The sequence below is a fragment of the Gigantopelta aegis genome, chromosome 3, assembly GCF_016097555.1.
Source record: "Gigantopelta aegis isolate Gae_Host chromosome 3, Gae_host_genome, whole genome shotgun sequence".
Taxonomy (NCBI): domain Eukaryota; kingdom Metazoa; phylum Mollusca; class Gastropoda; order Neomphalida; family Peltospiridae; genus Gigantopelta; species Gigantopelta aegis.
This window is the reverse complement of record NC_054701.1, coordinates 8604607-8748785: the sequence shown is the minus strand read 5'-3', so window position 1 is coordinate 8748785 and position 144179 is coordinate 8604607. Positions and strand designations below refer to the sequence as shown.

The window sequence follows — 144179 nt, the reverse complement described above, 5'->3', positions numbered from 1 at the left end:
CACACACTTAGAAACTTTGCTCTAAGTCTAGACGCGCGCGCGCGCGAATACATTCATGCGCATTCGCATGCATCATCGTCGACAGGGTTGTTGTCATCATCCTAATTTCATTTTCCAACCGATCCTCTTAATATTAGTGTACGAATGGGATGCCATGTGTTGTCAGCCAAAATATCGAATGGTTTCTGACAAATATTTAAATGATGCCAGTTCGCAACTTTTATCTGCCTCTAGACTGTTCACCTACGGTCCTCAATCACCTGAATCGATCCCCGTGTGTGGACCCATTGGGCTTTTTTCTCGTTCTAGCCAGTGCACCACGACTAGTATATCAAAGGCCGTGGCATGTGCTATTCTGTCTGGGAAAGGTGCATGTGAAAGATCCCTTGCTGCATTAGGAAAAATGTGGCGGGTTTCCTCTGATGACTACGAGTCAGAATTACCAAATGTTTGACATCCAATAACCGATGATTGATTAATCAATGTGCTCTAGTGGTGTCGTTAAACAAAACAAACTTTTGTTTTTCATTCACCTGCCATTATTGTGCGAGTTCTCGTACCCAGTAGACAGAAAACGGGAGCAGTTGAGACTGAGGGTGAATAAAACGAAACAGGCTTGTTCTTTATCACGATAATGTTCACACATCAAAGAGGACAGCGCTCCCAATAAAGTCGGTCCCAACTCAAAGTTTATTCATTTATCTATTGTATCTATATGTCTACATCGCCCAGTCCTGGCTGCACCAGATTAGATAATCACAAACTAAGTGTTAGAAATTGTGTCACCAAATATTTGTGATAATCGTTAAACCAGAAATGATCGTATTGCAAAGAAAGGAAAGGAATGCTTCTTTAACAACACCTCAGCACATCTTAAACAACGACAGTAATGTGTCTGACATGGTTATGGTTGTTTTGTGATCGCTCTGGATAGCAAAAGGAATCGTTTGTATGTTATTTCCCACTGACCAGGAAGTGCATACCATGACCTTTGATATATCAGTCGTAACGGTGGGGCAGATCTAGCTCAGTCGAGGGCGCTCGCCTTAGGTCGAGGCATCTAATCCATGCTCCACGACTGATATATCAAATGCCGTGGTGTGTCCTGTCCTGTCTGTGGGGAAGTTCGTGTAAACGATCCCTTGTAGCTGATTTCCTCTAGGACTACGTATCACAATAACCAAATGTGGTTCAAATCCCATCAAAGCTGGCTCACACTTTCATTGATCTTTCTCATCTATCACCATCTGCCTATCATTCTCATTATCTTAATATTAAAAACTGTCCAATTTCTCCCACGATTTCAGTCTGTTTCGACCCTTTCTGTCAGTTTCAGGACTACAACTCTGTCTTCTGAGCTGTCCACACCATCGCCTACCTGTCTCAGCTTCCTCCACACGTGCAGTCTCTGTGTATATCCCTGCACCCACCTGGCATCCTCGTCCTCTGCCGCTAATAAAGCTGGACTGACCCACGGCTCTAACTAACGACCGCCGGTAGTAGAGGTGGTCACAAGGGCCTCTTAACAATGCTAGCAGTAACTACTGAACACTCCCCGAAGTGGTTAGACTAAGCCCGCTGCTAAAATCTGATGTGGAATGGCAGGTGTGTGGCACAGATAGTCACAAGGTACAAGCACCTGTCGCGGTTGCAGAGACAGGGACTGTGATGTGGAGGTGGACAGCGAAAGAAGTTGAAAGATAGGAGGAGTTGCCAGATCAGAAAGAAATGAGACAGTGGGATAAATATATATATATGTTTATATATATATATAAACAAATAAAAACCCAATGACAAAATGTTTGACCTCCAATAGCCGATGATTAATAAATCAACGTGCTCTAGTGGTGTTGTGAAAGAAAACAAACTATACTTTGTTGAGACGGGGGTGCAGTCGGGACCCGGGTCCTACCATTTCGCTACATTGACATGTCCCAATGAGAGGCCATCAGCACGGCTTTTGATATACTTATCTTAGGGCTCTGGCTGAGACAAGAAAAAAACAAAGCAAGCAAAAGAACCCCTGCAAAATACTCAGGCTGATTGTTTTGATCCTACCACCCCTAGCACCTCAGGCTAGCATTCTAATGAATTGTATCGTCAGTTGTGTCATAAAGAATAAGAAGATGAACTACATTTGTCAACGAAATACCCAGCAAACATCCATTTAAGAACCATCATGTATTCTAAAGCTGACATATACATATATATTCTGAATTCACACCTACATCTGCAATGGAATAGTGTGTGCTCTTTCCGGATAGCTCAAAGCATATAACACCACGTTTGTCAGTTTTGCTATGAAATATTTAAGCAACAACACTCTCTACCAAAAAAAAGAAAAAAGTTAAAGTTTGTTTTGTTTAACGACACCACTAGAGCGCATCAGTTTCATCGGCTATTGGATATCAAACTTTTGGTAATTTTAACATAGTCTTAGAGAAAAAAGCCGCTATATGTTTCCATTAGTAGCATGGGATCTTTAATATGCACCATCCTACAGACAGGATAGCACATACCACGGCCTTTGATATACCAGTCGTGGAGCACTGGCTGAAACGAGAAACAGCCCAATAGGCCCACCGACGGGGATCGATCCCAGACCGACCGCGCATCAAGCGAGCGCTTTACCACTGGGCTACGTCCCGCCCCACACATCACATTAACCCACTGCTATTTGGATATCTCAGCTCTTGGTCGAGAGAAACAGAATAGAAACCCGCTACTGCCACATAGGCTACTCTTACAGAATAACAGTACGGATATTTTATATGCATTTGCCACATAGGCAAGAGCAAACATTACGACCTTTGACCAGCCGTTTTTTCTAAGGGTTTTCTCGCTATTATATTCACGTTTTTGTAGGGGACCGACCTCGGTGGCGTCGTGGTTAGGCCATCGGTCTACAGGCTGGTAGGTATTGGGTTCGGATCCCAGTCGAGGCATGGGATTTTTAATCCAGATACCGGCTCCAGACCCTGAGTGAGTGAGTATTCCCGCAAGGCTCAATGGGTAGGTGTAAACCACTTGCACCGACCAGTGATCCATAACTGGTTTGTGCTATCCTGCCTGTGGGAAGCGCAAATAAAAGATCCCTTGCTGCTAATCGGAAAAAGTCGCCCATGTAGTGGCGACAGCGGGTTTCCTCTCAAAATCTGTGTGGTCCTTAACCATATGTCTGACGCCATATAACCGTAAATAAAATGTGTTGAGTGCGTCGTTAAATAAAACATTTCTTTCTTTCTTTTCTATTTGTAGGGAGGTAGTCAGATCCGGGTGCATCCGGATGCACTTTTAAGACTGATTAAGTTTGCATGTACGCATGACAGAAACAGTCTACAAATGTCATGTACAAGTTATCGTGGTGTATCTTAAGCTGCTAAAATGTTGGTCTGCAGAGTTCCTTGTACACTGATGAATCCCATTATCAAACTCGTTTTAAAATGATGTCCACCATTTGCTGTTTGGTGACCTAGTTTATCTGAAAATGTGTTGTTTTCTGACTAGGGTATGACCTGCACTAAATTTGCTGTTATAAGAAAGATAATTGTGCATATTGTGCATAGACTTCATAAGCTCTTTTATGAAAGAATATATATGTATTATGTTCTTCAAATAACGATAGTGAACACGTTCTTCCTGCCCTCCTCTGGATCTAGCCACTGGCGATTTCAGAGGTTGTGCCCAGGAAGACGTGCCTGAACCTTTTGAAGATAGAGACACCTTAAAAGATATTTCACTCATTCAATTCTTCCGGATTCCACGTCCAATCACAATCAGCGATGATAGCGGTTGGTCAAATTGACATTTCCAAAACAGAAAATAGGTTTTATGAATAAAACAATACTGCCTTTGATTTCATTTTAAGTCTTCTTCTACCATTGTCATCTCCTAGGATTGTAAAATGGCTATTTCGTGTCCAGTGTCATTTCGTATCATGGTAAAATGGCTTTTTCGTGACAGTGTTATTTTATATCATTGTAAAACGTCCATTTCGTGACAATGTTATTTTATACCATTATAAAACGTCTATTTCGTAACTGTTATTTTATATCGTAAAAGTTTAAAATGGCTATTTCGTAGCAATGCTCCTCAAATTTCGTTGTGACCACGGGAGTTCGGGTCCTAGTGGAAGGTTTAAGGTGTTTAATTAGAACCACTCGATGGGAAAAAAAGAATTCATTCCGTGGTGTTTAACATGCACATTCAGAGCAAGCTGTTATAGTGCACGCCTGTGATGGGCGCAAGTTCTGACTATTGCCAGCTCGTCCGTCTAGGACAAGAAACTAATGCTGCATTCATTCATTAATTTGCTGCTAATTGTTTTGCTTATATCCAATTAAGGTTTAAGCACGCTGTTCTGAGCACACACCTCAACTATCTAGAATGTCTGTCCCTGACAAAGGGTTACTGGTCAGAAGTCGGTATAGTGGCCATATACCTTACACCTTCCCATTGAGTCGTTAAAGTTGCTCTGGGTGGGAGCCAGTACCGGGAGGTGAACCCAGTATCTACCAGCCTTATGTCCGATGGTTTAACCACGACACCACCGATGTCGGTGTAATGCTGTCTTGTCTGCGTTCTTTATATAGACAATACAGCGTATCGCGCAGGAGTGTTCCATCGAATGGTACCAATTAAACACAAACACCTCAAAACTGAAACCTCCAGCCAGGACCCGGAAACCTGTGGTTGTGACCTACAGTGTAGTGTGCTATAAGAAATCCGTTATAAGGACACTGTTACCTTTACAGTGACTTGGAGATCTTTCGTGTGCAATTGTTTGCATTGTGCAAAGCAGGGGCCTAATTCACTAAACTCTCGTAACTTTGCGATATCGCAGTGCAGTGCTAAAAAAACTTGCAAAGAGGATGCTTTGTTGTCTAGCAGAGCCTAAGAGAGCTTTGTGAATTAGGCCCCAGGTTTACAGTGTACTTGACTTGCTTAGATGTTAACGGTAAATTCAAATCAACACTAAATAGTGCACGGCATCTCCTGTCCTGTATGTATATCAACTTACAGCGGCCCTACCCCGGCCCTATTTCTTGGCCATGAATAGCGCTATACAAACATTGCAACTTGTTTCTATTCATATTGCACTCAGCACCCACTCTACCCAACTTACTTCCCGTGTTCCAACCCCTTTCCCTTTTCACAAATTATATATTCATATTGCACTCAGCACCCACTCTACCCAACTTACTTCCCGTGTTCCAACCCCTTTTCACAAATTATATATTCATATTGCACTCAGCACCCACTCTACCCAACTTACTTCCCGTGTTCCAACCCCTTTTCACAAATTATATATTCATATTGCACTCAGCACCCACTCTACCCAACTTACTTCCCGTGTTCCAACCCCTTTTCACAAATTATATATTCATATTGCACTCAGCACCCACTCTACCCAACTTACCTCCCGTGTTCCAACCCCTTTTCACAAATTATATATTCATATTGCACTCAGCATCCACTCTACCCAACTTACTTCCCGTGTTCCAACCCCTTTCCCTTTTCACAAATTATATATTCGCCCTTGTGCTACAAGCCGTGGACCACTCATGAGTACAGTTGATGTTTACAGTCTTCATATAATATGTTATTTGTACTTGACCTGTTCGAGCTGCGGTAAGTTATACGATCGTACCTCATTGATTGAACCCTGGGTTTTTCCCATTCCTCAGTCTGATTAAAATCAGCTCCACTGGCCTGTACCATAGCCTGTACTACAGCCTGTACTTTAGCCTGTATCACAGCCTGTACTACAGCCTGTACTACAGCCTGCAGCCTGTACTACAGCCTGCACTACAGTCTGTACTACAGCCTGTACTGGAAATTAAAGACCCATTGGAGCTGATTTTAATCAGATTGCCCATTCCAAACAGTGACACAAGATTGGCCGTGCATCTGGTATATAAACTCTGTGAAAATATCAATATAACATACTTTTTTATGCTAATTAGAAACAATATGTAGCCTTTGAGACGGAATGTTTCGGGGTTGTTTTTTTTTTTTTGGGGGGGGGGGGGGTTCTTGGGGGGGGGGGGGTTGGGGTTGTTTTTTTGTTTTGTTTAAATTTCGTAAACAACAGAAATAACTAAAAACAAATATACGGCTATGGTATGTAATAACGAAGTGGCTACATTGCAATTGTAAGAAAACACTATGGTACTAGGTAATTAAATGTCAAGGTCGTATCAAGCAGAGGATAATGACAGATACTACCCCTACAAAACCAAAATGTGTATCTTTACGTTTAAGAGTGCCCTTTCGTCTACCTACAGAAAACTCTCTATTACTATACTTGAATTCTTCTTCACGTCCCACCCCCAGTTATTACAGTCTCGGCACGGCCGTGGATTATTGCATAATCACAACATGGATGGTATGACACACAACGTGGTAACGTAACTGGAGAGACATGTTTCACAACCACAGCTTGTCTTTATTACAAATACCTAGTTTAGAGCATGACAGAAGACAGAAAGCAAAATATATCTTGTTACTATTCGTGACTAAAGTACGCACGAGCTCCTGTTCACATGGGCGTACATAGGGGGGTTCGATGGGTTCGACCGAACCTCCCCTGAAATCGCTTTTTTTTATAATTTAATATATCTGACATTATTATATTTACTGAACATAGAAATATATGCCCAATATCTCTGCAATCTATTTTGGAACCCCCCTTTTCAAAATCCTATGTACGCCCATGGTTCATGAGTCAGCGATATCATTATTTTGTATCCCTGCACTTCCATGAGAACACGTTAGCTACAACCCTACACTGATGATACGAATCCAATTGTTTTATTCCTATGTGTAATATAAATCAAACCCATATGTATCTGACCCTGGTTGTCAGACTGTGTTGTTCTATTGTTTTCATAGTAGATCTATACCGAGCAATAAACGAAACGTATTTGTTTTTAATGATACAGTTAATTAGATAAAGAGACTGTTAAAAATAATAACGACACCACTAGAGGACATTGATTGATTAATCATAGGCTGTTGGATATCAAACAGTTCATTTTGACATAGTCTCAGACAGGAAACCTGCTACATTTTTTCCAGTAGTAGCAAGAAGGAAGGAAATGCTTTATTTAACGACGCACTCAACACATTTTATTTACGGTTATATGGCGTCAGACATATGGTTAAAGACCACACAGATATTGCGAGAGGAAACCCGCTGTTGCCACTTCATGGGCTACTCTTTTTCGATTAGCAGCAAGGGATCTTTTATATGCACCATCCGACAGTTAGGATGGCACATACCACGGCATTTGATATACCAGTCGAGGTGCACTGGCTGGAACAAAAAATAGCCTAATGGGCCCACCGACAGGGATCGATCCTAATCCGACCGAGCATCAAATGAACGTTTTACCACTGGGCTACGTCCCGCCCCAGACTGGGTTTTAAATGTTCACAATAGTCATAATTTAAAACAAACCCACAAACACTGATGGGATGGAAACTGAATAATTTTAAATAAATAAATTAACAAAATTAAATTAATATCCAAGTTTGTTTTGTTGTTTAGTATTATTACAATATTTTAAAGTAAGCCAAACATGGACGGACGACACGAGCTGAATCATCGGCACGTGGGTAGTAATCAAATACGTTCATCATACATATATATATATATATATATATATATATATATATATATATATATACAACCATATATACATAATCATTTATATAAGAAACATGACACGTTTCGCTGGTCTGAAATAGGGGCATGGCGGTATACAGGGTGGACAGTTGTTCAATTGTTAGTATTAGTCACGCCATGAAAGTCGGATAAGCTGTACCTTTGTCAGTACTGTGACACCTGTCGTGTGTTCTGGAGGCCGAGCGCTCGCAGACAGTCTTATAGCATATCACATTCATGTAACACTAGACGCAAAAACATGCCAGCGACTGCAATTGCTCGCCCTCTTGAACACGTATTGGTCTACAATGAATTACAGTGGTAGCCAAGTGGTTAGAGTGTTTGGCTTGCAGCGTGATAGATCGAATGTTTCTCTGTGCACCTGCTGACTGATTTCTAGTTTCACCTAGTGCTCCACGACTGGTATCTCAAATTCAGTGGTATGTGCTGTCCTGTCTGGAAAGTAAAGAAAAACGACAGTGTTCTGCAAGTCGGTAATAAGTGAAGCGGTGACCTATTTTCTCTCTCACTAACACGTTCACCTTCATCCTGGGTAGCTAGTCTGGTTAACAGAATAGGCTGCTTTAACAAGTTGAATATACACACAGTCAAGAAATCAAAAAGACTCAACAAAATTAAAGACCAGTAACCTTTCAGTAATATGTTGGTGAAGTCATATTATTTTAGCAAGTGTTGATCAGAGAAAATTGTTTCAATAATATTTGACCCATGATACACGCTAAAATCTTGCACCCGGTGGGTTTTCGTGCATTTACGAAAACAACAGAAATGTGCATTTAACTCGCCAAGAGCCAAGAGCCAATTTAAGGATCCTCGGGGCCTGTAGCACAAATAACAGCGGTCCCCTTCCAAGGATATATAGTTTGCAACCCCCTCGGGAAGACGGGGGAAAATGACCTGGGCAAAATAAATATACACATCACCGCCCCCCCCCCCCCCCCCCAAAGCACGGGTACCGCAGCACGTGCTACATGTACTACTAGGATAAACCGGCTCTGTACATGTTGGTTCGTAACTATGCTTGTCATTGTGTCCGCTGGAAATTGCTGTGTATACCATTACGTTTAAGAACATGTCACAACATCAACATCTGACAATGAAAGAGTATTTTTTTAAATCATATTTAGAAAACAATTGCCGATAATATCTACTGGCCCTTATTTAATGTTGTTGAGTATATTTAATTCGCTGATCTATGCGCATTTTACTGGAATAACTCTCGTTTTACAGAACGTGACATTCGTGTGCAAGTGGATATGTTGTCGTCCATAGAAAAGGGAACCGAAAACCCAATTAGCTCATGCGTGTCTACCCTGGCACGATTGCCGAGTTCACCAATCACTGACGAACTTCCAGTGTACCTACCACATTTATATATATATATATATATATATATATATATATATATATATATATATATATATATATATATATATATATATAAAATTCTTTAAAACAAAGCGGGCATACGTCTTGGTAAATTATATATATATAATTTACCAAGACGTATGCCCACTTTGTTTTAAAGAATTTTAACTACAGGACTGGTGTTCTAACTATTGATTTGTATAATTCATTTTCCTTTATCTGACATTCAGCAGCCAGTGCAGGCCCGTAGAAACCGGGGGGAGGGGGACGAGGAAGGGCACCCCAACACTTTGCATAAATAAAGGCAAACATATGGCTAGAAGTTGTGTTCCTACGGGCCTGCAGTGTTCTTGCTGGTGCTGGAAGTTCATAAACAGTAACTCATTATGAACTCATCATATATGCTTTCATGCGTATTTGTCTACGAACGAGCAACATTATTACTGAAGGACGAACACTTCAATTCAGTGACTGGCTTTTACTCATACGATCCAAGAAAAACAAAATACACGAAACAGTCAAAATTTTGAAGTTATAATTTAACATTTCTTGTATTTAATGATTAATTTGAAATAACTTTTAAAACGTTTGCACTTCAAAGGTTCCTACTTTTAGTATTAAATTACTTCCACACATCTGAAGTGTTTGTGTTCTGTTTGTCGAAGGTCAAAACATTTGAACCAGTGTAATAGTAGACGTTATTTAATAACAGTCTAACTTTTACATCGCATCAATATTATCGTTTTTACCGTTATTTGTCATCTGTACATTACCAACACGTGTTACATGTTAATATGGTAATCCAACTATTTCACAATAAGTACATAATTTGGACGCTATTATAAAATTGCATATAGTGGAGTGTGTACATTTACGAATTGACCACATATATTAGACCATCTACATTAATATTGTTTATAATCGCAAGCTATCATTTGATATTCTGTTGCTGTTACATAAAATTATATTTTAATATAAGACTCCATTTTAGCACTAAAAAATTATTAAGGCAGAATAATTACCAACTGCATGACATCTAATAGCTGGCGATAAATAAATCAAATTTGCGCTAGTGGTGTCGTTAAACAAAACAAACTTTAACTTTAATGCAGTTGACGATAACCGTTGATGAGGCAGGACATAGCCCAGTGGTATAGCGCTCGCTTGATGCGCAGCCGGTTTGGGATCGATCCCCGTCGGAAAGCCTATTGGGCTATTTCTCGCTCTGGCCAGTGCACCACAATTGGTATATATTAATGGTCGACCTATGTACTATCCTGTCTGTAAGATGGTGTATATAAATGATCCCTTACTACTAATGAGAAAATGTAGGTTGAGGTGATTTTATTAACGTGCCTCAATACATACATGGATCAGGCACGTTTATCTCACGTCCAGTCTTTCACAAGGCCAGTGGCCGAGCATCGGACAGAAGGGTAGGGGGAGGAATGAAGCAGGCTTCCTCTCTAAGACTATATGTCAAAATTAGCACACGTTTGACATCCAATAGCCGATGATTAACAAATCAATGTGCTCTAGAGGTGTCGTAAAACAAAACACATTTTATAACCGTTGATAACTCGAGAGATTATTAAGCCTGCAGTTATATTTGTATTTTGCATTAGGAGATGATGTTATATAATACGTCTAGGCGAGAGGTTGCACCTTTAAGACCACTGACAAGCTGGTCGGGCTAATCATTACGACGTCAGGAAGTAACTGGCGAATTGGCCCGAGTCGACAGGATGCGGAGGAAACGACGAAACGTGAAGCCTGCGTACAATGAATCTCAATGTACACAGGGCTCGTTCCAGTGAATGTGAGAAATGTGACCTGTATATATGAGAATGTCAGTGAACGGTCATGGTTCGCCGAGTTTGAAACGTGGTGATGCGGCACAATAAATAACAACATTACTCGGAACCCACGTGGTGAAATTAGTATGTCACATGTCTAAGGGGTAGTTCTAGGAATCATCACAGGAGGGGGTAGGGGTAGTTGTCAAAGAGAGTTTAGTTTCTACCCCCGTGTCATTTTATTCTTATTATGTACTTTCATTCTTGTCCTTTTTTATTATAATTTTTAATATTTTTTTATTGTACAAATTTAGGGAGGTTTGTTGTGGGGTTTTGCGACTAAAGCCATATTGCTTCATATTATAGTGAATATGTATTTTAATTTTGCCTGACATAATAGCATGTAATAGCATGCATGTGTATGTTAATAATATTAATGAGTATGTCTAATATCTGCCTCTCATTGTCTGTCTGACTGACTGACTGACTGACTGACTGACTGACTGACTGACTGACTGACTCTCTCTCTCTCTCTCTCTCTCTCTCTCTCTCTCTCTCTCTCTCTCTCTCTCTCTCTCTCTCTCTCTCTCTCTCTCTCTCTCTCTCTCTCTCTTACTGTCTAAATATGCATAAACAAATACCAATATACATTATAATTTGATTTATCACCTTTTAATGGTTAACAGTGACGTTTCAAACTGGATCTGTAACAAGCAGTTTAAAGTCCAACGAACAATATTCCTTCTGTCCATCGTATGGTAATGTGGCGTGAATAATACGTTTGGCCGGATCCTGATATTATGATGATGACTATGACGAAACGCTCTGCTAGATCACATGAACAACCTAAGACAAAATGTCGATACACCACTGAGCTGATACACAAATGAGCTCTTTAAAAACCTTCAAGAATTGTCTCATGATTTTGGTCCACTAGTGGCTCACTATATCCAAATAATTGTCCTTTTTCAATTATGACACTCCACATCTTTGATTTGGGACTCAAGATATTTGACTTTGAAACTCATCATATTATTGGTTTGGGATTGGAATTGATATACGATGTAGAATGGTGGATTAAAAATCATAATTATGTGAATGATTACATGATAATGATTTTCTTTTAGAACTTTCAATATAGTATTTCATAACCACGTAACGATATAATGTTTTCTTTCACATTCATCCATGAAGAAAACTGTAAAATTTATACACGTTCATAATTTCACTAATGCCATATTGCAATACAACATGTATAAAAGTATCACACAAAATACACCATTATGTTAATTAATGTACTTCAATTACACCAAGCTGCCATCTGGTGGACATTTGTTTTTTTAATGTTATGAGACAGCCTTATTGCATAGTCTTGATTAAAGTTTTGCATATGATATCTAATAGGGAGGAAATAATAATAAATATAAATGTTAAAAATGACCTAAAAATGATATTTTTGTTTTGTATTATCTATCGTCACTATCGTGTTCTACCTTTTCCTGTGCACCTTTAGATGCTTGGACAGATGGTCGGACCGTGAGAATCGTTTTTCACAAATCTTGCACTGGTACGGCTTAATCCCGGAGTGAGAACGTTTATGCCTGGCGAGTTCGTCTGAGCGCGAAAATCTCCAGCCGCAGCCGGCCCACGTGCACTCGAACGGTTTTTCCCCCGTGTGGCGTCTCAGGTGCGCCTTCAGGTGTGAGCTCTTGCTGTACACCTTGTTACAGTTGGCGTACGTGCAGTGGTAGATCTTCTCCTCCACCTTATCCCTGGCACCGCCAGACTTCACAGGACTCGATTTCAGAGTCCTCATTTTCACCTCATCGAATCTGTGGGTTTGAGTCAGTAAGGAGTTGGTGGAGGCGTGGCTCAGTACGTGCCGTCCTGGACTCACCAGCATCTTGCTGCCGCTGCTGCTGCTGCTGCTACTGCTGCTGTCGAATGCCGTCTGCCTGCGAAAAGAATTGTTCTGAATTCCAACGGTGACTTCTTGTGACGTACCTTTGCTCGCGTAATTATGCATCAGGTTCTGCAAACCCACACCTAGCACTACTAGATCGTTGTTGGACGTCGTGCTGCTGTTATTCATGTTGTTGATGTTGATGTTATTGATGATGGTGCTGCTGACGCTGCCGATGTGGGACTGAAACACGTCATCTGATGACAACGGGGTGCAGTCAGGAACCGTGTACACATCTTTGTCCACAAATGTCATTGCACTGTACGATGGATTGTTTTGAGCAGCTGCCGATGCCGGTGGATTGGTGGGGACGTAATTCTGAAGGGCTATACTATGAATAGGTTGACTATGGGTCGACGGAACTTCTGAAAAATTCACCGGCGCGGAGCTGTTCCCCGTCACACGAGAAGCACCAGCTCCACTCATATCAGAAGCCTTCTCTATGGCATCAGCGAGTCCTTGCGAAAACAAATATTCCAAGTAAAAGTCATCATCCATACTGTCCAGACTCCACACGCTGGCCGGACTGTGGCTACGGAAATCCTCGAAGCTGGAATCACTCTCCTCCCCAGCCGAGTTGAGCCTCTGCAGCGTGAACTGTTCCCTCTCCAGAGAGGAGACGAGCGGGAGAAAGTCCTCCATCCTCACCGTATCGAGGAGCTCTCTCAACCACGAAATATCCAGTGTGGCGATTTTTAAACTCCTGCGCAGAGATAACCAATATAATATATCTGTTTGACAGTTCACCACGAGTAGTGCACCTCATACAGCAGTGGGGTGATGTAGGGATATCCCTGGCTGAAATCGCCACCTCTATTTATAGACTATAAATTAACGTAGCCACCGCTGCAAGTTTGTCACGATTGGTTGACGGCGTGACCCGATTCCCCCCTCTCACTTGATACAACGATTACAGCCGAGAGAAACGGAGACTCGAACCTCTTGACAGTAATTTCAGACGGCTTCATTTGCATACAATCCATTCGTCTTATCCATGATAAACTGGGAACAGAGTACACGGCTTGTTTTCGTATGCGATATGACATCCCCGACGAGCATTGTAATAACACGGGGATTCCGTTTCATACGAGTGTATTGTATGTCGCTATAACGCTAACAGGTCACACTTCGGTGAAATTATCATGAGAGAAGGAGAGAGAAAAAACACTTTTCTTTCTCAATCAATACTTTTCATTTGTCATTCAATCTTAATAGGGTGTCCGGTTTCTGACATTTGTGCCATATCAGCTAAAGTGATATATTTGTTAAGAGAATGCAATCGCGAACAAAACTTTCCTTTACACCATATATGCTAGTCAGAACTCGACATATGTAAGTACATATTTAGATACTTTCTTTCCGTTAGGTAATCCGTTATCCGAATGCATGTCAGAGAATAAACGAATTATTATATAACACACTGTAACAAAGAACGCATCTTAACATGCGTTGTGGGTTTATTGTATATCCAATCACACTTAAATAACTGTATGTACTAAACTACATTCATTTATCGCAGTGAACAAATAGCGTTGTAACTTTAAAAGTCATAATTCACATATAAAGATAAAGTACACGGAACCAGGCAATCAGTGTTGAACTTCCATTGTTTAAACTGACACACCGCACGTCACGAATGATCCTTATTTAATGTTGTCCATTTAGTTTCGCTAGCATTGTCTATTGAAGCTGAAGGGTCACAATGCTATTTCCCTGTTTAGAACAAACTAAACATTAAAACACTGAATGGACATCGCAGTAGATTTGTTTTATGAATGACCTTGAGACGGAGCTGTTGAAACATCCAGCATAATCCAGGGGTGATGATGAGTGTTGATGTGACTGATGACGTAGCACGCATGTGTTAAACAATCGACTATAATACTTGTTAATTCCGTTTTTGTTTCGTCTTCCTCTGCGTCCGTATTCACATCCCAGTGATGGTATCCAGCGAATAACACAAGCACAAACTTTAGATGTACAGTGAGATATAAAAGGCAATCCACGATGGGGGTTTTATATAATAATGTGCAGAATGATAAAGATATCGCAAGCGACGCGAGGAGTGTTCAGTTTACAATCCAGCACATACAAATCTAGATAGGTTTAACAACTATGTGTATATCCCATTCGCCGCCGTGTTGTAACTAGGAAGTAACTCGTGCCATAGTTCATGTTTGCTTTATGCAGGAAAATAATAGTGTATTAGTGTCAAACATGATATATTCAGTCAATATGCCGAATATATAGTCGACACAATGTATTATATCTTTCCGACTTCTTAATCAATCGTTCTGGTTTACTTGTGTTGATTTTCTTATGCATGAAAGTAAAAGCACACCAATTTCATATCCACAAAGTTAGAATAAAAATTGCACATGCTGCTTTCAACACTTTCGGTTAACTCGAACTTCTTTTTTTATCACATATGCCTTACACAGTGCACAATCACCAGCCGTCTGCCCAGAGTAAGAAATTGTTCTCGTTTCCTTTCCTTAAGACGCTAAAACTATGTCACCTGTCCGTATTTAATGGCTTAAAACTACTGTCAATAAGGTGTAAGTTGTCCAACGTGTTCTTCTTTTTCACTCGTACATCTAAAACAAAAAATCTCTTACAAGCGCGTAAAATATTTTAAGAACCCAAAACAATGTCGTCTTGCAAAGGTGAGAGAAATTCCCTAGCGTGTCACAATATTTTTAGTCTCCCATTTCGACATTAGCGAACCGGACTAGTAAACCTAAACCACGGCAGATGAAGTGGACTGCTGTGCCTGGAAATAGCTGCTATGAATGAAGACTGGAGTGAGACCTCTTTTTTCTTTCTTTTTTTGGTTTGAGAAGCGCCAAATTCTTCCCAGCTCACGGGTGAGAGTTGACAGAGCCCTGAATGAGTCTCGAAAATAGTCCCGTCCAAACACAGGACGCGTGTCGACCCTGCGTGGCCCAGTCTGTACGCACGGTCACGTAAAGAGACGGAGGTAAATAACGGTTACCGTCAAGTGCCGCTCACATCCCTTGTCACTCTCCCGGCAGTTGGACTCCGCAGACAGGTAGGGCAATTAGCCTGGAAGGAGGGCGACATGTGGACATATGCCATCAGTTATTACCCGTCACAGTTACTAAACGCCAGGGCCGTACCCAGTCGAAAATAACTGGGAGGTGCAATGAACCCATTTTTGTGTAGAGTAGTAAAAAAAGGTATTTTGGCAACCAAAAGATTACTTTTTCGTACTTTTTCAGGGACTGCCTCCCCCCATCCCTACGAAATTGGAACTGCCCCTTCCAATCCCCACCTCACGAAATGGGAACTGCCCTCCACATCCCCACCCCAAGAAATGTTGGACTTTGACTAATGTGAGTGTAGAATTTCTGTCGGTGTCTACAGAAGTCCCATGACTGATAACACGACACACGGTTTGTTTGATTCCTCGGTAATCGATAACTCTGCTGGAAACGAAGGAGTAATCGATTGTCCGGCCAATAACCAATCAAACAGTTTGTTCTGTTAGTCAAATAAGTAGGAGCCACTTGCTCCTAATTACAGTTGACTAGGGTTTCAATTAGTAAATTTTAATATATCGTTTGTGAAACTGGTCATGTTTACGTTTCCTTTGAGAATTAATATATATGTTTTAAACACATCAAAAATTAATTAAACACTGTCCGCCAAGCGGTGTGTGTTTCACGTTCAGTGCATCTGAATATTACGAACATTGTAAATAAACATCTAATGGAAATTAAAGAACGACGCGACATGTGAAAAACAAAGTAAATAAAAGAAGATAATGATCTATTCTCAATCTTTAAATATGTATATGCAAGTATTTAAAAAAAAAAATAGAGATAGCAGCCTTGGGTGGGTTTTAGATAAACCCGCTACCACTGCGCTGGGTTCCTGTCGTTTTATTGGTTTACTGGATCCTCCTAATCGCCGCACGGACAAGCAATCTGACCGGAAGGTCAAAAAGCCGGACGACTTAATCGGGGTTAAAATTCCAAGTCATCTCTGCGTCAAACGACAAAACTGGTCAGCGGCAGTCTCGGCAATTATAACATCTATTTATAGATACCCACTTTAAACGCCTAGTGTGGCGAACTGTAGCAATAACCAGGCGCTGATCCGAGGATGTGGTGCTGGCGGTGCTTATAACACGTTTCCTCACCAGGAAAGGTTCGGGCGTGTTCGAACAAACCCCCTTTTTAGCAATTAAAAACATCTTAGCTTTGGGAATATTAAATAACAGCCATTTTATGTACTAAATTTACTATTTATATATTTAAAAACTTTTAAAAACTTTCTGGTTACGCTGTGTTTTTATTACACTTCCACATGTATATCGACAATGAGATGGAAGGAAGGAAGGAAGGACATATTTTATTTAATTACGCACCCAACACATTTTATTTAGGTTATATGGCGTCAGACATATGGTTAAGGACCACACAGATATAGAGAAAGGAAACCCGCTGTCGCCACTTCATGTGCTACTCTTTTCGATTACCAGCAAGGGATCTTTTATATGCACCATCCCACAGACAGGACAGTACATACCACGGACTTTGTTACGCCAGTCGTACCACGGACTTTGTTACACCAGTCATGGAGCACTGGCTGGAACGAGAAATAGTCCTATGGGGCCACCGACGAGGATCGATCCTAAAGCGACCGCGCATCAAGCAAGCTCTTTGCCACTGGGCTACGTCCCGCCCCATAATGAGATGGAAAAGACATCATATCTTTGAGTAAAGGACACCGGACTTGTGGGCATCGTGGTTCAGCCACCGGCTATGAGGTTGGTACTGGGTTCTTATCCCAGTACTGACTCCCACCCAGAGCGAGTTTTACCGACTCGGTGGATAAGGTGCTAGGCCACTATACAGACATCTCTCTCATTAACCACTAGCCGGTGCTCGTCCAAAGTGAGGGAAGCAACTCGCTATTAATCATTAACCCCAGTCCTGGAAAAACAGCCCAAATAGCTGACGTATGTACCCAGGGTAGCGTGCTTAAACCTTAATTGGATATAAACACGAAAATCGAGCTAAAATGAAATGTAAAACTTTCTTCGGTCTCTTGTGAGATCACCGGTATATCGTGTAACCCTTGTGAAAATGAAATCATTTGTTTAGTGTTCAGTAAAATATCTTGAGCAACACAACGTTAAACGGAACGTCATAATAATATTACACCTACATTTATGTAATTATTAATATTTAGTTTAATAATATATAATATATTTTAGTTTAATAATATAGTATGTAATTTAATGTAATGTAATGTAATGTAATGTAATGTATTGTAATGTAATGCAATGCAATGCAATGACTTGCATTACAAGCGGCTGTAATGTAACACACTGCAATGTAATGCCAGATCATATCATGTCATATAATATAACATTATGAAGCAAGTCGTGTGACGTGTCCCCAAAACAAACGAAATCTGTGTAGCCGCTCTAAATGCACGTGAGTAAACTAAGTATTATTAAATAGATTATTTAAATGACTACGTAATCTATTTAATAAGATTACGTAGTCATTTAAATAATCTATTTTATTTAAATGACTACGATATATATGTAGCTGTATATATAGGTGTGTGTATGCGCATTATGTACATGTAAGCGTCTATGGTATGTATGCGTGGAGATGTGTAAATGTGAGGATGCAGGTGTATACGTCTTTATGTGTAAATTGTTAAATGTGTGTGTGTCCGAGTGCGTTTGTGTTCATTTTCAATAAGAAGATTATTACAATACAGACAGTTCCTTTGTGGAATAATACCCAATTCTTTTCGATTTCGCTTACGGGTATTGTTGCACGTAGGGAGACTGACTCGTTCCATCAATACTTGGATTACGTGTTTTCGCGTGTCATTATATATCATGTACATACACAGACAGACAGCTTATTCAGTAAAAGTTTATTTTTCGTTCTGGAAACGGACAGCTCCTTTATGGAATAATACCCAAAACCTTTTGTTTTCGTTTACGGGTATTATTGCACGTAGCGAGACTAGCTTTTCCTATCAATATTTTGTTTATGTGCGGGTTTTTTATATATATATATTTGTGGGTTTTTTGTTGTTTTTTTGTGTTAATATAAATGTTAGTACATAATCTTTATGCTTTGTCTGATATGTGTGTATGTATGGGTGTGCGTCTCTGTGAGTGTGTGTATGTATGTATGTGTGTGTCCTTATGTGTATGTGTGTATGTTGGATCTACTGCTAAAGTATGTCACCGTGTGTATTATTTATGCTTATGTTACTCTCAGTGTATATTACGGTACTTTAAGTTGGTTGTGTTTAGCCTGGCTTAGTAATAGTTTCTACTGTTATCAATACCACTAAATTTACTACTGCTACTATTATTTCTCTCTTTTATTTAATTATTCTTCATTTAATATAAATTATAACAAAAGTGGGGTACGGGCGAAATAGACATTTCAACGTTTCCCTCTGACCCTGTAGGGTTGTTTTTATTTTTTATACATGTTTATGTATTTGTAATCTATATCTGTATGGCGTGTGAATGTATGTGTAGGCAATTGTATTGTGAGGTAACTGTTTATATATTCCTGGTCAGTGGTCTGTGTAATGTATACGGAATAGTATATTTAATTAATGTGCATCTCCTATATATATATTACTATACTTTATATTCATATTTGAAAATGGATAGAGGATTTATATGTTGTTCGGTGAACTGCTGGGGTTTGGCTGATGTAAAAAAAAGGACAGATGTTTTTAATTTTTTAAAGTTAAAATGTTATTCGGTTTATTTCCTACAAGACACTCACTTTACTAAAGAAAAGGAACTTCTTATACGCGCGGAGTGGGGATACGAATGTATTTTTAATTCTAATAACAGCCAATCTCGTGGCGTTGCTATATTAATAAATAACAATTTTGAATATAAAATACATAAAGTAGTTAGATGAGACGGCGGAAATTTACTTATTGTGGATATAGCTATTTACAATATACGTATAACATTAGTAAACCTATATGGACCAAATTCAGACAGTCCTAACTTTTACAAGCAAGTTCTACAAGAAGTAAAAGCTCTTACAAATAAATATTATATTTTTGGTGGAGATTGGAATCTTGTTCTAAACCCACAGATTGATACGCATAACTACATAAATGTAAACAATCCAAAAGCTCGCGATGAAGTGTTAGATATAATAGGTGAATTAGATCTTGTGGACATGTGGAGAGATCATAATCCCGAACTACGTAATTACACATGGAGGAAGAATGACCCAATAAAACAAGCTCGATTAGATTTTTTTCTAATATCAGAAATGTTGTATTCTTATGTCCTTAACTCCAATATACATTGTGGATATAGAACTGATCATTCTATTATAAGTCTAAATCTCGAATTCAGTGAAAACGAAAGGCACAACACCTACTGGAAATTTAATAATTCACTCTTAAAAAATAAATCTTATATATCAATAATAAAAAAAGTTATTTCTGATGTTAAGAGACAATATGCCGTGTCTGTCTATAACTTGGATACTGTTGATGATATACCCCTATCTGAAATAAATTTTACAATTAATGATCAATTATTCCTAGAAGTATTACTTATGGAAATTAGAGGAAAGACAATTTCATACTCATAGTATTTAAAAAAAGAAAACTGTAAACTAGAAAAACAGCTGATTGAAGAAATAGAGATATTAGAAAATAGAGAACAACTAGATTTTGAAATTATACAGACAAAAAGAAAAGACTTAGAAAGCCTGCGTGAAAAGAAAATGGAGGGTGTCTACATCAGATCTAGAGCCAAATGGATAGATGAAGGTGAACGAATTTCTAACTATTTCTGTAACTTAGAAAATAGGAACTTTATTAGCAAGTCTATAACTCAAATTGAGAAAAATTATGGTTCTATCGTTACAAATAAAAATGAACTTATGCATGAGATAAAAGACTTTTATGAAAACCTCTATTCTTCAAAAGAAGATACGATAGCTGATACTGACCTACATGACTTATTTTTAGGTCAAGATATAAATAAACTTAACAGAGAACAAGCAGACTCTTTAGAGGGTTTATTGACATATGAAGAATTATCAAATGCTTTAAAACGTACAAAGAACAATAAAAGTCCAGGGTCTGACGGTTTCTCTGCCGAATTTTTTTAATTTTTTTGAAAAGATATTGGTTATTTTGTTCTTAGATCTGTGAATTATGCTTTTATTAATGGTGAATTATCTATAACACAGAAACTTGGAATAATTACCTGCATACCCAAAGGCGATAAACCCAAACGTTTTCTAACTAATTGGCGTCCCAATTCACCCTTAAATATTGTTTAGAAATTAGCATCAGCCTGCATATCAGAAAGACTAAAAGGGGTACTCCATATTCTCATAAGTGAAGATCAAACTGGGTTTATGTCAAATAGACACATCGGTGACAATATAAGGATCCTGTATGATATTTTGTACTGTACTGAATCCCAAAATATTCCAGGAATGTTTCTAAGAGTAGATTTTGAAAAGGCATTTGATACGTCATTTTTACATAAAACTCTTGATTTCTTTGGATTTGGAGAAGATATTGAACGATGGATTTTTGTGTTCTATAAAAATATTAAATCCAGTGTTATAGTCAACGGAAATGTATCATCATCCTTTAACATTTACAGAGGATGCAGGCAAGGAGACCCATTATCTCCGTATATATTCCTCCTCTGTGTAGAAATTCTTGCAGAGCTTATTCGTAAAAATAAGAATATTAAAGGCATTTCAATAAACAGCAAAGAATATCTTATTTCACAATACGCAGACGATACAGATTTTATACTTAATGGTAGCAGAACATCTTTTGAAGAAACTATAGCAACTTTATATAGATTTGCGGATTTATCAGGACTAAAAATAAATTATGATAAATCTGAAGTTATTTGGATTGGTTCCCAAAAGAATAGTTCAGTAAGATATTTACAATAACTGTATGTAAACCTGTTAAAGAAGGAGGCCTCGGTATGATAGATATATTTAATTATATCAAGGCTTTAAAGATTACCTGGATTCGAAAATTGGAAACGAACGATTCAAAATAGAAACCTATTTTATTTGCTTGTTTTCATCAATTTCGTAATATTTCTGTATTTGGTAACGACTTCCCCTCAAAATGTTTAAAAATTTAAATAACCTGTTTTGGAAGGACTGTATTCAGGCTTTTTACGACTTCTCGACAGCAATAAAAGTAACATCCTTTGAAGATTTCTTATCTGAACCAATTTTTTTATAATTCCCAAATAAAAATTGATAGGAAAACCTTTTTGAAAAAGAAATGGCTTGAGAAAGGCATTTCTCAGATTTGCGAACTTGTTAATGAGCGAGGAGATTTTTTTACTTTAAATTAATTTAATGATATATACGATTTAGATGTTTCTTTTCTAGAATACCATGGCGTCGTTAATTCCGTTAAGTCATATTTTAGGAAAACAAATATTTAAAAAGTTGAAACAAATATCTCCTTGGACGATTCTCCAGTTCAACGGACACTTTGCTCTATTAGAAAAGGTTGAAAATTATATTATTACACATTAACGTTGTCGAAAGTTCCAAATATTGCCATACTAAAATGGCAACTTCATTTCACTTCCAACCTAAACTGGTCTGTTATCTATTTAAAGCCATTTATAACCACTCAAGAAATAAAATTAAGATGGTTCCAATATAGAATTTTACACAGGATACTGACTACCAACACGTTTGCTTATAAACTAAAACTTATTGACAGTGAAATGTGTACTTTTTGTCATGAAATGCGAGAATCTATAGAACATCTATTTTGGGAATGTAAAGTTGTTCAGCTTTTTTGGAACAATTTTTTGAATTGGTTATTAAAATCTTGTAACCATATATTTAACCTAAATTTATCATTTGAACTTGTTATATTTGGATGTAAAAGTAATACTAAAACAGATAATATTTTCGATTTATTATTACTGTTAGCTAAGTATTTTATATATAAATGCAAAGTGCAAAATGTACAGTTAAACATTACTCATTTCCAAAACGAAGTTAAACAAAGATACCTGATTGAGAAACATATTCACTACAGTAAAAACTGCTTCAATAAATTCGTTACGAAGTGGGCAATGTACCATTCTCTATTTGATATATAATCTTAAAGTTACTTTTGTTCATTCGTTTGTTTTCATCAGCCCCAACAGGTCACGTAAAATTGATGTAAAGTAAAACACCTTCATATCTGTATGCCTATTGTATATCCTACTTCGTTTTACAGACCACTGAAATGTTTTTATAAATAATTATAAATATGTACATAATCAAAACACGTGCGTGTGTGTGTATGTGTGTGCATATTTGTTTTTCCTCTCTCTCTCTCTCTCTCTCTCTCTCTCTCTCTCTCTCTCTCTCTCTCTCTCTCTCTCTCTCTCTCTCTCTCTCTCTCATTTTCATATATCATTATATACTTTCATTTACTCTAGATACTTGTTAAAATCCAGGTCCTTGTGAATATATTATTTTAATTAAGTCTGCCTATAAAGTAGTAACTACATTGTGTGTGTATAAATTATATATAAAATTACTGTAACAACCCATGTTTTCTCCCTTTGCATGGGTTGATATTTGTCAACAAGGGAATGGTCAAGAAAAAATAAACAGTTATTAATTTCTTTCTTTTTTTAAATGACTACGGACTACAATGTAGATGTCTTTTTTACATTCTAGTCTTACATTTTAACATTCTAGTCTTACATTTTAACATCATCGAAACGTTCGTACAATAATACCACTCAGGGGCGGGACGTATCGTCAGATACGTGGTCGGTCTGGAATCAATTCCCGTCGGTGGGTCGATTTCTTGTTCAGCCTGTACCACGACTGATATATTAAAGGCCGTGGTATGTGCATTCTTGCATGTGGGATGGTGCATATAAAAGATTCCTTGCTACTAATGGAAAAAAAAATGTAGCAGGTTTCCTCACTATGACTATATGTGAAAATTACCAAATGTTTGACATCCAATATCCGATGATTAGTAAAGCAATGTGCTCTAGTTGTGTCGTTAAAGAAAATAATATGTTTCACTATTTAGAATCTTGTGTTAAACAACTGAATGAATGAATGTTTAACGACACCCCAGCACATGAACAACTGAGTTGGAAATAAAAGTGTTTTATAAAGATAAATAACTATTTCTTTTGTCTGACAGAAAATACAGTACTAAACCCAAGTGAAACCTTCAGCCTACGATATAATACGGCGCCACATGTACTGCGTTTGAGAGGGAAAGTGTGCTTTCGTCTCACAAGTGGATTCGTTCACATAACAGCCTCTTAAACCACGTGCGCTTAATGCGCGAGCTCGTACATGCGCGTGAATGGTACTTCCTGAACATTTCCGCGCCAGGCATCGATTCTCATTGGCCCGCTACAGGAATAGAAAGAATGACATTTCCGATCTGTGAGTTTAAAAAAGAGCGGAAGTAGTAACACGTCTATCTTTCGGACCCTGCTTCCTGGACGGTAGTCTCGCAGACTGATCTCAAAGTGCCATTGTCATTGTTGGGTTTATTTTCCACGTGTGAGCTTTTTGTTTCCCAGAAAATAATAACCCATCCATTAGTATGAGACCTAAATATTAGCCTAGAGCTGCAATCTTAAAGGGACATACCCTAGTTTCAACCCGTGACAATTAACATTAAGTTTAGTTAATCTACAAACGTGTAACACATTTGCATAAAGTTACAATTGAGTGTAACATGAGTCTGTGACTTTGAAATGGTGAAATACTTTCTAAAAAGTGATTAAAACTCGTCTCCATAACTGTTACTTCTCAGAAGCACGTGCGTTTCTAAAAATATGTGAAATACATTTTGTGGTATTAAAAACACCAGGATGATCAAAAACACTTCGAATGTACGGAAATTGATAATATAAACAATAAAATCTAAGTAAAGTATAATTTAAGTTATCAAAAACGGTTATAATAGTAAAAGATATGGGTTAGTGTTTAAAAGCTAGGGTATGTCCCTTTAAAGGCGTAGACCCTAGTTGCAGCCCGTGAAAATGGAAACGTAGGTTTATTTAATCTGCAAACATGTAACCAGAGCCAGTTTAAGGATCCACGGGGCCTGTAGCAGAAATAACAGTGGGGCCTCCTTCCCAGGGTATATATTTTGCAACCCCCTCGGGAAGAGGGGGAAAAACTTACCTGGGGAAAACAAATGTACATATCTGAAGCGCGGGGACCTTAGCCCGTGCTACATGTGCTACTAGGATAAACCGGCTCTGCATGTAACACACATTTGGATAAGGTTTATAACACAGAGAAGCTAAAATCTGTGATGTTTAAACAGGGAAATGCCGTCTAAAAATAAGTAGAGCTTGTCTCATAAACCATTATTTCTTAGACGAACGTGCGTTTTTTAAAAACTAGGGTCTGTCACTTTAAGAGTGGTGGTGTTTTCTTTTTAGTTGGGGTGGGTTGTTTCTTTGGGATGTTGTTTCTTTGTGGCTGTTTTTTGTAGATTTTCACCCATGATACGTAATTCTTCTGATACTGTTGGATGCGTTAACCTGTCTAGATCACGATTTAAAACAAGGCCTTCATACCTGTATTAACATAGCCCTAGCTAGTCTTTCGCCGTCCATGCTCGTTCGTGCCAAGAATTCATCCCACCACTCCCCTCAAAAAAAAAAATCTATAATGTAATACGCAAGGCCTTTTTTAACAGTTTCTGACCGCTTCTCCCCATTTGATTTGTACTGCCAACGGGCTGCCGCACTTCGCAGTGATATTTTTGGCATTCAAGTCTACTAACCGGCCTCGGTGGCGTCGTGGCAGGTCATCGGTCTACAGGCTGGTAGGTACTGGGTTCGGATCCCCGTACCTCCACAAATAAAACCGTAATGGAAGTCACCACATTTGTGGATAATGAGGGCTGGTGGTCACACCTTGTGAGTTTATTAAGGCTAGCACACCACATCTAAACGTTGCCGTTCTAAGCAGGGGTTACATCTCGTATATTATCAAATAGAACAAGACTCATTGAACATACAGACATTTGACGAACATTTATCTTTATCAGCATCATCATCATCACTACAATCATTATCATCATAATAATAAATGATCATCACCATCATTATAATCATCATAACCATCATCGTAAATCATCACCATCTGTCCCATCGGTATCATCATCACTATTATTATCATCATCATCATCATCATCATCATAAATCGTCACCATCAATATCGTCACCGTGACACCGTCGGCATCATCATAAATCGTCACCATCAATATCGTCACCGTGACACCGTCGGCATCATCATAAATCATCATTTTCTTTGACATTTACACATACGTGTTTATGACATTTAAGATTCTTATGCAGTTTATAACGTTTGTGTTACTTTGTAATGTATTTGTGTATGTAACAGTTAGCTAATGGATGCGTCCTGGTAAGGCAACATAAACTGATTGCCTAATTTATCTGCTTAATAATTGTTGCAGAACACCAAATTCATGGGCGTACAGGCTTCCATTTTTGTAGGGGTGCTGGAGGGGGGGGGGGGGGGGGGGGGGCATGCTGGTTTTTGCCCGAATTAAATGAAAATGCCCGCAACAGGATAATAACATTTATTCATATTAGCATTACTGCTAAACAGCTATACTGGATTGTCAAAGAATCCCTGCGCATTTTTGCAAGGTTTACAACTAGTTTTACGATTAGAATGATGGAAATACATAGTAAAAATTCAGGTAGCACATTTTGCCCGAATATCTCTATCATTTATGCCTGAATTTTAGGATTTGTTCCAGTATTGGAGGGGTGAGTTGCCCCCGCACCCCCCACACCCTTTCTCGTACGTATATGATCCTACATTACTATGCACTGAGTCCTTTTCCCTGTACTCCCAGTTGTTACTTTAGGTTAGTCCTAAAACAATATGGGCAAATTTACGAATCCTGTTTTTCTTAAACACAGACCACGGTGGTTAGGCATTGTAAATGTATGTACACGTAGTTACACGGGTGTAAGTCTAAAAGAGGCTTTGTCAATTCGGGGGGAGGGGGGGGGGGGGGGGGGTCGTAGCCCAGGGGTACAGTGCTCGCTCGATGCACGGTCGGTCTAGGATCGATCCCCGTCGGTGAGCTCAATGGGCTATTTCTCGTTCCAGTCAGTGCACCACGACTGGTATATCAAAGGCCGTGGTATGTACTACCCTGTCTGTGGGCTAGTGCATATAAAATAACCCTTGCTGATAATCGAAAAGAGTAGCCCATGGAGTGGCAACAGTGGGTTTCTCTCTCAATATCTGTGTGGTCCGTAACCATATGTCTGACGCTATATAACCGTAAATAAAATGTGTTGAGTGCGTCGTTAAATAAAACATTTCCTTTCCTTTCTCGTACGCTTATGACCAGATTCTATAAATAAATCACATTAATTATCGTATTTTTTAATTATATACTAAGAAATATTGCACGGTGTATGATATACATTATAATTATGATGCGTATTTCTGTATTCATTTTAATATACACGAAATCTTAAATTTGCTGATGTGCGGTGATGTGTATAAATTACAGCTTGTAATTACGACAATGGTGCTTTAATTACGTGTCGCTATAGTTCCCGCACGTGTCGTGCTACGATAGTATTAATGCTGTTTTGAAACCAGATATTCGTATCGGATGTAGTGCAAACCTATCTGCTTGAACCCGATATCGCCTTGTACGGATACAGCTTGTATTGTTTATAGATTAAACACAGATTATTTCGCCATACCTAGTTAAGCCATATCTGTTTCGTCAACTCCATTCCAAGTCTGTGCGAACAGTGATCTGGGGCACAGCATTATTATTGCTTAATCTGTCTTAACAATATTCATTTTACCATATTAATTAAATCTGAATTCGTTAATAAAATCGACATTACTAATAAAAATAAAAAAATAAACTGGAAAGAGGTTGATAAATAAGGAAACTGCGAGTAGTGTTATCTGCGATAATTCTGAATAGAGGTTATCTGTTGCACTTGAAAATATTACTACTGTTGCATCTATATTTGTACAGCAATTATATGCATTAAAAGTGAACCTTTCTTCCTAAATGTGTTTCGTTTTGTTGTCATCATTTTATTCTTCTTGTGTACCTACTCTTCTCTCTCTCTCTCTCTCTCTCTCTCTCTCTCTCTCTCTCTCTCTCTCTCTCTCTCTCTCATCCCACTCTTTTTCTTCCCTCTCTTTCTCTCTCTCTCTTTCTCTTTATCACTCTGTCTGTCTCTCCTTCTCTCTCTCTCTCTTTTTCCCCTGTTCTTTTTCTCATCCTCAATCTCTCTTGTTTTATAACATTGCAATACATCTCGAATCTACATGGAATTTTATTTAAAGTAGGGGTGGGGGTATCTTAGAGGTAGAGTGCTCCACTGAGCTGAGATGAGTTCTAGGATCGATAGCATCCAGTGGACCCTCGTACCTTTCGTGATACCAGTGCCTCACAAATACTACATCAAGGACCGTCGTATGTTCTATCCAGTTTACGGAAAGTGCTGTTATTAGGCATTGGCGTACCCATAATTGTATGGGGGTACTCACCTTGGCAGGAGGCATTCCAACTGTTTATGAATCGAGTTATGGGCAAAATACAAAAATGTAAGGTCGTGGGGGGGAGGGGGGGGAGAGTTGTGATTGGGGTAGAATGACCGCAATCCCCCCCCCCCCCCTCCTCCACCTTCTCCCGACTACGCCAGTGCTAATCGACAGGAGGAGACTATGTGACGATTTCTTTTATTTCTATAATCATAAATTAATATTCATAGTTTATAATGCGCTAACATGTTACGCACATATGCCTTTCATTTCCTTTAGAACAAGTCCCGTAATACTCATAATTTAGACACCAAAATACTCGTTTAAAAATGTGCTGAGGTGTCATTAAAGTAAATATTCCTGTCCTTTCTCTGTGATAATGAGTCATATAGCCACGCGTAGGCGAAACAGTCTGTCGAGACGAGATTATATATAGTAAAAGAATGCAAAACAACATGGGTAATCAACATCGCTTGAACTTCGGACGTCTTTCAATCTCCTTTATCTCTTAAGCTGATGTTAACAATTAAGTCACAAGGTGGATTCATCGGCTGAAACTTTCCTGTCTCGACTTGCCCTTTTCACGACAAGCTCGTCAGAAAACGGCGACTTGTAACAGGGGGAGCGATCGATACGTTATCCAATATACTTAGATTAATAATGGTAGATATTTAGCGATGTTGCAATGCATGGTCAATTGTTGAAATCTTTTTCAGTAAACTTTTTGTTATTGCTATTTTTATGAATTGTCAATTGCATTTTAATAACCTAATAGAAATTAAGTAATTTGTTCACTGACACCACCTAGGGAAATAAAGGACGACCATGATTTTGTTTTTTGATTTTTTAAAAATAATATGTAGGTGAAAAGAGTAAATACATAATATTTCTATCTGGACCCGTAGAGGTGAATGTTGTTTTTTAAAAGTAATAATAAAAAAAGAAAATAACAAAACCTACCTACCCAGTTTACCCTACCTAATGTTTTCCTGCACATTCCCAGAAACACTGTAGGCCTAATTTACGAAAGAAAGAAAGAAATGTTTTATTTAATGACGCATTCAACACATTTTATTTACGGTTATATGGCGTCTGACATATGGTTATGGACCACACGGATATTGAGAGAGAAACCCGCTGTTGCCACTCCATGGGCTACTCTTTTCGATTATCAGCAAGGGTTATTTTATATGCACTAGCCCACAGACAGGGTAGTACATACCACGGCCTTTGATATACCAGTCGTGGTGCACTGACTGGAACGAGAAATAGCCCAATGAGCTCACCGACGGGGATCGATCCTAGACCGACCGCGCATCGAGCGAGCACTGTACCCCTGGGCTACGAACACCCCCCCCCCCCCCCCCCCCCGAATTGACAAAGCCCCTTTTAGACTTACACCCGTGTAACTACGTGTACATACATTTACAATGCCTAACCACCGTGGTCTGTGTTTAAGAAAAACAGGATTCGTAAATTTGCCCATATTGTTTTAGGACTAACCTAAAGTAACAACTGGGAGTACAGGGAAAAGGACTCAGTGCATAGTAATGTAGGATCATATATAGACACAAAAAGGCATTCTTAAGCTAAAGGGTACTCTTTTTCGTATTTGTCTGAGGTCAGCGTATTCAAGGGTTGTACATTGGCGAATACACAGGGGGATCACAGGAGGTCCGTAACCCCACCTGCCCCCTTGAAGTGTTATTTTTAATCCATCACACACAAAATATAGTAAAGAACAAGACTCGCAACCAGTCGTCTGAGACTTTCCTATCGCACAACGTTTTACCACACAAAGAGTTGCAAACAGAACAATCGTATTTAAATAACATTAAATTGCAGTGAAAACAACAATTATGTCAGAATTACCAAATCTTTAACATCCAACAATAAATAATGTACTCTAGTGACGTCGGTAAACAAAACAAACTTTAACTGACCATCTTTATATTAACATTTCCCGAGGGAGCATGCTCTCGGACCACCCTTCCCCCCCCCCCCCCCACCCCCCACCCTCGCTCCTTATCGCACATATCTCGCTGCCTTCGAGAGCTCGGCTTACTTTCTTTGGCAAACCAATCTTGCTCTTTTCAGAATTTTGTTACCCTCACTTTACAAAAGTAAATGGTATTAGCTTCCCACATTGCCTCAAGCGTGTGCTGTTCCACTGCGCGGTGCAGAAGTGGCAACATTCTCCTGGGTGTTCTTGAGTGTGGCGAATACAGCACAGATTCTCAACCTCTCGACAATTTTTAGATTAGTTATATACAAGCATCTGTGATAATATTTTCAAATATTGTTTTTTTCATTTTACGTTTATAATTCTCTGCAATATTGCTTTGTTTACCACTGTTTTCATGGTCTGACTATAGCGTTTATTTTTGTCTTTTTTTTTTCATATTTAATATTAATATACTTCATTGTGTCTTTCGTAAATGTGATTCTTTCATAGCTGTCTACACTATTTGCATTAATAATTTTGGAATTATAGATTGATGTTGATCATCACGTACCTTTGTTTGACACCCAATAACCGATTTTTTTTTTTTTTTTTAAATTAAATTTTGTGTGTGTTGGGGTGTCGTTAAACATTCATTTATTCATTCACGCTTTGTATACTTTGTCTCAAAATAAAACGATTACCTAATTTATTTATTTTAAATGATGAATGAATGAATGTTTAACGAAACTCCGTCACAAAACACACATCGGCTATTGGGTGTGAAATAAAGGACAGTATAGGAATAGGATTAAAATGAAGGAAGGAAGGAAATGTTTTATTTAACGACGCACTCAACACATTTTATTTACGGTTATATGGCGTCAGACATAATTATGGTTAAGAACCACACAGATTTTGAGAGGAAACCCGCTGTCGCCACTACATGGGCTACTCTTTCCGATTAGCAGCAAGGGATCTTTTATTTGCGCTTCACACAGGCAGGATAGCACAAACCATGGCCTTTGTTGAACCAGTTATGGAACACAGATTGGTGCAAGTGGTTTACACATACCCATTGAGCTTTGCAGAGCACTCACTCAGGGTTTGGAGTCGGTATCTGGATTAAAAATCCCATGCCTCGACTGGGATTCGAACCCAGTACCTACCAGCCTGTAGACCGATGGCCAAACCACGACGCCACCGAGACCGGTATTTTATTTAACGATGCACTCACTCAGTTACAGTTGATCAAATCTGTCTTGGATGACGTTGGATATAGTCATGTATGGACTGCACAGTGTAACCAGCACCAGATGTAAATCTATTAAAACAAAGAATTCTTTTAAGATTACAGGATCAGTTCTTACAAACATGGCACAATGACATTGTTAACTCATCTAAAGCATCTTGTTACAGACTGTTTAAATCAAATATTGTGTTCGAGACATATTTAACCAATTTAGATTTTTAAAAAATATTGGTTACCATTTTTAGTTTCGACTCTCGAATCATTATCTTCCCATTGAAAAAGGCAGATGGAAAAAATAACTTTAACAAATAGAAACTGCTTTCTGTGTACAAATGACGAAATTGGTGATGAATTTCATTATATAATGTGTTGTCATTTTTTTTTAAAGATGAAAGAACAAGACTTGTGCCAAAGTGTTGCCAGTCTAGACCAAATGTTTATAAATTTAGAATGCTATTTGACAGTAAAAAAAACTGGTGTTCTCAGAAAGCTAGCAGTTTTCTGTAAACAAATTATGCATATTCTTAAGTCCCATGGCTGAAATCTGTTTTGACAATTTCATTTTATTTGTATATGCAATGTATGTCTTCAAATGCAAGTATGAACCCATAGATATACACTTGTTTTATCTGATGTACATTATTATGACGAATGTGTCATCTTGTCATTTATTTATTTAATTATATTTTTACAATGTACCTCATATGCCATTGAATTACGGCCGGAGTGTAAATAAAGTTCAGTTCAGTCGTTAAATAAACCATTTCCGTAATTCATTCATTCACCCCAGCACAAAACCAAACATCGGCTATCGGGTGTAAAACAAAGGAAAGTATATGAACCGGATTAAAATAAATGAACGAATAAACAAATGAACAACTAATGAATGTTTAAAAGAACAAAATTAATATATCGACTGTGGGGTGTGAAAGAAACATGTATCTTGTCTCAGAAGGCAGTATATCATATTTATTCCCAAAACCTAGCAGGGGAACATACAACAACCAACAGCTTTCCGTTATCAACACTAATTGGATTTCACATTACACGTCACTCCGAGCTGAAGAGTAACGGTTTTATAACGTGTGTTATCGATATCATAGCTCTATATCGGAGTGGTTATCGCGTGTTAGACAGACAGCCAGTGTGAGGGGAACCGGCCTCGGTGGCGTAGTGGTTAAGCCATCGGACTACAGGCTGGTAGGTACAGGGTTCGCAGCCCGGTACCGGCTCCAACCCAGAGCGAGTTCTTAAGGGCTCAATGGGTAGGTGTAAGGCCACTACACCCTCTTCTCTCTCACTAACCACTAACAAACTAACAACTAACCCACTGTCCTGGACAGGCAGCCCAGATAGCTGAGGTGTGTGCCCAGGACAGCGTGCTTGAACCTTAATTGGATATAAGCACGAAAATAAGTTGAAATAATAAATAAAGTGTGAGGGAAGAAACCAGCTGTCAACGATATCGCTTATGAAATACAATTTAATTAAAGAGCAGGTATTTCGTGATGTCGCAATGTTTGTCAACTTTTGAAATCGCAGTCATTTAAACCCTAGTGTTTTACTTGGCATAAAATAATTGGGGGGGGGGGGGGGGGGGGGGGTACTAAAAACCCAGAGGGCAGTCGTTGAGATTCTTGACCAGCTAGACAAATATGACGTTTGTACAAAGAGTCAATATGCGGCCACTAAAGTGTGGTTTGTTTAATGACACCACTAGTGCACATTGACTCATTTTGTCATCGGCTACTGGATGTTAAACATTTGGTAATTTTGACATATAGTCTTAGAGAGGAAACCCGCTACATTTTTTTCCATTAGTAGGAAGGGATCTTTTATATGCATCATCCCACATACAGGATAGTAGTCATAGTGCACTGGATGGAACGAGAAATAGTCCGATGGGTCCACCGACAAAGATCGATCCCAGACCGACCGCGCATTAGGCGAGCGATTTACCACTGTGCAATGTCCAACCCCTAACACATTACGCCTTTTAACGGAAGAATCTGCTGGGGGTTTTTCTCTTTTTTTAACATATTTTTTTAAATGCCAAACATATCTGGCCCGTAATTATTTTGTTGAGTTCTATTATAACATTTCTATTAGATCATCTTCGCAAGCCATGGTACCATTCCGCTTAAGGTATTACATTTCTTAGTATACTAGTCACAAGAAGTTATGGGCACTGCGTCTGAGAGGGGTAGCCCATTCGCTGTGCCTGTGGTCGGGAAACGCTCTTACAGTTAATGGATGACGGATTGGCTCACGGAATCTCGCTACTTGTCTCATGGATATGCTATCATTCAGACATGACAGGGCTCGACCACACTCCAGAATGCTCAGCTTACGTTTTGGTGGTGGCATGGTCATTCTAAGCCAGATTGCAAAGAAATTTATACCCTCTCAAAATTAGTCAAAACATGAAAGGCGTTGTCGTAAAAAAAACGAGTTTCGCGTGCATCGATTTGATTTCAACTTATTTTCGTGCTTATATCCAATTAAGGTTCAAGCACGCTGTCCTGGGCACACACCTCAGCTATCTGGGCTGCCTGTCCAGGACAGTGGGTTAGTTGTTAGTTTGTTAGTGGTTAGTGAGAGAGAAGAGGGTGTAGTGGCCTTACACCTACCCATTGAGCCCTTAAGAACTCGCTCTGGGTTGGAGCCGGTACCGAGCTGCGAACCCTGTACCTACCAGCCTGTAGTCCGATGGCTTAACCACTACGCCACCGAGGCCGGTTCGCGTGCATCGTGTAGTTTTTAGCCATGTGCCCTACTTAATTAAAAAAAGAACTTTAAAAAGTCAATCTTGGAATTTGTATGCATTTTCCACACGCTTTCTACTAGCAAACAAACAAGCTGTGAGTAAAAGGTTGAATCTGAAATGTTTTATTCAAGTCTGAAACCGTTTCATCACCTATCGTCGCCCCTGATTTTATTTGTTAATTTTCGAAAAAGTAAGTAAAATTTGATACAGGCCCTTAACTTGTTGTGACTAGTACTGTTATACGTAATGTTACATTGGCTTGCAAAGATGCCATTAGATATGTTAAGTTATTAATTTTTAAATGCTGTGATTTTAATTATTGATTATCTGGTTTTAAAATCTACATTTTGATTGTGTGGTTTTGTTACTGCATTGTATTATTATTTGCTTTTTGTATTATTTTGTTTTTATCTATTTATTTATCTATTTATTTTATTTTATTTATCTTTTTAATTCTACACAGCTCGTCCATAACATTTATCCAAACTATGCTGAAATGAACATCACTGTAGACATCAACAGGTTATTATAGAATGCAATTGTAAAAAACGGAAAGAAATAAAGGAACACGTGAGTAGTAACATCAAATGTTGACTACAACCAAAATCCTCGTTCACGAGTATTAGGAAATTAATCGTGTTACTGGGCGTCAACCCCACAGTACTGACATGCAGTGCCATCTCTGTATTTTATATAGACATTAGAACTCCAGTAGTGAATTACACTTGGTCTCAAATGCCATGTGTTCCCTTATTTCTTTCCATCAGTATATACATGTATTATCTTATCGCAAACAGAATCTACGGTAAAAAAGACAGCGTGTCACTAAATCTAGTAAGGCTGAGTTCATGTTAAATAAAATTATATCAACCTATCAAAAACTTTAGTAAGACTGGGTTCATGTTAAACAATATAGCTATTTACACGAGTAAGGCTGAGTATTTCTATCTTTTATTATTCGTTTCTTGAACCACAAAAGTAAAAAATAATAAACAAAAAATAATCCTGTGAGTATATAATCACCAACAAATTCATTTGGCAATCACAACCCAAAATCTCAAACTTAATATCTGGAGAGGAAAGGATTATTTGCACCTCAGCACATTTCAGACTACTTTTATATGTACCACCCCACAGACAGGATAGCACATACCACTGCGTAGCCCAGTGGTAAAGCGCTCGCTTGATGCGCGGTTGGTTTGGAATCGATCCCCATCAGTGGGCCCATTGCGTTATTTCTCGCTCCAGCCAATGCACCACGACTGGTACATCAAAGGCCGTGGTATGTGCTATCCTGTCTATGGGATGGTGCATATAAAATATCCCTTGCTGCTAATCGAAAAGAGTAGACCATGAAGTGGTAACAGCGGCTTTCCTCCCTCAATATCTGTTTGGTCATTAACCATATGTCCGACGCCATATAACCGTAAATAAAATGTGTTGAGTGCGTGTTAAATAAAAAAAACTTTTTTTCTTTATATAGACTTGTCGCCTGTTTGCCGATCCACTTCATTTATTAGAATAGATATTAAATATTGTTTAACAAACTTTAATGTGTTATACTAAGGATTCTAAAGGGAATTACTCAACAGATCTTAGGTGCGGATTAAGTGGAAGAGGAAGGGTGGGGACGTGCACCCTCGTTCGTGTTGCTGGGTCATCTTATTGTGACTAACGCTAAACAACGCACTACTACAAACACAGCAACACAAAACTAATCCTAACATCCCTACCCCCACAATGGTCAATCATGGATCCGCTCTTGAATCTAGTAATGGGTTTTTGATCCTCGGACCGCCCGTTCTCCGGGCCAACAAAGTTTTCTAAAGCTAGCGTCACGATTAACGTAATTTATGATGTGCATGTATGTGAGGTTATCTATCATGTGTTGGGTTCACAATGTTCGTGTATACACCCAAATATAAACTTAACATGTATGTGGCTCGACTGTACTTTATTCTGACCTAGTGACCGCGCAGTTGTTTGCTGCCAATTTATCTTATTCTGTCCCTGCTATCTGCCGAGGTAAGTTTTTCTGTTTTTTTAAAGTTAGATTGAATGTCCAATATGTTATTCCTTTTGTCCATTTCCCTATCTTATTTTAACATCATTTGTAAATGAAAAAAAATATTAAAAACTTCGCAGTCTCAAAATAGAAAAAGAAATGATAGGTGATCATGTAAAGTCAGTATTTTTAAATTAAAACATACACCTCTTGCTAGTGTAGTAGAGTTATGGTATAATAGTGCAAAATGTGATACTAACATGCCACATTGCATGCAGTTAGGCCATCATGTGTAGACCAAGCTGGCAGTGACCCCTATTGGCCAGGTGACGTCACAATTTAAAATGGCCACCAATTAATTATTTCTCACTCTGTTTGTATCACATTTAAAAGTGTAAGGTGTAAAATATTAGCTCCAAGGACACATTTCAGACAATAATATTACTATTTCTGTGTTGTTATATATATTAATAATTATTTTTGAAAAAAAATATGAATATGCTGAACAACAAAAGAAACGCATCTAATCACAAATGTCATATATATAATAGTCCATGGCTAAAGCCTAAATATCAATGGATTCGTTCACTTTTTAGAAAGTATGACACTTGAAACAAATATACTATTGCATAGTGTGTCAATTTAAAAACAGATATTAATATCTCCCCCAGTGGCTGCTATTTTGAATTTGAAAATGGCCGCCACCAGTTACAATTTGTACTAAAAATCTCGGATTCTAAGGCACGTAGAACCATGATTCTAAAACATTTTCTCATATTTTAATGAGCTGCGAATCAACCAGTGTATATAAAAAGTAGGTAATATGTTCGCCATATTGGATTTTATATTTCAAAGATGGTCGCCATATGTAAATGTCTTCATTGAAAATATTGAAGTCTAAAGCAGATAGGACTGTGGTTCCAAAGCCTATATACATATTTTACAAACTATAAATATGCTAATGTATGTAAATATTTGTATACATATTTACCAACATTAAACTACAATAAAGCAAAATTGAAGATGCATCATGTTTAAATTATATTCAATTAAGTCACCTTTTTCAGGTGTTGAAATTGTGCTTATAACCAGATGCCAAAGTATTTCAAATCAAGGTTTATGCATACTGTGAAATCGCATTGGTTTGTGGTGGTCAATATTTCGTGTAATCCGTGGACTAGTGCAGTCAACGAATTTAAGAAGACAATGAAAATATAATTTACCTATTCATATAATATGAACTTACCTTTTAGATCCACAACTTTAAGTATGTGTGTGTGCGTGCGTGCGTGCGTGCGTGTATGTGTGTATGCGTGTGTGTGTGTGTGTACGTGCGTGTGTGTTTAGTAACATTATGAAACTTTATACCAACCAAAATAAAAGATTTCACAGTAGTTTATTAAAAGACCTCATCTGAATCATAAGGCCATGGTAATTGGTAAAAGGGGACATTTGTTTAACGTGCAAAGTTTGACGCACACCGACCCTGCACATGGCCTCAGATATTACCAGCGACTAATTCTATGTCACATGACAATTTGGTGACAAGAAATGAATTACTAATTTGTTTAAAACAGATATTCATCAGTTATACATTTAATACACAGTACTGAAAATAATAATTCATGTGTCTTGTACCCTAGTACTACACTTGACATTGCGACATGGGGAATTAGGTAGGCAGAATCTGCTGTGCTTCTTTGTGGCTTAATGACCTAGTGTCTGAACATTCTGACCACTAGAAAGATTTGTTCTAATACGTTAATAGTCAATTCCATTAATTTAAAGGAACCATTGCTGTTAAACGGTTCCTACTCCAAAACTCGATATGTTAATTTTACTATTGACATGATGATGTGATTTGGAGACTTTATTCTGTCGAAGTAATACACATTGCTATGTTGATATAATAGTTTGGAAATAATGTTTTTGTCAAGCCATTCATTAAGTGAGGCAAGTGAGGAGCAGACAGACACTATCATCCCCTGCACATTGCTATTATTAGTGAATATGATTCTTGGTCCAAACATTAAACAATGTCAGGTCTCATGGTAACCCAAGGCACAAACTTTCATATAATGACACGGGCATTCCTATCCCAATATAGTGTGGCCTTATAATTCAATAAGTACAATAAAGCTGTAATTTGTTGATTGTTTTTATCCCCATCAGACTGCCCATTTCGTATGATCATATTTTGAGCAGATCATATTAACTTGCTAAAAGGGATCATTTAGCACTTTGAAGTCATGAGAATGACACATTCTACGCCCTTACCCCCTATACATCTGGCTGTCTCTTCTTCTATCTATCTTGCTGCATTCTGACGGATGTCCAAATCTAATGATGAAAAGATTGCCTTAGAGGTGACAATCACATAAAAGCATGTTACTCTTCTTCCCCTGACTTACACGAACATTTTACTTGTAGAGCCAATATCAAACGAACTATTAGCATTAATTACCACTGGTCCTATGAGACCCCAGACACGCAACCAATCAGTAGACAGAACAATAATACAAATGGCTTAACATGAATACATTTTTTGAGTAATGAAAAGTAGATGTTGATAACTTTGTTCCCTGGGATGAATACTATGCACTGATACCACTTTATGAAAACAAATACAGCGGAAATCTTCATAATTAATCGTCAAGGACATACGTATTTTGGTTAGGGTGGATAATGCACCTCATGTTCATATATTGATCCACGTTTCTTGACTTAATGATAATTAGCTATTCTCATTGGCTCTCTGTACACATAAGAGATACATATACATTTCAGATGATCATCCCCAATTTTTTCGTGGTTAAAATGATAATGAATTGTGTTGTGTCAGGTCGTGGTTTGAAATAGAACAACACTATTTTTTGTGTGATTTCCCGGTACTTTATCAAAGTTTTAAAAAAGAGTTTGTTTTTATAAGTATGGTATAATAATTAACGAGGTGAAGATTATATACAGGGCATTTGCAATTATAGGCGTTTCTTTTGTTCTTCAGAATATCCTCTCTTTTTGCGAATGTGGTGAACAAATATATTACTCTCTTTTCATTGTTCCTTGAATGTTTTGGTGTTGGTATAATGGTATAATGGTTTTGTGTGCCTTAGAATAAGAGTTTCAATACAAACTGTACTTAATGGCGGCCATTTTGAAATTCAAAATAGCAGCCACCAGAGGGAGATTTTTTTTTTTTTTACGTTTCTGATTTTAAATTGACCCCACAATGATACAGATCATATGTTTCATTGATATATGTGCCTTGGCCACTGAGATAATGCAGTGTATTTGTGACGCATTTCCTTTTTTGAACAGTATATTCATATATTTTCAAAAATAATGATTAATATACATCAGCAACACATAAATAGTAATTATATTTTCACTGGAGCTAATATGTTATATCTTACTGTTTTAAATGTGATAAAAAAAAAGAGTAATAAATAGTTAATTGGCGGTCATTTTTAATTGTGACGTCGTGTGGTCAATAGGGGACACTGCCAGGTTGGTCCTATATCAAGTTTTACTCTACTCATGATGGCTTAATTGCATGCATGTTAGTATCACATTTTGCACTATTTTATCACGATGTACCAACTCTACTACACTAAATCAGTATGTATCGCACATTCAGAGCATTTTATTTAAAGGGACATTCCTGACTTTGCTGCATTGTAAGATGTTTCCGACTAATAAAATATTTCTACGATTAAACTTACATGATAAATATATTTTCTTGTTTAGAATATCAGTATCTGTATATTCAATGTGTTTCTGGTCGTCTTACTATTTGTTAGAAGCCAAAACTGGATTTTGTCTTCAAATAATTTCGTACGTACCAAAAAAATATATTTTAGGAAATAAAATGAAATTTAACCCAATACAAATATTAGAACGATCAGAAAAACGTTTAATATACAGCCACTAATATTGTATATGGAAAAATATATTTGATATGTAATTACAGTCGTTAAAAAGTCTCTGTTAGTCGATAACATCTTAAAACTTAAAGCAAACTCAGGAATGTCCCTTTAATAGTTGAAAGTTTATTTTGTTTAACGATACCACTAGAGCACATTGATTAATTAATTAATCATCGGCTACTGGATGTCAAACATTTGGTAATTCTGACTCGTAGTTATTAGAGGAAACCTGCTAATTTTTTCCATTAGCAGCAAGGAATCTTTTATATGCAGTTTTTCACAGACAGGAAAGCACATACCATGGCAAGCACATACCATGGCCTTTGACCAGTTGTGGCGCATTGGTTGCAATGAGAGAAAAACAATTATTTGAATGGATCCACTGAGATGGTTTGATCCTGCGACGTAAGCAGTCGAGCGCTCAACCGACTGAGGTAAATCCCGCGCCGTAGTTAAAAGTGGTCTTGCACGTGCCATGGGTCACGTGAATACATTGGTTTGCATATAATTCAGTGTAGTGTGTTCTGACAAAACCGAAGAACACACTGACATATCGTTTTTGTACATAAGCGTACGAGCCGGCTCCTGTGCCCACGACAGGCGTGATACAACAGCTTGTTCTGAATGTGCACGTAAAACCCTATGACATGACATGACGTAGGAGGGGGAAGGGGGGGGGGGGGGGAAGGGGCGGCAACTGTCCCCTTAGTGCTGGAGCAAATCCTTCAATTCGTTCAAAACTTACCTTTTTACTGTGTGTGTTTATGATTCTACCCGCAAAATTGGTTTCAATCCATGTAAAATGCGTAGTGATTCGTTTGCGACCCTATATAGCCGTTTGGCAGTAATGAATATGAATAAACGTTGTAATCTAGATTCGGGCATTTTTGTTTAATTTGGGCAAAAATCAGCCTTCCCCCTACAAAAATGCGAGCCCCCGTACGCCTATGTGTTCGTATTTATGCAATATGCCCCTAATTATTCACATTTTTACTGTGATTCAGTATAGATGTAATAAATTAACAGACAAATAAATAAATAAATAAACAATACACATAGCTACTGTGTTACCCTTTTCATTGGTTACTGTCAACCTCGTCATACGACATGTACGTCTATCGCCATGACTTTTTTTTTAAAGTTTGTCTTGTTTAACGACCCCACTAGAGCATATTGATTTATTAATCATCGGCTATTGGATGTCAAACATTGGTAATTTTGACATATTGTCTTAGAGAGGAAACTAGATACAAATTTGCATTAGTATCAAGGAATCTGTCGTATAGACAAGATAGCACACACCGCGGCCTTTGATATACCAGTGAAATAGCCCAATGGCTCACCGACGGGGATCGATTCTAGAGTGACCGCGCATCAAGCGAGCACTTTACCACTGAGCTATGTCCCATGTGTTATGACTGTATGTCACAATTACCGAATGGCTCATGCCGTCGCCATGAGTTATGACTGTATGTCACAATTACCGAATGGCTCACATCCAATAGCCGATGATTAATAAACCAATGACTGTATGTCACAATTACCGAATGGTTCACATCCAATAGCCGATGATTAATAAACCAATGACTGTATGTCACAATTACCGAATGGCTCACATCCAATAGCCGATGATTAATAAACCAATGTTTAACTGTTAGCTGGGGACACTGGCAGCAGATTCAGGACAGCCTAAACTTAAATAAAAAAAGTTAGTTTGTTTTGTTTAACGACACCACCAGAACACTGTGATTTATAATAATCATCGGATATTGGATTTCAAACATTTGACAATTTTTTACTTGTGTTCTTAGAGGACACCCGCTACATTTTCACGTTAGGAGCAAGGATTATATTATATGTATTTTCCCGCAGACAGGACAGCACATACTATACCAGTCGTCGTGCACTGGTTGGCAAATTTAAATAAGGCAATATACGTATTAATAATTACAGTTTCCTTCAATATTTAATACGGTATCTTCCCATTATGACTACTTCCCAGCTTGACTAGTGGTAAAAGTAAGGATGAGTAAACACACATCTATGACAATGAACTGCACTTACGCATCGATTAACAAACAACTGTATATTGTAAATGGTCAGTACATTTCATTAAAAACATGAAACCATCTAATGTTTATTTTAAAATGTATGTGTATTGACAACATATATTTCAACTAAGTTTGATCAAACGTTCAGCAGCATCTAGAAACATAGGAGTTCTGCTTCCATTTCCCAGACACTGCTGCAATCTACTCTACATATGCCAACTCGACATATTTCCTCTTTCTCTTTAGAGCCGGCGCTACCTTGATACAAGCTATCAATCAATGTTTCCAAGCTTACGTCTATTATGTCATAGAGGTATGTTCATTCAGCCTTATTTTTACCAGTAGTCAAACTGGGAGTAGTCAAATGGGAGTAGTCAAACTGGGAGTAGTCAAACTGGGAGTAGTCAAACTGGGAGTAGTCAAACTGGGAGTAGTCAAACTGGGAAGTAGTCATTATGGGAAGTAGTCATTATGGGAGTGAACCTTCCATACTGTATTGTGAAAAATGATTCAACTAGAATGCAAAGGATTGCTGTTTCCTTCGATTAACACCAGAGGACATCAAATATCAATATCTTCGCCTTGTTATTGTAACCGTTTTTATCGTGTAAACATTTTAAAAGTTAATTTTAGCTATCGAAATAGTTTTATAGCGTTATACATTTTAACACGTTATAATATCGATATCTGTTGCGAAACCTGCGGGGGGGGGGGGGGGGGAACCTTGAAAATAGCGTGCTTCTGATTACACATTCAACTTCGTAACATCCATTTGTTAGTCAGCTGGTTGGAATATGGTTTAAAACATGAATCATAAAATACGAACACTCTATGGATATCCCCCATGGTGCTCTTTCAATCTCCTCCAGATACACATAAAAGTGTAGTACTAGTTTTACATGTACTCTAGACGGTTCAAGCACGAGGTCACGTGGCACAGTGGGGTAGAATCCAATAAATTACATGCCTTTACTGTTTAGATAAACGAACTATTTTATGACACATTTATTACTAATGGCGGTATTAACTGCTCGAAATGTTCCTGGGTCACTTCGAACTTTCACCCAGCCGAGCTGCTAATGAGTATATAGAGGCTATTTCATGGAGGCTTTCCGAATACGATTTGTATGTCGACGAGTGATATGTGAAAACCTTATTTTAGTTTTTGACAATATTTTTTTTCTTTCTTTTTTTAAATATCGTTCGCTGATCTTATCGATAACACGTAACGCCATGATATATTTCTTCCGGTTGAATTTTTGTTGAAAATATACTTGAGCATGGATGTTTTAAAGGAAATAGAATAAAAAGAATCTTTATTTAATTATTAAATTAAAAATTACTTTATAATACTACTGTGCAAACAACGATTCTCAAAAAAAAACACCCACAAAAACAAAACAAATTGAATGAGCCAGTTTATAAACGTACTCAACGACAGAACATTGTCATCATTATTTGGCTTCGTTTTCAGTCAGTTTTAGATATTTTATCGTAATTGCACTTCGTATCCATTTTTATAGGTACAATTGCTTAAATTTGAAAAAAAAAAAAAAATACAACCAAACATGATTTTTATATTTTAACAGTAACTAAAATACAGTGAAAATATGACTTTTCATCGAATATAACTTGTATGGTTTCTGTAGATCTATATAGTAAATTGCTATGTATATAATAAATAGCGATACGTACCGATTTAACGATACAGGTAACGGGCAGGTGCATGTCTGTCAGTCTGTCTGTCCACAGTGAAAAAAAGCTGTCTGGTATTTTAAACTGACAGACACTAGTTTTTTTTTAACATTATGGCGTATTTTTAACTATTAGATACTTTTTAGATAACTAAAATCGGGCAGTACTTAGATGTTACTGGTTTGAAATGTCCATGTCCGTACATCCGAAGTGTTTCTGATCATCCTGGTTTTTCTAATACCACGAAATGGATTTGTTTCATACTAGAGTATGCGACTTTAATTTTGTTTTATTTTTTACTTTTTTTTTGTCAAGAATTTCTGAGAAAACCGCAGTTTATGCAGACTTACAATACATTGCAATTGTCATATTCTCGAGTATATATGCAACGGTATGCCTGTAATCGATCAGTGTGTAGTTATTTACCTCACATACTGGTAACAATAGTGAAATGTGTCACTTACAACTGAAGTTCACCTGTAAAGTGACAAACCCTAGTTTTTAAACACTAAGACGTATTGATCACTATTAAATTCGGTTTTGACAATTTAAATTTGAAGTATTTACATTTTATTTAGAATATTAATTTTCGTACACCTGAAGTAGTTAAGAATTGACCGCAATTATTTTTTGGTTCATGCAAGTATGAACCGAAAAAACTATATGCACACTGTATGAGCCCGCGTAGTGGGTCATACAAAAGTGTGCACATCGTTTCATCGGTTCATACATGCATGAGCCAAAACATAACTATACATAACTGAATTTATTTTGTTTAGCTTTAAATATGCCTGTAGTATTGTTTGTGTAAACTTCATTGATACTTATGTCGCGTAAGAATACGAACGTTCATTTACTATTATTTGAATTAGGTGATTTTTTTGTTGTAAATGACGTCATTTCCTCTAGCTGCTGTGCATTTTTACGGATCATTTAGTTATATTGGAAGGAATTGTCCTATTCGTGTTTAGTTTATATTTTATGAAACATTTATGCTGTTGGTGGAACCGTTTAATTTCCGTCAACAACTGTAGAACATCGCTTACAAGTAAGTTACAGAAGTGAAGTTTCCTACATGATTTCTTTGGCCACCCACCCATTCTCATGTCATGATTAGCAAAGAGGGTTGGGGGGTTTTGGGGTTTTTTTTTAAATCAATGCGTATATATCTACATGTCTACTCTGCTATAGTATTTTCCATTAATTTATCGTATACATTTTTTGTAGCTTTCACGTGTGTTTTCTTCAAAATATCTAAATATTATTGCCAGAATAATCCGGCTTGTTGCACAAAAGTAGTGCGAGTCAGTGTGTGTGGTTTAGGGGGGGGGTGGGGGGTGGGGGGGGGGGTAGGACGTGTGGCTTAAAAAATGTTGGTTCATCGAGATATGAACGAAAAAAAGTAAGCACTTCTGGACCAATCAGATTGCCGTAAAGTGTATAGACGCAAAGACAATTTAATTATTTCTGATTACCCAGGTGTTTGCAGTACCCCAAAATGCTTTCCTCATAATTCCAAAAACCGAACGTTTTGTCTGAGAAGACATGGTTATTTGACCGGCCTCGGTGGCGTCGTGGTTAGGTCATCGGTCTACATGCTGGTAGGTACTGGGTTCGGATCCCAGTCGAGGCATGGGATTTTTAATCCACATACCGACTCCAAACCCTGAGTGAGTGCTCCGCAAGGCTCAGTGGGTAGGTGTAGACCACTTGCACCAACCAGTGATCCATAACTGGTTCAACAAAGGCCATAGTTTGTGCTATCCTGCAGGTGGGAAGCGCAAATAAAAGATCCCTTGCTGCTAATCGGAAAGAGTAGCCCATGAAGTGGCGACAGCGGGTTTCCTCTCAAAATATGTGTGGTATATAACCATATATCTGACGCCATATAACCGTAAATAAAATGTGTTGAGTGCGTCGTTAAATAAAACATTTCTTTCTTTCATGGTTATTGAGACAAGCTCTGGTTATTTTAGACGGTATTCCCCTGTTTAAAGGGAGAATAAACTCTAACATGAGCCTTGTGTGTTGGAAAGATGCATACCCGGACCACCAACACATACTGACACTTTAAAGGGAGAATAAACTCTAACATGAGCCTTGTGTGTTGGAAAGATGCATACCCGGACCACCAACACATACTGACACTTTAAAGGGAGAATAAACTCTAACATGAGCCTTGTGTGTTGGAAAGATGCATACCCGGACCACCAACACATACTGACACTTTAAAGGGAGAATAAACTCTAACATGAGCCTTGGGTGTTGGAAAGATGCATACCCGGACCACCAACACATACTGACAATTTAACAAATAAAAAACGCGTAATTTTAGATTTATTCCTGCTAACTGAGGGCAGCCATTTTCGTTTCTTTCGAGGCGTCCGGAATTCTAACTTGGGGCGAAGTGACGTCAGCTCCGGCCAACTCCTGTGTATGCACAGTTTAAACAAAGGCAGTCATTTACGACAAGGCGCTTCACTTTTATCAACCTGTTTTCTTTCCATACAGAACTGTATGCCAGTTGTTTGTCCAGGTTGTGTATTAACAGCTGGATAGTGTGCGGGATGTTTAATGTTTTCTTTCCATACAGAACTGTATGCCAGTTGTTTGTCCATGTCGTGTATTAACAGCTGGATAGTGTGCGGGATGTTTAATGTTTTCTTTCCATACAGAACTGTATGCCAGTTGTTTGTCCATGTCGTGTATTAACAGCTGGATAGTGTGCGGGATGTTTAATGTTTTCTTTCCATACAGAACTGTATGCCAGTTGTTTGTCCATGTCGTGTATTAACAGCTGGATAGTGTGCGGGATGTTTAATGTTTTCTTTCCATACAGAACTGTATGCCAGTTGTTTGTCCATGTTGTGTATTAACAGCTGGATAGTGTGCGGGATGTTTAATGTTTTCTTTCCATACAGAACTGTATGCCAGTTGTTTGTCCATGGTTGTGTATTAACAGCTGGATAGTGTGCGGGATGTTTAATGTTTTCTTTCCATACAGAACTGTATGCCAGTTGTTTGTCCATATCGTGTATTAACAGCTGGATAGTGTGCGGGATGTTTAATGTTTTCTTTCCATACAGAACTGTATGCCAGTTGTTTGTCCAGGTTGTGTATTAACAGCTGGATAGTGTGCGGGATGTTTAATGTTTTCTTTCCATACAGAACTGTATGCCAGTTGTTTGTCCATGTCGTGTATTAACAGCTGGATAGTGTGCGGGATGTTTAATGTTTTCTTTCCATACAGAACTGTATGCCAGTTGTTTGTCCATGTCGTGTATTAACAGCTGGATAGTGTGCGGGATGTTTAATGTTTTCTTTCCATACAGAACTGTATGCCAGTTTTTGTCCATGTCGTGTATTAACAGCTGGATAGTGTGCGGGATGTTTAATGTTTTCTTTCCATACAGAACTGTATGCCAGTTGTTTGTCCAGGTCGTGTATTAACAGCTGGATAGTGTGCGGGATGTTTAATGTTTTCTTTCCATACAGAACTGTATGCCAGTTGTTTGTCCAGGTCGTGTATTAACAGCTGGATAGTGTGCGGGATGTTTAATGTTTTCTTTCCATACAGAACTGTATGCCAGTTGTTTGTCCAGGTTGTGTATTAACAGCTGGATAGTGTGCGGGATGTTTAATGTTTTCTTTCCATACAGAACTGTATGCCAGTTGTTTGTCCATGTCGTGTATTAACAGCTGGATAGTGTGCGGGATGTTTAATGTTTTCTTTCCATACAGAACTGTATGCCAGTTGTTTGTCCATATTGTGTATTAACAGCTGGATAGTGTGCGGGATGTTTAATGTTTTCTTTCCATACAGAACTGTATGCCAGTTGTTTGTCCAGGTTGTGTATTAACAGCTGGATAGTGTGCGGGATGTTTAATGTTTTCTTTCCATACAGAACTGTATGCCAGTTGTTTGTCCAGGTTGTGTATTAACAGCTGGATAGTGTGCGGGATGTTTAATGTTTTCTTTCCATACAGAACTGTATGCCAGTTGTTTGTCCAGGTTGTGTATTAACAGCTGGATAGTGTGCGGGATGTTTAATGTTTTCTTTCCATACAGAACTGTATGCCAGTTGTTTGTCCAGGTTGTGTATTAACAGCTGGATAGTGTGCGGGATGTTTAATGTTTTCTTTCCATACAGAACTGTATGCCAGTTGTTTGTCCAGGTTGTGTATTAACAGCTGGATAGTGTGCGGGATGTTTAATGTTTTCTTTCCATACAGAACTGTATGCCAGTTGTTTGTCCAGGTCGTGTATTAACAGCTGGATAGTGTGCGGGATGTTTAATGTTTTCTTTCCATACAGAACTGTATGCCAGTTGTTTGTCAATGTTGTGTATTAACAGCTGGATAGTGTGCGGGATGTTTAATGTTTTCTTTCCATACAGAACTGTATGCCAGTTGTTTGTCCATGTCGTGTATTAACAGCTGGATAGTGTGCGGGATGTTTAATGTTTTCTTTCCATACAGAACTGTATGCCAGTTGTTTGTCCATGTCGTGTATTAACAGCTGGATAGTGTGCGGGATGTTTAATGTTTTCTTTCCATACAGAACTGTATGCCAGTTGTTTGTCCATATCGTGTATTAACAGCTGGATAGTGTGCGGGATGTTTAATGTTTTCTTTCCATACAGAACTGTATGCCAGTTGTTTGTCCAGGTTGTGTATTAACAGCTGGATAGTGTGCGGGATGTTTAATGTTTTCTTTCCATACAGAACTGTATGCCAGTTGTTTGTCCAGGTTGTGTATTAACAGCTGGATAGTGTGCGGGATGTTTAATGTTTTCTTTCCATACAGAACTGTATGCCAGTTGTTTGTCCAGGTCGTGTATTAACAGCTGGATAGTGTGCGGGATGTTTAATGTTTTCTTTCCATACAGAACTGTATGCCAGTTGTTTGTCCAGGTTGTGTATTAACAGCTGGATAGTGTGCGGGATGTTTAATGTTTTCTTTCCATACAGAACTGTATGCCAGTTGTTTGTCCATGTCGTGTATTAACAGCTGGATAGTGTGCGGGATGTTTAATGTTTTCTTTCCATACAGAACTGTATGCCAGTTGTTTGTCCATGTTGTGTATTAACAGCTGGATAGTGTGCGGGATGTTTAATGTTTTCTTTCCATACAGAACTGTATGCCAGTTGTTTGTCCATATCGTGTATTAACAGCTGGATAGTGTGCGGGATGTTTAATGTTTTCTTTCCATACAGAACTGTATGCCAGTTGTTTGTCCAGGTTGTGTATTAACAGCTGGATAGTGTGCGGGATGTTTAATGTTTTCTTTCCATACAGAACTGTATGCCAGTTGTTTGTCCATGTTGTGTATTAACAGCTGGATAGTGTGCGGGATGTTTAATGTTTTCTTTCCATACAGAACTGTATGCCAGTTGTTTGTCCATATCGTGTATTAACAGCTGGATAGTGTGCGGGATGTTTAATGTTTTCTTTCCATACAGAACTGTATGCCAGTTGTTTGTCCAGGTTGTGTATTAACAGCTGGATAGTGTGCGGGATGTTTAATGTTTTCTTTCCATACAGAACTGTATGCCAGTTGTTTGTCCAGGTCGTGTATTAACAGCTGGATAGTGTGCGGGATGTTTAATGTTTTCTTTCCATACAGAACTGTATGCCAGTTGTTTGTCCAGGTTGTGTATTAACAGCTGGATAGTGTGCGGGATGTTTAATGTTTTCTTTCCATACAGAACTGTATGCCAGTTGTTTGTCCATGTTGTGTATTAACAGCTGGATAGTGTCCGGGATGTTTAATGTTTTCTTTCCATACAGAACTGTATGCCAGTTGTTTGTCCATATCGTGTATTAACAGCTGGATAGTGTGCGGGATGTTTAATGTTTTCTTTCCATACAGAACTGTATGCCAGTTGTTTGTCCAGGTTGTGTATTAACAGCTGGATAGTGTGCGGGATGTTTAATGTTTTCTTTCCATACAGAACTGTATGCCAGTTGTTTGTCCAGGTTGTGTATTAACAGCTGGATAGTGTGCGGGATGTTTAATGTTTTCTTTCCATACAGAACTGTATGCCAGTTGTTTGTCCAGGTTGTGTATTAACAGCTGGATAGTGTGCGGGATGTTTAATGTTTTCTTTCCATACAGAACTGTATGCCAGTTGTTTGTCCAGGTTGTGTATTAACAGCTGGATAGTGTGCGGGATGTTTAATGTTTTCTTTCCATACAGAACTGTATGCCAGTTGTTTGTCCATGTTGTGTATTAACAGCTGGATAGTGTGCGGCAATAATAAGCCGCGATACGGCGTAGTGGTCGAGTGGTATAAACCTTGCGCAATATAAACGAGTGCAATCACCATTATGGGGACAAAACAATTGGTATGTGATTCTGTTTTTGTTACATACCACCTTTGCATATTATGATTAACAATTTACTTCGTCTGGAAAATTATGGGGAAAACGTACACCAAGTCTGGTTAGTCTACAAACCTGTAACACATTTGTAAAATGTTACAACAGAGTGAAACAAGAGTCTGTAACGTTGGAACGGGGATACGATTATTTTTATTGTACGGTCAGATTGGTCTTTATTACTATAATAAGATGAAATGCGTAAGTAATAAAGTCTGAGATTCCACCTTAGTGCTGTTTTACACGTTGGTTGCTTTGTACTGTATTCATGAAAACGATTAGGATGATTGAGATGTACAACGCGCTTTGGGACGTGTACATCTATGAACCAGAAACTCGCTAAATACGTCATAGATTTCTGTGCTCCTTGTATATGTTACAAGTCGCTCCAAACGTATAAAATGTCATTTGCAATTTGCATATGAAGGTATGGTTTAGCCTAGGGCGAACCCTTGAAACACGTGTGTGTGCGTGCGTGCGTACGTACCTGTGTGTGCGTTTGTTCCATTCGACATCTATTTTACTGTTGTTACGGAGATTCGAATTGTTTTATGTATAGCACACTTATATATATAAACGTTTATCCGATATATACATGCTTACTTCCCTCACCATTGTAACAAGATCACACACTGTACATAACATGTCATATTGCTTGTATATCATCATTATTATTATTATTATTATTATAGCACCGCCCAATCTGTAAACCTGTTGTCATTAACTGGTGTAAACTGTTGGGACATGTTGGTCTCAGGGGCTTTGTTCTCGCGAGATTATTGTATATTGAAATAAATACTAGCCACTGAAGTGACATGGATTATAGGACCGCGGGACTACGTCAACACATTGTTCAAACGCGGTGACCGTATCTTTGCAGTACGAGTCGTTTCTCTGTCGATCAAGTGACATCGGCAAATAGGCAACTATAGTTCATTTCATTTGTTTAGATATTAAGTTTTTTGCAACTTTTATGTTTAATTCCTATTCAATCCTTGTTTTTTTTACATTTGCATGAAAACAAACACAAACCCAAACACGTTTTATATACAATTCATCATCTAAAATGACGAAGTTGACACATTTTATTAGGGAGCTCGAAAATGATCGATGTAAGGGTATTTAACGTCAAACACAGCATTGTTGTTGTATTAGAGTGGGAATGTTTGACTATCGTTCGGTAGGCAGAGACTGCGCAATATTGATATAGATTACTTTGTCCATCTAGTTCTTTTACCGTCAAGGTATCGGGCTACACTTCGTTGAGAGTGAGACAGAGACAGAGACAGAGACAGGGGGGATTTTGATGCCGTCACACAGGCTACCCCTTATAAAATGCTGCAAGGATCTTTTATACATAGGCCTATATTCCGATAGACAGGGCAGACCATACCACGATCTTTGGTGTGATAAGTCGTGGGTCTGGTCGGCTTGGCACAAATGCCGAGTCCATCGATGACGAAAAATCATGTCGATAACGCGCACCCTCGGCGAGCGCTCCACCGCTGATAGATGCTGGGTGGTTTGGGATTGGTATGTGGTTGTTGGTGTTGTTTTGTTTGTTTCTGGGGGGTTTTTGTTGTTGTTTGTTTTTTTGTTGTTGTTTTTTGTGTGGGTTTGTTTTTCTGTTGTTGTTTTTGTGGGGGTTTTGTGGGGTTTTGGGGGGGTTTTTTTTTTTTTGGGGGGGGGGGGGTATTAATGTTTGTCGGTCATTAGTTAAATATTCCTTCGAGACGAGATATGGAGAGAATATAGCTACCTACCTGCACATCACCGCTCTAGCGACTTCATTTCTCGACCGATTTTCATGAAACTTCACATATTGGAATAGGGTCATGTAACCGAGAGTGGATTAGCAGGTATTTCGACGCCTTGTTAATAAGCCTTCTAGGCTTTCAAAGTAACTAAAAATTGCACAATTTTTCATTACTGCAAGAAGCAGTTACTGACATTGTGTGAAAACTGTACCCGGGGTACACATGCCTCGACGTTTATTGAATATTGATTTTAAACTTCTGTGGGATTCATACAAGTCAATAGAGGAAGTTATTTGTGATATTCTGGCAGTGTTATTGTTCATCGTCGTATTTTTTTTGGTTGTAAACATAGCGCCGGTGTTTAGCTCGTAATGACTTTCAATTGCCGATTATTAATAAATCAATGTACTGTAGTGGTGTCGTTAAACAAAACAAACTAACTTTTAGTTCAGTGGGTTACATATACCAGCTACGTCAACTAGCAGTCTCAGTCTCTCTCTCTCTCTCTCTCTCTCTCTCTCTCTCTCTCTCTCTCTCTCTCTCTCTCTCTCTCTCTCTCTCTCTCTCTCTCTCTCTTCAAAAGAAGTATAGTGTTAACCAAATAATCGTAGTATTAAATGTGCCGTTAAACAAATATTTCTCCTTTCCCCGTTAGTATTTCTTTTACCAACTCTTTGCGTCTGCAGAGTAGACCGTGGAACTATTAATGTGTCCATTTCCCACAGGAGGTTAGTGGTTTAGTGGTTAGTGGTTTAGTGGTTAGTGGTTAGTGGTTTAGTGGTTAGTGAGAGAGATGTCGGTGTAGTGGTCTTACACCTACTCACTGAGTCGCTAAAACTCGCTCTGAGCGGGAACCGGCACGGAGCCGCGAACCCAGTACGTCTATATCAAGTCCGATCTCTGGCACGGCCAGTGGTCTAATCTGGGAGAGAAAGTAATTAATTAAAGGGACAATTTTGATATTTCAATAAACAGGGGGAGGGGTCCTTTTGGAAGCGCTAATTAAAAAAATATATATATTATTAGAAATTTATTTTTATTAAGGCGCATTCTGCAGAGTGAGCAAGACTTTCCATTACTGATTATATAATGAATGAATGAATGAATGAATGAATATTTAACAACATCCCAGTACAAAAATACACCGGCTATTGGGTGTCAAACTATTCTCATTACATAAATACAGAGCCCGGTCACGTGGGAACCAACCGGCCTCGTTGGTGTCGTTGTCAAGTCATCGGACATAAGTCCGATAGGTACTTGGTTCGCAGCCCGGTACCGGCGCCCACCCAGAGTGAGCTTTAGCAACTCAATGGGTAGGTGTAAGACTTCTCTCTCACTAATCACTAATCCACTGTCCTGGATAGACAGCCCAGATAGTTGAGGTGATTGTCCACGAAAATAAGTTGAAATGAATAAATGAAAAGGGGAACCGACCACTGTTGGCCTGGCTGTGCTCCCTTGATTTGTACGACATACTGCTGTGAATGATTCAATAACATCTACTTAACGAACTCAATATCAGTGAGCAGGTCAGGTCAGGTCAGTGTTTAACGTGCACATTCAGAACAAGCTGCTGTAGGGCACGCCTGTCATGGGCGCATGTGCCGGTCTCGGCCGGTTTCTCCGTCCAGGAAAGAAAAGGGTTGGTGTGTGTGGGAGAGGGGACCGCCTGAACTGGCAGGTGTAAGAGAGCACCGTCCGTCCGACCGACCGGAGTCGGTAACAGGCGGACGTTGATTTTGGTGCTATTCAATTGGAATGTCCCGTAGGATTAGAGCCAAGGGAAAAAAGCGCGCAGTTTGAATGAAGGAAATTGGGCGCATTTTTGAACGGTCTACCGAAAATAAAAGAGGGGAGCTACATATGATTTTTGAACTTAGTATACCGAGAGTAGCTCGCATCTGTGAGCTGGCATACTGACATTTACTTACTACACATCCTGAAACATTTATACTATAACCGATTTGACAAATATTGCACATGGCATTGCTTGAATTAAAGTTAAGTTTATATATTTTTGCAGGAAAACCGTTGGGGGTGGGGGGTTGGTCAATAATTCCAGTTTAGCTTACCTTTTACGTTAATGCAAATTAAATCTGTTTAGGAAACAAGACAAAAACGTTCTATTTTTAAGTGCAGTTTGTAAAAAAACATTATACAACTAAAACAGCAATACTCACCCATAGCAAAAATGTTGTCTGCCCGTTGGGTTTAAAATTACATTTTCTTGATTAGTTTATCCTACAATTATTATTTTGTTAATCTGTCTCCACTAGTTGGTTTGTCACTGGCCTCGGTGGCGTCGTGGTTAGGCCATCGGTCTACAGGCTGGTAAGTACTGGGTTCGGATCCCAGTCAAGGCATGGGATTTTTAATCGAGATACCGACTCTGAACCCTGAGTGAGTGCTCCGCAAGGCTCAGTGGGTAGGTGTAAACCACTTGCACCGACCAGTGATCCATAACTGGTTCAACAAAGGCCATGGTTTGTGCTATCCTGCCTGTGGGAAGCGCAAATAAAAGATCCCTTGCTGCTAATCGGAAACAGTAGCCCATGTAGTGGCGACAGCGGGTTCTCCTCTCTGTGTGGTCCGTAACCATATGTCTGACGCCATATAACCGTAAATAAAATGTGTTGAGTGTGTCGTTAAATAAAAAATTTCTTTCTTTCCACTAGTTGGAGATCCGATTTGTATTATGTAAGATAAAAAAGGAAAAGAGATAAAATAATTACAAACTCCGCGAGCAGACGACATCTATAATGTTTATGTATGTATTCCTCTTACTTCGTTGTTCAGCGGCTCGAATGTCAAATAAAGCCTCGTCTCACTGTGGTCCAATTCATTCATTTCGGCTTATTTTCGTGCTTATTAGCGTTCAAGCACGCTGTCCTGGACACAACTTAGCTAACAGTGGGTTAGTGGTTAGTGAGAGAGCAGGTCGGTGTAGTGGTCATACACCTACCCCTTCAGTCGTTACCACTGGCTCTGGGTGGAGCCGGTACCGGGCTGCGAACCCAATACCTACCAGCCGATGGTTTGACCACGACACCACCAAGGCTGGTCATGGTAGAATATTGCCGATTTATTTCTATAAACTGACCAACGGCTTAGCCCCAGCTCAATTCATAACCTGATGGGGGCGGGACGTAGCCCAGTGGTAAAGCGCTCGCTTGATGCGCGGTCGGTATGGGATCGATCCCCGTCGGTGGGCCCATTGGGTTATTTCTCGTTCTAGCCAGTGCATAACGACTGGTATATTAAAGGCCGTGGTATGTGCTATCTTGTCTGTGGGATGGTGCATATAAAAGATCCCTTGCTGCATTAGGAAAAATCCTGTCCTGTGCCCATGACAGCTGTGCGCTAGAACAGCTTGCTCTGAATGTGCACGTTAATCTATACTATACCATCCCAGTAGGAAAAATGTAGCGAATTTCCTCTGATGACTACTTGTAAGAATTACCAAATGTTTGACATCTCATAGCCGATGATTATTTAATCAATATGCTCCAGTGGTATCGTTAAACAAAACAACATTTTTCTTTCTTTCTTTGTTCGTAAACCTGATGAGCCAGCTCACAAACTATTGGCTGCCACCCGTAACATGAAATACCCACCCGGTATTTGACATTGCGTTCTCACTGGAGCGCATAGCGACCTACATTATTCCCCACGGTCCATAACGATCGTTAACGCACCTGGAGTCCGGTACACGATGCCAAGGTGAGCGCGTGACGCTGTCAACACATTCGGTAAGTTTTCGTACTTTTTTCTTTCGTCATCTGTAACTGTAATTACACCTCTGTTGGTCGGTTTTCTCCGGTATTTATGTGTGTATTGACACTGAACATAACTAGTATATTGTATGTTATACCTTTTATACTTCCTGTAGTGGGCTATCAAGTTTCTGCAGTGAGTAAAAGCTTGTTAAGAAAAGCGGTCATTCAAGTGTGTTGGTCCAATCTCTGTGAATATGTGCTCACGTTTTATACATTTCAAACCGGTATCGGCGCTATAGTGGTTAATTAAACAACTGCACCTACGTCTGCTGGGTTAATGCTTCGTTTTAGTCGGTGTAGTGACGTCACATATCCCAACTGAGCGGTTGAAACTCGCTTTTAATCACTGATATTTCTATTAATTGATCAAGTTTAATGAGAAAAAGAACACGCCTTTCAGTAGCCTATATATATATATATATATATATATATATATATATATATATATATATATATATATATATATATATACATATATTATCATAATTCAATCAATCGATCGACCATTTGACTCGTGCTTACATCTACTGAAGGTTCAAGCATGACTGTCTTGAGCACATCCTCGGAGATTCCCCGGTGGGTGTATCTAAGACAGGTTATCATAATTACTATGAAAGTAGTGTTACCCGATGACGGGCTGGGTTTGGACTAAGAGGTCACAGATAACAGTTATCTTCCCAATGTCAAAATTACCAAATGTTTGACATCCAACAGCCGATGATTGATAGTGGTGTCGTTAAACAAAACAAACTTCTTTTTCTTCTAGCACAAATTAATATGAGTAACCCCTATCCCAGATAGGTTGCATCAAACTCAGGCTCCCTATGTGCAGAGCCAGGATAGCGTACTTGAACTTTAGTTAGACATGTATAGAGTATTGAAATTCAAGACCAGTAGTTTAAGTAGTGTTGTGTTGTGTTGTGTTGTGTTGTGTAGAGCAGTGCAGTACAGTGTAGTGTAGTTTAGTGTAGTGTAACACAGTGTTGTAGTATTATGTAGTGCAGTGTATTGTAACGTAGTGTAGTGTAGTGTAGTGTAGTGTTTTCATACAGTTTAGTGTATTAAAGTGTAACATAATTTTCTAGTGTAGTGTAATGTAGTGCAGTGCAGTACAGTGTAGTGTAGTGTACCACAGTGTTGTAATGTAGTGTAATAAATTATAATACATAATATATAGTATAGTGTATCATAGTGTAACATAGTGTTGTAGTGTACAACAGTGAGATGTAGTTTAGTGTAATGTGTTTTTGTCCAAATGTTTTATTTAACGACATATGGTTAAAGACCACACAGCTATTGAGAAAGGAAACCCGCTGTCAGCACTTAATAGGCTATTCTTTTCGATTAGCAGCAAGGGATCTTTTATATGCACTATTCCACAGACAAGGTAGTACATACCACGGCCTTTGATATGCCAGTTGTGGTGCAATGGCTGGAATGAGAAATAGCCCGATGGGCCCATCGACGATGATCGATCCCAGACCGACCGCACATCGAGCGAGCGCTTTACCACTGGGCTACGTCCCGCTCCCTCTTGTATGGAGTGCTGTGCTATGCGGTGTTCACGTGACGGTTGATAAAGCAGACGTGTTTTTCTCATGTCATGTTTACCTACTAAATACAATGAACACCCGCTATACAGCCAATAAACCGTTACAGTGTCCTTATAGGCCTACAAGACGTCTTCTTTTTTTTCTCTTTTTTTTTTTTTTTTTTTTTAAAAAAACTGCATAGAAGGGTTGCTTTTTCGGGCATAGAGCCCACAGGTCTGGACTACAGCCAACAAAGGGAAATGAAAGGCAGAGTTACTTTCAGGCTGTCTTTATAAACGCCTGACTTCACCCGTCCTATATTATCTAGATTTATACGGTTTTATCGGTATTTGTTTGCGGGTTCATTTCAAAGTTACTTAATTTCTGCTCGTGTCCACTTTTCGATCTAGTAGGTTATCCAGATTACACATCTTAGGTGCCTGTGCTGAACACGGTTAGTTGTGACAAGTGAAAGAGATCTCGGTGTAGGTGTATGACATAATATCACAGACGACAATTGTAACGTATGTGGCTAAAGGTGACGTCAGTTGATCGGAGAATATCCACGAGATGAGCCGATCGTGATGAGATTTCCTAGGTTGCTAGGCAATCGAGTAAGAGTGAATTGTAGAGCGTTTCCTCGAACACATGTCAGAATTATCAAATGTTTGGCATCGAATAGTCGATGATTAATTAATAAATTAATTCTTGTGGTGCCGCTAAACCGTATATTTAGTCTGTATAAAAGTTGTAGTTACGAAACATTTAATAAAAAGTTAAAAGTTTGTTTTGTTTAACGACACCACTAGAGCATATTGATTTATTACTCATCGGCTATTCGATATCAGACATTTGGTCATTATGACATGTAGTCTTAGAGAGGAACCCGGCTGCATCAGTTTCCATCAGTTTCAAGGGATCTTTTATATGATTCATTCTATGGAATGGATAGCACATACCACGAGTACTCGAGTACACGGGCACGGGCCGAGTCTAGCAAGACTCGAGTCCATTCACAAGACTCGAGTCCATTCACAAGACTCGAGTACCCGTGCAAGGAAGAGCACTCTTATTTAACTATATATTGTTTCCGTCAGTTTGCCATATACTTACCGCCAGTTACATTATAGAGCTATGAGACATGCAAGTAAAACAAAAGTCGAATGTGTGGTATGCAGTACAATGATATGATTTGGCATCTATGTTCAGCGCTGGAATTAAGATGCATAATGCTATTTTACTTTATTTCTTAGTCTCATTATCATCTAGAGTAAGTATCGGGTACTCGGGTTCGGGTCGAGTTTAACCCTCGAGTACACAAGTCCAATATTTTAGACTCTTGGAGGCCCTAATACCACGGCCTTTGAGTCATGGTGCACTAGCTGGAACGAGAAATACCCAGTGACCCCACCGACAGGGATCGATCCCAAACCGACTGCGCATCAGGCGATCGCTTTACCACTGGTCTACGTTCCGTCCCGAAATATTGAATAAATAACGGACTCCAAGGGTTAATCGTTTTAATGACGACGAGGAACAAGAATCAACGTCTTTGTTGTTACGACTTGTTTACAGGGAACAAGAAAACCAAACCTACACCTGGCGTGTAACCATGTTTCGTCTTCTACTTCTGTCTCCTCTGTCTGGTTTCTCTGTCTGTAAAACCCCAGATCAAATCAGTTTTGCAGATGTATCACTTACTTAGGTGCCTATTAGGTGCCTATTTGTATGTATATAAGTTAGAGGTCGTCCGACATATGTGTCTACGTGTGCGTGTGTGCGCGTACGTCCGTGTGCGTGCGTGTGTGTGTGCGCGAGCGTGCATGTGTGTATGTGCGCGTGTGTGTGTGTGTGTGTGTGTACATATGTTATAAATGTATTATATGTTCAGTAGTCATTCAGCACTCAAACGCCTGACACTGCCAAAAAGAAAAAAACCTCAGCTAAAATCAACAACAACAACAACAACAGTAACAAACACAAATAACAACTTTAACTTAGAACCCTTCCAGTTATGACCGAGACTGATAACCCAACACCTACAGCCTTACGTTCTCGTGTATTCGTTACACCACCGAGACGTAAACTGTAAACAAGGTCGCCCCTGCACTAAACTAACGGGACTGGTCAGGGGTAGTAAAAAAAATAAACTCACCTTAATATAGAATCTTCTCCGTCTAGACAAAAATCCCCAGCTCTAACTATTATACATAGTACACTTTTTCGTATTTTTCTAGGCGGTCTGCCCTCCTTGCCCCCCCCCCCCCCCCCACACACACACACACCACCCCTCTTCTCACGAGGGCCTGATACACCCTGTCCAGATTACATTAGTCGATTAGGATATATAATCAATAAACAATCAATTATTAAAACATTCTGAGATTGAGATTGTAAGTGTGTTTTCTTAAACGTCTGCTGTGGTGCGTATTTTAAAGCAGATGTTATTGATTGTCGTGTGCATTGCATTTGACACGGGCAGTATGTAGCTCAGTGGCATGTATTTACATATTGGGTGTGTTCAGTTCATTTTTGCGTGTCACATATGAGATTTTGACCCAGTTCGTGAGGTGGAAAGTGTTTATATGGATCTTTGTCAAAGAACTTTGAATGTGAAGGAAAATACGATCAACAGAACTTGGAATATTGCCCGTGCATGCAGTACGTAAAGTAAGAATTGTTAAATATAGGTTCTAGGCCGTGGTATGTGCTATCTTGTCTGTGAGATGGTGCATATAAATGATCCCTTGCTACTATAAGTCGGAATTACTAAATGTTTGGCATCCAATAACCGATGATTCAGTTCAATTCAGTTCAGTGTATTGCCCAAAACCAAATAATCTGGTGTCAACAAACAGAAATAAAATAAAATAAATAAATATATCAACAACAACAACAAAAGCAATGATTAATAATAATCACAATGATTAATAAATCAGTGTGCTCTAGTGGTGTCGTTAAACAAAATAAATCGTATTATGGTATGGCGTTGTCCGTCCGTCCGTAACCCTTTCGTTTCCGGGGCATATTTTCCTTATCAATCCATATAGGATCATCAAACTCGGCATGGTGCTGTGTTGCGTACCATAACTAGGTCATGACCTACTTGTCACGTATTACTGTTCATTAAAGCAAATCCTTGTTCAGGCTATATCTTTATCAATCCATATAGGATCGTCGAACCTTACATGCAAGTAGAATTTGGGATGGCGGTGTGTTGAGTACCATAACTAGATCACCGCGACCAACTTTTGACAGGTACTCTTGTTACATTAATACAATTATTCTCTGTTCAGAATAGAAACGAACTTTGTAACATTGGAACATATTGAATATATGCATTGCATTTACAATCGCAACATGTATAATTTGTCCGTCATCCAAATAAATACACATCGACTTGTTTATATATATACATATACATATACATATATACATACACTGATCATGTGTTAAATATAGGAGATGAATCTAGCGAGTTGTCATCCTTCCTGATTGTTTAGGTTTTCTTGCATGGATATTTTTTTCAAAACTACAATCTCGCCTCATATTAATTATAATAATTTCATTTAAACACACACACACACACACACACACACACACACACACACACACACACACACACACTACTGGATAAAAAAAAAGTGATATACAGTGCTGCAAACATTAATCACATTTATATTATTATTTGTGGGGTGGGGTTTTTTTTGGGGGGTGGTGTTTTGGGGGGGGTGTTTTTGTGTGTTGTTGTTTTTTGGGTGTGGGGTTTTGTTTTTGGGGGGAGGGGGGCTTTCTTTTGACTACGTCGCAGACTATTTCAATGATCCATCCTGGCAACTATGTGAGCAAAACGTAGGTTATTATGGTGATTTTCGACTAGATAGATATTGTTTGCTGGTGATTAGTGCATGGTATATATACCTGTAAATGACACTGGACTGCGTGATCTGTATTTACGTTGATTGCTCTCTAATTCTGATACATCTATGCAGTATATATATACATATATATATATATATATATATATATATATATATACTCTTCAAAAGAAGAAACGCAAAACCACATTGTCGTAACATTTGGAGAATTGATTTAATTATTGAATGGTGAGTCCGATAATTACCAAATGTTGCAGGATTGTTCACAATTCACTCTAGTCCATTGTGAGTAAGTGATAGGACACACCACCAAGGTCAAGGTCATCTGGAGTCAATACCGGGTGTGGCCTCCGCGTGTGTTGACAACTGCCTGGCACCGCCTGCCCATTGAAGCAACCAGAGTACGGATGACGTCCCGGGGGATGGTGGCCCACTCGGCCTGCAAGGCTGCTGCCAGCTCGGGCAGGGTCTGGGGCTGTGGTTGTCGCTGTCGGAGGCGTCGGTCCAACTCGTCCCATAGATGCTCAATTGGGTTCAAATCCGGTGATATCGATGGCCAAGGAAGGACATTAATGTTGTTGTTCTGTAGGAAAGCCGTTGTGAGACGTGCTGTGTGAGGCCTGGCGTTGTCATGTTGGAACACTGCGTTGGCGTTGGCCATAACTGGAACGATGTGTGGCCGGAGGATCTGGTCAATGTAGCCCTGTGCATTCAGGTTGCCCTGCACGTGGACCAGGTCAGTTCTGCCAGTGTGTGAGATGGCTGCCCACACCATGACACTACCCCCGCCGAATCTGTCCACTTCCTGCACGCAGTTTGCCGCATAACGTTCACCACGACGCCTATACACGCGACATCTTCCATCATGACGTCGGAGCAGAAATCGGACTCGTCACTGAACCACACCTGTCTCCATCGCAGTTGAGGCCATTGTCGATGAATCTGGCACCACTGCAGTCGGAGTCGACGGTGTTGTGGTGTTAAGATGACACCTCGAACTGGACGTCTGGCACGAATTCCTACCTCACGTAGGCGGTTCCGTACGGTCTGGTCGGATATCCTGCGCAAACCTGGTATTGTCCCACAGTCTGGAGATGGTGCTTGGGGACACATGGAATGCCCTGGCAACGGCCGTTCTGGATTCGCCTGCGTCTAGTCGGCCGATGGCATTGTTTCTCTGCGGTTCACTGAGACGTGGCATGTCCTGGATTGTCAACTGTCGGCCAGATACAGAGGCCAGGCAAGCGAACACCCTGCACTTTTATACTGTCGGTGTTCATGTTGCACGTGCAGACAACGCACGTGCAGTGGTGACATGGTTTGCACGTGGCTGCGTTTTTGCGAATATTCACATTTTGGAACTTTATTGTACAGTAGCTGCGTTTTATCGAATGTAACCGTGGGAATGTGTTTGGGACATGCAATGACCTTATATTCACAAAGCATGAACCGGTAGGAAACATAAAATCGGAGTTATAACCCATTTGTACCCTTTTGCGTTTCTTTTTTTGAAGAGTATATATAATATATATATATATATATATGTTAACTACATCTGTGCAGTATATATATTTTTATAATATTAATAATTGCAGGTAGTCGATCGTTCCGGTCTCTCTGTTCCGATTTCTTTACGTATTTTCACCAATGATGCATTTATTTGCATCGTCAATATTCAGTTAAAATTAACTTTGTTGACTTTGTTAACTGTGTTGCCTGTGTTTATCGTTAGTTTCATTATTAACTACTGCACAGATGTAGTTAATAATGCAGCTAGCGGTACAGAAAATCGCACGTAGTCAAATTTCCGTTCGTACACAGTGATATATACACAAACACATGCATATTAATTGCAAATATCAAAAGTTTATTAAGATGCCGTTTTAGCTTGTCAATCGTCAATGGGCCCCTTTTTCTTGGTCTCCCCAAGACGTGTTCGTAAGTATTTCTGTTGAGCACAAAAAATATTGTACAATTTCTTTTCTGTAAAAGAAGGAGATTGCACACAATCAATAATAGTAATAGAAAACTTTATTAATGTCAAAACATAAACGAACAAGTCGACAAATTCTCCACAATTCAGTAGGCCTCAGACCACAATTAATTTCGCTATATGTTTCTATATAGCCTTAGTGGCTATAACATTTTTATTAATATCAGCAGGCCCGTGGACTTTTGTATGTACCTTTGCCTGCCTGGGAGACACATACCCTGAAAAGGACAACCTCTGTTGTCCAGCTCTTTCTCCCAGCATATTGGTTTAAACAAACACACCCTCTAAACCAGGCCAGAGTACTCCCATTTTATACAAAAAGCACTACTTTTGCATGGGCCGGAATTAGCACAAACAAGTCTTCAATGTCAACAAGTTACACATGTTTACAAACTACATGATCTCCCCTGACACTTCAGTCAAACAGTTGTCACTTCATATCTGTCTGCCATGAAATAATCACAGTCAAAAAAGAGACTACTTGCGCGGTCAAATTTCCGGATTTTGGACAACCAAAACAAAAATAGCCTAATGAGTGTACCGAACGCATACTAGACGAGCGCTTTACCACTGGGCTACGTCCCGCCGCTAATCATTGTTTAACAACACCACTAGAGCCCACTGATCAATTACCCATTGTTTAACGACACCACTAGAGCACATTGATCAATTATCCATTGTTTAACGACACCACTAGAACACCATGATAAATTATTCAGTTTAACCACACCACTAAAGCACATTGACCAATTATTAATTATTGGTTAACGACACCACTAGAGCACATTGATTATTTAATCGTTGTTTAACCTCACCACTGACGCACATTGATTAATTAATGACTTTTTAATTAACAGCAAGGGATCTTGTGTGTGCACGTTTTCAGATACAGGACAGAACATACCACAACCTTTGTAATACAAGTCGGGGAGGAGGGGGCACGGGTTGGGGCGGGAAAAGCACAAAGGGTCTACTCGGGGTTTTCGATTCTAACCTACGACCTAAGCACTTGAGGCGAACGTCCAACCAATCCCCGAAAATTAAACCTTGCCTAATCGCAATACATGAGTCAGTGACTTCCGTGTTAGACTTCTCGAGATACTCCGTCAACTATTTCGTGAGTGAATACGGCTGTAGCTCTGGTTTGTAGTACTGTGTGACATGGGGTATTTGTATGGATGCTATGTGGCTGTGTTGGTATACAGTGTTCCTACTGGCGGAAGCTGGTGTAAGAGTGTTTGAACTCTCGGGATATTTGCACAAGTAGCTAGTGAGAATTTCCCTATTAGCTTGGTAGGTAGTGGACTCTTTGTACACGGCGCCTCTACTACGAATCCCGTCACCGGAAGGATGATACAACCATCTCATGATAAATATTCCGCCCATATACGAGATAACATTATGAGTTATAAATCTGCAGACATTGTGATTTCACAAAGATGTTTTTAAAAGTGTTACGCATGTACTCAGGGCGCAACATAACCGGTCCTACTACATATTACATATCGTGTTCTACCAGTCTAAACTTGTGCTACCTGTTACTTGGACCGAGTCGAACCGGCGCGAGTCCAATCAGACTGGTCAGAAGAAAAACCTGGCTTAATTATGCGCTTCATGATAAATCGAATTACCACATCGGGGACCAGTCAAGTAGTTCGCGAACGTTAGCGTTGGTCGCTATCGCTGAACACGGTACGTGTTGCTGTTAGGAATCCAGACTTCTGTGTGTAGTGGTTAAGACACCAGTCTGGGTTCGAATGGGGAAGTGTGACACCATGCACCCACTTCACTCACACTTAAGACTATTGAACAACCATAAATTATCTTCTGTTCTGGATAAGCCATATGCAGTTGTCTCCGTGGTTCAGGTGTGTGCCCAGGACACCGTGTTTAAACTCTAACTTGGTAAAAGAAAATATAATAAAAACAATAACAGCGACAACACCTCTAGCAGACAGTGATAGTTTCCTATCGGATATTTACTCAACGGGATTTTCGACACGGTATTGTATGGTTTTTAATGTACATCTTTGAATGGGACTGCCGTTCAAATCGTAATTTTAAAGTTTGTTTAAAGTTTGTTTTGTTTAACGACACCACAGGAGTACATTAATTAATTAATTATCGGCTATTGGTAATTTGGTAATTCTGACATATAGTCATCAGAGGAAACCCGCTAAAGTTTTCCTAATGCAGCAAGGGCTCTTTTATAATCACTTTCCCACAGACAGGAAATCATATACCACGGGCTTTGTCCCGTTATGGCGCACTGGTTGGAACGAGAAAAATCCCAATCAGGATGGATCCACTGAGGTTGTTCGATCCTGCGACGCAAGCACCTCAAGTGAGCGCTCAACCGACTGAACGAAATCCCGCCCAAAATCGTAATGCATGCGAAATAGAAATGAAAATATATTAGCGAGCGTGTGGGCATGAGACCATGTGTACATACAGATACGCATCATGCATGTAATCCATGCATATACGCAAATACACGTACCAGTTACTTTTCGCTGTGTAGGGAAATTAAAAACATCTAATCATTCTGTCATTTCTTTTAGCAGTTTTTCCTTTCTATTGGAGATATTCTTTTTATTGGCCACAGGCACAATGTGGGTTTTCTTCAATAAAACGTGTTTAACTCTAACTCGGTTGGCTACAAAATCGTAGCTTAGGCCTACTGTATGATATTTATGGCTTTCGTTTGATCGCTGATAAAAAAAATCGTAGCTTACTTTGTAGTAACTATGTCTTTCGTTCAATCACTGATACCAAATTGCAGCTTAATGTGCAGTATCTATGGCTTTCTTTCTATCTCTGATACCAAATTGTAGCTTAATGTGCAGTATCTATGGCTTTCTTTCTATCACTGATAACAAATTGTAGCTTAATGTGCCGTATCTATGGTTTTCGTTCGATCACTGATACCAAATTGTAGCTTAATGTGCAGTATATATGGCTTTCTTTCGATCACTGATAACAAATCGTAGCTTACTGTGTAGTGTCTATGACTTTCTATCGATCACTGATATCAAATCGTAGCTTACTGTGTAGTATCTATGACTTTCTATCGATCACTGATATCAAATCGTAGCTTACTGTGTAGTATATATTGCTTTCGTTCGACCACTGATAACAAATCGTAGCTTACTGTGTAGTATCTATGGCTTTCGTTCGATAACTGATAACAAATCGTAGCTTAATGTGTAGTATCTATGGCTTTCGTTCGATCACTGATATCAAATTGCCATTGGGTATTTGTTGTTTTAATGTTGATGATTTATTTTCCTATATATATAATTTTCTGGGCATAAATATGCCATTGGCTACTGTTTTGAAAACGTTTTAAGAAATTAAATTTGACAAGTCAACCTTATCTATAAGTTCCAGGTCAGAGTTTAGAATCTTATTCCATTCCTCGGGACTTTCAGCCGTAATGTAAAGGAAGATATGTTCAGCAAAACATCGCGAATTAAATTTATCCTGTGTACATATCGTTAAGATATAATTAACATTATGTATATATAAAATAAAATAACAGGGGCCTGAAACAGGGTCAGGTAGTACGCCTGTGGGGACAGGTTTGTCGAATTATAACTGACCTTGAAGAACTACACGCAATGTACGGTGTTAAATAGTGTTCAAACTAGTTCAGTGAATAATTATCCGTTAGTCGTACTGACCTTAATTATGAAGTAGACCTTTATACCACACTCTGTCGCTTGCCTTGTTTATGCCACATAATGTCGCCCTAGAAAACGGTTTTACTGTGTCGGCTTGACATATAAAGTTATGAAAATCAATTGCAATCGCATGGAATAAACCCGGACTGTAAAGGATTACATTGTGTAATAGGTTATCGTAATATTTTTTTTTTATTGAATACGTTTAAAACTAATTTTTCATATTACTTATAGCAGAGGGCCTACTAAATTTACAAACGTGTGTAATGCTTTAGTTTATGTAATAAAATATTTTTTCAATCAATATTTGCTATACGTCTATATAGTAATAATATACTCTTCAAAAGAAGAAACGCAAAACCACATTGTCGTAACATTTGGAGAATTGATTTAATTATTGAATGGTGAGTCCGATAATTACCAAATGTTGCAGGATTGTTCACAATTCACTCTAGTCCATTGTGAGTAAGTGATAGGACACACCACCAAGGTCAAGGTCATCTGGAGTCAATACCGGGTGTGGCCTCCGCGTGTGTTGACAACTGCCTGGCACCGCCTGCCCATTGAAGCAACCAGAGTACGGATGACGTCCCGGGGGATGGTGGCCCACTCGGCCTGCAATGCTGCTGCCAGCTCGGGCAGGGTCTGGGGCTGTGGTTGTCGCTGTCGGAGGCGTCGGTCCAACTCGTCCCATAGATGCTCAATTGGGTTCAAATCCGGTGATATCGATGGCCAAGGAAGGACATTAATGTTGTTGTTCTGTAGGAAAGCCGTTGTGAGACGTGCTGTGTGAGGCCTGGCGTTGTCATGTTGGAACACTGCGTTGGCGTTGGCCATAACTGGAACGATGTGTGGCCGGAGGATCTGGTCAGTGTAGCCCTGTGCATTCAGGTTGCCCTGCACGTGGACCAGGTCAGTGCTGCCAGTGTGTGAGATGGCTGCCCACACCATGACACTACCCCCGCCGAATCTGTCCACTTCCTGCACGCAGTTTGCCGCATAACGTTCACCACGACGCCTATACACGCGACATCTTCCATCATGACGTCGGAGCAGAAATCGGGACTCGTCACTGAACCACACCTGTCTCCATCGCAGTTGAGGCCATTGTCGATGAATCTGGCACCACTGCAGTCGGAGTCGACGGTGTTGTGGTGTTAAGATGACACCTCGAACTGGACGTCTGGCACGAATTCCTACCTCACGTAGGCGGTTCCGTACGGTCTGGTCGGATATCCTGCGCAAACCTGGTATTGCTGCGGCTGTGGAGGTGGCAGTAGTCAATCGTTCCCGAAGGTGGCGTACCCGGATGTAGCGGTCCTGCCCGGGGGTAGTGACCCGTGGTCGACCGGATCTAGGGAGGTCACGTGTTGATCCATGTTGCTGGTAACGGTCCCACAGTCTGGAGATGGTGCTTGGGGACACATGGAATGCCCTGGCAACGGCCGTTCTGGATTCGCCTGCGTCTAGTCGGCCGATGGCATTGTTTCTCTGCGGTTCACTGAGACGTGGCATGTCCTGGATTGTCAACTGTCGGCCAGATACAGAGGCCAGGCAAGCGAACACCCTGCACTTTTATACTGTCGGTGTTCATGTTGCACGTGCAGACAACGCACGTGCAGTGGTGACATGGTTTGCACGTGGCTGCGTTTTTGCGAATATTCACATTTTGGAACTTTATTGTACAGTAGCTGCGTTTTATCGAATGTAACTGTGGGAATGTGTTTGGGACATGCAATGACCTTATATTCACAAAGCACGAACCGGTAGGAAACATAAAATCGGAGTTATAACCCATTTGTACCCTTTTGCGTTTCTTTTTTTGAAGAGTATATTTATGTCGAAGATGCTGCCTTTTTATGTATTGATGTATAGCCGATATTTCCCCCCAGGGGGTTGGGAAATAGGATGTTGATAAAAACGACAAACAGACATAGTTAGACATACAGACACATACGCACACACGCGCGCGCGCTCACATACACACACGCACACGCATACATACGTTCACACACACATACTCAAAGAGAGAGAGAGAGAGAGAGAGAGAGAGAGAGAGAGAGAGAGAGAGAGAGAGAGAGAGAGAGAGAGAGAGAGAGAGAGAGAGAGAGAAGCAGACAGACAGACAGTCAGACTTACAGACGGACAAACTCGTAACCTATATCATACAGAATAAAAACAACTGACAGCGAGCTGTGTTATGAAATAAGTATTCTGTTGAGTTTTGTTGTTGTTTTTTTCCATTTGCTACACGGTAGTAATTGTGTTTGGGACATTGTGCGTTTTTATTTCTGACGAGTATATTGTGTGACACGTGCGACAATCACTACAGATCTGTGGAATGTGATGTGTAAAAACGAGGCCAGATGTTTGTTAAAATAATCTATACTGCAGACGATCTACATTTTACATAAACATGTGTTTTTATATTATATAGTATAGCTTATTAGCTTCACGCCTTGCATAATATTATGGAGGATGGACACGTAAATATCTCGCGAACGTACGTATAAACATTTGAAAAGTATTTTCCAATATTACAGAGTTCTTATCTGATATTAATAGACAATAATTGCACACGCTTAAATACAGACGGTTTGCACCAGTAGTATTATTTATATATATACATGTATATATATACTGAGCGCAAATGCATGAATTATCTTCTATAGTTATTCCTATTACACATTTGACATTGCGATCTTTCAATACCATAATAACTAACTAGTCCAACTAGCAACTGGTGAGAAGAAACACGAAATTGTGTGATACGAGTAGTATAACAATGTGGCAAGGCTATTCAAAGATAGTACTAGAAGCAAAACGTATCTATTAAATGCTTATATACGTTTCTTTTAGTGGAGGTGACTGGTATATTGTCTCTGTTGTTAATAAATTCAGCCGTTAAATGTATTAGCACACTTCTTTAAAAAGAATACTGTTCACATGCTGATTATATCAAATATCTCCAAACCCCAGTGATATCTGCGGCTTTTTAACACGAGAAAGCCAGTTATTAGAACTAGTCTGACATTCTAGCATTCTAGAAGATTTCACATTACAGTTCTTGGTTTTTAAACGTTTAAACCAGTACTAGACTATTCGTATTTTGTCGCACAATATATAAAGGAAGTCTTCTACATTTTTGCATTTAATGACAATGTGAGGCGGGATTTAGTTCAGTCGGTTGAGCGCTCGCCCGAGGTGCTTGCGTCGCTTGCGTCGCAGGATCAATCCAACTCGGTGGATCCATTCAATTGATTGGGGTTTTTCTCGTTGCATTCAGTGAATCACAACTGGTCACAAAGGTCGTGGTATGTGCGTTCCTGTATGTGGGAAAGTGCATATAAAAGATCCCTTGCTGTTAATGGAAAAATGTAGGGGGTTGATGACTACGAATCATAATTACCAAAAACTTGACATCCAATAGCCGATGATTAATTAATCAATGTGCTCTAGTGGTGTAGTTAACCAAACCAAACTTTAACTTTTAACTTTAAAAACAATGTATACACGGAAATATATGTACCAGAACTTTTCACTGTGCAGTACAAATTCGAGACATTCTACTCATTCTGTCAATTGTTTTTAGCCGGTTTTTTCTTTTCTGTTGTAGATGAGTAAAACCGGAATCTTCGTTTTATTGGCCCCAGGCACATTGTGTGATTTCTTCAATGAAACGTGAATATCAGTGGCCGTTTAGATCACAGATACCAAATCGCTGCGTTTATTACAGTGTATATGTAATATGTTTGGCTTTCTTTCGACCTCATCAAGGAATGTAAGGATGTCATCTCTCTCGTTTTAGGTTTGTTTTTCTTTGTTTATTTGGGCTTTCTGTTTTTCTAAAAACAAATTATAGTTGTGTAATATTTAATCGGTATTGATATATTGTTACATCGATTGATTCTAGTAGATAAACATGAATATTAATAACAGTTGAACCTACACATGTACTGTTGATGGTTCTACGTTAGCAATGGAGTATTTGTTTGTTTGGCTATAACTGTGACGCAACATGGTGGATAACTACCGAGGCGAAGGACAAATACTCAGTTTGTACATCATATATACATACTTCGTGTCTCCTCTACCTTATGGTTAATGCTAGGAATCCTCTTTAATTGTATAATGATTGACAATATGTATGTCCTCCCATAAGCAGTACGAGACGGGGGCAGGGGGAACACACCCACCTCCCTAGAGCTGGAGCAAATTCTCAAATCCGGGCAAACCAAACAAGAGATATTCGGGCATAATGAGCCTGCCTGAAACCTTTTCACCATCATTCTACCTATGCTATTAGTTGTAATCCATTCAAAAATGCGTAGTGATTCGTTTGCAACTCTCTATAGCCGTTTGGTCGTAATCCGAATATGAATAAATGTTGTTATTCGGATTCGAGCATTTTCTTATAATTCGGTGGGATCAGCCCCTCCCCCCTTACAAAAATCGGAGCCCGTACGCCTATATACAGTGTTCCGAACAGCACTACCGATGGTAAAGCACCAAGCTGAATGTATGTCTAACTGCTGTAATAAATACAAATTGTAGGTATGTCGTTAAGATATATATTAATAAAGCACCAAGCTGAATAAATGGTTAACTGCTGTAATAAATACAAATTGTAGGTATGTCGTTAAGATATATATTAATAAATAACAGAGGGCCTAGAACCGGTCCTTGTAGAACGCCTGCGGAAACAAGTTTCTCCAACGAGCACTGACCTTGAGAAGCTACACGCAGTGTTAAAGGAGAGGACAGTTAAGGCATTTGGCCTGGTATGCATATTCAACGATATATAATGCACATTATTGCTTAATATCAACACGTATAATCGTATAGTTAATTAATAAAACGGTTAAATGTGAAGACTATTATATGTAACGGGCGCAGCCATTTTGTACTATCTCAGTGAGTACGCCCTCTGGCGAGCTGGTGGTTACGTAATACTTAACGCGTCACGTCAGGAATGAGCCTTAGAACTAGAGAAACACAATCTACCTGGTTTTTGCGGGATGATAAATAGTCATACATTGCAATGTTCTGTAATAATACACATCCCAGTAAGCCAACAGTAAGTATATCCAGCACTATATATATTATTTTCCAATACAAAATAAAATACCATTGTCAAAGTAGCTACACAACAAGTCGAAACAATTAACAATGTTTTGCCCATGCATTAACCTACGTACTGAAATGATACACGGAGTGTTTTCTTAGTTAATTGGTCTATGCTGATAGTTGCTTCTACCTTTGATTCCTGATTGGCAGGTGTGTATTTGATTGGTAACCAGACGAGCCAATTAATTGACGCTGTCTAGACACAAAAATACATACCAGTATTGTGGAATATTACCTGTCGCCCCTAAAATTGTAATGGACATGGTTTATTACTGTAAATAGTTCTGTAAAACTATTGATTAAGTAGATTTTTCCATCTAAAAACACAGAACTGACCAATTACGTAGTCCCAAAGAAAAGAAAATTACCACTTGGGTATTGTGGGTTGTCGTTTTTGCTCCAACGTAGCATATCAATAGGCGTAATAGTGTAAATTTTTCCTTTGGATTATTAAACAGAGAAAAACACTATAACCCCATTTTTTTCCCCGTTAATGCAACTTGAAATATATTTAGTTAAACAGTTTATTATATTATTACGTCATTTATGCTGTTTTACAAGTCAGGTTGATCAAAGAGAAGCGCCTTGTCGAAAATTACTGCTTTTGTTTACACTGTACATACAGGAGATGGTCAGGAGCTGACGTCACTTCGCCCCAAGCTATCCCACCGGACGTCACAAAAACGAAACAAAATGGCTGCCCCCAGTTAGCAGGAATAATCATGGTTTTTTATTAACTCTAAAATTATGCGTTTTTCATTTGCTAAAGTGTCAGTATGTGTTGGTGGTCCGGGTATGCATCTTTCCAACACATACGGCTCTTGTTGGAGTTGACCCTACCTTTAAACTAGTTCAACACACGATTCGTTACTCCTACTGACCGAAGTAGACTTTGAGATCACACACACACTGTCGCACGCCTTGTTTACGTTACAGAATATCGCTCTAGCCTAGGTAAGGTCTTTACTGTCCTGAAGATCTTTACAGGCTTGATATATGAAATTATAAAATTCAATTACTAGTAGTTGTATATCGTAGACTCGCATCAAATGAAACACAACAGACACAGAGTTATTAGCCTATATATTAAAGTACCAACTTATTATGAAGCCAGATGAGTTTATTGCATGTATTTTAATGCTGAAGTTGCAACTGTATTATATTGCTTTTAGCCTGAACAATTCGAAAAGACCATCCAATGTTCTAAAATTGTAGAATGTCATACCTCTTTCTTACAGTTTATTATATATATATATATATATATATATATATATATATATATATATATATATATATATGTGTGTGTGTGTGTGTGTGTGTGTGTGTGTGTGTGTGTGTGTGTATGTAAATTAATTAATTACATGTTTGTTTTTTCTAAATACCTTCAATATTTAATAATAATAATAATGTATTTGCCGTAAACACGCAGTTCATAGGCATACACATTATTCATAACATAAATATATATATCACATAATTATACATACAAATAATACACTCTCCATAGTTTATCACAATTATACATACAGATAATACATCAACCATAATGCACCATATAGTTCTATATTCATCCCATAATAGTACATTGTGGAGAGTGATACGTAGATCTATTATAAATATAAATGATCTTTTCTCTGAGTTGTTGCTGCTAATAGTTATTTACACAGTGTTGTTAACCGCTTTATGTTACATTAATTGTATTAATTTAAATGAAGATGGTCGGGTATGATAATATGATTTTATATATCTGCCTCTCAGAGTACTATAAAATGGACAAACTGCCAAATCTTCAACTGCCTGCATGTTGCACAAATTACAGAGTCTTTTTGATCTTTCAGTATTATTATATCTGCCTGTTTCTATAACAAGGCTGTGTACAGATAGTCTTTTATATAATATGTGTTTATCGAAGCAATAGATTTTTGTAAATAATACTGAAAACATAAATTATCAACAAGATATTTGTATATAAAACATTTTGAGGGTGTGTCAAGGATAGAATACATGGATTGGGTGAATTGATATTTCATTCTCTGTGTAATTTCAATTAGAAATATAACACTGTTATGAACTTTCTGGTGGTACCAAATATTAGCATATCCAAGGTTACAGAGCAAATCACGTACCTGACTCGCCCAATTCACCGTGCTTGGTTTTCTTAAACAATTATCATTTAATGTATCATAGCACTGATGTAAAATACAGTTATCCGTTTCCAACAATTTCAACCAATATTTAATAATACTTATATTTCCGTATAATGGTAATCTTCCTAATTCACAGTATATCGTCATGTTAGTCGTACTCCTTTTCACACCTAATATTCTTTTACACCTTACATATGTACAGTTTCCACGTCATTAGCTTTGTTGAATCCACACACTTCACAACCGTAACTTAAAATTGTGTTAGACAATGATAATAATATATCTGTATTTAAGGAATAATTAGTCGTTTCATTCCATAAAGCAGCTATGGGTTTTTACCTTGATTCGCTATTACCTTTTGAGCAACATTGAATTTACTGTTATAATAATAACAAACTCCCTAAACAGCTAAAACAGTCAACTTCTAAATTACCATGTTTCGTTTTGTTTTAAATTAACCCCTTTTGTAAATACAACTATTTTCATCTTGTTAATATTAATATTCAAATTCCACAGTACTCATACAGATTATTTAACATAGTCTGTAAATCAGAAGCATTTTCTGAAAAAACTACGATGTCATCAGCATACATTAATAAACAAAGATTGATCAAGTCCAGTTCGTATGTTTGGTCGACAGTACTGAATAATTCCAATATAATACTTAATAGAGATAGTGCTCTGTAGTTGTTTAATATGTCGAATATGCTCTTTTTATGGATTGAGTATCCTTGACTGTTTTTTCCAAAAGGGTTGGGAAGTAAAAGTTTGTTTTGTTAAACGATCCCACCAGAGCACATTGATTTATTAATCATCAAACATTTGGTAATTTTGACATACAGTCTCAGAGAGGAAACCCACTACATTTTTTCATTAGTGTATAGCAAGGGTTCTTTTATATCCATCATCCCACAGACAGGATAGTACATACCACGGCATTTGATATACCAGCCGTGGGTGAACTAGCTGGATCGAGAAATAGTCCAATGGGCCCACCGACGGGGATCGATCCTACACAGACCGCGCATCAAAAGAGCGCCTTCCCGGTGAACTACGTCCCGCCTGGTTGGGAAGGGAACTGTTAATAGAGACAGTCAGACAGTCAGACAGGCAACAAGACACACACAAACTCGTAACCTACATGTATATCGTACACAATAAATAAGCGTGCTGCTTTTATGAAATAAGTACTATGTTTTCGCTGTGACGCGATGGTAATTGTGTCTGGGACATTCTACGCTATTAGGAGCTGGTTTTATGAAATAAGTACTATGTTTTCGCTGTGACGCGATGGTAATTGTGTCTGGGACATTCTACGCTATTAGGAGCTGGTTTTATGAAATAAGTACTATGTTTTCTCTGTTACGCGATGGTAATTGTGTCTGGGACATTCTGCGCTATTAGGAGCTGGTTTTATGAAATAAGTACTATGTTTTCTCTGTTACGCGATGGTAGTTGTGTCTGCGACATTATGCGCTATTAGGAGCTGCTTTTATGAAATAAGTACTATGTTTTCTCTGTGACGCGATGGTAATTGTGTCTGGGACATTCTGCGCTATTAGGAGCTGGTTTTATGAAATAAGTACTATGTTTTCTCTGTTACGCGATGGTAATTGTGTCTGGGACATTCTGCGCTATTAGGAGCTGGTTTTATGAAATAAGTACTATGTTTTCTCTGTTACGCGATGGTAGTTGTGTCTGCGACATTATGCGCTATTAGGAGCTGCTTTTATGAAATAAGTACTATGTTTTCTCTGTGACGCGATGGTAATTGTGTCTGGGACATTCTGCGCTATTAGGAGCTGGTTTTATGAAATAAGTACTGTTTTCTCTGTTACGCGATGGTAATTGTGTCTGGGACATTCTGCGCTATTAGGAGCTGGTTTTAGCTTGCGTCGAAGGATCGAACCACCTCTGTGGACCCATTCAAATAATTGGATTTGTTCTTGTTCCAACCAGAGCACCAAAACTTTACAAATGCCGTGGTATGTGCTTTCCTGTCTGTGGGGAAAATGTAGCGGGTTTCCCCTGATGGCTACGAGTCAGAATGAATGAATGAATGAATGAATGTTTAACAACACCTCGGCACAAAAAATACATCGGCTATTGGGTGTCAAACTATGGTAATGCAAACAAATAAGGTGATGATCAACATCAATACAAAAATTCAAGATTCAAATAAAAACAGTGTAAAGAACTGTGCAAAAATACAAATATCACAGATAGATACTGTCTTTTACTCAAAATTTCAATTTGTGCTGTATTGGCCATTCTCAAAGAGACTGTTACACCCCTGCACCACGGTGAGGTTACAGCGCGCGCAGGGGACGAGTATAACCCTATGTTTGACATCCAATACTCGATGATTAATGAATCAATGTGCGTTAATGGTGTCGTTAATGGTGTCGTTAAACAAAACAAACGGTTTCTGCGCTATTATTGCTGATGAGTATATTATGACGGTCACTGGAGATGAGCGACATTAGATATGTAACTACGACGCCAGTTGTTTGTTTAATGAGCATTTATATAATGTTGCAGAGAACCTACTTTGAACAAGTATTGCATTATGTTGCAGACGACCTACTTTGAAAAAGTGGTATATATTACGGAGAACGTAATCGCTGGGTGAGTGCAAGAATGTTGTATATACAAAATTCCCATTTTGAGAAAACGAGCATTAAAAAATAATAAAATAATTGCGGAAGCCATGACTTTTTGTATTCTTCTTTTGATAGTTTCCTCCAAAATCTGAAGCAGCATACACTGATATAACACTTACAACACTTTCGCTCCGAGTCAACTACAATACATTTACAACAGTTTAGTTGACTTCAAATTAAGCAACCAGACCTGTTATATGAACATACAACATTTTTGCTCTGGAACATATAGGGTCCATTACATTGTGAAAATTAAGACCTTATTTATCAACATTTTGTAGATACTACATTTTTGCACTGACCCAGCGATATTATTTTTTAATGCTCGTTTTCTCAAAATGGGAATTTTGTATATACAACATTCTTGCACTCACCCAGCGGTATGTGTAATGCTTTTGTAAAATATGTGGAATAATTTATATAGTATTTGTTTTTCTACGAATCTATAATAATTGTACAAGTCTAAACACAGATGGTTTACTCCTGTAATATTCCATAATATATATTGAACGTAAAGTGCATGTACAATATAATATTTCTGTATTAAAGTAATATTCATCCTTTATATTATTCGTAATACATTTTCGACCTTTTCGTACGGTGTTTCAATAATATAATATCCACCTTGTTCAACAAGTAACTGGAAGCAGTCGGAAGACTTTACTAAACTTACGATAATTTTACTCCTCGCGTAGGACAGGCGTGAATTTCCAGATTTATGACAAAATTTTGTTCTACCACAGACCGGTCGTAGCATGGACGTAACATTAGTTTGTATGATTTAAAAGGCGACCGATGGTATATTTCTAACCCTAATCAGATAAGGTAATAGGATTTAACGTTCAGAAAACGTTGTTGTAGCTGACGCCTGTCATGGGTGCATGTGTCAGCACTCGCCGGCTCCTCCGTCTAGAGCACGAAAGGGTGGGGTGGGTAGTAGAAGGGATCGCCCGCGCTGGCATGTGCAAGGGAGCACAATCAGCCCAACCGGGATCGGAAGCTGGTGACGATGGTGGTTTTGGTTATATTGAATTTGCAAATATCCCGTGGGATTATAGTCAAAGAGGAACTGTTATGTAATTTACAAATATCCCGTGGGATTATAGTCAAAGAGGAACTGTTATGTAATTTGCAAATATCCCGTGGGATTATAGTCAAAGAGGAACTGTTATGTAATTTACAAATATCCCGTGGGATTATAGTCAAAGAGGCCCATAAACGCTACACTATTGTACCAGAATTATTTTAGTACTTTTTTTTGTCTTGTCTTGTTAAAAATATTACTATGAAAATGAACGATCACATATGACCCATCTCATGATCAGTTTCGGAATCGTTTTCTTGAGTGGCACAGTACTGCAGATGCATACATGTTCATTGTCATGCATAGCTAAGATGCCTACATGGATTTTATTTTTCTCGGGTAGATTGTGCACACACGTGGATCTTATTTCGCTTTTATTTTTTATAACAATGTGACAGTTGTGAACTGGAATGACTGTCAATTAAGGTGTAAAATTTTCGTTTTATTTGCATTTTCCTGTGTTTTCTTTTTCGGTTTAAATAAAAAAATAACCGAACAAAAATAATTACATTTATACTGTTTACTATAATTTTTAAAATGCGGGAAAGGTGTTTTCAGACTGGTTTTAACATTCTTAATTAACAGCCTATCAATAAGGATGACCTATTTCGCGTTTATAAACACGAAAACAGGTGAATGATTTACTTTGAAATTATTATATAATTATTGATAATTCTAAAAAAAAAAATTAATTGCACCCTTAACAATAAATATGTTGATACTTGATTAACCATTGAAAAAGGAATTGAACTTTAATTCGTTAAAAACTCCGACAACATGACAACTTGTTAAGCATACTCAAGCAAAATACCAAGTGCGCTGAATCACCGGACGCGCCGATACACCGGACACGGTTGTAGTTATGGGGGTTTTAATGTAAATATATATATATATATATATATATATATATATATATATATATATATATATATATATATATATTAGGGGTATAGTTTCTTTTAGTGTTCAGTATAAAAATTATATCCTTTGATATCCACTTGCCTGGAGAAAACACTTTGGTGGAATGGAAAAGATATCAGATTTTGAATAGGAGTATCACTGCACATTTGGGTCAGAAAAAAACACCGAATAAATATTAACAGAGATAAGATCCAAATGGATGATATACATCCTGAACTAGATGTTAAAGAATATAATTATACGGTCAAGGTATTTACACATTAAAACAGTTAATCCAGTACTTTTGATATGCTGAGTATGCCAAACATTCCATAGACCTAGTGAGTAAGTAAATGGTTTAACATGACAATGACAATCAGAACTACGCGTGTATTTTGACATTCTAGCAGACCGATGGTGTATATAAAAGATCCCGAGCTGCTAATCGAAAAGAGTAGCCCATGAAGTGGCGACAGCATGTTTCCTCTCTCAATATATATGGTGGAATTACAATGCTTTTTAACCAGCTGGTTGGGAAATTCCCACTATCAATTATAACATTAAACAAACGAGACAACGTAGAAACAAAAACATCTTTAAACACCTTTAAACGAAAGGAAATATTTATTCAGTCAATTATCTTTTCTGGAGGTATATGTAGTCAAATATGCTCAAGTGACAATTGTTAACTGTAGATTATGGATTTTACTATACCTGTAAACTTTATAACAGCCACATGTCCAATAGCGTAACTAGTGTTTCCAATGGGGGAGGTAGGGATATTCTTAAAAGAGACGTTTTGAACTCTGAGGTCCACTGGTCAGTGAAACGCTATACTGACTTCCATTGAAAACGCACAACCCAATAATTAGTTGTTATATCTATCGCGTGAGTGTTATTACTTTTAAGCCACCCGGATATTGTTAAAATTACAGACAAAAGTTGCCAGTTTATTTAATTACGTCGTCAAAGATGTTTTTATACATACAGACATATATATATATATATATATATATATATATTATGGTTTTTAGTTTTACATCTTGTAAATACAACACTTTTTAAATATTTCTGATAGTCTTGTAATAGTTTTGAAGTTTTGAAGGAGTGGCTTGTGTACTTGTATTGCTGTGTTATTGTATTATTACTGTTGAACTCTTGTTTTTAGTTTAATCTGTACATAAGGTGAGACGTAACGAATTTGTCTGTCTGTCTGTCTCAGTGAGGTTTGTTATAAAACACACAACAACCCTATCCCTTCTGTGCAATTTTGGGGTTATTTTATTGCCTACTAGAATTAACCCAGTTGCACAAAATCAGTTAAATGTGTTGGTGGGGTTTTTTAATTCTCATATCCTTTTTACAACTATAAGTCCGACTGATGCGTTTTAAACGGAGTTCAGTATATTTCACTCAATAATGTACAGCATGGCGGTATTTTCGCAAGATACAGAAAACCTGTGTTTAAATTATTGTTTTAAACAATTAATAAACTGTACATTTCAAAAAGTTTCTTAAACACCCGTGTGTTAACAATTTCAAGACTAGGTCAAGACTAGGTCACCAATGCCATACAATCTGATTAAAATTAGCTCTACTGGTCTACCAGTAGATCTAACAGCATTGCGTGGACTCCCATGTCCAGGTACCATTTCATTTATAATAACAATTTAAATATCGACCAATTACACTTCGTCTTTTATAGCGTTATTCGGGAGCATACAAATTTTAAAAATATCGGGCGAGACTGTTTATGCAATAGGCGAACTTGTTGGTCTATTTCAACGTTAAAAAACAGGGGGAAGGTGGGGGGGGTGCAGTAATAAACTCTGGATTGTTTTCTAGTGTAATCAAATTTTATAGCTATATCATCACGGGGTTTTTTTAATATTGAAATTAGTTTCCGGCATACTTCGTAATTCACCCGAATCATTTCGTATACCCTCGGCATAATCCCGAATGTTTTCAAATTCTTTTCAAATCACTGGCATGATTTTGCAAGTAAGGTTTTGATTCGTTTAATGAAATGTCAACTGGGCATGAGCTCCAACGGGGTGCTGTTAGATCCGCAGGTAATAGTAATTAAACAGTGGAGCTAATTTTAATTAGATTGCAATGCCATATATCCAATGAAAAACAACACGATAGAAAACGATTGCAATGTGACGTATAGTTAACCTGATAATCATGTGTCTGTGACGGGTTGTAAATATCCTTTAGTCGATTGTTTTTTTTTTTTTAATTGGCTTAAAACCTGGTTTTTGAGGATATGTACGAAATAGAATAATACATTTGTGTCTGTTAGATACCATTTATCTCACAACGAGTTGTGTATTATTCGCCATGTGATCGGTGGGGGTGGGGGGGGGGGGACCTGTGATCTCGATGGTGAAGCCCGCACCTCCTCTTCCCATGTCTACCTTTAGACCCGCCCCTTCTGTTGATATTAAAGGTCAAAGTTCAATTGCTTGCCCATTAAAACAAATTGGAGTAATTGAGCGATGCGCTAATGTTGTTAGCTTGGTTTAGTGACAGTCAGTGACGAACATTGAGAATTGGGGTGATTTAAACGAGTTAAACTAAAAAAAAAATATTCATAGGTATCGGAAACGCGTTTGCGACAGGTGTCACTGGCGTTTCCGAAGCTGGATAGTTGTTAGTTGTTAGTGGGAAGTGAGAGAGAAGAGGGTGTAGTGGTCTTACACCTACCGATAGAGTCGTTAAAACTCTCTTTGGGTGGAACCCTGTACCTACCGGCCTTATGTCCAATGGCTTAACCACGACACCACCGAGGCCGGTCAGTACTCTCAGAATGCCTGTTTCTATTTATTGGTTTCAGCGCCACTTCAGTTTAAACCAGGTCTGAAATATATTGCTTTCTAGCGGATTAATGTAAGTTTGGGACATTTCCGCAGTATATTACACACTTTCCTTCCATTTTTCGACTGCACCGGAGATGGCGACTATCATTCCGCGGGCCATTTATAAATGTGAGTAATATCATACATATCAACCGTCATAGCAAATATAACTCAACCAGCTATACTTGGGCCACGTATAAGAAGGCTATTGGCATATCTATTACATGCCATTATTAGGCACCGATTCTTTCACAAGCTGTAATGCTACAACCATGGCTAAAAATTGAGGACAATAATCTGTTTAGTGTTGCATTTTTATATACATGCGTAGCCAGGAGGGGTCATTAGGGCATTGTCACCCCATCCCTCCCTCCAATCACATCTTTTTACCCCACTCACCTTTCTCTCTCTCTCTCTCTCTCTCTCTCTCTCTCTCTCTCTCTCTCTCTCTCTCTCTCTCTCTCTCTCTCTCTCTCTCTCTCTCTGCGTCTCTCTCTCTCTGCGTCTCTCGTTTCAATACAACTAACCCGTTTCCTTACTTTCTATTATTCTATTAGGTTACGCGCAAATAAGGTCACGATAACCAAACTTGTTTAAGTTTTCAGGACAGCCGACTCTCTCCGTTAAAGGGCGTAACTAACACTAAGCTTCATAAATATGTGTACTCAATGTCGTACGCGTGTGAGAGAGTGCGTTACAAGGATGATCTCTATTTTATTGAGGTAGGGGTATTGTTTACGCAGGGGACATGACCTAGATAACTTTGAAGAGCATTCGACTGGTGTTCTTGGATCGTAGGAGTGGACACCTTCGGTGAACCAATTGTCTTTTGTCCTCATTTTAAACGGTGACTCACGAGTATCAATGGGCGTGTTGTGTTAAAGGAAGGCTCAAGCAAGGGCTTTTGGACTGATATGCATATTCAACGATATATAATGCACATTATTGCTTAATATCAACAAGTATATTATTATATTTAATTAATAAAACGGTTAAATGTGACGGCTATTACATATAACGGGCGCAGCCATTTTGTTCCATTCCAGTGAATACGCCCTCTTGCGAACTGGTGGTTACGTAATACTTAACGCGTAACGTCAGAAATGAGTTTTAGAACTAGAGAAACAAATCTACCTGTTTTTTGCGGGATGATAAAATAGTCATGCATTGCAATGTTCTGTAATAATATACAACCCAGTAAGCCAGCAATAAGTATATATTAGTTTTCAATACAAAATAGACCATAATTGTCAAAGTGGTTATACAACAAGTCGAAATAATGATACTATGTTTTGTCCATGAAATGATACACGGAGTGGGTTTTCTTAGTTAATCGGTCTATTTTATTAGTTGCCTCTACCTGTGATTCCTGATTGGCAGGTGTGTCTTTGATTGGTAACTAGACGAGCCAATTAATTGACGCTGTCTAGACACAAAAATACATACCGATATTGTGTAAGATTACCTGTCGCCCCTAAAATGGTAATGGACATGGTTTATTACTATAAATAGTTAAGCAAAACTATTAATTAAGTAGACTTTCCCATTTAAAATCACGGAACTGACCAATTACGTAGTCCCAAAGAAAAGAAAATCATCACTTGGGTATCGTGGGTTGTTTTTGCTCCAACGTAGCATGCCACTAGGCCTAATAGTGTACATGTTTCTCTTTTGGATTATTTGACAGAGAAAAATACTATAACCCCATTTCGTTCCGTTAATGCAACTTGAAATATATGTAGTTAAATAGTTTATTATATTATCACGTCATTTATGTTGTTTTACCAGTCAGGTTTATTAAAGAGAAGCGCCTTGTCGTAAATTACTGCTTTTGTTTACACTGTGTAGACAGGCGTTGGTCGGGAGCTGACGTCAATTCGCCCCAAGCTAGAGTACTGGACGCATCGAAAAGAAAAGAAAATGGCTGCCCCCAGTTAATAGGAATAATCGCGGGGTTTTTTTTATTAACACTAAAATTACGCGTTTTTTCATTTGTTAAAGTGTCAGTATGTGTTGGTGGTCCGGGTATGCATCTTTCCAACACATATGGCTCATGTTTTAGTTTACTCTCCCTTTAATAAAAATGCACATCTTTGTGATCCGGCGGTGACGATACTACTAATTTTGACAGTCCAATATGTCTGTGAATAATAATAATAATAATGTCAGTAGTAGTAGTAGTAGTAGTAGTAGTAGTAGTAGTAGTAGTAGTCGTGGTGGTGGTGGTGGTGGTGGTGGTGGTGGTGGTAGTAGTAGCAGTAGTAGCAGTAGTAGTAGTGGTGGTGGTGGTGGCGGTAGTAGTAGTAGTAGTAGTAGTAGTGGTGGTGGTGGTGGCGGTAGTAGTAGCAGTAGTAGTAGTCGTGGTGGTGGTGGTGGTGGCGGTAGTAGTAGTAGTAGTAGTAGTAGTAGTAGTCGTGGTGGTGGTGGTGGCGGCGGTAGTAGTAGTAGAAGTCGTGGTGGTGGTGGCGGTAGTAGTAGCAGTAGTAGTATTTGTGGTGGTGGTGGTGGCGGTAGTAGTAGTAGTAGTAGTAGTAGTAGAATTAGTAGTAGTAGTGGTAATATAACAATGATTTTACTTTACTGGCGTCATGTTGTGAAAACGAATTATGATTTAACATGGTTTAGTTTATTTGTTTATTTTGTTTATTGTTGAAGGACGATGTGATGGTGTTGGTTAAGAGAACTGTAGAGAACTTAGTGAATTTGGGTGACCAGCATTACCACCATATACCTGCGAGACACGTTAATCAAAATATAAAAAGCATGGTAGATACAAATTAAATTAAACTTGAATATTTATTTGTGAGAATAATGAAAACATAACATATAAAAACACTATTTCGGGCAAGCAGTCTTTATTCGTGGTTTTTAGTAGGGGAAACGTGCAACTACCTAATGACATTAGAGAGTTTGTTCTGTTTAACGACACCACTGGAGCACATTGATTAATTAATCATCGGCTATTGGATGTCCAACATTTGATTATACTGACACGTAGTCATCAGAGGAAACCCGCTACATTTTCCAACTGCAGCATGGAATCTTTTATATGCGCTTTCCCACAGACAGGATAGGGCATACCACGGCCTTTGTCCAGCTGTGGTGCGCTGGATGAAATGAGATTGACATTAGAAGTTAATGTGGGTTTTAAGTATTAAACCTGATTTTCATATTTGCCTGTCGTCCTATAACAAGTCTCACGGTGAGAGTGTCTTACCCCACCCCACCACAATGTGGGTGCCCAATATAAAATCCTGGATACACCAACGGGCAGAACTGTTTAAAACTTATAAGAATTATGATGAATCTCTTGGTTTCAAGGATACTTGAAATCCACCACTGATGTTCATGTTCTGAATTCATTTATATTCTCCATTCTTGTTCATTGCCGGCTAAAACATATCTGCCAATATTAACTTTAATTTGTTATATTTTCAGTGGTCCAAGATGAATCAACCAACCACAGTTTTGTTGATCAGTCTTAATAGAAGAACAACACATCTGGAAGAGAATAGAGTGTTCCGTATTTCTCATACAAGTCGTTCGAGCGATTAGCCATTAAACAGAGATTTCGTTACTGAATTGGAACTTGGTTTGACCAAGACCAGATCATGTTTTGCAAAACTGTTCTATGTCCAAAAAACAAACAGAAGCTCTTTCATGTCCTCGTTGTGGTTTATTGTTTAGGCCTGACCGGTCTGTTGATTTCATGGAGAGTGCACGGAACCAGCCGTTCTTTGGATGCTATTTTATATCATGATAACACCATTCGAGTTGATTCTTTAAAGAAGAAATACTTCCCATCAGTGAAAGAGTCAGTGGCTGATAAAACTCTCTTGAACCCTGTGTATATAGGTGGAAACAACTGCTCAAAGAGGCGTGTAGTCTCGTTCTTCGACAGACCAATGTTGTTGTCTGCAGAACCTATATGCTCATGGCTGAAAAGTGAACACTCTTTGGGGAACTTCATTGGATACGCAAACGAATTTGCTCATTTACATGATGTCGTCGTAAATCCATTGAATGCCGCGGGTAGAAAGGGTGGAGAGAATATGTCCAGCGTGTGGAAACAGAACGAACAAGATGAATATCTGAAGCTGAAAAGTGGATATTTTTCTATTCAATGTAACACGTCGTTAGAATATCAGTTCTCTTCAAAAACTCATTTAAAAGAATGGAAAAATTCTCTAGCATGCGATCCTAAGAATAATTTTAACGGGATGGTGAAAATAAAGGGATTGACTATTGCCGTTCAAAGATACGAGTATGTTAACCTGTATCACACAATGACAGACTACTACAACGCCTTCCTGGTGATGCTGATCTTTAACAAGAGCCCGGATGACACTACGATTCTGTGGGTAGACTCGCATCCGTCTGGAGGTTTGGACCAGACGTGGAAGACCCTGTTTTCAAACACAATCAGAGCTGGGCATTTGAGAGGACCAACAGTCTTTGAGGACATGGTTTGGAGCATCATGGGATATGACAGTCCTCTTAATCAACACAACAGACCGTTCACGCCATATCTAGAACAATTTAGAGAGTTTTTCTTGACGCGTCACGGAGTGTCGCCTGCTAAAACGCTGGACTGTGCTCACCTCAATGTGATGTTCATCTGGCGCAGAGACTATATTGCACACCCTAGAAACCCTTCCGGTCTGGTGAAGAGGAAGATTGCGAACGAGGCGGAACTGTTGGAGACAGTTCGGAAGGCCGTCCCAGGCCACAACGTGACGGGGGTTCAGTTGGACGCGTTGCCCATGAGGCAGCAGCTAGAACTGGTGGCCAACACAGATATTTTTCTAGGGATGCACGGGGCTGGATTGGCCCACACCCTGTTCCTTCCTAAACACGGTGGACTCATAGAATTTTACCCCACTTACTGGAGTCCGTCTAATCGACACTTCCGTGCAATGGCCACGTGGCGCGGGTTGCAGTATCAGACGTGGCAGAACACGGATTCGTTTAATGAAAAGAAAGATTACTACACTTACATTCCGCCTCAGACTCTTCTCAACATGTTCCTTGAGGTGAAAACAAAAATGTGTAGACAAGTTGAGAAAAGATAACCTTGTCTGAAGCACCGGCCTCGGTGGTGTCGTGGTTAAGCCGTCGGATACAAGCTAGTAGGTACTGGGTTCGCAGCCTGGTACCGGCTTCCACCCAGAGCGAGTTTTAACGACTCCGTGAGTAGGTGTAAGACCACAGTACACCCTCTTCTCTCTTACTAAGCACTAACAACTAACCCTCTGTCCTGGATAGACAGCCCAGATAGTTGAGGTGTGTGTCCAGGACAGCGTGCTTGAACCTTAATTGGCTATAAGCACGAAAATAACTTGAAATGAAATTAAATATCTGATGCAATTTTTACATTTTGTCATACCATCTTCGCTTTTTTGTATTTCATTTTTTTTTCATTTCATAAAACACGTATTTATTTAAGGATGCAGAGACAAGCCTAAGTGTGATTGTAATATTTTGGGGGAGTGGGGGTGGGTGTAGGTATTTTGGGTGATTTTGTTTTCGATAGTTTTATTAAATTTGTTGAGTTGTTTGTTTTATTTTGAGGTGTTGGGGATTTTTGATTTTTCTTTTTTTCTTTTTTTTTTTTTGGGGGGGGAGGGGGGTATTTGCGGTTGGGGGGTTGGTGGGGGTATTATTATTATTAATAATAATCTCGGTGATCAACAATAAATGATATTGTATTATTGTTAGGACAATGCTGGATATCACTAGTTTATATGTGTATGCTTGTTATTTGTGAAAATTACGTCGTCTTTGTATTTTCGATGTGTCATTTAAATTATGAGGGAAACAAAATATTAAAAATAAAATACATTGGGTTTTTTGTATTTATTACTGATTAACCTTATCGACATGCTTTGACGACCTAGTAAGTATCACTAACTGACCTCACTGAACATGATAAAATGCATTTTCATTTCAAATACACTCGTACTTAATGATTGTTAGTAAACCAGCTACAGTGTGTGCATAATAAATAAATAGTAAACCTCGCGTGAGGGCATACGAAATTTATGGAACATGTCCAGAAAATAAAACAGTTCCCTACATTTCGAATGAAAAGAAGAAGAAGTTTGTTTTGTTTAACCACGCCACTAGAGCACATTGATTAATTAATCATCGGCTATGGGCAGTCATCAGAGAAAACCCGCTACATTTTCCCATTAGTAGCAAGGGATATTTGTTATGCACTTTCCCACAGACAGGATAGAATATACTACTGCCTTTGACCGGTTGTGGTGCACTGGTTGGAACGAAAAACAATACAATCAGTTGAATGGATCCATTGAGGTGGTTCGATCCTGCGACGCAAGTACCTCAAGTGAGCGTTCAACCGACTGAGCTAAATACCGCCTCCAAGAGAGAGAGAGAGAGAGAGAGAGAGAGAGAGAGAGAGAGAGAGAGAGAGAGAGAGAGTGTGTGTGTGTGTGTGTGTGTGTGTGTGTGTGTGTGTGTGTGTGTGTGTCAGTCATTATGTTATGGCGTACCTTAACGCATTCACAACTCAATGATTCGCAATATTGAGGCCGGTGACCTTACGTCTACGTCAGTTCAATTAATTATTAATGTTCGTGCTTATATCCAGTTATGGTTGAAGCACGCTAGCCTGATAGTGTAGTGGCTGGGGCTGAAAAAAGGCTCTAATTTAGGAGATACCCCTACCTGAGGTATAACAAGCTGATACCGGTCTCATTTGAACCGTATGGCTGCCTAGTTTTTGAAAACTGAGGTTGTAGTTGTTGAAATTCTGCACAACATGGTGAATTAACCCCTTAAGTGCTGGAACATAAGATAAAAACGGCAATTTTTATTATTTCCTTATTTAATTCAATAAGCATAAAGCACATGTAAAATTGCTGAATATTTCAGGGTATTTCTATGTATTGCACATGTTTCAAGATATTTCAGGGGTTTTATGCTCCTAAGGGGTAAGAACCCCTAAAATACCCCCAAATTTTGCAGGGTTTTTTGCAATTTTTGGAAAAACCTCTACATTTTCTCGTATTAAATGCCCAACATATGTTATAAAAGTATCAATTTTGATTTATTTTCTCAGGCAGGGTGTATCATTAATATGTCAGTTAAACTATGATAAAATGTTCACAACCTGGTGAATTAACCCCTTCTGTGACATGTCCGCAGTTCGAGTGAAAATTTTATTTTTCAAAAATCGGCATTTTGATGCAAAAATGAATTGTTAATATGGAAAATTGTGGAAAATATCAGGGTTACTATTAGAAACTGAGATTATGCAAGGTAGTCTGATGCTGCCAAGGGGGTAAAAGACCACCGAAATACCCCCAAATTCGGCATTTTAAAAATGATTTTATGCTGCACCGTCTTTCGCATTATATAGTCATTGTATGTCATAACAGTCCCGAGCCAGATTTGTTGAAACAGTTAGATTTTAGTTGAATCAGGATAAAAAGGTTCACACTTTTGAGAAATTAGGTTCAATATATTCTTATTGTTGCTCATTAAAATCCACTCACGAATCCTTCAATATACTGACACCTGAAATCGGCTCGCTACTACATTGTATGCATCTAATTATCGAAGAGTGTCTATCTCCACTGCATGTTCATACATAGCTGCGATTGTCACAGTCAGTTCAGCTACATGAGTCAATGCACTCCAGTCCTGCAAGGACACAAGGACACATCGTCCCCTTTACGCAGTTTTTGTCAGTGCCTCAGAGGTGTGTTAAGTCTCGAACCTCAACTGGAGCGGAATCTTGAGTAAACATAGTCTGGGTAATTCCACCACCTTCACAAGAGGACCAGCCATGACCAACTGGTGATATCAACGGTGGGTTTGCAATATGGTTTTCGCACCAAATTGTGGTTTGATACTTGGCACGAAGGCCTGAATGCATCCTCTGCTGGGGGAAGCATAGATGCTGGTTTGTCTGTGGTCGTGGCCATATGGAAACGTAGATCATTCAATGAATCCAAGTCTTTGCCTTTTTTGCCATACATCAGAAGCATAATTTTCCATGACAATGAAACACAAGTGTCTATATCGGCCTCATGAAATCCTTTCATATCTGACAATGCTTGTGCATTTTTGATCAGTGTACAATAAGCAGTTCGCTTACCAATTCTGTTGAAAGAACATGTGGTGTCACACCCAGTGATAGCGTGTACCGCAGGAAGACACGCACAAACAGTTGGTTCTAACTAAGTAACTATCTCATGGACTGGAATGTATCGCTCATTTTCAAAATGACCTGCGTACATGTATACCTTGTCAGCCAGCTGTTCTCTACTAGAATACTAGATCAACAGAACTAGGACATCCGTGTCGTCACAGCGAACAATAACCCTTGAATGGTCACGTGAGAGACTGATGGCATGGAGGATTATCTTAGTATCCGCTTCCTCCTGCGGACTTTGAAGAAAGTCAATGGGTGAGACTCCCAGTTCGTGTACTTATTTCACCAGCTTGCCATCACTGAAATCACCAGCCAGAATAATTGATTTCTCTTTTGGTAATTGTTCGTAATTGTCCACTATATGTTGAGAGATGAAGTTTGCTAGGTTGGACTTGTTGCTCCCATTTTTCAGAAACTGGCGGTAGTTTGGAACCTGTCTGCCTCCTTGAATCTGATATGTTAGTACCACGTTGTTGGCACCCCTGCGCTGCCTTTCGGATGATTTGATTGATGTCTCAACGTCATAGCGATCAAAGATTACTGTAATGCTGCCGATATCCAATGAAGGATTCCGGAAAAGTCGTAACAGTCGCTTCTGGACTATTGTAGCTAAATCTTGGAATGTTGTAAAGTGATTTTCATTCAAACTCTGAATCATAGCCATTCCATCAATTATGTATGCGGATGATGTGGGTTCAGGTTTGGTCGAGATTTGTGGCAACTCTGCTAGAACATCCGCACAATTTGCCTTAAGCTTCTTGGTAAGATCAGCTTTTGTTGTTTTCCTCATCGACCCATCTTCATGAAAGAGTGCTGGTGACACGACAGCCAGTTCATGGCAAAGTACCTTCCTCAAATCTACGTTACGACTCTGTGCGACAGCCAGTAGCCACCTAAACAACACCTCAGTATCAATGCTCAGCTTCCGGTCCTTGTTATTGGTGTGTGCTTTTTTCATATCTGAAAATGTCAACACAGTTCCTTTCTTCACGGGGTCCCCAAAACTCTTGGAATGTTCTGCTCCAATTCGTTCTTTTACGAAGTCCTCATAGGCTGCTTTTCCTTTTTCTGGAATACACTTCAGAGAATTCTCAACTTCTTGAGATACCATTTGACCGGTGGTGATGTTTAGAAGCGATTCTGGTACCTCATCTAGATCAAACAGATTTTGACACTGGCTGACAATGTATTCTTTCATGTTCTTCAAGTCACACAACATTACAGTAACTGTAATATCATGGTACAGAGAAAGTTCCAACTGTCATTATCATTATTAATTGTATTTATATACAATATATATGCTACATTTTGGGGTCCTTAAAACCTCTGCTAATAACAAACCGCACGTAATACCAACCAAAATGAAAATACAATAAGATTTTGGCCCAACATCGTAAAAAATAATACAATTTGGGGTATTTTGGTGGTCTTTTACCTCTTGGCAGCATCAAACTATCTTGCATAATCTCAGTTTCTAACAGTAACCCTGATATGTTCCACAATTTTCCATGTTAACAATTAACTCGAACTGCGGACATGTCACAGAAGGGGTTAATTCACCAGGTTGTGAACATTTTATCATAGTTTAACTGACATATTCTTTAATGATACACCCTGCCTGAGGAAATAAATCAAAGTTGATACTTTTATAACATATGTTGGGCATTTAATACGAGAAAATGTAGAGGTTTTTCCAAAAATTGCAAAAAAACGTACGAAAAAAATATTTTTAGGAAATAAAATGAAATTTAACCTAGTACAAATATTAGAACGACCAGAAACACGTTTAATATACAGCAACAAATATTGTATGCATAAAAATATATTTGACACGTAATTACAATCGCTAAAAAGTCCCTGTTATTGCAGCAAACTCAGTAATGTCCCTTTAATCGTAGCCAGCAGGATGTAACATCTCGCGAAATGCGATTTTAAGCTACGCCCTTTTTCGTAAGCCACGCTCCCATATCACAAACGAGTCTGATGTTTCCGCAGGAAATAAACATAAATATGAACGAGTAGGCCTAATTCCCTAGTAAATAATGCTAAATATAGATCTGTGTTATTGTAACGAGCATTTAATAAAATATTAAGTAATACAAATCAGTTTTATAACTGAGCGTTTTTCAATGTGTTTTTTCCTTCTAATCTGTACTTCCAATGTTTTGACGTACGTACATAGTCCGATACACCTGCCGTCAACTCAGCAACTGAGTTTATGACAGATGTATCGGACTACAAACAACGCTGCATAGTTAATCGTTTGTAAACGTGACACAATATGTAAACATGAATATATATACAGTATATGTAAAAATGAATATATAATCGTGGGTTAATTCATTATCTACCACCTACAGGTAAGGTGAGGGAATGGGGTTAAATGACCTAACAACTGACCTAACAATGTGGTACATGATATTTGGCTGTCAGGGCTTTAGATTGCACCAAAGCTGCACATGTATTATATATGCTGGGGGTAGATTTTGCAAAAATAATAAACTTCAGATTTCAATTTTATCAGGGTAGATTTTCCATTTCATATGTAATGTTAATTTCAGCTAAATAAATGCCTTCTTATGCAGACACTGAAAATTAAATATGAATATGATGGATTAATCCATTATCTAAATGATCAGGGTATATTTACAATTTGTTATTTGTAATTTTCATTTTCTATTTTTGTAAAAGTGGGGCGGGATATAGCCCAGTGGATTAAGCATTCGCTTGATGTGAGGTCGGTCTGGGATCAATCCCTGTCGGTGGACCCATTGGGGTATTTCTCATTCCACAACAAAGGCTGTGGTATGTACTATCCTGTCTGTGGGATGGTGCATATAAAAGATCCCTTCCTGCAAATCGAAAAGAGTAGCCCATCGGGTTTCCTTTCTCTATATCTGTGTGGTCCTTAACCATATGTCTGACGCCATATAGCCAGAAATAAAAATGTGTTGAGTGCATCGTTAAATAAAACATTTCCTTCCTTCCTTTAATTTTTGTAAAAATATACCGGGTATATGAATAACCTTACTGTATGTTACCTATCCATGCTAGGAATAGTTGTAGAAAAATGAGACACTTAAGAATTTAATAGGCTGGATTTTAGAGTACCTTAACCAACGGCAGTCCAAGATCATCCACTGAGGGTACTTTTTCCTTAATATGGTATATTAATTTATGTATTTGTTAGCTATTGTATATTTCAGCTAAGTAAACACCTTATGTAGACACTAATAATTAAATATGTATATCCATTATGTAACTAATAAGGGTAGATTTTCAAATTATAAGATTTTTTTTTTTTTTTCTATTTTTATTATTACTATTTTTTAATATTTGTGAATAACCGTACTTTATGTTTATTATCAGTACTAGGGATAGTTCTAGGAAAATGAGACAATTAAGATTTCAATAGGGTGGATTTTATGGTACTGAACTACCAAGGGTACACGATCATCTATTGAGGGTACTTTTCCCAAAATATGGTATATTAATTTACTTATTTGTTAGCTAATATATATTTCAGCTAAGTAAACACCTTCTTATATAAACACTAACAATTAAATAAGTATAGGCCTATAATGGATTAATCCATTATCTAAATGATCAGGGTACGTGTCCAAATCGGTTTGACCTGTACTCATTTATACAGTAATTATTTTAAATTATATATTTTGTAGTTGTTGGATGTATTTGTTGTTGTTGTTTGTTTATTTCTTTTTGAAATTAAGTTGTACAGACGGGCATTACAATGTTGGCGTTTAGATAACCGTAACCACTGGTGTACAATTCATCAAAATATCGGCGGGATTATCCCACAGAAGAAGAGAGTAGAAACACAACAAACAACGTCATTGATATACGCTACGTAACATTTAATGACACAATTTATTAACCACTCTGTATATTATTAAATACTTGTTACATTAATATCTACAGTTGGAATAATTTTTATATATACACCAGGACATTACTCGATGTCGTAAAATCTTGATGTCGATCAACCGTTTTCTCATGAATATTCAGTAGACGGCCTCAGACCACAATTAATTTCGCTATATGTTTCTATATAGCCTTAGTGGCTATAACATTTTTATTAATATCAGCAGGCCCGTGAAGTTTTGTATGTACCTTTGCCTGCATGGGGGACACACGCCCTGAAAAGGACAACCCCTGTTGTCCAGCTCTTTCTCCCAGCATATTGGTTTAAACAGACACACCCTCTAAACCAGGCCGGAGTACACCCATTTTACACAAAAAGTACTACTTTTGCATGGGCCGGAATTACCACAAACAAGTCTTCAATGTCAACAAGTTACACATGTTTACAAACTACATGCTATCCCCTGTCACTTCAGTCAAACAGTTGCCACTTCATAGCTGTCTGCCATGAAATAATCACAGTCAAACAGCAGACTACTTGCGTGGTGAAACTTCTGGATTTTGGACAACCAAATGGGAAGATAACTGTAATCTGAGGCCTATCAGTCCATTTTTTCCCCTAAAAACTGGCCCACACTAATGCATTCCAATGATATACATATTAAAGCAATGCTCGGTAAGTATCGGTATGTCACCTTTAAACTGAGAGTATACAGAGGCTGTGTTAAAACACCTACCACAGTGCCTTGCCATGGCCAATTTTAGCAATGGAAACTTGAGGGACACCAACTTCAAAATGTAATAACTTTATCAAATTTTGGAATTTCTTCATACAATGAGCAGCTATTTTTTCTTCTACATATGTTCTATCTGCACAGTGTTGTCTTGGAAAGATTTTGAAATATTTAAAGGAAAAAAAAATCAATCATTAGATTTTACTTCATTTTTAATTAAATATTAAACTTAAATTTAAATTTTTGAAAAACAAAAAAATCTAAAACTGTAAAATTTTGCATTTTAGATATGATAAGTGGAGGCTTAGTAAAGATATGGTGACTGAATTCATGATACATTATTAGAAATGTGTCAGAGGGATGGTGAAAGTCACAAAATTGGGGCCATTTGCAACAAATGTTTACACACTAATTTCAGGGAAAATTAGACATGATAGGCCTCATATTCAATTTTGACCTGCTGTATTTACTTAATCTACTTCATTTACTGTATTAGACATGTAGCCACTTTGTAAAAGGCAAAACAGTCCATATAAATGCATATTAATATGAATATGCCCTACAGATATTACTTGGGTATACACCATAATATTTTTTTTGTTGACGACAACTTTGAAAATGAAGATTTTGTTACAAAATGCTGATATAAATCCTACCAAGAGGTACTTGCACCATATTTGTCAGTTTCCAGTGATAACTGTTAACAAGTGTAGTCATGTGCCAGTGTCTGGGATACCTCAGTGTAGTATTTCTTGATTGGAAGGATGTTTGTAGTAATGACCACTGAATATGCATTATGGATTATTCTGCCATATGTATTACAAGCCAAATGTTAACCTTTTTGGCACATTTTCTGCAATAAACTTGACAAGTATACCAGCATCTGATTACTGAACACAATAAATACATTCAGACAGCATAGAATATTAGCCTATTAGATTTTCTAAGGATAAAAGACCATTTTTGAAAAATGACTGAAGTGTGTAATTTACATAAATGTAGGTGAAATGTATTATTAGAGTACTTAATCTTGTTAAAAACTGTATACTATTTATTTAAAGTGTTTAATTACATTTAGTAGTGATATATTCATTATATTTAGATCTTCTGTCCAATTGCAATAATTGAGAAACTCATTAAAATTCAATATGTAAAAAAAATCAAAATCTCAATATTGACTAACAAAATCCAACTTTTGCTCTTTTTTACCAAATTATTAGCTCAAAACTGTTAAAAAATATTGCAACAACCTGTAGTAACATCAGAGGTCATTTTATGCTATTTTGGAGGATATTGAAATTTAAAAGTTGAAACTTTTAATTTTAATTTTTAATAAATTAAAAAAAAATGTTTTTTAATTTAATAAAATATTTAGAAAATAAATAAATTAGTTTTCATATTCCTTGTGGTATGCACAATCAGTCTGTGTAATTTCACCTCTCTTGTTATAATACTTTCATCAGAATCAAGCATTTAACCGGTGTAATGTGTGAACTATATCAGGCCTCAGACCACAATTAATTTCGCTATATGTTTCTATATAGCCTTAGTGGCTATAACATTTTTATTAATATCAGCAGGCCCGTGAAGTTTTGTATGTACCTTTGCCTGCATGGGGGACACACGCCCTGAAAAGGACAACCCCTGTTGTCCAGCTCTTTCTCCCAGCATATTGGTTTAAACAGACACACCCTCTAAACCAGGCCGGAGTACACCCATTTTACACAAAAAGCACTACTTTTGCATGGGCCGGAATTACCACAAACAAGTCTTCAATGTCAACAAGTTACACATGTTTACAAACTACATGCTATCCCCTGTCACTTCAGTCAAACAGTTGCCACTTCATAGCTGTCTGCCATGAAATAATCACAGTCAAACAGCAGACTACTTGCGTGGTGAAACTTCTGGATTTTGGACAACCAAATGGGAAGATAACTGTAATCTGAGGCCAGACGCTCACTAGCTGGGGAAATTCCAGACGAGGCAAGCGCCTAGTCTGCCTCATACTGGCTACGCCATTGGGCAGCCGCTACCGGCAAGGTAACATTAGCTCGCATGGCTAGACTTATTCATTATAGTGCGAGGTTCATAAAACCACCTGATGACATTTTCAAAATTGCATGCCATTTATATGGCGGCCATTTTCCAAGATGGCTCCTGCCATAGTAAAGTGATTTTGAAATCAAATCATGTAGTTTGGTGTGAGGATTGTCAAAAGTATGCTTCCAGACCAATTAATGTACTAATCAAAATTATTCACCACCATGCTTTTGCTTATTACACACAGTTCATTAAAATCGGTGAAATGATAACTTTAAAACTGATTTATGACTATGATAACGTGTTACTGTATACAAATAACAGGTATACTAAACATTAAAATGGTGTCTTTTATGAATGAACAATGCATTAAAACACTTAGAAGTTTGAAACAGACAGTATGACACTGAGTGTCACTGATCATGACTCAATTATTACACCTGGCAGATGTAACCACCCCTATCAGGTCTCATGATATCTATAACCATGTGTATCCAATAGCCGATGATTAATGAATCAATATGCTCTAGTGGTGTTGTTAAACAAAACAAACTATTAATTTTCGTTTTTATATCCAATTACGGTTGAAGCACACTAGCTTGGGTACAGCCATCAGCTTTCTGGACTGTTTGTCCAAGGTAGGGTTTAAAAATAAAGAGGTCAGTGAAAGAGTTATTACACCTGGTGTAATAAATATTATATAGTTGAGCACTGTTGTGTCGATCTTGTTTGAGTCGATATATCGCTTGTGTCGATATGACTGACCGGTCCCGGCCAAAACGTATTAACTATCATATTATTATCTCGGTTCAATCGATACGATATTACGTTTGTGTCGATATATTTTGGGTTCCCAACTTAGACCTTTATTTTGAAAAATATCTCTCTATGTGTCGATATTAATATTATGTGGAGAACATAGTGGATAAAACTAAATATTTTAAAAGGTATATGAATAGCGCCATCTGAAATCAAAGTCGTACCGGTATTATGAGCACCAACCATCAAACGAGTTACCGATATTTGACTGTAAACATATATGATTTGTAATGATTGTAACATTTCACATATGAGATGAACGAATGTTACCTAAAACATAGATTTTTATTAAATGGTTACCGGCCTCAGTGGCTTAATGGTTAAGCCATTGGATTGAACTTAAGGCTGGTAGGTACTGTGTTCAGTTCTCGATGCTGGCTCCCAGAACGAGTTTCACGTCTCGTCGTGTAGGTGTAAGGCCACTACACCCTCTTCTCTCTCCCTAACAACTCGGTGGGTAGGCGTAAGGCCACTACACCCTCTTCTCTCTCCCTAACAACTCAGTGGGTAGGCGTAAGGCCACTACACCCTCTTCTCTTTCCCTAACAACTCAGTGGGTAGGCGTAAGGCCACTACACCCTCTTCTCTCTCTCTAACACCTCAGTGGGTAGGCGTACGGTCACTACACCCTCTTCTCTCTCCCTAACAACTCAGTGGGTAGGCGTAAGGCCACTACACCCTCTTCTCTCTCCCTAACAACTCAGTGGGTAGGCGTAAGGCCACTACACCCTCTTCTCTCTCCCTAACAACTCAGTGGGTAGGCGTAAGGCCACTACACCCTCTTCTCTCTCCCTAACAACTCAGTGGGTGGCGTAAGGCCACTACACCCTCTTCTCTCTCCCTAACAACTCAGTGGGTAGGCGTAAGGCCACTACAGCCTCTTCACTCTCCCTAACAACTCAGTGGGTAGGCGTAAGGCCACTACACCCTCTTCTCTCTCCCTAACAACTAATAACTAACCCTTTGTCCTGGACACACAGTCCAGATACCTGAGGTGGTTACCAGGACACAGTGTTTGAACCTTAATTGGATATAAGCACGAAAATAAGTATAATGTAATGGTTTCACTGAACTTAAAAGAAAACGCCAGCAGACGACGATTGTTACAGAATGCAACAAGTCATATGATACCAATGTTTCCGCTATTAGTCAAGAGATCTCGGAGTATGAATATGTTCCATTGTCACACCTAGTAACCAGAGCCGTAGCTAGGATTTTTTGTTGGGGGGGGGGGGGGGGGGCTGAGTAGTTAATAGTCTAAAACTCCTTAAACGGTTAAGAAGAGAATTTTCTTTAAGTTTCTATTCTATTTTCCGGATTTTTTGTCTGCCAGATAATTCCAGGCCAATCTCAATTTTACTCGTAAATCTCCAAGTTGATTTATTTTAGTCATTCGAACATGGTACACAGGTAACACTATAGCACTGAATCTTTAGAAAACAACCTGGGTGCTAGTAAGTACAGCACGTAAATAGCCATGCAGCACTCAATACAAATCATGCTGAACAATGAAAAACTGAATACATTACTTGGTGAATATATAGACAAGTCATTGACCTGGGCCAAGTCAGAGGTTGTGCCCACGACAGTTATCTGATGGAAGCATGCCAACAATTACCTATACCCACCTGGACCATACAACCGGCCTCGGTGGCGTTGTGGTTAAGCCATCGGACAAAAGGCTGGTAGGTACAGGGTTCGCAGCCCGGTACCGGCTCTCACCCAGAGCAAGTTTTAACGACTCGTTGGGTAGGTGTAAGGCCACTTATATCCTCTTCTCTTTGACTAACCACTAACAATTAACCACTAACCCACTGTCCTGGGCAGACAGCCCAGACAGCTGAGGTATGCGTGCCCAGGACAGCGTGCTTTAACCTTAATTGGATATAAGCACGAAAATAAGTTGAAATGAAAAAAGAAATGGACCATACACATTAGACAAGTGATTTCAAGATTGGCCTCTACAATCTCATTTCTCGGGAGACTTATTAAGCATATATAATTCCAGTTCTCGACTTTGCTGCTATAGTTTGGGTACAGTGTGCCATTGTTAACACCGTCTAAAGATATGTTTAGGGAACTAAATATTTTACTTTGTCCCCGACAGAATAAAATACGACATCGGAATCTTATGGTTATTTCTCCAGAATATATTACATCTCTCCTAGCACCAATATCTAATATTATAATCTAAGATCCACTAGCAATGACACGCTTCAGTTATCAAGGCCTTCGCTGAAATATGTAAAAAGTCATTCAGTTATTCAAGTGTACAGATATGGAATACAATTCCTTTTGATATTAGACACCAAACGTCGGTTGCGAACTTCAAACACGTAGTTTGTTTTGGTATTTTGTTGTTGTTGTTGGGATTTTTTATGTGTTTGGATTCTGTTTTATATATATGTTCAGTATCTGTAATGTTAATAGTGCACAACTAACAGGTGTCTGTCCAGTAAGAGATTTAAAACGTATCAGCAATAGTCGTACTTTTTATACTTTCTAGATTTAGGATTTTTTAATGTGTATTTCTAGTCAATTCGTAGGGCCTATGCATACATCTATAGCAGTAGTGTAACAGTACAAAGCATATACAGTATTAAGGCCCGGTGGAAGGTTAGCTTGTGCTAAACTTGTCTCCCACATTAAATAAAGTTATTATTATAACCACGGGCGTAGGAAGGTGCTACAAAGTGGGGGCATACACACACACACACATATAAATACATGTATAAATAGATTGTAACCAAATGGTTTTATTGTTTTAATGATTTTATTATGCACAAAACACATGCACCTAAACCTGTCTATACATTTGACCTCTGACCTGGACCAGTGACGATCAACCAATAGACTGGCCAGCTGTGTTTGACCCAGTTGGTGGTTATTCATTGTCACCTGTCACGAACTGCACAGGCTAGGTACTCTCGATCTGCCTTTAAACTATACTGGGATAATTGGTGAGTTATATTTCCACTTTTCTAATTCACTTTACTATGTTACTAACATATATAAAGTACAGTTTATAAATTACAAATAAGGTTTAAATAAATAACTACAATTAACATTTACTTTGATAAAGGAATAAACTGAATTAATGTATTAGAATTTGGGCGTGGCACTTACGCTGTAACAATAATGGATATTCCTATAGCCAAGCCATAATTAAATGAGTCGTTATTATTGTTTTAGAAATGTATGTGAATAGTGTGTATGTGTGTATATTAAATTAGAATAGTATTCATTTCATTTTACTTGTTTCTTGTAGACGTTTTGACGGTTTTCATGATGTTACCGCCCTAAAGCCCACAGCTAAAGGTACTTGTATTTCAATGTGTCTAGGTAAACCGTATCACCTATGAGGACAATGTTTGTGTACCTTACTTTTATTTTATTATACTATATATCGCCATATGTGTAATGATTTAAGATTACCGGCGATTGATTAATGTTCAGTCGGTTAACGTACGGTAATTCGGTATTGTGTATATAATGCCTATATTTGATGTTTACTGTAGCGATGTTAAATATTACTCAATGTATGGTTATTTCTTTTGTTTAAGCGATTTGCTATGATATGTACATAATAACTAGACTGCAGAGTCTATTTATATACTCTGTCAAAAAAGAAACGCATAGGCGAAATATTCATGGAATTATCTCTTTAATATAAAGTGGCATAATTTCGTTATTTATGATCGTATCACAGTCAAATGTGACATGAGTATGTGGCAATGTTCTTGCTATCGACTGACGGCAGTGGAGGCGTTTTTGTCACCAAACAGCGTCGCAAGAGGGCGCTGAAATCAGTACCTTGTGGCCCACCAGCAGCAGCAATCACTGCGCGACATCTCCTTGGCATAGACTGAATGAGTCTCTGAATTCGGGCACCTGGAATCCTAGCCCATTATTCCTGCAGTGCATGTGACAGTTGCGGAAGCGTCTGAGGCTCCGGGTCACGCTGGCGTACACGTCTGTCTAGTTCGTTCCATAGATGTTTAATGGAGTTGAGATACGGCGATCTAGATGGCCATGAAAGCACATTAATGTTCTCATTCTGTAGGAAATCCATTCTTACACGTGCCGTATGCGGCCTGGCATTGTCCTGCTGAAAGAGTTCTCTCTGTCGATCCAAAATGGGAAGCATGTGACGGCGAAAAATTTCATCCCGGTAGCGTACAGCTGTCAGGTTGCCTTGTACGAACACAATTTCACTTCTGCCGGTGTATGAGATGACTCCTCACATCATGACACTCGCTCCATCCACCGAATCTGTCAACTTAGTGACCAGTTGTTGGCAAAACGTTCATTGCGGCATCTGTAAACACGTTGCCGTGGATCACGTCGCTGTAGAAGGAAACGTAACTCGTCGCTGAACCATACTCGCCGCCAGTTTTCCAAGTTCTATCCTTGTACATTCGTGCACCAGCGAACACGTAAATATCGATGTTGACGTCGCAGGACGGGGCCAACATACGGTCTCCTAGCCCGTAAACCAGCTTCTCGAAGTCTGTTCCGAATGGTTTGTGCAGGCACCCTTCTCATAACAGGTATGCGTCCAGCAGTCTTAGTTGCTGTGGCAGTTCGGTGACGCAAGTGCAGAACCCAGGTGTAGCGATCTTGCTGCAGTTATTATGCGAGATCTTCCACGAGACGTGAAATGGTGCTCTGATGGACGTTCATGTGGCGTGCGACTGCTGACTGCGATTCACCTAACTGGAGGCGGCCTATTGCAGTGTTTCGATTCGACAGGTTTAGTCTTGGCATCTTGTAACTTGTCTACGTCGAAATGGAAATGAGACATCATTGCGAGCATTGCAGCTTTAAATACCCATCACTACCCCAATCTTTTAGCCGAGTTTCACGTGCATTCGCCAAAATCTGACCATTTCACGCCGATTTCCTGCAATTGTAACACAACGTGCCACGACGTGCGTTAAGTTTGTTTTAGGGTGCATGTGGGCATGCTGTCCCATTCCAGGAACATTAACAAACATGGTCATTCAGCAACATTGTAAAAAAACCCACGATATTTTGTAAAATCAAACACTTTTCTTCTTCCCCTATCACCTATGCGTTTCTTTTTTCACAGAGTATACAAAATGTATATATTTTAATGTGTTTTAGTATGGTGTTTTAGGACTATTTATGTGTAGTTGTGAATGTATTTTCATAATGCCATTTTTGCTTATAGGGTTTGTTACGACTATATTTAACCTATTCTCCGGAATAAAGAACCCTATTAAACAATCTTCACCGAGTCCAGTTGTCTGTTCGGGGGAAGTAACAATATAAAAATCATCTCTGCTGCTACAAAGTGGGGATACATGACCCCTTGCCCCCCCCACCCCCCCCCCACCCCCCGCTTCCTACGCCAGTGATAACCATAACCCTTTTTTAAATCAGGGGTTTGGGGGTGGGTAAGAAAGACTTGCCTATTTTTTGTGTTTTAGGCCAACCGTACATGTTCCTAAGGAGATTTTCTTCTTTTAATGTTTTCCGGGAGACATGACCCCCCTCTCCCCCACCCGTACTCCCACTGAACCTTCGCTCGCCACAGTCTACACACTAATGCACACGCGCCTGGTTTCATCCTTTACACTGATGACACAGGGTTCGACACATTCACTAGCCCTTGGTCGCAGTTAGTTGATTTTCTTTCTGAGCTAGTGGATACTATCATCTGTATTTGATTACTATAATACATAGGGCACCAGCCAAACGTTTTGTGAGGGATAGTGACTTTTTCAAGCATTTGTTGAACCCTGGATTACAAAAACAATAAATCTATCCTTTTTGTCAACGTTCTTGTACCAAATCAATGTCTATTGCCGACATTTACTAATGAAACTGATGTTTAAGCATCGTATCACTGGGATTTTTCTCGTTCCTACCAGCACACCACAACTGATCAATGGCCGTGGTATTGGCTTTCCTGCCTGTGGAAAAGTGCATATAAAAGATCCCTTGTTGCTAATGAAAATATGTAGCGGCTTTCCCCTGATTACTATGGGTCGGTATTACCAAATGTTTGACATCCAATAGCCAATGATAAAAATAATCAATGTGCTCTAGTGGTGTCGTTAAACAAAAGCAAACTTCGTATTGTAACCGGGTGTTTTAAACTACATTCACTGCACACATACTATTTTAAAACACTGTTCACATAGTTTTATTCTGTCAGGTTATACTTTCTTTGTTTTCCTGCTGTCTTTGGTTTTCTGTGCTTGGGTCGTGCTCACTGACAACTCAGTTCTTGCAAGCCCAGTGTCATTGTTTCTCTGTTCTGTTGGTCAGAAGCTTTATGACATTCAAGGAGAACAGACCACTTTTATGAGAAGACAAGCTTTTGTTCACATCAACTGCACAACTAACATTCACAGATAATTTTAAAGGTAAATACATATTGTACATGGTTTACACATTAACTACCTGTTTTAATTACTTATTTTAATCAAGAATTGAGATTAGGAGATTTAGTGATTAATAATATAGTAATATTATTGTAGTTATGTTAAATATAACGTTGTGACTTAGCTTGATTAGCTTTTTATTAAATGGTTACTTTCTATTTATAGAATAGCTAGTAGAATAGGTTAAAGTCTATATTTTCTCTCATAAATGATTATACTACATGTATTTAATTTACAGTATTTAATAAAGTAACATAATAACTAAGTTATTATAAGATATTTGTTTAATAGTATGTGTACACGTATGGATTTATGTGTACTTAATTTGCATGCACTGTTTTCAACCTCTTATGTAGGCCTATCGTGTGGTAAACTTAGCTACATAGCGGCCAGTTTAGTGTTCATTTGAAGTGTAGAAATACTAATAAAAAGGTAGCTATTTGGACAACTGTCTTTTTATAAATATCCATATGCTTTAAAACTGAATGAATGAATGTTTAATGACACCCCACCATAAAAATACATCGGGTATTGGGGGTCAAACTATGGTAATGCAAACAAATAAGGTGATGATTAACATCAATATAAAAATTCAAGATATAAATAAAAACAGTGTAAAGAACTGTGCAAAAATACAAATATCACAGATAGATACTGACTTTTACTCAAAATTTCAATTTGTGCTGTATTGGCCATTCTCAAAGAGAATGATACACCCCTGCACCACGGTGAGGTTACAGCACGCGCAGGGGCTTTAAAACTGAATGCTTATGCTCACCGAAACTGGTTCACCAATGAAGAACAACTATATAACAAATAAAAGTTTATTTATTGTCAATGGATAACAGTATTTTCACAAATAATAAATGTCACATATTACAACCAATCAGACCCGCAGCTGTTTTTACTCTGTAAATATTTCATCTCGAACATTGACACGGAAATTATTTCTTTGATAATTACAACCTGTAGCAGTTAATAATACATTTAGAGTGCGCTCCCTTATTTTACAAGTAAACAAGATGGCGGCGCCCAGAGAAATATGCGAACAGGGAGAAGCGAGTATGATAAATGAATTATTGCGCACTATCAGAGGCTACTGTGAAAAAAGAAACATCGATTACAAAAATGTAAATGTTTGTAGGCAATCGAGACGTTTAAATAATGGCGATTTTATTGTACCAAAAGGATGCCTTGAGGATTTATCATCCGAGGTAAGCCGACACAGCAAGTCCATCACTCCATCATAGTCCATGTTTTGTTTATGATCACTTTATGTTTGTTGTGCTTGTGTGTATGTGTATGTGTTGGTGGGGGTCTTTTGTGGTGGGTTGGGATTTAAAAGGAGTGTGGTATGTGCTTGACATAAATATGCATTATATGATATATGGCGCAGCAGATGAGGCTGAGGACTATTTAATTGACATCATACCACTAGTTTAAGTAGTTACTGAGTAAGGCCTAAAAAAAATATGTGTCCGGTTTCCCCATCTGCCTTAATTTTATGTAAACAAAACAAAAAAAATAATTAATTTTTTTTTAATGTTTTTTTAAAAATCATGATCCATGATTTTTTGCAATCAGCAAACTAGATTTGGAACACCTCTGCCAATCACGGTTTCTTGGTTTGATTCGATTTAAAAAAGAAAAGAAATGGGGAAAAAAGGTCCTACCTAATGTACCTACTCTATAACACATTGTTTTTTTACGCCTAATCAGTCATCATTATCTTAGTCTGATGCATCTGCCATCAACTGAGTTTGACACCCAGTTTATAGCAGATGTATCAAACTACATTTTCGTTCATGTGCCTGGTATTCATAGTTATGATGAGTTGTGATTATCATAATTTGTTTTTGCATTTAAGCAGTAAGTTGTTTACAGTGATTTTTATTGTTCATAAGCTTGTGGTGGTAGTCGTGGAGGCAGCAGTAGCCATGACAATGTTGCCACCTGTCACCCATCAATAAGCACTTCAAGTAATCAAAAAACTACACCGGTATATTACAGCACCTCACATACGTCCTTTGAAAATTGTGAGAGCGTTTTTTTTAATTTGCACGTTCAAGCAAATTAAATTTTGCGTATCCTATTTTTGGTTTGCGCAAAATTTTGAGTACCATTTACATGGATATAACAAGTTATGCAAAAATGAAATGGGTTACATGGATTTATTTCTGTGTTTACAACCAATAAATGGGTCACAGATTTTCAAATTTCAGAGGCGTGCACATTCCCAGGCTACTGTTCTACATGGTTCATAGAGCTCTAAATACCATACAGCTGTTCATTGGTGATATAAAGTGTGGAAGTCTTCATTTTATTTATGGCATATGATACATGTTGCTGATGCACAAACATGGTACCATATGGGAATATCTTTTTACTTGCTAGTACCAGAGGCTGTTTGTAAAACTAGGCATAGTGTACATGTATACATGTATGTTGTACTTTTTTGTATCTGGTGTGTATATTTGTAATCATGAAAAATTGGTGGCTGTCGTGGCAGCAGTAGCTTCCATAAATTGATGTCTGGCGCCTGTTGACCTACATGGATATAATATATACTTGTGCATGTATACATGTACAATCAGTGTTTCTGCCAGAAAGAAACCTTTGGGTATGGTGCTATGGAATTGAATGCACCACAGTCAACAGGGGATTGGGGGGGGGGGGGGGGGGGGGGGGGGGGGGGTCTGCCCCAGAAAGAAAATGTCTTATGTTTATGCTTAGGGTTAAAAAAAATCATACAGTAATGATAAGACTCTTAAGAGTAATTAATTTTCTCAAAAGGTTAATTTAAAAAACAAAGCTGCACATTGTTTTAGGTATGGTGCCATACCTGTTTTCAGGGGACAATATTTCGAAATGTGAGGTACCCGGAAGTCGGTTCACTTGGTTTTTACCTAGGTAACCAGTTGTTCGGTTACGTGAATTATATTTGCGTAACCCGTGGGTTACCTGATTGGTTACCTCAAAATTACGTTGAAATTATATTTTAAATACATAGTTTTTAGCTCAAACATAAAGTTAAAACAAATACAAAAGAAAACATTTTACCAAAAAAAATGTTTTTAATGCTTGCTAAAGTAAATAATATTATAAAAGAACTGAATATCAGCCCCAGTACTGAAACAAAATACAGGGGCGTAACCACACATTTTTTTTAGCATTATGCACACCAAAGGCGTGCCCGAGCCGGGGGATTCGGGAGGCCTCCCCCTGTGAAAATCTTGAAACTCAGAACCGCTGCAGAAGCATTCTGAACCTTTTTGGAGGCTTTTTTTTCTATCTTTTTTCGAATCACTTTTAAGAGGATATTTTATAGAACAATTACATACAGCCTCGACCTATTCCCGGATTAAGTTTTTGCATTACACACATGTGTATTGGGCGCTACGCCTTTGAAATAGATACATAATTATTTGAAGGGATTCCTTTTTTCGTTTTGCGCTGGTTACGCTACTTTCACTTTATCGATGGTACTTATATACTACAGTGACGTTCCAAATGTTTGTTTTTTAAAGCTCATTATGCAATGTTTTCGATTTTTGTGACACTTTTGGATTCCTGTTTACGTTAAAACTGTTTTTAACATATGTAAAATTATAGGCATCCAATATTATGTCTACATATATTCCTTTAGATAAAATAGCAGGAGATAATTTAGCAGTCCCCAGTGGTCTGAGCACATTTCTTTAAAACTTTTGGCTCGACTCTATACTGAACATTTACTTTAGACTGGTTGTAACTTACAACTGTTGAAATATAACGTTGTTTACTGGTTTGCTGCGAATCAAGTATCTAAAATTCAGCCTAAAACATTTGTCGAAATACTACCGGCCTCGGTGGCGTTATGGCAGGCCATCGGTCTACAGGCTGGTAGGTACTGGGTTCGGATCTAAAATTCAGCCTAAAACATTTGTCGAAATACTACCGGCCTCGGTGGCGTTATGGCAGGCCATCGGTCTACAGGCTGGTAGGTACTGGGTTCGGATCCCAGTCGAGGCATGGGATTTTTAATCCAGATACCGACTCCAAACCCTGAGTGAGTGCTCCGCAAGGCTCGATGGGTAGGTGTAAACCACTTGCACCGACCAGTGATCCATAACTGGTTCAACAAAGGCCATGGTTTGTGCTATCCTGCCTGTGGGAAGCGCAAATAAAAGATCCCTTGCTGCCTGTCGTAAAAAGAGTAGCCTATGTGGCGACAGCGGGTTTCCTCTAAAAAAAACAGTGTCAGAATGACCATATGTTTGACGTCCAATAGCCGATGATAAGATAAAAAATCAATGTGCTCTAGCGGCGTCGTTAAATAAAACACTTTTTTGTCGAAATACTAGTAGTATGTCTGCATGAATAAACGTCCTGTAATCGTGAAGTTTGCAAGTTTTAATTTCTGAATGTTTGCTGGTCATGACGTAACCATTTTGCGGTTCGCGTAAATTTAATTTTGCGTAACCAACACGCGAACAGAATGGCGGTTCGCGTCAAATATTGTGCCCTGTGTTTTACCCTCTGGCAGAAGTACTTAAAGGAGGGGACAATCAAGGCATTTGACCTGGTATGCATTTTCAACAATATATAATGCACATTATTGCTTAATATCAACAAGTATAATCATATAGTTAATTAATAAAACGGTTAAATGTGACGGCTATTATATATAACGGGCGCAGCCATTTTGTACCATCCCAGTGAATACACCCTCTGGCAAGCTGGTGGTTACATAATACCTAACGTGTCACATCAGGAATTAGTCTTCGAACTGAAGAAACAAAACATACCTGATTTTTGCAGATGCACCGCAATATTCTGTAATAATAGTCATCCCAGTAAGCCAGCAACAATTATATATTATATTTAATACAAAATAAACCACCATTATCAAAGTGTTGAAATAACTGTATTATGGTTTGTACATAAGTTAACCCACGTACTGAAATAATAATCGGAGTGTTTTCTTAGTTAATTGGTCGTTTCTTTCCGAGGCCTGTACCTGTGGTTCCTGATTGGCAGGTGTATATTTAGACAGTCCCCAAACACTGTGTCTAGACACATTAAAAAGACGTGCCTCTTTTATTAAGATCACAGGGTATTGTGTGTTAACCGCACGGACATCCCTCTAATCGATCAGCCGTCTTGCTTTATTATTGTAAGTAATTCTGTATAACCCTTGATTAAGTAGACTTTCCCATCTAAAATCACAAAACTTACCAATTACGTAGTCCCAAAGAAAAGATAATTATCATTTAGGTATCATGAGTGGTCGTTTTTGCTCGAACGTATCCTACCAACAGGCTTAATAATATGCATTTTTTTCTTTAGATTTAAAAAAAAAAAAAAATACTATAACGCCATTTCGTTCTATTGATGCAAATTGAAATATATTTAGTTAAATAGTTTATTATACTACCAAGTCATTTATGTTGTTTTGCAAGTCAGGTTGATGAAAGCGAAGCGCCTTGTCATAAATTAGAGTGTTTGTTTATACTGTGCATAGAGCAGATGGACCGAGCTGACGTCATTTCGCCCCAAGCTATACCACCGGGCGTCACAAAAACAAAACAAAATGGCTGCCCCCAGTTAGCAGGAATAATCATGTTTTTTTATTAACTCTAAAATTACGCGTTTTTCATTTGTTAAAGTGTCAGTATGTGTTGGTGGTCCAGGTATGCATCTTTCCAACACATAAATCTTTTGTTTGAGTTTTCTCTACCTTTAATTTATAATAATTTTCATCCAAATCATTTGTTAGTTCAGAACTTATGAAATATTAGCACATATGAATTTTTTTTTTTAAATTTAATATTCTATTCACCAAAAGTGTATTAGTAGATGTTTCCAATTTAATCCCATCATGTGCATTGTATCTAGGGAAAATGTATACAGGAATATCCAACAACCACTTGATGCAAACACTGATGCTTAAATTATCACTGTACATATACATTTGTATCAGGAATCTTTTTTTTCTTTTTTTTTTCTCAAGGATATTTCTGCATTACAAGATGATATTGTACAGCACAGTCAAAGAACACAACTGCCAATCCGGAGAGTCTGTCAAGCAGACTACCATGCTCTGGTTCTGTTTGTGGACAGATCAAAAGCCTACTGGAATGTGATTAACAAGGTTCTTCATAAAGGAAACAACTATGGAAAAACTGACCAGAGTGAGAGCAAAACGCATGTAGTGTTGTTAAACTCAGCTGACGTGGCTGCTACTTGTACTAACTTGGTTGTCACTGGTGATGACTGCAGAGCAGGCTTTCATGAGAAACTATACACAGACTGTAGTGACAAATACCCAACTCTTAAAGCTGCATGTCCTGGTGACATGAAGAGTCTGGTGCCTGCAACTGTTAATGACAGTGACAATATGAACCCAGCCTCTCTCAGTGATCTGAATTCTTTGAACCTTCATAGTAATAACACCAAGGACCCAGCCTCTTTGAGTGGTCCACCGACCACCACAAACACTGACTGTCCTGCTGACCGTAGCGCTATCAGACCTGACATCACTGGTACTCGTAACACTACAGACCATTCCTCTTCTTGTGACCCAAAAATGCCTGCTGCTTCTGGTCATCTGGATGACCATGTTCCTGATATTACTGGTGACCATGATGTCATAAACATCCAGTGCCATGACAGTTCCAATGATCAGCATAATCGTTTGGCAACAGAACACCGTGGCAACATACAAAAAGCTAATGAAATTAGTGGACTTGATACGGCATATTCCAGTATGGCAGTCCATACCTCTGATACAGCAGAATCTGTAAACCAGATTCCAGTGACACCTCTGTGTTTACGAGCTATAGCAATATTGCAGCATGTAACAGAACTTCTTAAGGCTACAGGGTAAGTAAGCTGTTTTTCCAGGATGTTTTTATGGGTATTAGTTATAACTTCCATTTTGATCTTTCTAAACAAGTGGTTTTTAATCTGGGAGCTATATTTAAAGTCTTAGGTAACCAAAATTCAGTTCAGTTGATTTTTACATGACATTTGAACAGATCAGTGATTTGTGCGAAATATTGCCCCACAAATGGGTTACATAAAATCAGACTTGTACAAGCGATATGAACCAATCAATTGGTGTCAGTGTTCGTATGCTTCATACACCGTGTATGTTGACACTAAGCAGGGCTCACACTGGAACATATTTTGGTTCAGTCAGTTGTCAGATATATAGAGTAGTTCCTTGGAAATTATTAAAATATGGTTAGTTTAAGAAGTATTTTATTAGGAAAAAATTAAATGCTATATCTACTCAGTATAAAAATTAGCAGTTGGCTAATTTGACAATGGACAGGGTGATCCCTGACTAAGAAAGTATGTGGTTTTAAAATGTGTTGAATATTTCAGACACATAATGAGGGAAGTTCCGTTTCTGCCTTCTCCAGCTGTCCTCGAGTTGTGCCATGTTCTGGGATATCGGCCACATGATTCTTCAACAAATACCAGAACCCTGGACGCCATGACTCACAAGGCAGAAGTCTCACCATTCAGGCATACAGTGAACAGGGTCACGGTTAACCAGCAGGGAAGTGAGGGTGACACCGATTCGACAGAGACAGACAAGTCAGAAATCATTGTCATAGATCTCAGGAAATATATACAGGAAGCTTGCCTTGTCCAAGGCAGAAAGGCTTATGACAAAAATCTTCATTTCGTTGATGGTAACAGTTTCATGTTTTCACTATTCTTGTATTCTTGTTACCTTTTCATTTTTCATCTAACAAATGGCTACATGTATGTTTTTATTATCAAATGTTCACACCTGCACATTGTTTTATCTAAAGGGCATTACAATGTAGTACTTCTGAAGAATCATACTGCGGTCACTGAAATGCTTCTAATTGCTTTTCTTTGATGTTCTATATTGGGCTTTGTTCAGGATATATTTCGTGTTTGTGTGTTTAATGATTTGTTATTATTTTAAATGTTTCCTGTTTCAGTGAAATATGTGGATGGACCTACAGATGTTCTTCACCGTGTAGCGAGACTGGAGAATGCTTTATCTGAGGACAGTCTGCAGGTTTTTTAAACTTTCTGTGATATATAGTCATATGTTTACTGTAATAGAATGTCTCATCCAGTAAGGAAAAGCATCACAAAGACACTCTCTAAACGTAGTAGTTAATTTTTACATATAAAAGAAAAGATACAAGGTGTGATAAAACAATTTAGTCAATTTACTGACAGGGTTTCTGCCAGAGGATAAAACGGGTATGGCGCCATACCCAAATATTTTGGCATATATTTTTCTTTTTTCATTTCTATATAATTTTCTTAACCATATCCCTAAACATTAGCTATTTTCTTTCTGGGGAAGGCCCCCATACCGTCTGTTGACTGTGGTTGCCTTCAGTTCCATAGCACAATACCCAAAAGGTTCTTTTTGGCAGAAATACTGACTGAAAGTTACAAGAAAATCATTTTGTTTGTACATGGCTTGCACATATATAATTTTGCATAACCCATTTTCCATTCAAATGTGTTACCTGAATTTGTTTTTGATTGTGTTTTGTCGATGTTCAATTCTCAGAGACTTCTATATCCAATACACTGACTGAACGTGCATCCGTCTCTAATCAGTGGTTGTGTTTTGTCGATGTTCAATTCTCAGAGACTTCTATATCCAATACACTGACTGACTGAACGTGCATCCGTCTCTAATCAGTGGTTGTGTTTTGTCGATGTTCAATTCTCAGAGACTTCTATATCCAATACACTGACTGAACGTGCATGCGTCTTTAATCAGTGGTTGTGTTTTGTCGATGTTCAATTCTCAGAGACTTCTATATCCAATACACTGACTGAACGTGCATCCGTCTCTAATCAGTGGTTGTGTTTTGTCGATGTTCAATTCTCAGAGACTTCTATATCCAATACACTGACTGACTGAACGTGCATCCGTCTCTAATCAGTGGTTGTGTTTTGTCGATGTTCAATTCTCAGAGACTTCTATATCCAATCCACTGACTGAACGTGCATCCGTCTTTAATCAGTGGTTGTGTTTTGTCGATGTTCAATTCTCAGAGACTTCTATATCCAATACACTGACTGAACGTGCATCCGTCTCTAATCAGTGGTTGTGTTTTGTCGATGTTCAATTCTCAGAGACTTCTATATCCAATACACTGACTGAACGTGCATCTGTCTCTAATCAGTGGATCTGTATTTATAAACCAAAGTTATTTCATAACTCCATAGGAGTAGTGAATGTTTAACGAAATCCTATCACAAAGAAAATGTGTAAAGAAGACTAAAACAAAGTATGATGAATGGGATTCATTAGAGATTACAGGACAGAAAATACAGGGCTAGCTCTGGGTAATTCTGCCAAATTATCTTTAAAAATCCAAAACCTATAGCTATTTTCCACAAAAATATAAATTATAAAACATTTTTTTTTCGCCAAATTAAAATAAAATTCGCCAATTATTGTCAAAATTCGCAATTGGTGAATTTGGCAAGTGGCAGAGCTAACCGTGAAATAAGTTTGAAGTACATCTTCCAAATGAATACCAATCAAATATGTAATGCTTCTTCTCAAAATTTCTTTGTCTTTCTTTAAAAAGTATATACACCATCGATTACTATAGTTCCTACTTATAGTGCATCATGTTGTGCTTCACATATTAGTACTTGGAGAAGAATTAAAACCATTTGTATTTTACAATTGTTCACACTTTGGTCAAGTTTTGCATAAAACGATTTATATTTCGCAATTGTAAATCCTCTGGGTAAGTTTTGCCAATGTTCTATAGTAATATTGACTGTTTGGGACATGGGTGTAGAGTGGAACAGGTGATCTGTGTAACTTAGTTCCTGTACCACCTGTGCAAACAGATACAGCAGTCGGATGGCGTTATATAGGACAAAACTATATTCCTATTTTTGGAGTGAAAATAAATGTAGATGTAATATATCTCTGCAGTGTTTTTTGTTGATCACCAGTGCCAATGAGAACCCGTTCTATTAGCAATCATCATCTGAAGTTTGGCAAGATAATATGGATTTTAATGACAGATGGCATCTGTGTAGTGAGACTTAATGAAGATTGGAAATTTCTTGTTTTATAACGAAAATTCCTTTCTTGCAGGATCTTTAATTTTTTTCTTTTACATCCTAGCTTTTCTTTTTCAGCAGCCCGATGATGTTGTGTGTGTGCACATTGTGTCTGAAAATTTGTCATTCACCTATCAACAAATTGACCTCGTGTGGAGAATGCTTTCCACTCAACAAACACCAGTTAACCAGGTTAGTTCTCTCTTTGCCCTTGGGCAGTGTGTAGCTCAGTGCAGTGATCGTTGTCAAACACTGTCAGTGGTAGAGTACTCAACCTCAGTGGTTGTTCTGTCTATGGGAAAGTGCAAATTAAATATCAAGATAATCATACAGCTACAGTGAAACCTGTCTAAATTGGATCAGTCTGGAACCTAATATTTAGCTCATTTATACAGAATCCTGCGTTAAGTGGGTCGTGTTTTAGAGATTAGAAACTTTGGGACCATGAGACTGGACTGGTTTTGACAAACTTCCGATTTTACCGTTTGTTCAGGGTCCAGTTTAGACAGGTGTCACTGTATATAGTTTTAACACAGTAACTATGCTGAGGTGTCCTCATTTAAACATTCCTTTTCATTGTTTGTCTTTTTTTATTTTTAATTATTAGTCAAACTATTTTTAAAATTTGAAAGAACAATTTAAAAGAGAGAGGAACTTAAATACTTTTGGTGGTCAATTTAAAAAAAATCTATTTAAAGCAAATTTTATTAATATGTATTTATCTTGAAGTACCATACACTGTGTAATAAAATGTCATTCCAGAGTCATTTGGTGACTGGTTCAGTGGACTGCAGAAAGGAAGGAGCAGGTCAGTATCAGATGAGTGCTGAAGATTTCATCAGGTAAACCTGTCCAATAAGGCATTTCTAATTCCTTACACTGTTTAAAACAGATGATTGTAAAAGTGTCATCTTTTTTTAATTTTAAAAGTATTAATTTCTCAGGAGCCATCCATTCTTACTCTACTGAAAATCACATGAATGTAAAGAATGAAAAGAAATTTAAAATCATGATATATCCCTTTACATGATTTTGATTTAAAAAAACCACACATGGTTTTGAAGCAACATGATGTAGCATATATCGCAGAAAGTACACTTTTAAGATCCTGTTTAGTGGGTATAGATATCGTTTTGACAGAAACTCTCTTGTCTTATTACTTACTTAACTTACTTAATCCCTTTCATGCTAAGAAGCGCATACGGCTGTAACCAGAGATCACCACTGTTGCCTGTCTTTTGCCAGCTTCTCCAGCAGCCCCCAGCTCAGATTGCCCTCTCGAATTTCCTTCTCTACTGTCCTCCATGTTTCTTTCGGTCTTCCTCGTTTCCTTTTTCCAGGAGGGGTCCATCGGAGTGCCACTCTTGGTAGGGCTGTTTGAGGCATTCTGATGACATGGCCAGTCCAGCGCCACATTCGGCGCTTGATCTCCATTACCAGTTGTCTTATTACTGACATGTATCCCATTTTGGAAATGAACTCCTATATTACTTCCTTAGGTGTTTCTCCTCAATTCAAACTAATCAGACCCTGTTTTGTATTAACATTTAACACTAATTAATGTCATCACGATTGGTATTTTCACTCTGTCAGTATGTTTGATTGGATTGTTTTAGATTACGTCTCCAACAAGTCAAACAACTCTCAGATCAGAAATATGGAGATGACCGTGGTGAGTTTATGTCAATGTAGTGTTACATGATAAAATTTCATGATTGTGCATTTACATTTTTTTTCATTAAGAGTTACTATTAGTAGGATGTGAATGAATAATGTGAGATTATTTTTGTTGTATTAATATTATCTTAATCAAAGTTACATCTATTTTTAAACTTGAAAACATCCTGCACATTCATTGTTTGTAATGGAAGCATGGTAATGCCTGCTATGTTCTTGTGGAATATTTATATTTACTGTGGACTCTGTTCAAACTGGCATCTGTCTAAACCGGCATACTGTGTAAACCGTCACAGTTGTAAAGTCCCATCCAGCTACCATTAATTTATTAGGATGCAAATTCAAGAACCTAAGAACGATTTATGTAGTAATTAGTTCTGTCTACACTGGCACGCGATCTTACCTCTACTGTCTGCCATTGATCACCTTTTAGACAATGACGGCAGTTCCCCAGTAATTAGGACACCAATGAACGTGTTATGAAATAATCGCGCCTTTTTGAAGGCTTAACAAACAATGTACCAAGATAAATCAGATTATTATGTGTATGTGTTCATACCTGCATTGCATCATACCGATCAGTTTAAATTTTAATCAATAAAATAATGTTATTTATTCTGCTTGTTGTTTTATATGCGTTCTGGTTTGAACACATATTTTTATTAGTCGAATGTTAATATCCCACTTTCAAAAGTCAGGACTGAACTTGTGTCCCAGCCCGCTTCTCACTGATGACCCGTTGTATTTTGTTTATCGTGAGTTTGATTGGTTTCTTAGAAGCACAAAGATCTGCCAGGTTTATACCAATCACTAAAACAGGCATTGCTTAGCCTTGCTTTTACAGATGCCTTACACATAGTCCAAACGTGTTGTCAATATCATGTTTTATTTACGTTGGTATATTTCTTATCGATATATCGCAAGAACCATAACTCTGGATGAACTCTAAGTGAATCTGGTTTAGACAAGTCCACTGAATACAAATTGCTGTACATGACTTCCATATTTTGGTGATATGTGACATGGATTATAGAACTGAAAAATAAAATTAAAACCTTTAAATGACCAGTATTAAAAGTGATTTACACCACTAGGTTTTTATGAATATGCTTATTGTGTTTTTCTCATTCCAACCAGTCTTACTCAACAGCAATGAGAAACATCATAATGTTCTGTCCTATTTGTATGGGCCTGTATCAGAAGAAGTCTTGAACAAGTTAAAAGATTTGCCTATGTACAGTCACAGATCTCCACTGTCATGTGGATCCAGTCAGTTATGATACAATCCACACTTAACAACTAGAATGTTGATAATGAATAAGTTACTTCTCGGTGAGATTTGTGTTCATTTATTGCATTGTTTTGACAGGTTCCGCATGGGAGTCGACTCTGATGACCCTTACTGCAGCAGCAATCAAGTTTGAGATGTTGAACACGGCGTGTAAAAACCGAGTAAACAATCATGTTCTATATCTTCATGGTGTGTTGCTTTTGTAGGCCAAGTCAGTACGCGGCAGTATGAATACCTCATTTCACAACTACATGTATTGGGTCATTTCTGTTGAATACAAAATAATTTAACACATGAAATTCTGCTTTGGATATATGGTAGTGAACATTATAAGTATTAGGCAACATTTGTTCCCGTTTGATTTATACAAGGGGAGATAACTCAATAGATTGATGCTTAACAACATCAAAGATTTAATTTTAAAAAAAAGATCAGCTACTAATCAAATGTTTAATCCTGTGACTAAAGACTTTGAAGTGACCATGTGATCATGGATATTCTCGTTAATATACTCAGTTTATTTTCATACTACAAATCAGTCAAAACTGATAACAAAGCTTCATCGAGACTCCGACCGATACACTTTGCGTCTCTCCAAACGAACATGGTTTGGTCATGCATATCCCTTGTATTCTTAGGGGATAATGGGGTGGGACGTAGCCCAGTGGTAACGCGTCTGCTCCATGCATGGTCAGTCTGAGATCGATCCCCTATTTCTCATTCCAGCCAGTGCACCAAGACTGGTATATCAAAAGTTGTGGTATGTACTGCCCTGTGGGATGGTGCATATAAAAGATCCACTGCTGCTAATCGATCAGAGTAGCCCATGAAGTGGCGACAATGGGTTTCCTCACTCAATATCTGTGTGGTTCATAACCATATGTCTGACGCCATATAACTGTAAATAAAATGTTGAGTGTGTCGTTAAATAAAACATTTCTTTCCAAAGTCAACAAGTTGTATGAGGGGCCTCCCCCAGAAAGAAAATGGGTTATGTTTAGGGTTAGATTTAAGAAAATCATACAGTAATGATAGAGTAATTAATTTTGTCAAAGATTTAACTTTAAAAAATAAAATCTAAAAACAATTTGGGTATGGCTCCATACTCATTTTACCCTCTGAAAAAAATTGTTGTTTTGGAGTACCCACCCATATTGGGAGGGAAGGGCACTCGCACATGTTAAAAAAATGGTTGGGAAAAAAACAAAAGGTATGATTTAGGGAGCCATTAATCTTAAATTGTGTTTTTTTGTGAATGTTATAAAACTTGTGAAGGTTGTATTGTAATTCTGTTTTTACATATCTTATAGTTGAAGCTGGATGTTTCACAGCATGCTGACGGAGGACCTGGAGCCGAGACTAGGGCAGGGCTCTTTGTCATTTACAACTGTGCACGACTAGCCACCCTGTTCAGACATTTCCAACAGGAGGTTCAGAAAGGTATGTAGCATCATCAACCAGTGTCATATGACAGTGTGGAGTGGGGGGGTGAGATTGCAGTGTTAAATAATGGGTTGAGACAGAAAGATGCTAATAAAGTGTCCTTTTAGTTTAAAAGTATCCTTCTTGTCTAGCTAAAAAAAACCTTGCTATTACTGTTTCTGGGTTTTTTCCTAATGACCCTCTCCCCATTATGTTAGGGCAATTATGGCTATATTAAAGGTGCCATATATCAAAGTTGCTTTGAAATATAATCATTATACCATCAATTATATACCCATAAATGGTTTTAACTATTTTAGCACTTTGTAAAATCTTTAGTGGACAATGGATTGCCAACAAACATTTGCAGTCTTCATGTAATTTACCTGTCTGATGCCCCTTTCCAGTCAACTTGCCAGATTTTGTGAATTCATTGATTTCCTAGTATTTATTATGTGATAAGATCGGAATCAAGGCATACAGAACAAGACTTGGTTAGCTGGACTTTTGTTGGGTTTTTAAACCAAGTATAAACAAGTTACAATTTTGATAATCCTCAGTTATTTATGTCAAGGTTATGCATGGGATCAATTAGTATGTAACTATTCTCACAAATATATGTAAATAAAGTGAAATATTTGGCACTTGTAACTTTGATATAGCACCTTTAACATGTTTGGAGTGTGTCATAGACACTGGTGATTGTCTAAAATGTAGAAATATCATTTCTCAAGTACCATACTGTTATATTCCTGCAATGAGCATTGATCTTGTAACTTTGATATAGCACCTTTAACATGTTTGGAGTGTGTCATAGACACTGGTGATTGTCTAAAATGTAGAAATATCATTTCTCAAGTACCATACTGTTACATTCCTGCAATGAGCATTGATCTTGCTTGGTGCTTATAAAACTTGTAGAGTCTAGACTCGAGACACTAATAGAGTCTGAGACACTAATAGAGTCTGAGACACTAATAGAGTCTGAGACACTAATAGAGTCTGAGACACTAATAGAGTCTGAGACACTAATAGAGTCTGAGACACTAATAGAGTCTGATACACTAATAGAGTCTGAGACAGTAATAGAGTCTGAGACAGTAATAGAGTCTGATACACTAATAGAGTCTGAGACAGTAATAGAGTCTGAGACAGTAATAGAGTCTGAGACACTAATAGAGTCTGAGACACTAATAGAGTCTGAGACACTAATAGAGTCTGAGACACTAATAGAGTCTGAAACAGTAACATCACGGCAATGCCATACAAATTGTATGTGTGTGACATAATTAGAGATTGAGTTTGGACTCTAAATGTTTTATAAGCACGGGCTCATGTATTGACATATTATTATATTCATGTTTATGTCAATATTGTAATATACAAATATTTCATTTCAGGTGTTTATCCAGAACTTCCCAGCATAGACAATGTTAACTTTGATCTGCTGAGAGAAGAGGCAAGTAGTATTGAACGTCGAATGAACTCCTTGTTGATCTTTCATAAATTCGGTAAAACACAAATATTAAATAGTACTGCAGCTCTTAATCTTCTTAAACTATTGGAGCAATGTTACTGTTTTAATTTTCTTAAACTATTGGAGCAATGTTACTGTTTTTATTTTCATTTGCTAATTTTACATTGAATGACTGAAGGAATTTTCATTACTACATTTGCAGATTTGTATATTTTTTCACATGTATTGAGATAAACATTTGTCGGTGTAACTATGAATTAAAGGCATGGTATAGTTAATAGTGTACACTATTTTTACTATTTGAGCTGGCTGTCTGACAATGGGTTAGTAGTTAGTTGGTGGTTAGTGAGAGAGAAGAGGGTGTAGTGGTCTTACACCTACCCATTGAGTCGTTAAAACTCGCTCTGGGTGGGTGCCAATACCGGGCTGCGAACCCAGTACCTACCAGCCTTACATGTATATCCAATGGCTTAACCACAACACCACCGAGACTGGTGTTGGGAATAAGATATTTTGTGCTTATATATGTAATTACTTCACTTGAAGAGATATCCACTAGTTATGGTTTGCTGTATTGTTTTGACAGGAAGAATGGGTTCTGCTCTTCAACTACATATCTGTTTACCCTGATGTTGTCCTCAACTCTGTGGAAGAGATTGGTCCTCTTAAGACAGACATTTATGCCAAAATACACACTCATAAAGTTAGTAAAAACCACATGATATTCACTTTTATCACATAATTATAGGTAGTGTATCCAATAAAATAATCAGATGCAAATTAATCAGGTCATGGTCATCAAACAAAAACAATTCATTATCAATTTTACATTGAAAGTTATTTAGCATTCTGAAAACAAAAACATCCGGCACTAGTTTGTTATGTAGGTAAATCAAAGTGATGTCATTCCCATTTTAAAAAGTCTCATACGTCATTTGAATATAGAGTAATGGCAGACTGGAATTATTGTTGATTTTAAAGTTTACAAAAAAGGTTTTTTAAGCTGAGATTTTATGATAAAGGGCTTATTTTTGAAATCATCAATAATATATATTAGAAATAACAATTGTATCATGCGAGCCTCTTGTGAGCATAATACATTATTGTTATTCCTAATGTTTGATTTTAATAATATCAAAACACTGGTAATAACCTATATTTATTGGAACAATTTTATTTAAACTGTAACACTTGCTGTTTGCTGTAGACACGATTATAGCAGTAGTTAGTCTGTTAGTGGAGTTCATTAAACATTGCCCACTTTACCAGTTCATCAGTTGATGAAGAACAAGTCTCGTGGTTAAGACTTAAAAGTACAAGATCTGTGATACAACTTTTAAATGCATTTTGAACATTTTCGTGGTTTGGGGTATAAAAACATTTCAAGCTTTCTTAATTTCGTCGTTTGCCAAATCTAAATTGAAAGTGATTTTATTTTTGAGTTTTATCAAGTCTAGTTGAGAGAATACTTGTTATTGTTGATTAAAGTTTCACCTCTGCTGCCAGTTGTTTGATACCACTGACGTGTAAAGTTAAACAATAGAACACTCAGCTGTAGCCACTGTGATACCCAGTATGCTATTCGACAGACAACTGATCAGTCTTTGATTTTGTGTAAAGCCAATTATGATGTATGTGTGAACAAACCACTTAAGGACACCATGAAGTCCAGCACATGGTATTCAAAGCAGGTTTCCCTGGCTATGAAAGACGGCGAAGGTGTAACAGACATCAAGATCAAAATGCGTGCTTCAGCAATAAAACCAATTCATGCAAGGTGGATTATGAAAGTTATGGCAGAATTTAAAACATGCCAGGAAATGTTGAAATCTGCATTCATCCACCCCGGAATCACTGATGCAGTGTGGGCAGACATTGACAAAAACAATATACGAAATTTAAAAATATTTCATTATATTCAACAAACAGTGAGATTCACACAATAACGTTTTTAAAATTCTAACTTGTTGTTTTGACTATACTATTCTCTTGTCGTATCCGGTGGACTGCGCATGACAGGAAATAAAATGTTCCAGTAAATTGTCAGTGTGTTATGGTTTTCACAATAAATATTTTAGATAGAATTTGTTGATGTTTTCAAATATTTTCAAGGATTTATATTTTCGATGCTGACTACTTACCCTCAAAACCCACCAAAATAAAAATCCTCAAATTTCCGGTTATACAGTATTTTGTTTGAATATCTTATTTTCAGATTGTTAACTTCCTAATAAGTTTGAGCAGGAGTTTGAGTTCCTACTATGGACGCATACTCATCTTGGGTGTGAGTATCCACATTATTGTTATAGGGGTCAAAGTGTCCATTGCCAAATTAGCTCATTGTTAATTTTTATACAAAGTGGCTACAACAGTTAATCTTGGCTAATAAAATACTCCTTACATTACGCATATTTAGATATCTATTTAAGGAAATACTCTTCATTTGTGAAATCCAGCTAAACTACAATTACTTCCAGTTTGAGCCCTGTTGTCATGGGAAAATGCAAGCTATCCAACAGTATACTTTATAGTATAAATATGAATTGACTACATTTATAAATACATATGGATGTAACAGAACTTTGGTCTAAAGTTTGTCTGCTGTATTATTGATATATAATTACTTGCAGTAAATAGTTCAACAGATTTATTAGCCCAGTGGTAATGTGATTGCTTGATGTGCAGTCGGTCTAGGATCGATCCCTGTCAGTGGGACCATTGAGCTATTTCTTGTTCCAGCCAGTGTACCATGAAATGTGCTCTAGTGGTGGTGTTAAGTAAACCAAACGTTTTGTAGGTGTACAGTGATCACATTTTCAATGTTATTTCAGGAAGGTAAGCAGCATTTGCTTCCTGTGATGTTTGCCCGGCTGTATCTGATGAAGGCGATCCACCAGGTCTTGATGAACGGACTGCTACTGCTGGAAATACAGCCATTCAGTCAGATTTAGTCACTCGGTTGACCCTTGTGAAGAAGCTACATATATATACAGATGCTCTTGCTAAAAATGAGCAATAAACAAAGGAATAACAATGATGGCAGTAGTTCAGGATATGTTCAGCCAGCAAACGTTTCGCTATTGTTCACAAACTGTTTGATTGGTTCCCGAGGTGGCTGTTTGGTTTAAGCTAAAAAAAAAACCAGTCTAGCTGACGTTTTTTCTGCTTGGTTTGGCTGAACTCTGCCCAGGTGTGAGGGACTCGGTATCTTATCTTGCGGACATTCTCAAGCCAGTGACACTGTGTATTCAAGATATGTTGTGTTTTATGCTGATAAAATATATTTATTAAAAACAATGGACAGTTGTCATTTATTTACATTTTGAAATCTTCCTATTTTTTTAGACAATATAGTCATTGTCCTTTTTACTATTTTAATGTTAGATGTGGTGTTATTTTGAAATCTTGGATTTCAGAAATGACTTTTAAACATTTAGGGTTGAATTTACAATACCTGTTTTTGTCTTAGCATCATGTAACTACATTTCTTACATACATGTTGGTGACAATATCATTCATTATTTTTGGTAGGCTAACACATACAAATAACACACACATGTGAGATAACATACAACTGGCTGCTCTTCGATAATGTCTGTCAGAACAGCATTATCATCCAGTTAAAAAAAGCACGATTGAAATTGATTACTCTGTTAGGTATAAGTTAATCCAAAACTGACCACACAGTGACCTATATAAGTTACTGCTAGCACAATGGTTGTAAATAAGTGTTAGTTAAAATGTTTTTTAAACCTGGTTTCTGAAGACGTATAAGAAACTATGATGTCATTATGACCTGTGGTGTAGTGATGTCAAAGCCTACAATTGTTTTACAATTTCATAGCCATAAGATAGCTTCAAACATATGAGCCCAGAATACTACATTCATGTTCGTGTTTAACTGTTAGATACCATTTATCTTGCAACTCGTTTAAAACTAATCCACTTGCGTTCATTCCTTAAATACATTTTAAAACAACTCTTATGATAAACTGCATCTAACGGACACGTGTTATCTGTACATTTGCTATACTTAAACACCTGCATTAAAAAAAAAAATACAGATTTGTAAATTTGACCCTTGGAGATCATTTTACAATTTTACACTAAATAAACATGAAGTAGATTATCAAGAAAAAAACACCAAAAACCCCAAAGATTTGTAGGTAGAACTTTTGATACGAAGACAAAATGGCAGCCAATCGGTTTGATCAGATCAACACTCGAGATGATAGCTTGTTCATTCATGTGCTCTTGTTGCCGTAATCTAGCTAGAAATAAACAGGTGTGTGGGATCCCATGTGTGTGTTGGGGGGTGGGGGTTGGGCTAATTTTTGTCCGAATTAAAAGAAAATGCACTAATCTGAATTGCAACATAAATTTATTGATGTGAGCATCACTTAGCTTAGTAACTGAGCATCACTACCAAACAGCTGTGTAAGGTTGCGAAAAATCACTGTGCATTTTGACATTGATCATAATTAATAAGTGTGTAGTAGAATGATGGAAAACATGTTGAAAAGGCTTCAGGCATGCTCATTTTGCCTGAATATCTATCGTTTTTTGCCCGAGGATTTGCTCCTACACTGGGTGATAGCTTATGATCATAATTTGCAGGTATAACTCAAACAAACTAGTATACTAGTAAAGTTGGAATTGTAAGTGAGAAATGTTGACATTGGACGACTTACAGTTTTTGATAAATTGTCGACAAAATACATTTGAAAAAGTGTATATGTATATCCAATTATTATAGATAGAAAATGGGAATGATAAAACTATAAACATCAGTCATTTATAATCTGTGTGCTTATTTCCGCTTAAGACAGCAAGCTTGACATCGTGAATTAGCCTACTTGGTTTATGTCATGTAACTTTACTTTTTTTTCTTTTTTTTTAAACTGCGAAGATTGAAATCTTTCTGTTTTTTAGACAATAGAGTTAAAACTTAATAGCTGGTTTCAAAAGCATTCTTTTAGGTGATGATAAACATATTATAACAATGTCTTTTTGTGTCCTTTTTTCTTTCTTTTTGTGTGTCCTTGTTTGTTTTTGTTTGGGGTTTTTTTTGGTGTTTTTTATGCCATTCTGTTAGCCATCTTGAATTCAAGCAATGATAAAAATGTATTTGTATTAGAAAGTAAGATGTGAGGACTGAATTCCTTGCACACTAAAACCTTGTATTTGAAGTATTAATTATTGTTTGGGGTAAAATAGAATGTCAGATCTGACCAAGTTCTGTCTCGTGGTGGCCATCTTTGATTTAAATGATGATGCAATATTTCTAGTAGCAAAATGTTGTTATAAAATGATCCCTTGGCCCATGCGACTCAATTACCAATATCAAAATGTTTGCCTAGTTGATCTAAAATGGGATGCATTGCACTTTCCTTGTTCTGGTGGTGGCCATCTTGGAGTTAAATAGTGTTACAATGCCTTAATCAACTTACGGTAGTTTAAAATGAATTTCTTGACCCCTAAAACAACGTTATAGACATCAAAAGTTTGGTCATTGGTGATAAAATACTCATATATTGCCAGTTGTGTATTTTGGCAGTCATTTTGGACGTCATGTTGAATATTTCAGAATGTTTTAAGGGTGCAAAGTCTGCACCCCTCGGATCCTCAATCAGCACCTTCAAAAAGATGCAAAAAACAGACTACGGTATACAACAAGTCATTAAAAAGATATTTATTACATATGCTACAACAAACTAGAAACACCGTTTACATAATGTTTTATCATTTAAAATTAGTCTTGTGAAATGATCTATAGATAATGTTATAAAAAAAAGTAAATAGTTTTTTGTTAACGCAAGGGGTTATAATAATTTTTCTATTGCACGGTATGTTTTTTCTGGAGATTGTTTCTCCCGAACACTATGAGTCTCGTCCGTACTATACTCTGCATAACCTTGACCTTGTGGAAGTCTGACTAGGACATGAAAACGGGGAACAGGATACACGTTTCTTTCCAGTAGCTTTCTCTCTGTGGTTGTGCCGCAGAATCGGATTGCTCAAACGTTCGCCGAATATCAAGATGTTATTTTCTTTTTTTCCACAACAGACTTTTTCTTTTTCTGTAAAAAAAAAAATCAATATTAGAAGATGGTTATTACATACATATATATATACACAAAGAAAAATGTTAAGCACCCCTAGCTGTAATTAGTACTGAAATAGCCCCATTCGTAAAAACTGCAAATTATGTGACGAATATGTCAAGAATGGTGTTCAAAATAATAGGAGAGTACAATGACAACTGTGACGTCCCACAACAGAACGACATGCACGTCCATCATGCCACCCATGCTTTGCTCAAAATGCGGTATCAATACACTGCAATTGTTGCCATTTAATGTCACTGTCTTGCATTGTTGAAATTTAATCGTTGAATATGGCACGTCGATGGTTATCAGAGGCCCAAAGATGGCGCATTATTGGTATGTATGCAACCGGCATGACCTTCAAAAGTCAACTGGGGTATCGTTACACCGTAATCAGCAGACTGATACGAAAACACGGGCATACCAATGCTGTAAAGGATCTCCCACAATCAGGGAGACTGCGCATGACATCACAGCGCGAGGACAGGGCCCTGCTTCGGCTCATACGTCGTCAACCCTTTGCTACATCTCCTGTTCTGGAGAGCCAATGGTTACCCAATAGACGGATGTTAGCCAGAACAGTGAGGAATCGTCTGAAAGTTTTGGGATTGAAGGCCAGAAGGGTCATTAAGCATCCCTTTCTTGCTGATAATCATGAGAGATGCCGTTTAGCGTGGTGTTTGGCCCAGATAGGATGGAATCTGAGGCCCTGGCGAAGAGTCCATTGGTACGACGAAAGCCGATTCCTGCTCCATGTCACAGATGGCCGATTGAGAGTTTGGAGACATAAAAATGCTGCCTACACACCCAGGAACGTACAACCTGTGACTTCGTATGGTGGAGGATCAGTAATGGTTTGGGGTTGCCTATCACATGATTGTAAGCTGGATCTTGTCACCATCCAAAGCATTATCAATGGTGTTCGGTACATTCGTAACGTCCTGCAACCAATTGTTGTGCCGCATTTTGACAACCATCCACTCCCCACCAGACCTCTGTACATGGATGACAACGCTAGGCCACATCGTTCCCGAGCAGTAACAGTTTTACTCCAAACTGAAGCTGTGACGACCATGCCCTGGCCGGCCATGAGTCCTGACCTAAACCCGCTAGAGCATGTTTGTGACATCTTGGGGTGTCGAGTACAGGCACTGACCCCACCTGTACAGACTCTGGTACAATTAGAGGCAGCTCTTCATTGATAATGGCATCAGTTGCCCATGCAGCACGATCAGACGACTTAAGATCTCACTATACAGATCACTTCCGGGTGAGAGTTCATTGATCACGGTCCACTATAGTTCCTAATTGTGGCACATGTTATGGTTCACATATTCACTTCTAGGATATGGTGAAGAATTAAAACAACATGTATGTTTAATAGTAAGCCTTCTGGCTGTATTTTGCCCATGTTATTTTGTAATATTGTGCATCGACCTTTTGGGACATGGGTATATTACGCAAGTGACAGCCGGAGTGAATCAGTTAATGAACCACCTGTTCGGACCGGTACTACAGCCAGATGCGGTCATATAGCAAAAAACTGAGACGGAAATGTTCACAATTTTGGAGTGAATATAAATGCTTATATAATGTATGTTCGCAATGGTGTATGTTGTTAGTGCCAACGAGAACCCGTTCTATGGGCAATCTTCGCTTGAAGTTGGGCAGTTTAACATGGCTTTCAATGGCAGATGACATCTGTGTAGTGAGACCTTACTGGAGGGATGAGACAAAGGGTGGAAGTTGTCATCCGGGCACTTGGTGGGTTTACCCGCTATTGATGATTTGTGTCATGAATGTCATCTGTGAACTTCAAATGACATTTTTCATCATCAATCATGATGTTGAGGTGTGTTTCTGACTATGCACCTCCATACTTATTGTGCCTCAGTTTTTGGCTCAAATACAGCATATTGCAATTCTTCTCAGAATCATGGTTAAAATTTCAAAACTGGATACACTTGTTATGTTTTCTTACTGTCAAAGATGTATTCTTGCAAAATACATTTGTTTTTCCGAGGTTATGTTATCAGGCTTTCAACGCCAAACCTCGTAAGACAAGTCATTGTGAAAAATACAGGGGGCGCTTAACTTGTTTCTGTGTGTGTGTGTGTGTGTGTATATATATATATATATATATATATATATATATATATATATATATAATCGGTTGAATCATGATAATCGGTTGGTACCAATCTATCAACCGAGTGGGGGTGGGGGGGCGTAGTTAATGCGCGGTCGGTCTAGGATCGATCCCTGTCGGTGCACCCATTAGGTTATTTCTCGTTCCAGCTAGTGTTCCACAACTGGTGTTACAAAGGCCGTGATATGTACTATCCTGTAGGATGGTGCATATAAAAAATCCCATGCTGCTAATCGAAAAGAGTAGCTCATAAAGTGGCGACAGCGGGTTTCCTCTCTCAATATCTGTATGGTCCTTTACCGTATGTCTGACGCCATATAACCGTAAATAAAATGTGTTGAGAGCGTCGTTAAATGAAATATTTCTTTCTTTGTTTCCAATCTATCAACGGGTGGTGACTACCGATCAACTTTCGATTCAGTTAGAATGATACAACTATAAGACGTCTCTGAATGATAACAACCATGCACCTATTGCTGTGTTCACCTGCATCTCTAGACATACAACTATAGGACGTCTCTGAATCATAACAACCATGCACCTACTGCTGTGTTCACCAGCATCTCTAGACATACAACTATAGGACGTCTCTGAATGATAACAACCATGCACCTACTGCTGTGTTCACCAGCATCTCTAGACATACAAATGGCCAATATTATCTTTAATAAATACAGTCGAACACTGTTGTGTGGATCGTGCTTGAATCGACATATCGTTTGTGTCGGTATGACTGGCCTTTTTTTTGGTTTTTATTCTTCCAGGAAACAGTTGGTGTAATTGCATTTTGTTGTTAAACCTGAACGACAAAACCGTATTATCATATCAAAATCGTGTCTTTGCACTAGGCAGAGTTGAAAGAAAATTAGGCATTGTCGTGAATGCTTCCATGATCAACCATAATGTGTTCGGCCTTAGGAGAACCGCCACTGCCCTGGGAGATTCGGAATCGCCGGAAGAAGGACTGCCATTCCCAAGACAAGCTTAAAAAAAACCCAAACTTACACAGGATAGCACTCAATGAAATAGATACAGCTGTGATGACATTCACCCATGAATCACTGTAAAAACCGTGATGATGTCGGGTGTTCACGAAAGTTGAGCATATCCTGTCCCATCGGTGGCACCAGTCATGAGCACAACTTACAAGTCCATAGTTGAAATGTACAAGATTTTAGCAAAAAATATGAAATGGCGTGTACAACGTCAACATAGGGTATTGCATCATATATCAAAACTTTGTTATAAATTCCTCTTCTTTTTTTTCTTTTTTCTTCTTTTTTTCTTCTATATTTTCCAATTGTGCCAATATCTGCAGTGTGTTTAATTCCAGAATCTGTACAAATTTCCCCTGCGCGTGCTGTAACCTCACCGTGGTGCAGGGGTGTAACATTCTCTTTGATAATGGCCAATACAGCACAAATTGAAATTTTGAGTAAAAGTCAGTATCTATCTGTAATTTTTGTGTTTTTTGCACAGTTCTTTACACTGTTTTTTATTTAAATCTTGAACTTTTATATTGATGTTGATCATCGCCTTGTTTGCATTACCATAGATTGACACCCGGTGGCCGGTGTGTTTTTCTTGCTGGGGTGTCGTTGGACATTCATTCATTCATTTACACTGTTTTTATTTAAATCTTGAATTTTTATATTGATGTTGATCATCACCTTATTTGTTTGCATTACCATAGATTGACACCCAATAGCCGATGTATTTTTCGTGTTGGGGTGTCGTTAAACATTCATTCATTCTGTCCCAATTTTAAAAGATTATTAAGTTGCATGGTTCAGCAGTTGTAGTAAGCATACATGTGCACGGCGGTACGATTGATTGATTGATCGACTGATTGATTTTATTACCTTTCCATTCTTTCATTTTTTTTTTTTATTTTTTTTTAATTCGATAAAATAAACTTATATACATGTATATAGTTTTTAAATATGACATTTTTTATTTGTACATTTAGTTTTACATATTCTCCTCTCTCTCTCTCTCTCTCTCTCTCTCTCTCTCTCTCTCTCTCTCTCTCTCTCTCTCTCTCTCTCTCTCTCTCTCTCTCTCTCTCTCTTCATCCCTGTTTTGAGAGGCTAGGTCGAGGGATGTAATATATTGGTCGCCTGAGAATGTTGGGGATAGATGTATGTATGCATGTGTATGCTAATGTGCTGGAATACTGTAGGTGTCCTTTTCAGGCGAGTGTCTAAAAAATTTAGCGGGGGTAGGGGCGGGGGATTCGAGTCATGTTACCCCAGAAAATGCATTTAAACAAAAGAAAAAGAAACGTTCAACCCCCAATCCCAACCCCCACTCCACACCTGTGGACAACTAACTTTTTTTCTGTGGCGAGTCATTCCACTAGTAGACGGCCGGTTTCTTAATGCACTGTGCACGCGTGGTTGGTTGCGCTCAGTCTTCAAGTTGTGTTTTGAACTGTCTGGCATAGACGTGGCTCCTGCCAATGATACCAAGTGTCCACTGGGTAGAAATGTCTCTTTGACACTGTTCATAAAAGAGCATTCATTAATTCATTTACTAGTCACAAGAGTTTCAGGCCACATGGACACTGCGTCTGAGAGGGGTAGCCCATTCGCTGTGCCAGTGATCGGGAAACGCTCTTAAAGTTAATGGATGACGGAATGGCTCACGGAATCTCGCTACTTGTCTCATGGATATGCTATCATTCGGACATGGCAGGGCTCGACCAGTCCAGAATGCTCAGTTTACGTTTTGGTGGCATGGTTATTCTAAGCAGATTACAAAGAAATTTATACCCTTCCAAACCTAATCAAACATGAAACGTGTGAACATAAAAAAGGAGTCTTACATGTACGTGCACCATGCAGTTTTCAGGCAGGTGCCCTGCTTAGTCAGAAATATGTATATATATTTTTAAAAGTCAAACAATCTTGGATTTGTTTAATGCATTTGTCATAGATAGATATTCTTTATTGCCTCCATAAAATGAAGATTGATAAATGATTCACAGATATGTAACAGAATACAGGAATAATAACATTTTCCAACCTATCACCGCCACTGATTATTATTATTATTATTATTTTTATTTTATTTTATTTTTATTTTATTTTATTTTGTTTTTAAAAAAATACGGCAAAATTTGATACTGGCCCTTAACTTGTGGTGATTAATATTTAAACTCGTTTTCGGGCTGATATTTACAATCAAGCTTCAAACACGAAGTCGTGGACACAACCTTCAACTATCTGGGTTATCTACCCTGGACAGTGTAATAATGGTTGCTTGTTAGTGGTTAGTGAGAGACACGTCGGCGTATACGTAGCAGGCCTTACTGAAGTTGTTAAAAACTCGTCATGGGGATGCGAACGTTTGACTTTCCTAGCTCAAGTTCGATGGCTTTAAAACAACTAAACAAGTTAAAAGAGGAAACAAATGGGAATACACACTGGTCGGGCTGACGTGCCTTTATATTTTTGTTGCCTTGTTTGTAAATGGAATGGAATGTCGCTTTCCCCCATGTAATCTAGGTCAGAAAGAAATCGCCACATTTAGCATTTAATAATCCAGTTCATCATAATTTCGTAACATTATTTCAGGTCCGTAAGACCAGTTATTGAAGTGGGGATGTGCGAGTATATTATTTTCCCCACGAATGTTTTATCGTTGGGTTGCTCTAAATGTTTTTCGGGTACAGCTGGATAATAGTACTGCAATATTGCTATAATTTCGAGGGGAGGGGGTGTCTCTGTAATTTTATTGTGGTTCATAGGCCCATGCATGCCTTATGTATGTCTCATTCCCCACCCCATGTTCATGCACATGTGGATCCTTCACATTGAAAATGTACATAGTAGTATAATATAGCCATTTATCTTGCTGATTGCAACTTTAAGTAACTGCTAAACTGTTTATGGACGTTACCTTAAGGATTATACCTTAGACGCGCTATATAGCACAGACATCAGCAGTGTTAGCCATTCGAAATTTGACAGCAAATGGACACTTTGCTAAAGGTTTGACTGGATTTAAAATCATGGTCTCCCGTCGGCAATCTTGGGACTATGTCACGGATCGTCTGAATCTCTCCTTAATGAAAGTAATCAAAATGAAGCGCAACGGTATACTAGATAGTCCGTCTCGGTCAGTACTCTACAAGCAGATGAAGAGACTGTGCCTATCGAAGTGCCCAGAAAATCCAGGGTTTTATAGGTGACTATAGCGCATGTATTTCATTTTAGTGATAAAGATGTAATACCTTTGTTGGCTGGATATTTCTTGGGAAGTGTTCCACGTGTGTATACTATAATATAATGTATGTAATGCATTTTGGTGTACTTCGGAATGCTGTAGATGATTAAAACAAATCGAAACCCATCTCAACAACAAATCTAGACTCCGCCCCTAACTTTAGGTCACCTGGGTTTTTCCATTAGTCTTGGCCACGAAGGACGATTGCGTATTCTAAATGCAGGGAACATATCGCTACTGGACATGTCCGGGATCTGATTAATTGTCTTTAACCGCAGGGTCCTGTCATCCAGCAGCTTGGGAAGCAGTTTCGTTAATGCGGCACCCTTGTGTTTGCGGATCTGACATCTCCCTGGCACTTGTCCTTGGACTAAGGAGGGTTTGAAAGGCTCTTTTAGAAGATCCTCTCTCCACAAATGCCAAGACATCTCTTCCTTTGTGCCCCCATTAGACGCTATGAACGTTGTTTGATTCAGTTTTGGTGTGCTATTGGTGATGGGAAGATTGCTTAATCGCCTTCTGTTGTTGGTTCGTTCAAAAAAGATCATAGTTTTCGTTGAAAACAAAGTGGAAGTTTGTTCGCATTTGGGACTTTGCAACGACAAAATGCCAGATGACTTTCGACCCTTCCCTAAACTCATCAACCTAGAACCATTTGCATCACGACCAGGGCTTAGCTGGTCATTGTATGATATGTGTGGGTATTTCGAACTCGAATCAGAAGTGGCTGCCGACAAGTTCAGAGTTGATCCAAATCTTTTTGAGTCCATACCTTCGTTTTGTGTATCGGACTCTGAATGAGAGAAACGTACCTTTTTGATGCTCAGTTTCCTTAAATATCTTCGCTTTTTCCGTATTTGATGTCTTACACGTTTTGTTCTGGCTAGCAGTTTAGATGGTTTGGAATCGTCCTCAGACGTTGAGTTGCCAGTACCACTCGAACTACTAGATCCAGTATTTGTTCTAGAAGATTTCTTGCGTTTCCTCCTCCTCCTCTTCTTTCTGTTCTTTTTGCATTTCTTTCGCTTCCATTTGTCATACATCAAGTCAATATTGGGAACGTATAGTACTGATGGTCCTTGACGTAGTAATAAACCTGTAAAATAAATGGTTATTGTATGGTATGGTACAGTATGGTATGACATGACATGGCATGACAAGGCATATGGTATGGTATATGGTATGGTGTGGAATGGCATGGTATGGTATAGTATGGTTTTGTATGGTATCTATGTGACACTTGTTCATGCTATATTGTATGTATCTTTTTAAAATGAAATCTTTCTCTAGAAAAAATACTTTATTCGACCCTGATATTGTTATACATCAAGCGAGCGCTGTGCTACTGAGCTACGTCCCTCCCCCTGTGTGAATTAAGACCTTAAATAATGATTTTTTAAACCTTGAAATGCATCTCACGAAAGTTGGCGGGTGTATCGCAGCATTGGACCGACAACAAAGGTATGGTATGGTATGATATGGTATATATCATATATGTGACGATTGTTAAAAAGAGACTCTTTTGTGTGACACAAGGGTTGAACATTCAAAGTGGTTCAAATAGCCATATGTAATACCATATATGATGAAAACCCACAGCAATTATGGAGATACACGAATCAAAGAAAATACCACAATGGTTTACTCTTGAATGAACTCCAGAATTTCCTTTCTACTAAAAAAAGATCCTATTTGTTTCAAAACAAAAGCTACGTTATGATTTTAAAGCAAAACTAACCAAGTACATAATACATGGATAAAATGCCTTAGAACCATATTAAAATCGTCAATTTTGAAAACAAAATATTCCAATTTCTTCAGATGTTTGAAAAAAGAGACATTTTTACTTCAAGAAGTTTGTGTGACAAAATGGTTAGGCAAGATTAACCACATCGTTTTAGTTTCCTTGATAATACAGATCATTTTGAACAAATGATCAAAATTTTGACTCGATATCTTCTCAAACGGCACCACAATTAATCACTGAACATGTTAAACATTGGTATATTGTTACACTCCTAACATATATCAAGTTAAAATGCTTATGCTCATGTAATTGTTTTATGGTTAAATTATGATATGATATAATCATACAGTACTATGTAAATAGAACCCATAGAAAACGTTTAGTCTTAATCTACATGTATAAGATAAAACAAATAGGTAGTTTTGTTTTAATTTGCATACCTATAAATGAAAAAGTCCCTGCTCGTATTAAACACAAACAACATCAGTACAGTCATACTTAGTTGTATGCTATACAGTTCTTCCAATCACACATTGAAGAAATGTAACAAAAATATTCAAGTTCTTCTGCCAGGCATATTATAACATGGACCAACATTACATGTGGTGTTACACTCCTGATGACATCATATCTAAACTACAGCACACAAACTTGATGGAATATCATTCACAAGGTGTGGTATAGTTAAATTTTTTATGGAAACTTGTAGTAATTAAATATTTTATTTTATTTTAACAAACTTGCACTTTTGCTGAAAACAAAACATGAAGTAAAGCTCATAGAACACGTGAGGTTTCTACGTTAAAGGTAGACTAAACTCCAACAAGAGCCTTATGTGTTGGAAAGATGCATACCCGGACCACCAACACATAATGACACTTTAACAAATGAAAAACGTGTAATTTTAGAATTAATAAAAAAACATGATTATTCCTGCTAACTGGGGGCAGCCATTTTGTTTCATTTTTGTGACGTCCGGTGGTATAGCTTGGGGCCAAATGACGTCAGCTCAGGTCCAACTTCTCTATAATGCACAGTGTAAACAAATGCTCTAATTTACAAGGCGCTTCGCTTTCGTCAACCTGACTTGTAAAACAACATAAATGACTTGATAGTATAATAAACTATTTAACTAAATATATTTCAATTTGCATCAATATAACGAAATGGAGTTATAGTATTTTTTTCTTTTAAAAAATCCAAAGAAAAAATGCATATTATTAGGCCTATTGGTAGGATACGTTCGAGCAAAAACGACCACTCACGATACCCAAGTGATACTTTTCTTTTCTTTGGGACGACGTAATTGGTCAGTTTTGTGATTTTAGATGGGAAAGTCTACTTAATCAAGGGTTTTACAGAATTACTTACAGTAATAAAGCTGGTAAAGTCCATTACGATTTGAGGTTATCACACAATACCATGTGATCTTAATAAAAGCGGCATGTCTTTTTAGTGTGTCTAGACACAGTGTCTAGGGACCGTCTAAATATACACCTGCCAATCAAGAACCACAGGTATAGGTCACGGAAAGAAAAGAAAAGACCAATTAACCAAGAAAACACTCCGACTATTATTTCAGTACGTGGGTTAATTTATATACAAAATATAATACAGTTATTTCAACATTTTGACAATGGTGGTTTATTTTGTATTGAAAAATAAACCACATATACACGTTGCTGTGTTACTGGGATGATTATTATTACAGAACATTGCGATGCAACCGCAAAAATCAGGTATGTTTTGTTTCTTCAGTTCGAAGACTAATTCCTGACGTGACACGTTAGGTATTACGTAACCACCAGCTCGCCAGAGGGCGTATTCACTGGGATGGTACAAAATGGCTGCGCCCGTATATATATAATAGCCGTCAGATTTAACCGTTTTATTAATTAACTATACGATTATACTTGTTAAGCAATAATGTGCATTATGTATTGTTGTATATGCACACCAGTACAAAAGCCTTGCTTTAGCATTCCTTTAACAAACAATGAAACCAGAACTTATATCTCTTCTGAGCTGTCGTATGTACAACATGCACTTTATCAATAAGATGAAAATGTTCAAGAACCCATTTGTTCACTACGAGTAAGTATGCTATGGATAGTTCACGTCAGGGGTGTAACATTCAACTCCAAATACGATTTTAGGATTTTTATTAATATTAAATAAGACTTCATGTATTTTGTTGTAACTACTGAAGGTAACTACATTCTGATGAGAAACGTTGTTTGACAAAAGAACTGCAATTAACTTTAGTGATTATATCTAAATGTATGCTAATATTAGTTGTATTTACTATTATTTGCAAGAAAATGTCATAATACGATTTTTAAAACTTTAATTTTTTTATAAATATGAGCTTTAAAACGAAGCTGAAAATGTTACTCCTGACATGACAGTATATGGGATCTATGAAATCATGAAGCAGGAATAATGTTTTGGATGATGATCCTGCATTTCAGGCTACCATACTTCAGTGTAATAGAGATTGACTTAAAAGACCAGACAATACAATAGGCAAGAATACCTAAACAAACCCGTCCCAGAATCGACCCCTGGCGAGGTCAGAGGTCGGATTTGTGATGGGCGAGCCTAAACCATTTTTTGGATAGGGGCACGTAAATAGAGTACCCATACTCATACCCAAACAAAGGATGTATATTACTCTTCACATTTAAGGGTAGCTGACATTATTTTGCATTAACCATGCAGAAATGTAAATACAAACATTATAAGCACATGGATTTGTAGGGAGTGATATAGGTATTTTAAAACAAGGCCTTTGGAAAAACATTACTTTCTTTTTAAAAATGACGTAACCTCTCAACATTGATTTTTGAACCCGTTTTTCGTGCAAGTAGGGGCAGCTCTTTTATGACCTGTTTGTCGATCTCCAAAATTCAATACATCCATTTAATTTACAACAGGTCTGAAAAGAAGTTGTCACAAAAATGCCAGGACCTCCAAACATCATTGTATTGTGCCTTATTTTCACACATCAATCATCTGAAATTAAACTTTCAGTTGCTACGTTACACGAAAGTGTTACACACCTGGCCATGTTTATGTATATGTTGTTTTTTAATGTATTCATGGAATCAAATAATTTTGTTACACAATATACATACAGAGATGAACCATCAAAAGAGATATATTTTTTAAAAATGGATTTGATAAATATTATTGCATTTAGAGCCAAACATGTGAAATGATACTTTTTCACCATTGTACCTAGTTTTAAGTTGCAGTCTCTACATAGCAAAATAATACATCAAAACCTGTTATCATACTAACCTGGTAATGACTTTAGACATTTTGGATTGCCTGCTAGTGGGTGATTGTCATCACTGGATGGATCGGAGGAGTCTCCCGTGTTATCCAGAGTGGCTGAATTTGTATCATTTCTGAAGTCTCTATATCTCGGTACCTCGTGTAAGCTCATCACATGACCAGGCTCAGCCCTTCTGTTCAGACTCAGACCTTTTCCTTTGTTACCATCGTGATCTGGACAGTATTGTGGTTCGCGTACATTTCTTATACGGCTAGAGTCAGTGGTGTTAGTTCCTTCCAGACATTCTTCAAGGTGGTCCTCAGTCTTTTGAGCCCGTTGATTCGCATGCACACTCGTTAAACTACAGTCGATGGATTTATTCTTTTGCGAACCTGTTTTAACAGAAGTCTGAGACTTTAGGGAGCATAGGTGTCCACACCAGAAACCGGGTTCAGTGGCATTCTTTCTTTTGCAACTTTCAACGTTTTCATTCGCTACTAGTTTCTTTACTGCATAAAATGTTGTTGTCGTGGAACTGGTTTGTCGTACCATACTGTTTGTTTCGGTAATTTTTCTTTTGTTGCCTTTCTGTTCAACTGTAGTCGGTGGCCCGTCATTTTGACTCTGATGTTCAACACAAATCTCATCCTTAAAGTGTCTAGAACGCGAAAGCAGCTTTTCTGTGGCATTGTCATCAAACAGTCTGCCACTAACAGACGTTTCTTGTTTCAAGTCTTTATACCGATTAGATGACGACATCTTCCATGACTGGTGTACTTCGTTATTTATCTGATCTTTGTGGAGAGGGTGCTTGTCCATTGCACTCGTGTTATCTGGTTCATGGTTTGCAGTATTTAAACTTCTCCCTTTTGACCATTTTAAAGAGTATTGTTTCGCCTTAGTCACTCTATCTGAACACATGCCATCTGTTACTTTATTTTCAAGCACTTCACCAACGTGCTTCCCACTGCTGACACCATGTACCGAGAAGCTTTCTTTGTGGTGCTGTACATCGTCAGCGATGTCATTAAGATGTCCACGGTTGTTTTCTGTACTTCCTTTCCCAGACTGACATGCATCGACTGAAGTACCGGGCATTGTAGTTCTCTCCCTTGTTTTTTCTGGTAGTGACGTCAACGTTGATCTGGAACTACTAAACTGTTGTAATGACGTTCCATTAGAGGGCAGTACAACTTGTGGTGTGGCGTTTGTACAGCATCCTACAGAAAATCTGCTGGAATTGCTGTCTAAATGTGTTGAGTAAGCTGGACGTTGGAGTGATCGGACCGTGTGATGCAGGTCATCAACGCCCTTGGTGTGTACATCTGAAAACAGAGTATATTGTCGGATCTAACACTATCTAAAGGCATGTTCAAGAGGTCGAGAGATCGCGAAAGTTCGCTAAACGTGTTATAGGATGAATGGTCAGAGCCGGTTTATCCAAGAAGCACATGTAGCACGTGCTATGGTTCTCGCGCTTCAGGGGCCCCCGCGGTGATCTGTGCATTTACTTTCCCCTGGTAATTTTCCCCCTCTCCCCGAGGGGGTTAAAAAATATATATCCTGGAAGGAAGACCCGCTGTTATTAGTGCTACAGACCCCGCGGATCCTTAAACTGGCTACGGTATGTGAAAGGTCGCTACATTGTTCGCAAGTGCTTTCCCTCCTGAACATGCCTCGAGTTGGATTAAACAAAGTGATGTCCATTTAAAAATCTACATCTGCTTTTATAAGCACATGCGTCTGAAAATTTAATTTTGTGATGAAAGTATGAATTAATATGCTCACGTGGAATTTTGCTAATATATTTGGACAAACTGTGGAGCAGAAATCAGTTTTGCATAACAAGTACAACATTTATTAAAAAGAAAATAGGTTTGAATCCTACAAACACAAGTGTAACCAAAACACACCAGTTGTACAGATATGGGATATTTTCAGTGAAAAATTGTAGATATCTCCATTTAAGAAGATCCGTAAAATATTTTAAAATAGAAAGTGTACACTGGCACTATTCAAACATTACAATTCGTTACATATCGTAACGAATTTTATTATAATAACCGTTTTCAAAACATCTTACGTAGGCCTATCTAGTCATATCAAAATGGATATAGAAATGCTCAGTTTTGCAAGTTGACGTGAGAATTCATTTTTCTATCACCTGTCGTGTCTCGGTCTTCAAGGCATTTGCCTACCACTAGAGGACGCTGCATTTCGCACGGTAATTGAACACATGTATCCACTGGGCGATCACAAGAATGTGACTGAGTATCTGGCTTAATGTATTCTTTTTCAGTGCATTCACGGCGACTGCTTTGAGAGTGAATGTTCGTGACATTTCCATCTTGTAAGGCTGAATTTGAGTTGACATATCCTTTGTTACGTCGAACAGACGCTTGATCATCTTTTGAACACGTGACAGTCTTCGTACTTCTAGTGGACTGTTCTACAGTATAACTGGCTGCTAGATGGTGTTCTAAACTTTGTTCTATAGTACAATTTTGATTCGAACATTCTTCTACAGCTGATGTATGTTTTAAATGTTGTTCTGCTGTAGGACTTTGTTTCAAATGTTGTTCTGCTGTAGGACTTTGTTTCAGATGTTGTTCTGCTGTAGGACTTTGTTTCAAATGTTGCTCCGCTGTAGGACGTTGTTTCATATGTTGTTCTGCTCTAGGACTTTGTTTCAAATGTTGTTCTGCTGTAGGACTTTGTTTCAAATGTTGCTCCGCTGTGGATCTCTGTTCTATACTAGCGGACATGGAACACATTATTTCTACAGGGTTTTCTGCAGGTTTCTGCTCTAAATGTCTCGCTGTAGATATTTGTTTAAGACATTCTGCTACATTTGAACTGTGTTTTGATATTTCATGTTCATGAATGTTTTTCTCTAGACATTTTACAGTTTGGTTCTGTTTTGGACGTTGTTTTATAGTGTGTTTTTGTTCTGAAAGATTTTGTTTAGTTATTTCTTCCGTTTTAAGTCCTTGTAATCTAGAAGTACTCAACAACTGCATTCTTTCTTTACCTTTAGAGAGACTGTCGTTGCTAATTGTTTCTTTTTCACGTGTTCCTTCTGTTGGGATATTCACCAAATGGAGTGTCGGTTTCCCTATAGATGAATTCTTATTGCCAGTTGCTTCCTTGCCACAAATTGATTCTCTTGGTGTGCTCGACAACTCGCCTCTACGTTGACCTGCAGATGAACAGTGCTTTTTGAACGCTGCAGTGTTATCGTTGTGCTTTATGTGAGAGTTTTGCAATCCACCTCCATTATGTTTAACTTTAGAAGAACTGAGACTCTCAGATGATTCAGTCCCATTGAGTTCCTGTCTGGAAGTGCTTGGCAACCACATTTTCTCTCCGCATATACTACTATTACTGCCAACTACTTCAATTTCAAAGGTTTGTTCCTTATGCGTCCTTGGCGATCCAGTTGTATTCTTTCTCTTCGAGGCACTGACCGGTCTAGGTGAGTGTTTTGTGGGAGTAATCGAACCAGTGAGTGCAATGGAGACATCATTCCTTTTCACGGGGCCATGCTGCGTCGCAGTGGGAGATTCTCTGCTGTTTGAGGATTTCGTGGAACCTTCTTCATGACTCCTTAAATATGACTGCAGTCCTGTCACCTGAAGCTGGCTGGCACAGCTGTCAAGGTCTGTACCTAAAACATAGTCTTGAAAACTGAACATATTTAGTACAGCACAGGGCCTTACCTAGCCCAAACTAAATGGTTTGCAGTAAAACTACATATATACTACTCAAAAGAATTTAAGGGTCAAAAATTTATAACCAAATAAGTTTCAGAGTGTATTAGATTGATGATGTAAACTACACCAAAATTTTTATTTATTGTTCCATATTTACAAAAACCACAAATAAACGTCACTGTATACAAGAAAGTCACATGACATGCTGTCAAAGTTGAAGGTTGTCAAACATGGATTTTACACATTAGAACATTCGTTTAATAGTGTGTGAATCCACCCCTGGCGCGAATACACTCGACACATCGTTGCCTCATGCTGTTGATCAGACGTCTGAAGAACTCTTGGGGAATGGCCTGCCACTCTGCCATAAGAAGTTGACCCAGATCATGAAGGTTGGCCGGAGGGGCATGGTTATCCCGAACTCTCCTGCCTAATTCGTCCCAGGCGTGCTCTGTTGGGGCCAAGTCAGGCGAATATGCTGGCCAATCCATCCTGGCGATACCTTGTTGTCTGAGAAAGTCCGTTACCACCCTGGCGCGGTGGGGTCTGGCATTGTCATCCTGCAGAACTGCCCCGCCGCCAATCTGCTGAAGGCCTGGGAGAACCAACGGCCGGATAATCTCATTCAGATAGCGGATTCCATTCAGATTGCCATCCACCACATAGAGGGGGGTCCTGTGGTGGATAGAGATGCCGCCCCACACCATTACGCTGCCACCACCGAACCGGTGACGTTGTCTAACGTTAACGTCAGCGAAGCGCTCCCCAGGACGTCTGTAGACACGAACCCGACCGTCGTTGAACTGGAGACTAAACCTGGACTCATCAGTGAACATCACTCGACCCCACTGAACACGTTGCCACCGCAGATGAAGCGTGCACCAGTGACGTCTGGCCGTTCTGTGACGTGGTAGGAGTGGTGGTCGAACAGCCTGGCGACGGCAGCGTAGATTATTGGCTCTCAGACGATTGCGTATGGTTTGATCAGACACTCGAGTTCCAGTCGCAGTCCGCAGATTGTCACGTAATCGGCGTGCAGTGGTTATGCGTTGACGTAGAGCCATATTGGTGATGTAGCGGTCCTCTCTATTTGTAGTGCTTCGGGGTCTTCCCGAACGTGGACGATTTCGAACAGAATTCGTTGCTTGGTACCGTTGCCACAGTCGGCCAACGACACTCTGACTGACACCAAGTCTCAGAGCAACATTTCTTTGCGTATTGCCACCCTGAAGCCAAGCAATAGCCCTTCCTCGATCTTCGATAGTCAGTTGAAGTGGTACCATTGTCGAATTTGGAGTGTGCACCGTACACAAACGCAAGCTCCAATTATACGGAAATTCAGCATTGGGAACATGGAATACACGTGCAAAGCGTGCAAATGAAGCGCTTTGTGAAAAAGCAAGTTATGGGCACTTAGCAGACCTTTCGCTTTCGCCCTAATTTACGTGCAAATGTAAGCATGTTTTCGCCATTAGAACTAGTCGACAGTGTCAATGACAGTGGATTTTAATTCATTTATGGGTTGCTTAGACCCACTTTCGTCAAAATGGAACAATACCGTGCGTGACATTATGGTCTAGCTAATATAATTGACATTCAGAAAATAATGTCGAAAATATCGTCTGACCCTTAAATTCTTTTGAGTAGTATATATATATATATATATATATATATATATATATATATATATATATATATATATATATATATATATCATGGTAAAGTAATAAATGGTTTTCTTTAGTTAGACGAAAACGAACTTTTAAGCTGAAAGACACTTTTTGTGTTTTTCGAGGGGGGGGAGGAGGTGGGGGGCTTACCCTACCCCGATAGGTATAGCAGTCAATGCGGAAAACGCACATTGGCTGATATCAGTAGAATACAGTATACACCTGAGGTTACTGTTCGGTGTATATTCTAGAAGTATGCCCATTGCTCTTCACTAGTCGCCTGGGCCTGTGCTTAGAAAACTTCATGGAGATCCTTTACTGAAAATTCAATCCCCCCTGTGCACATAAAGAATGGTCTCCTACTAATTGCAGTTTTGAAATGGTTGCAAATTAACAAAGATGACGACACACCAATAATTGTACAAATCGGCTCATGTTTATGAATGACCAATAATACGATTTGATGTTGCTGTTCAAAATCGTTAAACATATACATTATGCAATACATGGGCAGGAATATTTTGTTCGTGAGTGTATATCTTTGACACTTGCGAAGTCATTATGAAGTAAAATCCGACTTGGGCTACTACAAGCATTAGGGCGGTCAGAAAGATATTACAGACGCTTGTTTTGTAAAGAAGAACATATTTAATATGTAATTTAGTTATTGATAAGGCCCTACTAGGAGCAAGCAGCTTACAATGGCATCAATGTTGTTTATAATATGTTCGTGCTTATATCCAATTATGGTTCAAGCACTCTCTCCTGGGTACACACCTCCGCTATCTGGGCCCCGTTCCACAAAGCGATCTTAGCCCTAAAATGACCGTAACTGCACAGCTAACATATGCACTTAAGGTGATCTTAGGGCTAAGCTCGTATTGTGGAAGGGGGTCCTGAACTGTCTATCCAGGACAGTGGGTTAGCGGTTAGTGAGAGAAGTTTATATCTACCCACTGAGTCGTTAATATCGTTCTGGTGGGAGCTGGTACCTGAACTGTCTATCCAGGATAGTGGGTTAGCGGTTAGTGAGAGAAGTTTATATCTACCCGCTGAGTCGTTAATATCGTTCTGGGTGGGAGCTGGTACCTGGACTGTCTATCCAGGACAGTGGGTTAGCGGTTAGTGAGAGAAGTTTATATCTACCCACTGAGTCGTTAATATCGTTCTAGGTGGGAGCTGGTACCGGGATGCGATCCCAGTACCAACCAGCCTTAAGTCCGGTGGCTTAACCACTACAACACCGATACGGCATCAAACTCGGGGAAAGTCTCTTTAAAATCGATAAATGTGGCATGTAGGCGATGTTCACTATGGTAACAGCTACAATGAATCGTTCGGTTATTTATTCCCATATATGAATCATACGGGGGAAAACACATTAATATATATAAATAAGCATTTGGGAAAATATTGATC

The 144179-nt window shown here is 38.3% G+C and overlaps 4 protein-coding genes across 15 annotated transcripts; 2 read left to right on the top strand and 2 right to left on the bottom strand.

Annotated features, from left to right (window-relative positions):
- Nucleotides 1-11510: 11510 nt before the first annotated feature.
- On the bottom strand, nt 11511-14161 carry LOC121367480 (Krueppel-like factor luna). Its single transcript, XM_041491676.1, has one exon. The coding sequence runs from the start codon at nt 13457-13459 to the stop codon at nt 12344-12346; it is 1116 nt and encodes a 371-aa protein (XP_041347610.1). The 5' UTR covers nt 13460-14161; the 3' UTR covers nt 11511-12343.
- A 41678-nt stretch (nt 14162-55839) lies between these two features.
- LOC121367478 (beta-1,2-xylosyltransferase-like) lies at nt 55840-87052 on the top strand. 5 transcript variants are annotated; one of them, XM_041491670.1, is made up of 3 exons: nt 55840-55949; nt 70679-70870; nt 85283-87052. In XM_041491670.1, the coding sequence occupies exon 3, from the start codon at nt 85456-85458 to the stop codon at nt 86914-86916; it is 1461 nt and encodes a 486-aa protein (XP_041347604.1). In that variant the 5' UTR covers nt 55840-55949; nt 70679-70870; nt 85283-85455; the 3' UTR covers nt 86917-87052. The 5 variants fall into 5 exon arrangements, with proteins under 5 accessions (XP_041347604.1, XP_041347605.1, XP_041347608.1 ...); XM_041491672.1 differs by lacking the exon at nt 55840-55949 and adding an exon at nt 64614-65382; XM_041491673.1 differs by lacking the exon at nt 55840-55949 and adding an exon at nt 69429-69565.
- A 17897-nt stretch (nt 87053-104949) lies between these two features.
- LOC121367476 (DALR anticodon-binding domain-containing protein 3-like) lies at nt 104950-123161 on the top strand. Of its 3 annotated transcripts, none has more exons than XM_041491667.1 (13): nt 104950-105131; nt 109910-110781; nt 111289-111602; nt 111882-111961; nt 114079-114189; nt 114760-114839; nt 115614-115669; nt 117044-117126; nt 118276-118405; nt 119788-119846; nt 120451-120567; nt 122080-122148; nt 122696-123161. In XM_041491667.1, the coding sequence occupies exons 1-13, from the start codon at nt 104982-104984 to the stop codon at nt 122813-122815; spliced, it is 2241 nt and encodes a 746-aa protein (XP_041347601.1). In that variant the 5' UTR covers nt 104950-104981; the 3' UTR covers nt 122816-123161. The 3 variants fall into 3 exon arrangements, 2 of the variants coding, with proteins under 2 accessions (XP_041347601.1, XP_041347600.1); XM_041491666.1 differs by having other exon boundaries at nt 114076-114189; XR_005957386.1 differs by lacking the exons at nt 120451-120567; nt 122080-122148; nt 122696-123161 and having other exon boundaries at nt 114076-114189; nt 117044-117154.
- Nucleotides 123162-125541: 2380 nt separating this feature from the next.
- LOC121367473 lies at nt 125542-141108 on the bottom strand. 6 transcript variants are annotated; one of them, XR_005957385.1, is made up of 6 exons: nt 139542-141108; nt 137401-138702; nt 133163-133446; nt 130454-130622; nt 127311-127312; nt 125542-125944 (listed from the first exon to the last, which is right to left on the bottom strand). XR_005957385.1 is itself a non-coding variant. In XM_041491661.1 (6 exons), the coding sequence occupies exons 1-6, from the start codon at nt 141070-141072 to the stop codon at nt 125908-125910; spliced, it is 3969 nt and encodes a 1322-aa protein (XP_041347595.1). In that variant the 5' UTR covers nt 141073-141108; the 3' UTR covers nt 125542-125907. The 6 variants fall into 6 exon arrangements, 4 of the variants coding, with proteins under 4 accessions (XP_041347595.1, XP_041347594.1, XP_041347596.1 ...); XM_041491661.1 differs by having other exon boundaries at nt 132519-133446; XR_005957384.1 differs by lacking the exon at nt 127311-127312.
- Between the last annotated feature and the right edge of the window lie 3071 nt (nt 141109-144179).

What these genes read in the sequence shown, in the direction of transcription:
- LOC121367480 (XM_041491676.1), bottom strand. Translation starts at nt 13,459, where the DNA reads ATGGAGGACTTTCTCCCGCTCGTCTCCTCTCTGGAGAGGGAACAGTTC.
- LOC121367478 (XM_041491670.1), top strand. Translation starts at nt 85,456, where the DNA reads ATGTTTTGCAAAACTGTTCTATGTCCAAAAAACAAACAGAAGCTCTTT.
- LOC121367476 (XM_041491666.1), top strand. Translation starts at nt 104,982, where the DNA reads ATGATAAATGAATTATTGCGCACTATCAGAGGCTACTGTGAAAAAAGA. An exon ending in TTGAGGATTTATCATCCGAG is followed by an intron (nt 105,132 to 109,909) that starts GTAAGCCGACAC and finishes TTTTTTCTCAAG; the next exon opens with GATATTTCTGCATTACAAGA. An exon ending in GAACTTCTTAAGGCTACAGG is followed by an intron (nt 110,782 to 111,288) that starts GTAAGTAAGCTG and finishes TGAATATTTCAG; the next exon opens with ACACATAATGAGGGAAGTTC.
- LOC121367473 (XM_041491660.1), bottom strand. Translation starts at nt 141,072, where the DNA reads ATGTTCAGTTTTCAAGACTATGTTTTAGGTACAGACCTTGACAGCTGT. An exon ending in ATGTCTAAAGTCATTACCAG is followed by an intron (nt 133,447 to 137,400) that starts GTTAGTATGATA and finishes TTTATTTTACAG; the next exon opens with GTTTATTACTACGTCAAGGA. An exon ending in AGACTAATGGAAAAACCCAG is followed by an intron (nt 130,623 to 132,518) that starts GTGACCTAAAGT and finishes TTTTATGAACAG; the next exon opens with TGTCAAAGAGACATTTCTAC.